Source organism: Anas acuta, chromosome 1 (assembly GCF_963932015.1).
Source record: "Anas acuta chromosome 1, bAnaAcu1.1, whole genome shotgun sequence".
Taxonomy (NCBI): domain Eukaryota; kingdom Metazoa; phylum Chordata; class Aves; order Anseriformes; family Anatidae; genus Anas; species Anas acuta.
Genome location: NC_088979.1, coordinates 67,901,938 through 68,031,620, shown reverse-complemented (window position 1 = coordinate 68,031,620; position 129,683 = coordinate 67,901,938). Strand labels below are relative to the sequence as shown.

Genomic DNA, 129,683 nt, shown 5'->3' with positions numbered 1-129,683 from the left:
CATACAAATGGTAGATGCTGTAGAGTATACAACCTATTTATGGTCACTCTCCTTCATGCGTGGAGAATTTGTGTTATCCGACAATATAAAAACACAGACAACAAAAACACAGACAATAAAATAAGAAACATAGACCTGTTTAAATTAAGGTCAGCAGGGCATGTGAGAGGAGATTGGAGTAAGGAAAGAAACATGGACCAGTAGCACTGCTGACAGAGCACAAGTAGTGGTTTCCTGAGCCCATGGATGTACCCTTAATGAGGAGATGGCTGGAAATTTCATCTTCTGGACAACAGAAGGAAAAAAAACACACACATTTTTTCCACCACTGGCAGTTACTTATATATCAGAAGAACAGAAGCTTTCATTTTCAAGTTTTTTAAACCCAGGAGAAGCTCGAAAAAAAGAACTTTCCTCTCTCATTTTATTTTACATTCTTTGATGTATGAGCTTCTATTTATTGCATTAGTGAATGCTGAATTAGAAATCAGCTTACAGGGCAGGGCATTCAGCTGCTTCTGTGACAAACATTCCTCGCTGGAACCTGGTTGTATCTGATGCTTACATACAGTCCACTGCCATATAGCTTTGACTGGCTACCATTTGCTACACAATAGAGAGGCCTAGAGCACAGTAAGATAAATCACTATACATAGGTAATACCAATTTCACTATTGCACCAGGAAAGAGAGAAAAAAAAAAAAAAAAAAAAAAAAAAGTACCCCAGAGTCCTTAAAAACTGTTTAAAAGTGTCATTGGGAAATTCTAGGTGGTTCATGAGATCTCTTTAACTTCAGCAAAAGCCAATCCCGGTCTACTTAACATTGCAGAAACAGTTGGTTAGATACTGTAATTAAAAGCAGGATTCCAATGGAGCTCATTAGCTTTAGGAGGCCAAAAGTAGGACTAATTTCTTATGGTCAGTTGCACATAATAAAAACACAGGCAATAAATATGACATATGGTGTTTTAAATGTATTTGGTCTTTTAGCAGTGAGTGCTCTGAATTTTTAAGGGAGTAGCAAACAGCTGTATGGTTGGACTTCACATCCAGCACTGATTTGGGGCAGAGTATTAAAAGCAAAACTACACAGGGGTGCGTGTTACCATTTCACAAGGAATTTCTACCTTGCTTTTTATTATTTTCTAGATACTCTGGATTGGTCCCAGACCTTTTATTTTCCAGGAGTTTTTTGCAGGATGAACACTACAAAAATCCTGAATTTGAGAGTCTCTCTGCTAATAGGAGCAGATTAAGAAGCCTGATGAGCTGCTGAGCTACCAGGCAGGAGTGCCGTGGAGCTGGGGCTACGGACCCAAGGACACCCCTTGCCTCCGGGGCGAGTGGAAGAACAGAGTGCCCAGGGGAAATCTCCCCACAAGCAGCACCATGGGTTTTGCAACAAACCCAGCCCACACCGCAGAGCCTGCTGCCTTACATTCAGCAGAAGTCCTTCAAACCATTAGGTTTCAGACACAGCAGTCAGGCTCAATGAACCAGAATTTTTTCTGATCAGTTCTACTTACAGATGAGTTCCCCAAAGGCAGGAAAGTCACCCTTTGCCTCTGCTGCTATTGAGTTTTAGTTTTTTTTTCTTTTCTTTTCAAATCTTGTTTTTTACAGTCCATTTGCACCATTTTCTGCTAAGTCTGGCCCTTCTGAGTCAGCGCTGGGGCAGGAGACAATAAATCAGTGCTGTCCTGGACGTGCAGCAGCCAGAAAACTGCGCTAGCTTTCCCAGCAGGAAAAGGAACCTGCAGCCACCTCTCTGCTCTGTGTGCCCGGCGTATCTCAACTGAATGGGAGCCTTGTCTGCACCCTGCAGAGTCACAAAATCCAGAGGGGAATCTCTGTGTACAGTGAGTAGTCAGAAGACAAACTGTGTGCTCGTGTTGGTTTGCACAACTTTCTCTTCAAGCAGTCCCGAGTAACGAACACACAGCAGAGGAGCCCCCAACTTCCCTTTGTTAACTCTCAGTGAAAGCATCACTTCCCTCAGAAAAAAACTGCCTCTCAAAAGCCATTCAGGCAGCTCTAATTGGCTTTAATTTTAGGAGAAGTTTTTAAGAAAACCTGGTATAGCATAAAGGAACTGGGATGGGTTATTAAATATCTCTTGATTTGAAAAGACACCCGATTTGGTGTTCAGGAACAATATCCTGCCTTTTCTTTTTAGAGAGCTGTGAAACTGAGGTTTTGACTCCATGCATACAGGAAATCCTATGGCAGCTTCTGTAAGAGCAGGATCATTGCCAAGCCCCTGCTTGGTGTTAAAAAGTACCAGGATCAAAAAAAAAAAAAAAAAAAAAAAAAAACCTCATAGAATTGCTCTCAAATCAGAGCACTTTCAAACACATAAGCTTAATTTATGTCTTTTTACATTCCCCTATTTATTTTCTGCTTTGGGGATTCACACTGTCAAGCTTTTTCCAGTCACAGTTTCTTGCCTCACTGAGCTAAGATCCTTGTAAGATCCCATTATACAAGGATACGCACTTTTAAGAGCAGCAACAAATATTGAGAGACTCGCCATAAAATAGCAAGAGTTGGCAGTGCTGTAGTCAGGATATTAACTTTTGTGTCCTCCCAAACTGCACTTTCTATAAATAGCATGCCTGCTTTTACTCCTCCTGCAGTTAATTACACAGATTTTCCTGCATTTCTGCCTCTGCTGCGTCCCTGGGAATTGGTGGTATGTTAGCTGGTGGACTGAAGCAATGGATGTGGCCACCTTTGACATAAAACTGCTGTAAGAAAAAAAGCTTTTCTGTAAGTGGGAAGATTAAGATGGCAAGTGGCAGCTTCTGCTTTCCCGCTGCAGAAGGGGACAGCTTGTGTCCCCAGTGAGAATTCACCATTATTCACCACCTACTACTCACCACTGAGAATTACATTTTGTTGGCAGGTGTGCCAGGCACAGCTGAGCGGCCACAGGATCACCACATGGCTGCAGTTTCTCATTCACACTTCTCCTGTTGCATGTGCCCCATCTACTTCAGTCTCATCCTTTGTGGTGTTCTGTGCTCCGGACTTGCTAAGGCAAGGCTTTAAGGGGGAGATTCACCTCGCCCAGCTTTGATTACCTACCAGGGAGATACCTTCCTCTTAATGACTTCTTCTACAGTCTGTGGAAGGTGGTAAGTGCTTTTGAGCATGGGCTTCACCTGACCTGCTTACCTACTGACCCACTTTAGGACGTTCTTGGTGCCCTAGAAGTGCCAGCCTCTCCCCACTAACTGTGATGAGACCTCAGCTCAGGTCCACGTAGCATTGCACTTCCTAAGGGCAGTAATGTACCATTACACAAGTACAGTCCAGCAGGCACAAGGTCCTACGCTGCAACACTGAACATCTCTTGTTCCTTCACACATGGAGCCTGCCCACCTTGGGACCTAAATCTGCCCCCTCCAGGAGCGCAAAAACAAGGAACAGGATTTGGATACTGCCTGTGGTCCATACGTACAGACGCCTCTGTGTGTGCACGCACGTCTGTGTGTATCTATCCACATGATGCCAGTATCTACGAAAGATGCCAGTTCAGCTGTTGCCTCTCCCCTTCCAATTTTGGCATTTTTAGCAGGCTTTTCACACTAAAAACCTCTTGCCTTCTTTCGTGCAAGCCTGTCCCTTTTATGGAGAGCCAGATGGGATATGTCTCACCTGCAAAGGGCATAACAAATTTTGTCTGATGCGTGGTACCATGTCTTTACAGCTATTTTTATAGCTCTGCAAGTCCCAGATTCTTACTGAGGCCTCTGGGTGCTTCCATAATATTAAGCATATTAATATTAAAATGAGTCCTTTGGAACAAAGGTGATACTTTATGAGAATCAGGGGTAATTTGATAGATGTTTCTGGCAATATCCAACATGAGAAATCTTTATTTTAGGATTATATAAATATTACAAAAGTGGCATAGTAAATTAGAAAATGTGTTAAAATTAGATTTGCTTCACCTCCTGACAATAGGAAGCAGTTAATTTTTAAAACAGAATAATGATAACTCCAAGCACTCCAAAATCATGACAAGTCAAATCATGAGCTTTTATACCAGTAATATAGCTGGGATCCTTTCTGCTTGCCTACAAAAGCTTTGTCTTTAGAGATCAGGTGTATGCCATTTTCATATTTTTTTGTGTAACCATCAGGCCAAAGGCATTTTTTGGTCGATGATCTTCCCATACCCATGTAACTCCAAAATCATAGAAAATACTTTAAATATAATCAGAGTTGATGACCCTGAGAAGATGAGAAAGATAGATATCCTACCAGATATCCTACCTCTACAAAACCAGCCTGCTCACATAATGAGCATTCAATAATAATTTTAAGCTAGAGGGTGTGTGGCATCTAAAAGGCCAAGGTAACACCTGAAGACTCAGCTCTTAATGGCCTAGGCTATCAAAGATGAGCTCATTAGGCATACTATCAGCATAATTGATGCTTATAACCTCTCTCTTTTCAGCTTTAGTCCTTGATGAGAAAAAAATCTGTACAGTTGAAGAAGAAAGTCAGCAATGGGAAAAGCTCTTGGGAGAGCATGAAATTCAAAGATACTGGGCATTGGAGGCTGGACTGTGGTTAACAGCAGACACCCAGCAAAATACAGAGAGGTTTGGCCAGTGGGATGGAGGATGGCCAGAAGCAGGCATGAAGAGCACTGCACAGAAGAGAGACATCTACGAATGGCAGGATTGGCGGTATCAGAGCACAGAGTAATCCTCTGACACTTCCCAGCTTTAGTGTTTTCATTCAGTTAACCCTCAAAATAGCAAAGGGTCCGTATTTTGGTTGAGGTTATCCAGTAGATCTAGTCCTTGGCTCTTGTCTCCTCCAGCTTTTCCAGTCACATTGTGTTTCTAGATGGTAAAACCTTGTAAGGACCATGCACAATCTGGACTGAGTTAAAGCCTCCTTCTTCTGCCTCCTCTCCTCCACAAGACCCCATAAGAAGGAAATGCACATGTATCCTAACTAACAACAACATACTTGCCATTTTGCAACTCAAAAGCTAAGGCCAGACTTCTGTATGTGCGTTTTGCATAGCTTGAAAGTTAAGTTTGCAGCCTGCCTCATACACGCAACCTCATCTACCTGGACTGGTATGGGCAGGGAGCACTAGGATATGAGTTCCGATACAAATATTTATGATTCTCAAACCTTACAAACAAAGTTTTACTTAGAAAGGGAAAGGAGAGGCTGAAATCTTGGAAGTGTCTATATTGCCATTGTCTTTGGCTAGCAAACACTGCATAATACAGGCATCTTAAGCCTAACCCTTTTTTTATTAATCATGGATTACAGGTCCTTAGGTTTTAATATAAATTTACAGGACTTTGGATTCATTATGTGACTGAGGGGTTGTTATATTCAATGGAAAGAAATTCACTGCCTAGTGGTATTCTAGCTTGCCTATATTAATAATTAAAACAAACAAACAATTCTGCCACCGACCCCACCACCACCACCACCAAAAAGTTTACTAGCAACAAAGAGTCCTAGTCAGTGATAATGAGAACAGCAGTTTTTCAGCTCTTGACCAGTGGGGTATTGCATACCTTCTACACTTTTTTTTTTTCTTTTCATGGTGAAGCTTTTCAAGGGTGGCCTTTGACTCTGACATGTTCAGATAAAATCTCTTTAAACTGTTTCGAAATTAAGGTCCTCAGAGGTTCCCACCCAATCATTCCATTACTGTATCTATTTGTGAAACTCAGCTATGAGAGTTGGTGATTACATAAAAACTTTTAGCTTCTGCTTAATATATTAACACTAAGTTTGTTTTTTCTTGCTCCTTTACTTGCAGGAGAAAGCTTGTTAATGTGAACCCCGAATGCTCAAAACACAGCACAAGCAAAACAGTTTTGGAAATACAGACCACCAACTTACAGACTGTTTCTCTCAGTTGTGTGGTTCTGCCTGACAAATGTGGAATATCTGGTGTTGAAGGATCAGCCAGTATCACTTAGCCTAAGTACAATTCATCCCTGGGTTAGGCTTTCCAAGCTTGCCATCACACAGGCATTTTCCCTAAACAAACAGCTTAAGGGTCATACAAACACGAGTCATTTCTTGGAGCTGAGCATTGCGATTGAAAGTTTAATATTACCACATACGCAATCCTTAATTCACTTTCAGTTACTGTTTGCTGAATATGCAGTACAAAACCTCATCTACGCACCTTTTTTATAGGGGATCAGAGCATGAACTTACCTATTTCTCAGTGGCTCAGCTCAGCAAGCAAGTGCTTTTCAATATTTGAAATGTCTGCGTGTTTTAGCATCTCTGTTAGCACTTATAACTTTTTTTTTTTTAATAGAGAGATTGGACCACATTTTTAGGAAAGCTCTATTACAGATTTTCGACTGCTCAGAAGCCACACGTAGAGTAAGGCCTCTAGAAAGATCCTGCCTGCATGTAGGACCTCAGGTGAACACCTGGGAGATGATCCAAACATTTTTGAAGTTGATGAAGATAGGAATTAATTCCTAGGGTGCTTTTTTTCCTCTCATTGTAGTTCAGATTCCTAAAGATACTGTTTCCCAGCAGGCTGAGCCCTTTTGGAAAATGGTGCAACTCTTCAGTACCTCAGGGTTGATCATGGTGGATGTCACTAGCAGCACCTACAGGGAGCCAACGCTGAGGCCATCCATGCTAGGTCCCACATGTCTCCAGACAAACAACTGCAGGCACAAATGCTGGGTATCAGGGCTATGGTGGGAGACAGCAGCCGTGTGTGAGGAGCTCATGAGACTGGGCACATAATGGGGGCCACGGCCACTCCAGCATTTCTGAAATATGGTAAAGACTTCTGTTCATTCCTGATCACCCATGGAGTTAACCCCGTGTATATGCAAGTTGGGAACTGGTTAACCTAGGGAAAAAATGACACTGACTTATTATTATTATTTATATTATATTTATTATAATAATTATTATTGTTATTAGTTCTCTCCTTTTTCTGTGCAGGATAATATTTTTGTACATTCCCTTTACCAACAAAGCAACAGACTTCAGAAACCCAGGCCAATCCTCCCTTTTCCCCTTGCACAAACCAAACCTGTTGGCATTTCCATGTTCCAAGAGCTGGGAAACCCAGGAAACCCCTGCTGGGTCTGCAGTAGCCCCAGAGCAGATAGCAGGATTGGTTAAGCACTCTGCTTTAGCATAGGATGTGTGGGTTCACCCAGTACTAATATCAGGCCGTGTACTGTGGTGTGATGTTAAATCCCAGCCTGAGGGGATGCTGTGATGCCTCACATCATGTCCACTGGAGATAATCATAGAATCATAAAGGTTGGGAAAGCCCTCCAAGATCATCTGGTCCAACCACCCCCCTGCCACCAGTGTCACCCACTAACCCATGTCCCCAAGCACCAGGCCCAACCTTTCCCTGAACACCCCCAGGGACGGTGACTCCACCACCTCCCTGGGCAACCCGTCCCAGTGCCTGACTGCTCCTTCTGAGCAGAAATGTCTCCTCATTTCCAACCCGAACCTCCCCTGGGGCAACTTGAGGCCATTCCCTCTAGCCCTATCACTAGTTATCCCCAGCTCCGCACCCCTTCCTTTCAGGTAGCTGCAGAGAGCAACGAGGTCTCCCCTGAGCCTCCAGACTAAACAACCCCAGTTCATTATTCCCACAGTATTTGGGGGCCCTGCCACGTGTCTTCAGGGCGATACCGTGGCGCTGGAGCAGGGAGCTGTGGGCTCACTCACTGACGGCGCCTGCCCGCGGTGCTCGTGGCCCGGGACGAGCACTTGAGTGGAAATATTTTTTCTTTCTCTCAACCCACACCTCCCCGCCGTGTCACGGAAAGTCGAAGGCGGCAGATAACGTGGCATCCGCCGCCTTGCACCCAGGGCTGTGTGTGTGTGTGTGTGTGTGTGTGAGTGCCGGGGGGGGCTCCGCTCCCCGGGGCAAGCGGCAGCCCCGGGGCGAGGCGAGGCGAGGCGAGGCGAGGCGCGGCGTGGCGGCGGCTCCCCCGGGGCCGTGTGGCCGCGGAAGCGCCGCTCTCGCTCCGAGCTCCCCCGTGGCGTGGGCGCCGGGGTCCTCCCCAGCGCCACCAGCAGCAGCACCCCCGGGTCTTTCCCCGGCTCCCTCTCCGTCCTCTCGCTGCCTGGGGGCGTACAGAAGCGGCCCCGCCACGCCGAAGGGTGTCCCCCCCCCCCCCACCTCTCCCCGCCCCAGTGCCCCGGGCCGGCTCCGCGTTGTGCCGGGGCGAGGCCCGCGGGAGGAGGGCTCGGCTCGCCGCCTGCCCACGTCCCCTCCCCGGCCGAGGAGGGGAGGAGGAGGAGGAGAAAGCGAGCGGGGGCCAAGCGGAGCAGTTGGGAGAGGGTTTGCAAGAGCCCTCCTCCCTCCCCCCCGGAGGGGAAGAGGAAAGCGAGAGCCGTGGCGAGCGGCTGAGGATGATAACTTAGGGCGGCGGGGCGGGCGGCTGTGCCTCGGGGAGGGGAGCTGCCCGCGCTGCCCCCGGCCTTTTTTTTTTGGAGCCCGGAGGGAGGCAGAGATGTCCCAGGGCGCTGCAGGAGGCGAGGGAGCGCCCCAGGTGCGGCCGGAGGGGAAGGAGAGGCAGAGGAAGAGGAGGCGGCGGCGGAGGAGGAAGGAGAGCCAGACGCGGCTGGTGCGCTCCAACTTGCTGCTGCTGCCCGAGGCCGAGGCGGAGAAGCCCAAGAGGACCTCGCTGGCCAGCAACCGCCTCAAGACCACCAAGTACACGGCCCTCTCCTTCCTGCCCAAGAACCTCTTCGAGCAGTTCCACCGCCTGGCCAACGTCTACTTCGTCTTCATCGCGCTGCTCAACTTCGCGCCCGCCGTCAACGCCTTCCAGCCGGAGCTGGCCCTGGCCCCCGTGCTCTTCATCCTGGCGGTCACGGCCATCAAGGACCTGTGGGAGGACTACAGCCGCTACCTCTCCGACAAGGAGATCAACCACATGGAGTGCCTGGTGTACAGCAGGTCAGGCTGGGCGCCGGGGATGGGGAGCGCCGTGTGCGGGCTGCTGGGTGCGTGGGACGTGGGCTGGGGGATGTGTGGGCACATGGCAGCGAGGACATCTGCCCCCGAGGGGTTTCGTGGCCATGCTGAGTGTGAAGAAGCTCTCAGTTGTCCTTGGAGTTGGCATCTCCCGTCTCTTTCCTCAGAGCTGCAGGTGTGCCTAAAGCCCGGTACCTTTGGATGAGAGCGGATTCACTCCGATCAGTGAGACCTCCACAGCACGTTATAGGTCTATGAGTAAGGGACAGTTAAGCGTAGGTCCACGTGTAAGTAGTGTTTTAAGTTTTAGAGGAGGGACCGTGCATCACAGAGGGACAGCAGCGTCGCAAGCGTTGCTCGATCCACAAGCCCTTGTGCGAATATTTCCCAGTGTGAGCGGCCAGTTACGCTGGTGTGTAGTTTCAGGCATTCATTCAGTTTAAGTACTGTGAGACACCCTTGAAGTAATCTACTAATAAATCTTTGCTGTGCCAGGGGTAGAGACCAGAGGTTTCTGCGTTTGAGCTAGGAGTGTGAGGTTTCATGGCATGAATTGGTGAGCCTGACCTGTGTCCGCATTTCTGGAGAATGCGAGGCTGTCCCTTCACTGAACGTGTACTTCTGAGTGAATCGTCCCAAGTGTCATCATTCCCCGTGACTTTGCCATCTCCCAAAGCTTGTGGTTGGAGCGCTAGATCATTTATATCCTTCAGACTTTTCTTCTTGTTTTTAATGATCTGAGCGCCAGGTTTAGACCACGTCCTTGTTTTCCATAAGTCAGACTGAAATGTCTTTTGCATTAACATTCATGTGCAAAAAAATCCATCTTCAGAAAACTTTAGTTTTGTTTTCCTCTCCATGCTAGTTAGGCACCTCATAGCAGCTCAGGCCAAGATTTTTTGGGGGATTGCGAGAAGAACATAGTTTCCAAGAGTGTAGGTTTCGTTTCTCATTCTGATGTGTAGATCTAACAGAATAGAAACACGTGCCAAAAAGCTTTAGCTCCTATTCCACAAGCTGTCTGGGAGGGGTCCTCTGGGCTGACGTAAGCATGAAGGCAGGGAACAGCTCTCCTATTTCAAGAAAGGCGTGTGAAAAAAAATAAAATGCTAAAAAGAACTCGGAATAGCCTGCAGTTTCAACATGCAGCGGGCTCAGTTTGTTATTTTACAAACTCATATCACACAAGAAATCTCACCCTGGGATATTCCCCTGCCACTAGACATGCATGCCTGGGAACACAAATAAAACAGGCTTCTTTCTGTAAACTAAAATGAATATAACCCAGCCACATCACGTACGTGGGCATTGCTAGCCCAGGGCTCTGCCCAGCGCCTTGCTTGCTTGTAGCCATCCTTAACTCTGCGAACGCTTCTGGAGTTGAAGGAAATGAGTGGCAGGAGGGCGAGTAAGGGACTATGCTTGCACAAAAATAAAATAGTACTCATTTGTATGGCCCCCACCAAATAAAACCAGGTTAGAAATAAGCTGCTGTGTCTCCTAGGTTGAAAAGCAAGAAGTACCTGTTGCAGAAACTGTTCAAGATACTAATGAGTACCAGTACTGGAATGTTAATTCTGGAAAGTTTCTCCCCCTGCAATTTTCCATACCCCTGTCTGCTGCTGAAAAGGTGGATGTGATGATGAGAAAAGGTGTCCCTTTGGTCTTGGTATCACTTGTACCATTTTGGGTGTCCCAGCTAAGTGTGTTGCCCTTTGTAGTGCTTATATCGTGCCAGAGTAAAATTGAGAATTGTTCCTTTTGCTGCAGAAGGTGGATTACTTTTGAGTGATGCTTGTATGGATTAATTTGGGAATAGTTTGAGTAGTCTGCGTTTGCAAGAAAGGTGCATTTGGGCCTGAGCCTGCAGGGCAGTGAGTGTGGAAGCTGAGGAACTCTGACAGCTGTTCAAATAGAGCTTTCTGGCTAGGAGTGGGGATGGATGATGCTTCCTTAAAGCTGTCTGCAGAAGCCTAGTTCCTGATAGCAGCTTGACTATTTCTACCCTTAGGCAGTCCTTAGGAAAAGCTCCACTCCTGCAATTGAAAAGGAAAAACAAAACAGGTAGCTACAATGATTTGTTTCTACGCCTTTATTTACACACTTTTTCTTCTTTTTCTGTCCTTAATTTCAACATCACAAAATCACTTTTTAAAATGTCCTCCAGCCCCAGTGGGTGAGGTGGGATGAGAAACTTGCTGGTTTTGCAGATACAAACAAAGATTCTTGGTAACGTGCGTGACGTCTGGAGCTGAAGTGGGAAACAGGAACCAAGGGTGAGCGGTATCAAGGTATCAAGGTCGTGGAAGTTGCTGGGCATGGGTTCAGAAAAGCTGTTTTCTCCAAAAGGTGTCCTGCTAGGAGAAGTGCAAGGAATTGGACGTGACTGTTACTTTGTTTCCTTAGACTCTTTGTTTCTGGAAAATGCTGAGGTATAGGTGCCACGTAAAGAAGTGATATGTGACAGCTTTTCTCTCCACATCCGTTTCATGCTGATCACTTTATCAGTTCTGCTACCGTTTGACCGAGCCAGACTGACTGTCTCTTCCTTGTGGTGACAGTGGAGCCGACTTCGATGCAGATGCTGCCCTCAGTACAGGTGCTTCTATAGGTAGGGCAGGTTGATGGACACAGCTGCAGTCCCGTGCGGCTACCAGGGAGCAGAGACCCTTCTCTTGCTGCCCATAGATCTGTAAGACGGGATGTGTGTGAGTGCCAGGTTGGTCCTCCACGCTGTCCTGGGCCCCCCGTTCCAGCCAGCCACCCACCCCACTGAGAGAACCACTTCAAACACCAGCAGCAGCGCTCAAACACGGCCAACAGCAAGTGACAAGCTGCAATCAGCAGCTTGAAACAGGGCCTTTTGCAGAGAAAAATCCTCAGTCTTGGGTAATGTTTAGCAGCTACGTGAAGTTTCGTGTCAGATCACGTATGTTCTGCCGTGTGTCCTCTATGCCAGCTCGCTAGGAAGAGGCTCCAGCAGCACGAGGGCAGCGCCCACGGCCAGGTTCCCTGGAACAGCCCACACGGTCTGGTGGTGTCAGTAATCTGAACTCGGGGGTTGAAATGCTGCTCTCCTGCTGCGCTGGCTGCTTAACAGCTGGTGTGCAGGCGAGGCCTCCTTCCTCCCGCCGTCCCAGCGGCGTGGACTCAGATGACCTGTTCGCGTACAACCACTGCCGAATCAATGAGTCAGTGGCTCAGAGTTGGCAAAACTTATCAGACGATAGAACAGCACAGGATGATGCAACCTCAAGTAAAAAGCCGGAGATGCAGCTTGCTTTTGCAGGAGGAGGAGACAGCTTTCATGTAGAAATTCTGGATGTTTCGGAGAGTCCCTCAAAAGCTGTTGCTTTCTAGAGTCAGCTGGCGGACGGGGAAAAGACCCAGTTCTTCAAATAAATTGAAAGAAGCTGTTGATTTTGAACTGGCAGCATATGTCATGGAATGAAACACTGGAGAACTGCATGCTTGAGCTGCTGCGTGATGGATTTTGCAGGTGCGCCTGTTAGAGCATGCAGGTTTGATAGGCAAAGAGGGAAGGTTTCTTAGCCAAGAGGAGGCGATAGGGCCTCTCCCTGGAAGCCTTTCAAGGCACCTGTCCTGTTGAGACAACAGAGGACACTCTTTAGGAGGACAGTTGCACAGGTCACCTAGAATTTAGATTCAGTGCAGGTGCTCAGGCTAAAAAGGCTGGATCCCAGAAGAGTGCAGAAACTCTTGCTTAGTTGGTTTAAATGGAGGGAAGTTACAAAGGCATTAGAGCACAGAGCAGAATATTGTTTTGCATGCATAACCTTTGCAACTTGGTGATCACCTCGGTTATCATCTCTTTGTTCCTCTTCCTCATTTCCATGACCCAGGGATGGAGGTCGATAACTGGAGATGACAAATTTTCAACCTCGCGGTGAAATCTTCTGTGGTTTGTTACTTTTCTGGGTTATTATCTTGATCTTGGAGGACAAAAGGGTGTTTTTTTCTTTGCAGTTGCATGTGAATGCTCACTCCAGATAATTCCAGGATGCGCACATTATTGCTGCTCTTAACTATTTGGTAGAACTAAATTTGTCACTGGAGCCAAAGTGTTAAAACTCTTCTAAGCAGGGGCTTTGTTTTTGGTGTGCTGTTACAAAGTATGGTATATATTTGCATGGTATGTAAATAGGAGATGAACAGTGATAACTACAATCACAACAAATAATGGCGCTCATCCAGCAGGGAATTACATTTTGTTACTGACTAAGTGCTGTGTTGGTGAAATAATCTCTTCTAGCATTTTTCTGGGAGCCTTATGTTCAAAACCAAAGGGCTTTGCTTTTTAAATCTACTCTCTAATTCTTGCTGTGTCCATTGAAGAGTATTGTGAAAGACTGTAATGGTGTCTGCATACTGATCAGAGAGTGATAACTGCTTCTTCTGTCAACCTGTGACTTAGAAAATCCATGACAAATTGGAATTTATGACCTGGCATTTGTCTCCCCCGAGGTGTGGAAAATGTTTAATGGAGCACTGAGGCAGCTATCAAAGCAAGCTGGTTTACATTAAATGTTAATTTCCTTCTGCAGAACTCAAGAGGAGGAGAAAAGAGAGCTTGATGTGGGGAACTTGTTTCACACAATTTCCAAAATATGCTTCCTTCTTCCGCCCCTGTCAGCCCGCCAGTGAAAGCAATTCCAGCCCAAGGGAAAAAAGATAGAGCTGTGTCACCAAAGCCTCACAAGGGCACTGCTGGTGCCACTCGTGGCCTCTGAAGCAACCACACGAGGACTCGATGTGCAGCCGCTCCAGTTCTTGGGTCTCACACATTTTCCTGGCAACGCCAGCCTCTGGGGAGGTGGGTTGTGATCATCTCCCACACTACCCGAATAGACCAGAGTAGCTTCGTGTCCCGGGCACTGCAGGCAGGGTCTGACATTTCTCTCCAGAAGAAATACACTTGTCTCATCCCCTCCAGAAAGCAAATGTCACTAGATGTGATTCAGAAGGAAACTACCTGGGATTACTCAGTTTCCTCTGTGAGTGAGCTTCATGCACAGAAAGCTGAAAGCAGAAAGTAGTGGTCTGAATCTGTGTCAGAGAAGCCAGTGTTCCCTCCTCCACTTTTGGAGAGGTGCTGCGCTGTTCGTCTCACTGTGTCTTTGTCCTCAGCTTCGCTTTGGGCCAGGCTGGCAGTGAGTAAACTCCCTGAGAGACGTAGCAGAGGCTTTTCTGTTAGACTAATGAAGTACTTTGATTCTGCAGTGGAGTTTCTTCTGTTAGCAAGGGCAGCCTGTGCCAGTTTGCCAAGATGCAGCCAGCTGTGGTGCACGGGAGAACCCCTGTGCCCATCTCACTCTGTGTATGCGGTTTATTTGCCGTTCAGTGGAGGGCATATTTTCCAGATGCCTGAGTTTCACTACTTGAAAAGGCGAATGCTTGCTTCTTATTAATAAGCTCTTCAGTTTGCAGAGGATGTCCTGAGAGCAGTTGCAGGCTGTTTCACACGCTTCTGGCTAACTGCCAGAGAAGACACCGGTAATCTCGACTGAAAGACCCAGCGATGCCCCCAGATGAATTTGTGCAGATCCATGCCATGCTCTGTAGACACACTGTAGCTCACGTGAAGCAGGCTGCAGCCCACTCGTACAGGTGGCCACCTTGTGTGCAGATCTGCTTGCTCTCATGTGTCGTGTCAGCTTGAGGTGGTGCCTACTGCTAGAGGTGGCTGGAAGAAGATTTTGTCAAAGTGTCTTTCCAAAGAGACTGTATGAGGCAAAAGCTGAGGCCCCTTGGTTTGCTCAGCCCCGAGCAGAGCAGGCTGAGGGGAGGCCTCATGGCAGCCTGCAGCTCCCTCACGAGGGGAGCGGAGGGGCAGGCGCTGAGCTCTGCTCTCTGAGGACAGCAAAAGGACCCGAGGGGACAGCATGGAGCTGGGACAGGGCAGGGTCAGGCTGGGGGTTAGGGAAAGGCTCTGCACCCAGAGGGTGGTCGGGCACTGGGACAGGCTGCCCAGGGCAGTGGTCACGGCACTGAGCCTGACAGAGTTCTAGTGTTTGGACACTGCTCTCAGACACAGGGTCTGATTTTTGGGTGGTCCTTTGTGGAGCCAAGAGTTGGGCTGAATGATCCTTGTGGGCCCCTTCCAGCTCGGGATATTCTGTGATTTTACTATGGGAGTGTCAGGGGACTGACTGACGTTGGCTGATAAGGAAGATGAAAAGAGAGGAAGGACGAGGCCCCCTGCCGCTGGGCAGCCCCGTCCAGGCTTGCACAGCCCTGCCAGGTGGGTGGGCAGCCTGTCGGCCTCGACACAGCAGCAGGTGCCGTCTGGGTGCCATGCCTCATAGCCCAGCACTCTGCGCACTTGCGGTGTCATTGCTGTGCCCGAGAGCAGCCCTTTTGGTGGAGCTGTCGTGTATATGCAGAGTGAGGGCACTGCAGCTGGCCGGCCAAACGCACGGCCTCAGGCTTGTGCCCGGTTTTCAGGCTTTACGCTGTGCAGGTGCGGTTTTAGCAACCACATGTATTGAGAGCAATAAAGGCCACGAAAAGCAGAACGCTTTGTTTCACTTCGCACAGCTGCAGAGGCGAACCCGTTTCCACAGCTCACCCTCGGCCTCAGCGATTGTGTTGAGCTGGCACTGGCACAACTATGCTGGCGGCCAGTCGTGCCTGTACCTAGAAGAGATCCGCAGCAGAAACACGAGGTGAGCCCTGCTGCAGCACACCCTGACTGACCCTGGCCCTCGGGCCCTCACACAGGGCGAGGGAGAGAGAATTTCAGTGAGTGGCACGATGACAAAGCGAGGAGCCAACGTGGATGGAGCTCAGACACTGCCCTCTTACTGGTACCTCACGTAGATCCAGGCAGCCGCTTCCTCTGGTGTGTGTCAAGCACAGACACTGACCCACACCCAAAAGGCAGCCGCAACGCAGAGGTGTGAAAGACACGGCTCGTAGCTCTTCCTGAGGTGCCGCTTGTGGTGTCGTGGAGGAGAGGGGAGGCAGAAAGAGCGTGAGAGTGACATCCTGTACCAGGAGCTTGAGTAGGCTTAATACGGAGCTCAGCCCAGGCTGCGTACAGACACAAGATACGTCTTTGAACTGGAAGATTTGATAAAGCCAGCCTCAGATTTAGTCAGAGGAAGAGGACCCGCACATTTCTGAATGAGCTGGTTTAATCTTTGCTACATGTCCAGGAAGTGGGAATGAGGGGGTTTCAAACTAAGAGTTTTCAGCGCGTGCAGGATGTCAGCTGAGAGGAACAGCTTGCTTTCTTTTCACCGTTTCTAGGATACAGCTACACAGCAAACGGCGAGCTACCCGGCGAGTGCTGTGCTCTGCCCTGGGGACTGCGGAGGCTTACGAGCTGGCACACTGTCTAGTCCTGTGCTCCAACAGGGTCAATGTTTCATTCTCTCCAGAGTATTACAGGTGAAAATCTCAGCTGTGGTCAGCCTACATCCTTAAGGCCATGGTGTATGGTGTGAGGACAGTCTTGCACGGGCAAGGCGTGCATTTTCTTCACTCAGAGGGTGGTGAGGCCCCGGCACAGGCTGCCCAGAGAAGCTGTGGCTGCCCCATCCCTGGAGGTGCTCAAGGCCAGGCTGGATGGGACCCTGGCAAACCTGATCTAGTGAGTGGCATCCCTGCCTATGGCAGGGGGATTGGAACTAGATGATCTTTAAGGTCCCTTCCAACCCAAGCCATTCTATGATTCTATGATTCTAAGGGGTGGGAAACATCTGCCATCTCTATTTGATTACAATTTTGTTCATTTCTGACCACAATTTCTCTGGAGTGGTGTGGCAAGTAGGTCAGTCTCTCCCATGCAGGAACCAACATTTGCATCATCCCCAGTTATTTTATAAGCCCAGACTCTGCTGGAGATTTATTATAATAGGCATGGGGGTCACTTGTTTTATGTTCTGGTTGTCTGGAAATACTGACCTACTTCAAGGAAGAGTTTAAATGTTTGACTGACAGCTGCACTCCAGTTTTTATATGTCTCTGCTGCCATTATATTAACCAGAAAGTGTAAATTTTAGCAGGCAGATTTAGCAGCCAAACCTTTACAAATGTAGGAGATTTAATAAATGCATTAGAAAGAGATACCTGTTTGGGGCAAAAGTAAATTATAAGAAATCCAATATAATCCCCCTAAGTCTGATGTTGCAAGTGTGGTGCATTCTTTCTGTGGATGCTCCCGCTTACATTTGGGGGTTTAGATGTTTTCTTCAGTTTCTTTTTCTTCCCTTTTCAAATTCCTGTGTTCCCACTGTCAGCTTCCCCTTGCTGTACTTCCCCCTTTGTTATACACCTGCAGAGCTGTGAAGCAGAAGTGTGGTCTTACACAGCTTACTGAGCAAATAGATTTATTATTTTTATTGAGAGCATTTGGATCTTCCTTCTTTGGCTGTTCCATGTTCAGATTTTATCAGAAGTGCTTGGAATCCCTGTCCTCCTGATAGACGGGTTGGTTCCTGTCTTACCTCTTCTGCATATGCCAGTAATTGGCTTCCACTGATGGTAGCTGTCAAGAAACCTTCTCACGTGCTAATTAGGTGCTCTCTGACCTGGCAGGGGCATTTCCTGAAGCAGTCTGTCAGGTTCTTGCTGGGACAAGAGGAGAGGTTTATTTCAGCTTAGGGTTAGGAGTCCGATCTGACCAAGTCATCTAAACTTCTGCCACAACCAGCGGAGAGCATTAAGCACTTCAGGGCAGGGTGAGGAAATCCTTCCAGCTTGTTGGAGACACTTTCCTTAGCAGAGTTTGAATCAGGAGGTCCGTACCTCTCTAGTGATGACACAGGTGAAGCCTGACTAGATGGCCTGCTGATTTTGGGCAAGGTGAATCCCATTCATAAACTCAGAGAGGATAGATTTGAATTCCTGTCAATACTCCATACGGTTTGGGGGCTGTAGAAGAAAAGCCTGCCCTGCTGCTTATGTTTCATAATTTATTTAAGACTTCCGTACTGAGAGTTGTAGACACAAGTATGTTCACCTGTCAGGTGAAGGCAATAACTCAGTACTTACCCTTTATCTCCTGACACATTTTGCCTTCAGCATTAGCCATTAACATGTTGTTCATACTTGAGAGTTATGTTTATATAGTTTATCTCAACGCTGAGAAACAATGTAAGAGATGAGTCGCCACCAATAAATAATTTTCCCATTTGACTAACTGAAGACATTTGCATTTCTGAGGCGTTTTTCAGGCAGCCCACGTAACGTGAGGAATCTTGGTATTTTGGGATGCGATTTGCTCTTTAACCTCAGATGCAGCTTTTGGGGGGGATTGTTGAAACAGAAGGTAGGAGGTTCCTACTTAGGCTTTCTGCTGTTCGTCTGGATGTGCCTAAATGCAAAGTCAACTATAAACGTCTTTGCAAGCTGATGCAGAGGACGTGTGTTTGACATATGTGTGGCTGTTACAAGAGGCATCACTGTCAGGTATCTCGCAAATACCACATATGGCTGTTATTTGGCTTATGCTTAATGTCTGATAGGATGAGGTGTTAAAATCTGCTAGGGATAATGCTGAGTGGCAAGGGACAGAATCAGAGGGATCAGTGGTGAAAGTTCCCTGCTAATTCTGAGTATCACCGACTTACCCTTGGTTGTCAATTTCTGTGCTGCAGTTGCAGTGCCTGTCCCTAAGCACATGCAGACACACCATATAGCCATACAAAAGGTGCAGCACCAGAAGAAGTCAAGCCACTGTTTGCTGTATTGAAAGTCCTAAGTTCTGTTCACTTGATTGCAGTATTTGACATCTGCTCTTCCCGTTCATTCAGGTTTAAATGTACTGTCTCCTATCAGGTTTTTCTTACATATGTCTCTCATTCATTTCTAGCACAGTTCCTTCCCCCTCTCTACTCTTGGTGACAGTATCAGGGTTATGTGTGGGAGCTCCTATTTCTGTCAGACCCTGTGGGAGCTTTCCAAAATGCATGTTCAACAGAAATCTGCGCCAGGACTGAGCTGACTATCAGTCTAGTGGTGCTGCTGTCTAATCTGTAGCACAATTTTCTAGGAGCCCAATTTGAAGTCTGTCACAGCCCTTGCCACGGACTGAGCAATCCATGATACCCCCTCAATCTGGGGACTGCCAGAGTAGACTCCATTTTTTAAGTCCTACTGCACTGTGTAATAAGCTTGATGTATTAACAGCAAAATAGCTGCTGGAAAAATACATGCGTACCTGTAAGGCCAGCTGCCACAGAGTGTTGTGGTGTAGGATCTTCAGCCTGATGGGGTAGCAATATGCATAGGGCTCACAAACCTAGCGCTGAAATGTAGTCAGGATGAAAAGGCAACAACCAGTGGGCTTTGTGTATTTGTCAAGTATTTGGTTGTTGATTTGGTTTTTATTTTTCTGTAGTTAATAAGCCAAATAGAAGCAACCAGTTATTTTCAAGCTATCAGTTATTTTACAAAACTGGCTAAGAATCTGTCTGATCACTACCAATCTCACTGAAAATAAAACTCATGAAAAGAATTAAGTCCAAAAAGGTGATTCCTTTTCATACATAAGTACTGAAGATAAGAGTGAAGAATCTACCATGATAAAGACAGCAATAGTGTCTCCTAAGCTCATACAGCGTCTCTACCTTTCAAAGCTTATGTTCAGCATTTCAGTGTAAGATTTCTCTCAAATTCCCCATGGTTATTCTAAATTCAATCCTCCTTGGAATGCAGGGAGCAAAAGAGAAGGAGGAGAGTTTCTGAGTTTATTTTCAGTGGCATTTGGTTTGGCTTGGAGGATTTTTATAATGCTTATTTTGTCATGGCATATTAATTCATGTCCTTCCTCTGCTGCTCCTAAGTTGGAAGTTTTCCATTTTACATCTGGCAGGCTTGTCCCCAGTTGTTTAACCTTTATGCTTTATCACTGGCAGTAGCTGTTCTGTGCAGCCAATCCAGCCTTTTAGTCATAATAACATTCCCTTAAGCTCTCCTATCTAGCAGCTTCTGGGAAATATTTTTGTTTTGTTTTGTTTTTATTTATTTATTTATTTTAACCACCATCCACTTTTACGGAAAGTATGCCTGTGTTGGTAGTGCTGCACCCTGCCAAAAAGTCTTAAGAAAAAATGCAGTCTGTATTCTTTACTTTTCAGCCCTGAAAGAAGGTTTAGATCTACAGCGACATCCACACAAGTGGCTAAGGCCAACGGTGCATTGCCCAGGTAGCCAAGCAGCATTCAGATTAAACTCAGACCCTACTGCTGATCGTTTGAGAGCAGTGTTCTTCCTTTTCAGTTACTAGGTATACAACCAGACGTCCAGCACTTCCGTGAGACGTCTCCTCCTACGCGTCTTGCACTTTTCTGACCTGTTTTTGTTAACTGACCAGCTCTAACTTGATATGGCAGCTTGTTTCCTTGAGGTCGCACACGGTATGGAGATGCTGCCAGCACGAGGCAGGGTCCCCAGTCAGTGTTTTCCCTCTAACTTTTTTTCAGGTGCCACACACCAGTACATATTTAAGCTGGGATCTCTAAGGTATGCAGTTCACAGTGGAAAAATACGAGCCATGTATTTAGAAAACTTAGTCTGTTCATCTTTTTGGCCATGTACAAATCAAATAATATGCAAAGCTTGGAAAAAAGAGGATTTGCTTTGTTTTCAGGTTGATTTCCTAGGCAACTGCTTACCTGAGTGCCAGTCCTTCAAACTCACAGCTGTAAAAAAAGTGTGTAAAAGTGTGAAAAAATGTCTTTATACTGCACACATTCAGTATGAAGCAGGGCTGTCCCAGCAGGTATGTCCAAATACCTCCAGAGCACCATGCAGAGGTAGGTGCTCGCTGCTCTGGAAGCAAGGTGGGCCCTTGCTGCTGTGCTGCCTCTTAGCAGCGCTTACTTGCTCGAACACAGCAAGTTCACGACAAAGTTTTCTGTTTGGGGATGGGGCACAGCTGGTAGGCTATGGGGCCCTGCACCCTGCTCCATTTTGTACACTGCAAGTATAAAAAATACTTAGACTGAAACAAGCCCATGCACATTTTCAATAGACAGAGATACAAATTGCATAGCTTTATTTTCAGGGGTCATTTCAGTGTAAGTGTGACCAAGTGGCTGGTAAACCCTGATTCTTGTTCTGGGCAGTTAACACAGCACTGTTTCCTGTGTGATTTGGCTGAGGAAATAATTTATTAATTTGTAAAAAAAAAAGTAGAATCCTGGTGAAAGGTTGTTGTTGCTGTTTTTTTTTTTGAAAAGCATGTATATAATGCCATAGGTGTGATTTACCATGTCAGCACAGATCAGATTAGCAGAAGATTCGTGATCCGCAGTTGAAAAGCAACCTAAACAAGATGGATATAAGCTTGATGGATATAAGCTTGGATATAAGCTTAAGAGATTCAGCAGATGTTAACAAGTACAACTGCATATTGTTATCCTTCTACCTTATTTCTGTCACCTGAACCCATTTTTACAGAGAACTTCAATGAACTCAAAGAGCTGCTTTTGAATGCTTGAGAAGAAATCACAACAAGGTTTGCAAAGCTTCAAGAAAATAGCGTGTGCTGCAGCAGCTTAGGCAGCTCATGTTCCAGAGTAATGTTTACCCTGCTTGAAGTCAGCAGGAGAACTCTCTTTGAGCCATGATTTTTCCCCTGGCTTTCTAAAATAAGATCATTATGGCAAGAATCAGAATTTTGCAAGAACATTTAAATCCAATTTTACAAAAAAAAAAAAAAAAGGCTAAGTGGTAATAGAAAGCAAGTGTAAATAAAAACTGCTAATGACCGTAAGCGGTTATTAAAATATTTTTAAATAGTCATAAATAATTTTTGTAGAATTATGTAGTATAATATTATAAATACTAAATAACACAAAATTGTTTTTTAAAGACTTTTCAGACCCAAACTTCTGGTTTTAATGTTCCTAGCAAGAGCTGGGCTGTAAGCATCTAGCAGTAGTGTTGGGAGGGATCTTCTAGGAGGGAACAGGAAGAAAGTTAACTAGCAAAGAGGCAGGCCGTGTGCTTGCCTTAAAGGCCTGAAAAGTGAAAATTAAAATACCTCCAAAAAGCTCCAGTGTCTTCTCACGTGGCACATATCTCCTCACAGTGAAGCGGCCTGCCTACTGCTGGACAAAACTCCCTGGGCCTCAGAAACCCAGCTGGCTGGGGACCTTCCCTTACTCAACCTGATGCCCACAGGGTGAGGTACTGGGACTCCCTACTTAATCTTCTCCGACTTTCATACTCGATGTGTGCCCACGTCGGTCCCTGTAGCGAGCTTTATCCATGTCAGTTTGTGTGGAGAGCTCAGAAGGACATTTATGCCATCATTTATGGATCTCATTTATGAGGCGTGTGTTGGCACTGAAGCAGGCCGCTGTGTGTCCATAGGCAGAGCACAGCGTTATCCAGATCCTCTCAGAGCCACTCAGCAGGGTTTGTTAGTCTGTGTGAGGCACATGGTGCTCCCAGACGAGAATATAGGACTTTCGTCCTGATGTCTGTACAGGACTTGGTTCAGATATCTCTGAGTTCAGGCTTATTTTGCACCTTAGAGGTCTCTGTGAAGTGGTTTTCATACATACCCTCGTCACGAAAAAATAGTGAGGTTAAATTGTCCACAGTTGTAGGTAGCACCATAAAACATTCAGTCTTTGAACTGGGAAGGTATTAAAAAGATGACTGGGAGTTTAATAGGTCTTAAAACCTCTATGAGTGGACTCAGTTTTGTTTCTCTGTAAGTATGCAGAGGGCATTTTGTAAACAGTCGATTTGCTTTACAATGGGTTAGGAATACAAGGAGAAAGAAAACTGGAGACGAAAAGGATTAAGGCATTCGTCTAAGGTCACTCAGGAAACTGCTATAAAATACAAGGAAACAATCCAAACCTAATTATTTTCCTTTCTTAGAGCCAAGGTGACAGTTCTGTCTTGTCAAGAGAAGGTGCAAGTTCACACCTACCAAGTTAGCAGCTTGTATGCTGGGACCGTTGTCTGTTTCGTGTAGCTGTGCAGATATGAAGAAACCTCCAAAAACTTGACCACCTAGTGGGTAACCATTACAAAAGCAGGGGTAGGTCTTTTTCCACAGACCTCTGGAGACTCCAGAAGCCGATGGCCAAAATAATAACAGTATTTCCATGGCACTGAAAGTGGGCAACACGCGGTAGCAGAGAAAGTTGAAATCCAGTCTTTTTACCTGGAATGACCTGGAGTTATGCTCCAGCCAGCTCCAACATTTGGTGCTACTTTTTACGTTCCCAGGAGAAGTGCTTTACTTCTGAAGTTGTTCTGTGAGCTCTGCAGGCATGGAGATGGCTGGTGGCTGACAAAGCAGCCATCCTTAGCCCTGCCTGCTAGGAGAAGTAAGAACAGAGCCAGGCTTCATGGATCAGTAGCACTGGCTTTGTCTCCTTCTGTTTGAAGATATTAAAATAACACTTCAGTGGTTTTTTGGCTTTTTTTAAAGACATTTGCCTTAACTGTTCTCTGATGCCCATAATAATTTTAGATGCTGGGAAGTAAATATTTTTGTTCTACCAATGTGTTTTTTTTCCCACTTGGCACATATTGGTGTTTGGAGGTTTTATGTTTTGTTTTGGTTATTTTTCTACAGTGTTTAGGTTGAAGTGGAAATTAGTTTTGCTACCAACACCTTGCAGATATACATGCATAAAATACTTGAACTTGCCAAAACAAGTTATTTTTGCACCGGCATTCTTGAGGCTTTTTTTTTTTTTTCTGCTCACATGTTTTCAGAAAAGAGTGCTTCTTACCAGCTGCTGTGAACAAAACATTGTTTCTGCAAGATTTACAAAATGATGACATTTTAGTTAGTGCTAGTCGGTTATGGGGGAGACATTTAGAGAAAAATGGAGAAAATTTGATTATTTGAAGGACTTCTTGGATAACACCAATGTTAAGATAAATTAAAAAGTAGGACAAAAGGCAAATGTGGTTCTGACCTCTAATGCCAGAAAAATGAACTGTTAGTGCTTAGAGCCTGGGCCTTGCAATTACCCCCAGGAGGAGACCGGAGCTCTGTGATGGTTTTGATTTACATCCAGCCATCAGTTTCTTTTTATGACGGACAGTTTTCTATATTGTGACAGGCTATAATTTTGCTTCACTAGCACATGAGCTCTCCCTGCAGCAAGATCACCTCTGAGGGAAAGCCACCTGTCCCAAGGCAAGCCATTTCCTTCACAACCCAGGGCTATAGGGGCATCAGGGACTGAAGATGGCTTCAGTAGCCATCCTGTTCATCCAGAGCACTGCTAAATACCCCTATGCTTGAGCTGTGCCTGCCTCCTCCCCACCTTTTTTATTTATTTGTTTATTTTCCTGTTTGGTCTTGTTTCTTTTTTTTTTTTTTTTGAATTACTGAAAGGCCTTCAGGCATTTTGGGAAAGAGGATGGCACTGAATTTTAACCACAGTTACTGGGACTCGGGAGATCTCCACTGGGGTCTTGGATGAGGTCGTGAGCAAGTTACGTTATCCTTTTGTGCTACAAAGTGCCTATCAAATAGGAATGGTGTGATTTATTTCACAGGGGTTTTGAGGTTTGAACTGGGAGTTTTCAAAGAGGTCTTTGTTATGACTTAATTTCCCCTGAAACAATTGGGGTACAGCATCTTGATTTTCTTATGTCAGGGATTTTTCAAAGGAGCTAGTTTATGTGGAAAAGCTTGGTGGTTTTTGGTTTTGTTTTTTGGGGTTTTTGGGTTAAACTGATTTCAAAATCGGTTTAAATGGAGTGAAAGACAAGTTAGGAAAAAAACCTGCGGTCCCAGCGATAAGGAAATCTGTATCTGCTATCCATAAGGTCTCGATCAGTCCCAACACTACAGTGGTAAATGGATTAGAATTACTTGTCCCATCATTCTCAGGGAAACACTGAACTTAAAAATAGATTTTAAACAAGCATTGTCAAGTGCCCCCAAAAGAGACGGGCATGTTTGGAGGTGCCATGTGCAGAAATAACCACTTTCAGAAATGCCTCTTCTGAAAAAATGTTCCTGCACGATGACCATTGCCAGTTGGTAGACGTGGAAGAATTGGGAAGGAAAGAAACAACGCAGGACAAAAATGTACAAATTGCAGGTAGAAAGAGAGTATATTCCAACTTCTCCATTGTGTTCCTTAGCTACAAATAATCAAATAATCCTGTGAAATATTTGTTCCAAAGGTCGAATTAAAAAAGGCTTCAAAGCAGGAAAAAAAAAAAGGTAGTAATGAAACTGTCTCTAGCAGTTTTATTCTGAAAATATTTCAGAATGTGAGAAACCTCACTCAGACAACAGTCTCGTGGGGTTTTACGATAGGTAATGAGCTCTGCAAGCATTGAGATGTTAGGATCGCATCTGCCATCACAGTACAACAGAGGTGTGTGTCCTTGGAAAACTTGTTTGGAGGAGAAACTGCTGAGTGAGGGGAGCATTAGGCCCAGGTCTGCACTCCCCGACCTTCTGTAGGACCGGCCTGTGCAGCAGGGTAAGGGACTTCGACATGAACACCCCATCAGAGGGGAAACCGGGATTCCCAGAAGGGGAAGGAGCAAGTAAATAATTACATTCAGTATCTACCAGCCAAATTTCACTTAAGCTGCTGAAGTTGCTTGGTTTTCTCTGAAGCCATCTAGAGCAGCATGAGGTTTGTCCTGCTTCGCTTCAGCATTGCGGGTGTCGGGTGTGCGGTTCCACCTCTCTCTGCAGAGCCTGGGCAGAAGGACTACTTCTCCAGTTTGTCCCAGACATCCTCTGTGAAGGATGTTCTCTCTGAAGAACCACCCAGCACAAGTCCCTTCTCTCCTTTCCCACTTGCAGAAGGCAAGGAGCCCAGATGAGGTCCCTCACTTCTGGGCAGCTGACATCAGATGAAGTGAAAACGGCTTATCAGGAGGGTGTGGGTGGATGTGTGTAAAGGCAGACTCTGTTAAGACTTTTAGCTTAAATGTTACAGAGTTTTAGAGGACTTTTGAGCCAGTTTTAGTTACTGTTCTTCAGTTGCTTCTCACAAGCCAAGGACAGGCTGCCTCCAAAGCAGCTCTCACAGCACCAAATCCCGTGCTCCGCTGTAGGCCTGTTTTATCAAAATTCCTGTAATTTTGTCAGTGCATGCACTGGTTTTTCTAAAAATTGTCATGCTTCATTTGTTACCAGAGGGATTTTTTTTCTGACAAGTGTGACTGAAGTTAGGAAACCTCGCAGTAAGCCAGAAGCCCAGAACTAGGCCTTCCCAGCCCCTGTGAGCTCAATGCCATGGGAACCCTCTAATGTCACTGAAGTGTTTCCAGCCCATGGTGCCCTCCTGCCTCCGTCTCCTGCCTCCTTTCCAACCAACATGACACAGGGCTGGGGGCATACCGAGTCCTCTTGGATCCACTGCCAGAACAAAGACATTATCCTTCAGAAAAAGGGTTTGGGAGATCTTCTTCCATGTTCCCTGCATGGTACTTGGTTATTCTTAAATAAAGTGGGGCACCAAAATGCTACTTTTGGACATCCATAATTAAGAAATTGAAATGTATAAAGAGCTCTGACATCTTTCTGGGAAAGACTTTGATGCTGCTGCAGGAAGCACTCCCCTATCAAATATTCAGGCATTTTAAACACTCTTTCATTTTCAGCCCCATTGAGATCTCTACAAAATGGAATCCTCCATGAAATGGGGGAATATCTGAAAATGTTAGGTATTTTTAAGTGTCAGCCCATTGTTTATCCTGTCTTCTGTACCTCTACAATCATTTTGTAAACACTAGGCTGTTCTGAGAAATACAGATGTTCTGCTTTTCCCTTCGATATATGGAGGGGATTTCCCCTATATGAGGAGGGGAAAGAGACATTGCTAAGGGTTAGAGCTGATAGGAGTATGTTGTTTTGTGAAGAAATACAGAAATGGAAATTTTACATCCAGTATGCATTTTTTTAGATCCTGTTGGTGGTAGTGACACACCTTCTTGAACCTATCCAAGCTTGCATTTTTTTTCCATTTGTTTTGTTCTTCACTAGCTGGAAGAAACAAACAAAAAAAAAAAAAAAGGAAGGCAAGTTTATATAAAATATGAGAAAAAAGGGAGTAGTTTTATTTTTCAGAATGGAATATGCGTGTTATTCATGGACCCAGAGAAATGAGACAGAGGAACAAGATTTAAACTTTGTCAAATTCTGCTGAAATTTAAAAAATAAATAAATAAATAAATAAAGGTGAGGAAATGGAGGAGATCTTTCCTGCCAGGCATGTAGAATAGCTTTGGGCTATAGCAGTCCAGGTGTGGGGGCAAATGCTAGGACACGGGAGTGTTGGAGTGTTACCTTCCCTGACTCTGACAGTCTGCCTGTGTGGACATTTTCTCCTGAAATGCACCCAGCAGTAGTTTTCCACCTGCATTTACAAATCCGAGGAGATGCGGGCGGGTGTACCTGTAGGTTCTGTGAAAGGTAAAAACAAGCTTATTGTGAGTGGGCTTAAAAATGCTGCATCTGTACCTCACTAGAAAGTGCTTGCATGTAAAAAATAAGCCGAACCTCAAAGATCTCTGCTGTCAATTATGCGAAGTGAAATGGTAAATTTAGTGAAGTGTTTGGGACTGAAGCCTCACACTCTGAAGGCTCTGAGACATCTCCTTATTTGAACCTATCCAGTTGAGCTCTTCTGATCCATCTCAGCTAAGCTGCTGCCTCAGCACCGTTTTGTGCTATTTTGGAAGGTTACAAACATACCAAGTGGACAAAATGCAATTTAGTGCACTTTCCTTTAAAAACGTGCTCAATCATTCTGTTATCACACTTTCTGCTGTCTCCCCCTTGTTTACTTCTAGGCCACGCAATGATGAACAAAAGCAATTTGGGGTATATCTTCAGGGAGAGAAGTCATAAATTTATTCTATAAATACAAACCAAGTAGATTTGTAGGAAGAGCTGAGTTGCATGTGTTCTTTAAGGAGGGCTGTACAGTAGGTAGATAATGCCTCAAATAAAGGGATCCTTGCTCATCTTTTCTGAATGGAACAGAGAGCTTCTTTCCTCCAAAGAATATTTAGCTTCTTTCTCTTGGGAAAACAAACAACAAAAAAAAAGGTGCCAAACAAACAGAAAATGGAAGTGTTCCAGCTATCTGTAAAAGTTTTGTTTTCACACTGTGCTTCAATCTCATTATAGCTTTTGAGGAATAACAGTGATAGGCAGACATTCCTCAGATGGGAAGTGATTAGGGTGTGAATCTCTGTAGAAAAAGCACTATTTCCAGTAATAACACGGCAGGTGTTTTGAAAGAAGGCTTCTCTAACCTTTCAGACTACAGAGGCATCCCAGCAATTTTAAGAATCACAACCTACAAATGCCTAATTTCACTTCTGTGTTCCTAATTAAGAGGGCAAATAAAGGTGCAAGGAAGCAGATTTTTAAAAGATGTTCTGCAAATAAACAGCCTCCCCTTTCTAATTTGTCACTAGGAAGAGGAAGGGCATTCACATGGAGTTTCAGGACATCTGTGCTTGGGCACAGTGCTGCTAGGCTAGCATTGATGGGCACTCCAGGTACAATAACTTGTGATTTGGTCAAAGACAAATAACTTTAAAGGTGTTGAACCATGGAAAATAGATTAGAGTTAATGGCATGCAAATGATTGTTGTCTGATAATTGTGTTGTCTTTATGGCACAGGAAGCAAGCACTTTAAGCAATTTCTTTGTGCATTAAGTTGGTGTTTGGTGTGGAAAGTCTTGTCTGATAGATTGAATTGAATCTGAATGCAAACCACCACATCCCTCACATCCCTTTTGACAACATCCCTGTGCTACGGTGGAGAATTTGCATGTTATTTTCCATCTGATCTTTGTTTAGATCCAGTTCTGAGCCAGTGAAACTTGTCTTCCTCACCTTATCACCTTTCTCAGAAAGCTGTGCCCTGAGTGGCTGTGAACAAGTTTTGATCAAGTAACTTCCCAACCCTTCTCTTTGCTAATTTATTTAATTGACCTGTGGTACAAAACCCCAGTATTATCCTTCTTTTTCAGGATACATCACAAACTCAAGATTCGGTTAGATTTTCCTCCTACACAGTTTTACATTATCTATTCAGCTTGCCAAGCAAAGACCTTTAGTTAAATGTTAATCCTTGATAACCCAAATGATGAATAGCACTGAAAGGATCTGGGGTCTTCTCCCACTTTGAATCAACAGCACAAGTCCCATTACTTGTAATGGATGCAAAGTTAGTCTCGTTGCATGGTAAAAATGGAAGAATCAGAGGGAATGTAGACTGTTGAAGAAAATAAAACTAACCAATGTCATATTTTGAGGGCACAGATCACACGTTGCTCTATTACTTTAGCCCAGTATTCTGTTTTTCGCTGCTCGCTGAGGACTACATTTCGCCTTCAGTTTTCCTGCAAGTCAGCTACTGATATGGGGAGAAATCCACAGTGTCAGACATCGTGTGAGATATTATGCACACTGTGAGACTCAAACCCGCTCCCATCTATCCCAGCAGAGGAGCTTAGGGGTTACTTCAGAGCCTTTTGCTGGCAGAAATCTGATCATATCAGAGCCCTGTTCCAGAGCACACGGAAATAACTGCAAAAAAGCTCAGCGACTTCAGTGAGTTTGGGAGAAAGCACTGGGACTTTCCTGAAAGGAAAAAAATGGCAAATATTTCTCATTGTAAGTCTCTTTAAAGCAGACTGCTTTGTTCTCAAAAATCGCTTTTAAGGAGCTGCTAGAGACGAAAAAACACGTGTAAGTTGATTAGTTTGATGTCTAGGATATTTTTTTCCTGCTTATTCTTTTTAGATGATGAGGAAAAAAAAAAAAGATATTTTCTTACAAGCTTACCCCAGATTGATCACAGATAAATTAAAGAGCTTTGATGTGGCCAGCAAAGCATACTTACTGATCTAATAACAAATGCAAGTGTTCTTGGAAAAAAACCTCTCGGGCGTATACTTGAAATTTGGTGTTTGTTTTTCTCCCCTTTTTTTGAATAATAAAAAAAAAATTAAACCCATTTATTTTCTTTCAGGAATGTTTCCTCAAGCTGATTGTTCTGCTTTGGTTTAAGCATACACAGTGTGGCAGAAAGGATAAACAAGTGGAGCTTTGTACTTGGTCCAGACCAAGAGACCCTATGTTTGAAATCCTTGTCACAAACTCGGCTGAGAGCTTAACCTGACGTAGGTTTCTGTTGCTTGGCTTTTGCTGCGTGTGAGATTTGGGCTCCTAGGCCTGTTTGCTCTTCCGTCTGCCAACGTGAGGAAGGAATATATAAAGATCAGGATATTCTCTTCTTTGTCATAAAGTTAAAGGGTGAGATATCAACTCCCCATTCCTCTGGTGGTCGTTAGACTCTTCTTTAGATGGGGAGCTGTGAATTATGATGATGCCCAGTGCTCAGTTCCTGTGGCCTCTCTTAGCTGACTGTATGGCAGCGTGCTTTCGGATGGCCAGATGCTTCTCGGACATCAAACTGAAAGTACTTGCTTAGGAACGACAAAGGTGCCAGGGCTCGCTGTGTCAGTGCACAGGTCTGCACAGAGTTCACTGGGGTCTCAGGATCTTTGTTTTCACCAACTCTTTCTCTTACTGAGGAGCTGAGATGGATCTGGTTTGGTTGCCCTGCCCCAGCTCACGTCATGGCCTGGCCTGAAGGTAGCTGCGCTGTTGCTCCAGCTGCTGCTACAAGAAGGATGCCCGAGTTGAGCTTTCTGTGATCCTTAGAAGCCACATTCTTTCCAGCCTTAGTTTTTCATGGCCAGTTTTATACCTACCCGATCTTATCCAAGGGTTTCCCTCCTGATTTTATTACCATTCTCTCCCCATCGTGTTTGCTCGCATGGAAGCATTGCAGCCACTCTCTGGGCTTTGTTTCAGAGGCCAAGAAAACCAAGCAGAGCTAGACGGAAAGGAATTTTTCTTTGATTTACCTTGAGATCATTTTAAAAGCTGGAAGTGGAAACAAAAGCTTTTTAATGGACACAAAATGTTCTTTTATTGCCAAAATTTGATCTCTGAAAAGCTTGAAGGTATTCTTCATTCTGGATGAAAACATTTTTTTAAGTTCTGAAGTCATTAGGGAATAGCAGTTTGAAACAAAGTTGTTTTAAAACAGCAAAACAGCAAGCTTCTGAAAATGCTTTCGCTGCCCTTGACACACCGGCCGTGTGGAGCCCTGGGCTCTAGAAGGAAAAGCCCTCTCTAATTTTCAATTTCTTATAAATTATCTGTTTGTTGTTTTTTTTTTTTTGAAGATGCCAACCCCTTGTTTCCACTGGTAGGTTCTGTATGGATACACTTGCTCTTGTTTATAGTTTGTTCCAGTGGTTATTTTCGTTGGGGAAATTTCTTTGAGTAAGTGTGTGCTGTGCCTAGCTGTTAAGTTAACAACGGGTGGTTCTGTTGAAAACTGGAAGCCCAAGGGTAGGGTTTTTTTTTTGTTCTTTTGGTGTTTCTTTTTTTTAATCCCCTGAAGCTATCTGGTAGATTTCTGTCATGGCTGACTCCAGAGCTTCTAATGAAAAACAGAGCAGAACAAAGTTGTTGGGAGACACATAAACCTAATATTAGTTTGGAAGGAGTAAATATTTATCCAGGGAGAAGGAGATGACTTATTTAAAGACTGACCTAATTTATTATTTAGGAAAACCACCTTTCTGTATCCACCCTGCAGCCAAGAATTGTCCTTCTTTTTTCCTGGGGATTATTATAGTTTAAGAAATGAACCGCACAACCCAGAATATACTGGCAGGGGCTGCCTCCCAGAATGGAACCACTCATTAAACTCATTTATCCTCCTAACAGATCATTGTGAAGGTATTGCAGCGCATTAGGAGCAAAGCTGGATGGCTGAAAGGTCACAGCTCTCAGAGGCGGCAGCTCTAGCGGGAGGCACCCTGGTCAGGTTTGGGTTTATACCAGCAATTTCGCAGGAGGCTTGTCCACGACAGACACCTTCACTCAGCAGTTCCATTCAGTGCCTTGTTTTTAAGCTACTTGCCAAGCATGCCCCCAGAAAAACAAGTCTTGGAAAGTGTGAAGGGGTCAGGGAGGTTGTTTTTGTTTTCCCCGTTTCATCCTTGATTACGGGAAAATACTGGATGAGGCAGGAGACTGGAAACATAGCAGAGTTTCTTAGGTGAGGGTGATCTTTTTGTGTGCGTCCTGTCCAGACTAGTAATGGTAAGGACATTTTGTGTTTGCTGATAGTGTCTAATAGTTACGGTCCTAGCTTAGTGGGCAGTGGACAAGCCACCACAATTATTGTCAGCTGCGGTGCTTACTCAGCCGAGAGGACTTGAAGACGCTTAGAGAAAGAGCAGAAGCATCCTCTCTGAAACAGAGCCGAGGACAGCAAGCAGTGTGGTTACACATCCTGTGCTAGCAGCAGCTGAGCACTGCAGATGCGGTTACCCCCAGGACCCTCTTCCACCTCCTCAGTTGCTCAGCTTAACTGCTGCCTCACGTCCTAGCTCAGTTCAGTCAAAATGATCCAGATTAGCTACAACACTTGTAAGATGGGGATTCAGGGCTGTGTTGTTTTTTTTTTTTTGGTGGTAGTGGGTTTTGTTCTGTTTTGTTTTGTTTTAACTGACCTGAACTAAAAAGCAGCCACACCAGCAGTCGTGCCAGCAATCAGAGTCATCAGTCACCTATTACAGGAAAGCACTGGTGAGTAGTCTGTGGTGAGCTAGAGACAGTAACCATTCCCCTTGGCCCAGCAGTACTCAGAACAGGAGAAGCTGTTGCAATACCTTCCTAGAACACGGCCAGGAAATCACAAAGTACCACCGCCTGTGCTGGGTCACTGCTTGGGGTGAGCCAGGAGGTTATCAAGCCTTTCCCACACTGGAGTGGGAATAAAATACGGGTACAACGTTCTGTTAACATGGGTGGGTGTAGTGCTGCTTGGATTTCCAGGAGTCCCATAGTCTGTGTTGGTGTAAATGCTGCCCAGATGTAACACACTTGGTGGGCTTCCTTTCCTCTGCTTCTGTCTGTGCCCCTTTGTGCCACACTAAATATGCTTCCCCTCTTTCACATAACAGCTTGCAGTATTTGTAAGTTTATCGCGTCTCTGCAGATCTGAATGCACTGTACAACCTAGTTATTTTTATATTTCCTCATAAAGCCCTTTCCATGTTTTTGTTCTCTGAACTCTGCCCAGATTCTCATCCCTTTCGTTCCACTGCTGAGGTCCCTGGCAGTGTTTCAAGCTGCAGAGCGGTAAGAGGAGTAGAAGTCCCTGATAGATGATGGGATCATCTCTGTGTTTGTCTACAAGTTGTGCTGACCCTCAACTGTTGCCTTTCAAGATAGCATTGCCATCCAAACCCACTACTAGCATGAGCAGGACACGTGCGTCGGTGTGTTCGCAGGTCCTAATCTCTGTGTCATCTAGACCTGTGTCTTGACCAGAGGATATCACAACCTTCTTCCACCCACACTCTTCAACCCTGTGCTTATGTGTTGTGTTCAGTAGCTCGCTTCATTTCTTTTTGTTACACATAATTTCCATTGGGTGTTCAGAAGGGGAGCTCCGCAGTGCTGCTGACAGTGATCAGAAGTCTTGCATTTAACCTAAGTACCTCGTGTCTCTTCCACAAGCACCCAAGTAAGAACCTCGCTCTGAAATAAGGAGCTGTCTTACAAACTGACTTGAATACAGGCTCCTGCTAATAAAAAAACATCTTTTTTTTTTTTTCTAATATAGCTGTGCCTTTGTAATGAAGCAGGTATGAAATAACTTACCTCGGTAGGTCCTGTTCTGTATGTACCTGGTGTGCCTGGGTTGCCGTCGTGCATCCAGCTGCCTACAGATCATTAGCTTTGATGGTGACTGAAACTGGAGTTAATCAAGCGCTCCTCTGGGACTACCTCTCACTGCTCCTTACGCTGTCATTTTATTATTAACTTATGTCAACAGCCCTTCAAGTAATTTATAAGCCGTATTGCACTGCTTTTTGCACCTGATACCATTAAAAGTAACACTTCCAAAAACCTTTCATGGTCAGACTCTTGCATACTCTCTTTTTTCTCATGCTTACAAGGTTTTGGAAAGGTAATCGCATTTAGATTTACGTCCTTGAAGGTGTTTTTCTGTAACTGTTTATAGTCAGACAGGCCGGCCAAAAATCCGCAGTTGTGATCGGTGGGAATTTTGGCACGTAGCTCTTTGAGAGGCGTGTGATTTGTTGTCGTTGTTGTTCATTCTGGAGCTTAGTATGAAAATGCAGATTTTGAAACTAATATTACCCAACTCTTTTTCAAACTTATGGAAAGAAAAATAAAAATGTGAGAGTTTGAAGTATATCTGTGTAGTCCCCTGTTACAGTGGGGACAAAACCCAGGCTCACATCTCGTCATTGTCACTTCAGTTAAGAAACCACTGTAATAGCCCACATCTTTCCATAAACTCCAGAGTTTCTCATAAACTATTTTTTGAAATATTTTTAATACAAAATTGGCTAAATACTGTCCAATGATAACGCAATATGATCAGTACTTTTATTTACAGAGCTATTCCTCCCTGCAAAGACATGTACAGTGGCCTTCGTAAGTGGTTTACTTTAGGCACAGGGTTGAATGAGGCACATTAGCAGTTAAAATAGTGCTGGTCCCCAGAGAGCTATGTCTTTGCTCATTTTTCCACTAAGCTATTTTAGAAAAGTATAAAAGCATAAGATTCGACTTGAAGAAAGGAGTGCATGTCTTTATATAAAAAGGAACCATAGGTTATAACTAAGGGAACAGAAAATTCACCTCCATAGGTTGTAGGCATAATTACTAGACCTTAGATCTGACTGATTGCTTAGGTTTGCTTAGTCATTGATTAATGCCAGAGAAACACCTTTCTCTAATTTCTATATTACGCTTCCCACAGCTAGACCTAGAATAATTTAGTGATACTTACCGATGGTATTGTGACTTCTGCTGAAGTACTGGCATGCTGCCCATCCAGAGCCCTCTAGAGAAGTTTCCACTGAAAGCTGGGTGACAGCTGAGCCAGGGAAACTTGGGGAGAATATGAAAAACCACTACCTATTTCTGCATAGTTCTTAAAAGTACAATTGTAATTTCAAAATGCTTTATTTCAGTGTTTTATGGCCTGGCAATTTTTATTGTTTTCTTAATACATCATACTTTTTTTCCTGTTAGAAAATAAAGAGTCCTCTTTGTTCTTTTTCTCTGGGTTTCAAAGGAAGGTGCCACTGAACCTGTGCCAAACACAACTTACTTTGGCTTAGACTGACTGGTTGGCTCTAACCAGTAGCCCATCACTACCTTGACACTCTGAATCTGTGTCAAGCTGTAGCCGGAGGACTGTTGGACTTCGGCTAAGCCTACTGAAGTTTCAGTGCCAGGATTGCCTGACAACCACACCTGTATCTAAAACCTGTATTTCATTCTGAAGCTGTACTGTGTGTGCTAGCTCGAATAAATAATGCCTTGGTACAGATGGGTTTTGAAGTCTAATCTCAATTTCCACACCTTGAAATGTCATGCAGTGGGAAATGCTGAGTCCAGCCTGAGTCCTGAGCATCTGAATCCAGTTTGATACTGGAGAACTTTAGTGGTAGCCATCAGCAGATGGGGGTCCACTGACCTCAGTGTTAAAAAGTTTAAGGTTGTTAAAGAACATGTAGAATGCTCAGTTTGCTGTGAGATTAAATCATTTGAGGGCAGAAATAAGAAATGTTTTGTTCTGAGGGCAGGGAACAACTTTCCATTTGATAACTTACTTCCAGTACCAGTTATTTTACTTAAATCTGTTCCTCTCATTCACTGATATGTTTGGTTGTTAGAAGTTACTGAATTTGACTGAAACAGCCACTTTGTGTTCCTTAAAAAGTCATGTACCTTCCAGGTACCTTATTTCCCTCACATATCAGTTTACCTTCATACTTAATATTTTATTCATTTATTTTTTTTTCTGAAATCCTGTTAGTTAACATCATCTTGGTTTTGAGGAGACAGGAAAATTAATAGCATCAGAGAACAAATTAAAAAAAAATAAAGTATTGAAGTTTGCCTTAAGCAAGCTTATTCCTACTTACGTGAAGTTTCTGAGTTTTGTGGTCATGAGTGGAGGAGGATATGTAAGGTTTATTGCTGATTTTAATATCAGTCAGTATAGGATCGTCTCTGTGCATCGTTCATGCAGGTGCTCCCATGTTTCAGGTTACCATAAAGGTAGATAAGGTAAGATCCAACAGTGATTTCTTCAATATGACTCTGCCTTCACTTCATGTATTGGCATTTCTATTAGATGTACTGCCATAAAACCATTTGGATTAATAGTGAGATTCAGATCTTATGAAATACTGGGAAAATGGCTTTGTATAATGCTGATATATTATTCCTAGGATTTGCAAAGGCATTTTCTGAAGCAGCAAGGCCTCCAAAAGCTTAGTAACTAAAGAGAGGCCCACAAAAGGATGGAGCCTGACTCCCATCAGAATGGGAACAAGCATCTCTCCTCCTGTAGCTATTTCCTTTATAGGTGTGTTTAGTGGAGGGGAGTCCTGGGTTCTGTTTCCTAACCCTGCTTTCAACTCTTGAGGCCTGTTTTTCTCTCTTCATAGGTGTGTGAACCACTAATGCTGAAAACAACAAGCTCAGCACTTTTTATGCATTTTATTGTGTTTGGCAGCTGTCCTGGACCTTCATTCGGTTTCTCCCAGTGCAAGAAATAGTGTTCTAGGCCATCTAAAAGAAAACCAGAGAAACTGAAAACAGTCAGGACAAGGAGTTGTCATCTTCCATTCTTTCAGTAACTGAGTCAGAAAAGCTATCCTGAAACAAATAATAAATATTAACATCCCACACCTAAATGTCATTTGATACTTCTGTGCATGTTAAACTGTAATCCAGCCCTTGGTGTATATTAAACACATGAATTTATTTCCAAGCCCCAGTCTTCAAAGACCATTGTGGCCTGCAAACTGGTGGGGTCCCAAAACTAGTGTGGCAGAGCCAGAAGGCAGAGCTGCACAGTGCTGCCCTGTTTTGCAACCCTAGCAGTAAAGTTTGGGAGTGCACAGCAAAGGTACAGTCATAGAGTAGCCTTTTATTACTAGCCAGCCTTTGTTTCTCCCCATTTTCAAATTGCTGACTGAGTCTCTCCAAAAAACAGAACTTTTGCTCTCTTGCATAAGTTAAATAAAGTTTTCCCTGACAACCTTTGTTCTATGTTTTGAAATTGCCATGAGCTCCTTTTCTCTGTCTGCTTTTTGGCTTCTTTACAGGCTTTTTTTCCATGTATTCCGCACTCATTCCTCTTTGTATGCATGCCTCTTGTGTACGTCTTCTCATCAGTCTGTCCCCATCCAGCACACTCTCCCACTGTCCGTCTTCATCAGTGTCTAAGACATACTTGCAAAATCAGGATTCTTCTAAAAGAATGTAAGTCCAGCCTGAAGGAAATCTTACTGGTATGAAGACAGTAAGAAAGGAGATAGTTGTTGCTTGTTACTTGTCAAAAATGAAAATACTGACTGGTAAATGCTTAAGGTTAGAAACCATTTTTTAGTCTGAATTCAAAATTAATTGCATTATAACTAAGCTGTGGTTTGATGCAGTGAGTGCCTTTCCTTAAAGTAGTCCCATTGCACAGCACCAAGCAGTGTTCACTGCAGGAGTCTCGTCTGGTGCTGCCTCAGGCTATGGCAAATAAATCATGTTACAAACCAGGTCATGGTCTTCTCCAGCAGGTTGCCAGCTGTGATGGAGTAGTGCATAGACAGTAGCATTGGTTTTGGAAACCTGTTCACTAGAGGCTTCTCTGGGAATGCCACTCTTTCCCCGATTCATTTGACAGTCTCCAGAGACTAAATATCACTAATAGTCCATAATGAACTGTATGCTAGAAATGGATGTATATGTGACAGACACTTTATCCATTGCGGAACACAGCGGTTTCCATTTATTTTGAGAATTTATCAGTTTGAATTTCTTGAAGGCATGCTCTGTAGTCAGAGGAAGAGCTTGCGACTGCAAAGATCAGGTTACTGTTTCTGCTTTGTCCTGGTTTTTAAAAAGATGAAGGAAAATGATGCTTTGTACATAAAGTTTTCAAACAAAGTTTGGGGCCAGTAGCAATATTTTTTTTCCATCTTAAACAAAAAATGATTGAAGATGCTTTCCTGTGCTCCATAAAACATTCTGCTTATTTTTGTGCAGAATAAATGGATATGAATTTAAAAATGTTAAGGAAACATATTTGTTTGGATTACATTCAAAAACATTTTTCACAATCTTTTGTTTAACCCTGAAGAATTTATACATCCTTCTGACACCACTCTCTTGCAGTAATACCATGTTGCAAATAGCAGGGTAGGTCAGGGCTATCTAGAGATTGCAGTGGTATGGCTTTTGTCTCCGTAGACAGACGAAGCTGAAAGCCACCATCACACTGAGTGACCTACTGCGTGTTGGAAGGCCTCTGGACTGAATTTGTCACCTGATGACACGAGCAACTCTTGACATTTTTACAGAAGAAATGGACTGTTATGAAGAGTCAGAAAAGCATTTTCAGAATTGGTAGTACACCTTTACAAAGCAGCTTGGTCAAAATTCATGCCTGCAGATGAAACAGGGTTTTCTGTAGATGAATCAGACAAGCCTCTTTTGAAGGGAAATAGCAACCATAAGTTTCAGTTTTACAAATTCTACAAGCTCAGGTGTTTTTCTGGTGGAGAATTCCCTTTAGTTAACTTCATAGGTATGGAAGTAAATGCAATCCACTCAGTGGCTGGAAAAGTGTTTTATCCGTACGAGTCATAAAAGAAGATGTAAAATAACTCATGAGGTGCCAACAGGAAAGATCACCATTTACAGGGGTGTTGCAAAACCTAGAGAAGGAGGAAGAAGTTGCTTTGGAGTCAACTTAGCTTTCAACTGGTTGGAGCAAAGAGGAGCCGCTGGGTTCAAAGCCACTACTTACTGAGGATAGAGGAGGAAAGTGGTGGTAGCAGTACTGGTGTGGACAGGGCAGGGGCAAGATGGAAATGAGCATTTGGTAAGAGCTTGGCATTAGAAAGAGGAAGAATGGCACACGCTTCAGATGTGGTGCGGTTTTTTATAATGGAGAGAGAGTGTGAAAAATAACCCTCAATTATGAGTTTGAGTACTGGAGATGAAAAAGATGACATGCAAAGGACATGCAAACATTCAGCTAGTGTTTGAAGACATTTGAAGACCTACGTACTCTGTAAAAACCTGATTCACATTTTTTAAACCTTTTTAAATTTCTTACAAACTTGTAGAGAAAGGGCTTGGGGTAAAAAATCCTCTTCTTAGGTCTGCAAGCTTTACCTGCAGGAGTATATGGGTTTAGTTTGGAAAAGTACATTGAGAGATCAGAATGAAATTTGAGTTTAAAACTGATTTCCATGATTTTTCGAATTTAGCTTCTGCCTAGAGGTAGTGACACACGCTTTTTGGTCTTAGTACACTCTAGGCTGCAGAGTGCTGCTTTTTTCTGCAGACAACCAGGGTGGTCTGCCACCTGCTAAGGTGTTTCAGATCTCACAAGTTCTTTAGGCAATTTGTTCTCCCTCTGTGATTCAAACTCTTCCAATAAATAGTTCCTTTGTAATTGGCTCCTCTAAGCTCAGTTCCTGGGATTGTCAAAAGTGGAGCTGCTTGCAGCCAGTCGCTTTCTTCTTTTGGCTGCAAAGACTTTGAAATTTATTTTTTTCCTATGGTATTGAATTTCAGTGTTTTATCTTTCAATGTTTTCAATTTTCAATGTTTTATTTTTCCCCTCGAAGGAAGTTATGAATGCGAACTACAGAAAAATTTGCTTTCTGGATTTTGGCCAGAAAGAATGCTTTTCCAACTGAATTTAGACATACGTGTAGGTACCTTGCTAAATTGGGGCCAAGATTTGTAGCTTCTTGTGGAATTCAGTGAATAATAAGTGGAAATCATGCATGCATATTTTGTTTCTAATTCTGAGAATAATATTTTCAAGCAAATTTTTAGTAATTAACAAGAAAGATTGCACTTGAAGAAGTATCCCTTTTGTGTAAGAAGAATCAAAACACACTATTCATTCCCCTCACTACAAGAAGGACATCGAGGTGCTCGAAAGAGTCCAGAGAAGGGCAACGAAGCTGGTGAGGGGTCTGGAGAACAAGTCTTACGAGGAGCGGCTGAGGGAGCTGGGCTTGTTCAGCCTGGAGAAGAGGAGGCTCAGGGGCGACCTTATTTCTCTTTATAAGTACCTCAAAGGAGACTGTAGTGAGGTGGGGGTTTTCTATTCTCCCCCGTGCCTGGCGACAGGACGAGGAGGAACGGGCTAAAGTTGCACCAGGGGAGTTTTAGGTTGGATATTAGGAAGAACTTCTTTACTGAAAGGGTTGTGAGACATTGGATTGGGCTGCCCAGGGAAGTGTTGGAGTCCCCATCCCTGGAAGTCTTTAAAAGACGTTTAGATGTAGAGCTTAGGGATATGGTTTAGTGGAGGACTGTTAGCGTTAGGTCAGAGGTTGGACTCGATGATCTTGAGGTCTCTTCCAACCTAGACAATTATGTGATTCCTACGAGGTGGCCTGCTTACGTTTGAAAGAAATAAAATGCAAGGCTTCAAAATGAATTCAAAAGGAATTTCCATGAACCAGTGTTCATGAATTATCCTATTTCTTCATAATAGTGCAATAGTGAAGAAAGGTTTATTTTATATTTGTAAGTCCATGTTTTTGTTTGAATGTGTACAAATACATACCAAAATTCTCTTGAAAACGTTCAGTTGACTGAAAACTGCCCCAATGATTTTTAGAAAGTGTGGATGATTATAATGGAAATATATACTTTGTTGTGAAAACACATTGTCTAGTAAACTGTTGGAAACAGGCTATCAAAATTTATATTGATAGCAAGTCATTCTATATAAATTGCCCTTTCTACTGATGATAGTTCAGTAGTTGTGGAGAAGCAGCAAAGATGACTTGCTTCCCTGCAGAGCTGTGTAATTACAAGGTCTCTGAATATCCGTGTTAACAGGTTGAGATGTACTGTGTGTGTTACGGGGCTCTACCTCATGATTCCATTGTACTGTCTATGATTTATAGTAAATCAATGGGACAGAAGGAGAATTCATTTATCTCTGTGAAAATAAAAACATTACTCTAGCTTAGAATCTCATATTCAAATGTATTCAGTGACTGGCTCCAGTAAGTTTTGAATATTAATAGATGGTGACCGATATCTTTAACTCAGGGAAGCAACAGATTGTGTGAAAACATAGGCTCTCAGTATAGCCAAACTGATGATGAAAACACTAAATGAATTCTCATCCTAAATTTTTTGTGTGTGGGTACCAACAGTAGTCAAGTTGTATCTGAACTAGTTTAATGTTATTAATGGTATCTTACATTTCCTCAGTAAGTAGACTTTTGCATTTTGTGGTTTTCACTTCTTCAGTGTGGATCTCTATTACTTATTTTCACTGAGAATTTTGAATTTAAAATTTGCATCCATAGACATACTTGTTTTGACTCAAACCTTCAAAGATTCGTATCTCCACATATGATTTGCATAGAGTTAGGTCTTCTAGTTCTTCTCTGATGGGAGTGAGGAACATTTTTATACTCTGTGAATGTCTGTAGAAGCAAAACAGTACCGTAAAAAGATTGATAGGCCTGAATTCAAACTGCATCAGAACCTAAAGCATCACAATTTGAGGCTTTTGCACTCCCTGCTTTCAGGCTGATGCAGGATTCAACCCAGTGTAACTCAGTCATGTAACATTGAGAAGCCTTCCCAGGTCCCAGTTTGGATGTAGCCTTGTTGATCTTCATTTAGAAATCATTCTTGGGAAACACCTTGTGACTATGTTATAGCAGAATTTTAGAGATTTTTCAGACTTCTATTTGTTATGAGAGCAATAAGGTAATTCAGTCACCTCAGTACTGCAGTACAGCTTGAGGCTGTTTGCGTTTCCTTGTGTTAGTATTCTTGTCCTGTTGGGGCAAGTGGTCATCCCAAAAGGCAGAGACCACATAACCTGTGAGAGCAGCTAAATATACAGAAACTGGTACATGTAATGTAGGATAAGTCATTCAGTTTAAAACTTCAGCTGTGCTTCTCAGATCTGCCTGAAGTACTAGTTTTAGTTAAGGCCTATCGTCCTGCCAGCTACACAGAAGAATGAGGATTCCTCTGAGTTGTAATTCTTTCTACTGCTCCTTCACTCGTGGGGATGTGGTGATGCTGGAAATAGATCTTCATGCTTCAGATCTGGGGCTCCCCAGGGATTTACACTGATATTGCTTCTCACAAAGCAACATTGTAGGTGTAAATTTAAGTTATCGTACGTTTCTTCCACTTTGGCTATGCACTGATGAAAGCAAGGCAGCAACCTCCAGCTTTTCAGCATCTGGTTTAGTGATGTCTCTTCTGAGAAGGCTTCTTGCTCTCATGTTTAAGAAACTACATGGAGAAATATCAACAAAGAAGAGTTAATAATAGTAAGTACTGAAATAGGCTTTGAATAAAAAGATCTTTATGTTCATATTTCAGGTCCTTAGCTGACCCTTCTGTTCCTCCAGATCAGGAAAAATCTTCTGAGAACACATTTATTCCAAAATTGTTGCCCTCATTTCAGCATACTTCCTTGAATACACCTCCTCTGACAGAGAGGAAAGTAATTCCTTGGTAACTCTATATAAAGTTCATAAGAATTGAGGAGTACAATGAAACATACTTCAAATGTCCTTGCAAACCCACATATTACATAGTTTCACATCTCAGTTTCAGAGTAGAAAGAACTGTTAACATGTTACACAAAGATATAGCAGCCAACTTTGTTCTCTTCTTCAAGATTCTTCCAATAATACTACAGATAACATGTTTTTTCCACTTTTTATAATTATGAGTTCTTTGAAGAGTTAACTTTTGTGTGGCACTTCAAGTAGTCTTGTGTGTGGACTAAATCTAGTTTGTGGAACTGCAGCCAGAAGAAATTTAGAGGCAGCAACATGAAGAACATCACCTCAGTTTTTCTGAAATCAATATTTTTAATATTATAGATAAATATTTTTCAGATAGTAAATATGATATATTTTTCAGATAGTAAATATTTTACTGATAATTAAATATTTTTCCTATCCTCAACCTGAAATTTCGATTGTCCAAATGAGAAGAGATGAGAACATCCAGATGAGATGAATGTCATGGATAGACATCAGCCAGACAAGAAGAGAAATGGAAGGAAAATGTAAAACGTCCTAATTTTTTGAGGAGGAACTGGAGAAAAACAAAGACTTGCACTTCAGTCTGAGATATTAATTTTGCTGTGAAATACAAAAGTGTTGAATATCAACATTGTTTTCAACAATTCTCTTGCTAACTTAAAATACTATCTGAATTATGTTAACTTGTGGGGTGCTTTTGTGCAGTGATTAGATAACGTGAGCTTTAAAGGAGGTGTGTTTGTATGTCATAGTTATGTGGAGAAAAATAGTCTCCCAAACTGAATATCAACAACTCCATCAGGTCTGTGCACGTAATTAACAGGAAATGCCTTTCCCAATAAAAATTCTTTCAGCTCTTACATGAGCAGTTTAGCTGAAAGAACTGGAATGATTTTTCACATGAAAACTCTTGCGGTTAAGAAGCACCTTTCTTTAGCAGTTCTTTACAGATGACTTTGTGTGTATATGTAGTGAACATAGTAATGCATTTTTGTGAGCTGGGTCATGTAGCCCTGAGATAGAGTCAGGCAGGTGTGTAGAACCAGGGGAATGAGAAGGGGAAAAAAATCGATTGAAGTGGCTGAATCTGTTAAAGAATCGATTTCCCTCATTAACTGCAGAGCCATACTAAATTTGCCTTTTAAGGTGTATCATTAAGGCATGAAGCCGTCCCTTGGAATGGCCAACCAATTACCCTGGCCTAAATTCAGTGGGAGAACACCCAAACATAGGATTTAGTCCAACAAATTTATGTACATAGCATGCACCTGAATTTTAGGCACTCAAACGGTTCTCCTAAGTGTCCTAATGTTATTAATTATCAGTGTAGAGGACAAAAATTGCAAAATCGCAAAAAGTTGGCACCTAAGATCTCCCTTGGAAGGGTTCCCATTTTAATTGTTTAGGAAGCAAGCACAGATGGAGGTAGGCATCATGAGGTATCTCTAATTTGAATGGCTCCCCTTCAGGCAGGGGATCATTTCTCCTTCCATGTTTGCACAGCACTGAGCTCAGTTGAATCTTTTTGCTCTTACTTGGAGCACTACTGTAGAGTAAATATTCGATCTTAATATCTGTGATAAGCAGTTAGCAGTCTACTCTCCCAGTATATCTGCTAATTGGAACAATGATACAAGTTTGTTAGCATTTTTGGCAGGAAACATAGGAGTGTTGGAAGTTATGCCACTTATTAAAAATAGGATACTAGACGTTTCTCCAAAATAGTCTTGAGAATTTTAAAACCAAGTTCTGGAAGACAGCTTCTTCTTTCTCCAGTTTCGTTGCATGGTCTGCCTTTATGTTTCATGTTGTTATCGAAACAACAAGTTTCTTGGCTGAAAGATTAGTTATTCCGGTTAGCAAATGTTTCATTATAGTTAACAATAGTGAGGTTTATTTCAACAAGAGGTATAATGGAGATAACACTGCCAAGAGAAGTTCAGTGATTACTTTCACATTATAAACCTGAAACACTGAAGTTTCATGGGTACATTTTTTTTAATAACAAATTTGACTTGTAACAGAAAAATGAACAGAAAAATCAGTTTTCAGAAAGTGTGAATTTACTAAAAGGCACCTTTATGCCTCGTTATCGCTCTGCAAGCATATTTGCTTCTAGCAGCTCTAAGATGCATTTGAACTTGATAATCCAAAAAAATGGGTATTTGAAGTCCATGAAAACAAGGAAACTTTTTGGTGCTCTTAAAACAATGCGAGTATTAAGGCATCTATACTGAAACAACAGTCGTGGAGAATCTTTTTTTCCTCCAACATTTCTCAAGAACACTCTCTCTTAATGTCTTGTCTGATTAATATCAGATTCGGAGCCTCTTCATGATTTATTTTCATAGAAACAGATGTTATCGTTTGTGGTGGAATGAAGACATATTCTGGGCATTATGTAACCTGCTTTGGCATTAACTTATGCTACATGTTTTTCCTTAGTTCTGCCACAACATTGTAATTGTACCCAAATGGTGCTCTACGTGTTTCCATAGATACTTAGCATGTTCAGGCTTTGTGTAATGTATGCCTCGGTCTCGTAGGTAGCCCTTGTTTTTTAAACCCCGGGCTCTGCAATACCTGTAGTTTTCAAATTGTAGTTGGTGCTGGTTATAACAGCAGGGTTTTTCTGTCTATTTCAGTGTTGTCCACCAACTCTGCTTTTGAAGACTGGGATGCTGCAGTGCTTGGCTCCTGCCAGTTGTCCTCAAGTTTTTTAGCTAGTTTGTTCCTAGCCAGGAGAGCTGTCACGGCACTTGTAGCCAACTGACTTGAATAGGTTTGAAGTCGCTGAGGACAGAGATGTACCAGATGCTTTCTTTATTTCTCCCCCACTCTCTTTTCTGCCTCCAAAGATGGAAGGGGAGGACTTGGCTGGCATCAAGAACAGCTCCAAAGTATGCCTTGTACATGGCTCTTTGACCTGCCTTTTGTGGAGAGATCTTCCACAGAATTAATTTATTGCTGTGTTTCTTTTAAAGCCTACTGGTTCAATGGCCAGCTTCAGCTGGCAGGGAAGGCAAAGGAGCCAGATTTCTTTTGAAGTGCAGACAATAGTTACTTCAAAAGCAGGTCAGCGGATGGGCTTGGACCAGGAAACAACATTTCATTTGGATGCTTTGAAAGGCTTAAAAACTTGTAAGCTGCAGTCTCAACCTGTATAGGGAGAAGCAGTACACTGGGTGTACACAGATGGAACACCCCAAAGAATAATCCTCTGTCTTCTCCTAAATGTCTTTGACAAGCCCTGCTGAAGTTCATAGAGGAGCTTATGTTGGGACTAAGATGGGGCAGAGCAACAGATTCCCAAACCATTCACTTGAAGCAAACCTACATCGGCCATTCCCACTCATTAACTGTAATTTTTGTCAGTGGGGAAGGGTAGGAAGCAAGAAATAATTCCCTTTTAGTTCCATCTTCTTGATTTAAGGTGTAAAATTTCTAGTGTAGAGGAGGCCTTGTACCAAAAGAACAGATTGTAGCTGCATGGCTTTCACATTTCATAACAAGTCTTGCTTGTGGTATTTTCATCAGACTTTGTTTGAAAAGGGATTGAGAGAGAGAAAGAGAACAGAGAAGATTCCTGCTAAATTTTATGCATGTGGAGTTTTGTTATCTACCTTTAAGTATGCTCAATTTGAATAACGCCTTATCACACGGAAACAGTTAAAACTTGTTCAGAAAAGGGAAACGGTTATTTTGTAATCTTCGAGCAGAGACAATTTACAGTCTTCAGCCTTTTGTAGGTATAAACTGATATTTATGTGGCCAGAACCATAAAATTAGTGGCATGATCTTTATCAGCATGTACTAAGAACAAGAAAAGAAGAGGGAAGGGTATGGTTAACAGGAAAACAAAAAGCAATTTTGGAGTTTCTGTTTTTATTTATTTATTTGAATCTAAATTTTAGAGACAAAAAGATAGTATTTTTGGTTTGGTTTTGGTTTTGCTATTGACCAAAGCCATTCTCAGATTTGACACAAATTCTGCTTCAAAGCATAGTGTCGGCCGAGTATATGCAGTAGGTAGACTAATGCAAGTTTTTAGATAGCAGCTAGCATTATTTTCACTATCTTTACACACGTAAAAGGAAGTTGCAAACTTCCCTGTGTGTTTGAAAGTGAGTGTGCTGGAGTAATTGCACGCTGTTGCAAAGAGCATTAACCTCTGGAGGAGTTTGCCTCCTGCCAGGACCACGTTTGGCAAACAGCTGATGTCCACACCGCTGAGCCTGCTGACCTGTTAGCCATCCATCTTCAGTTTTCAGTCCATGTCTACCTGTAAAAATGTGCTTAGAAAAGTGAAAGCCCTGGCAAGTTCTGTTTTAGGTTGTGGCAGAGAGGAGAAGGAAGGTTTATGTGACTAAGAGTGTACAACCACAACTTACAGGTCTGTTCTTTGCCTGCAGACGTGTTGATCAAGATTAGGTGGTTTTAAAGAGGCCGGACATCTCCGGTTTGTGAGCCGCACACAGCACCTGACCTAGCTGTCTGAAATTGGGCAGAGCTGTCTGAAATTAATAGTTCATCATCAGCTTGTTACAGGCGCTACAACATACCTGCAGGCTTGTTACACGTGGGGGCAGGTGGTGGCACTCGAGCTGTGGCTACTGGCTTCTGACCTGGACATGCACAGCAGGCCTTCCTGTGGGGTACGAGGGGCTGGCCTCACGAATTCGGGTGCTGTCTTCCAGCCCTCTTCTGCTAGAACCCCTTGAGCACTTCCACATCACATATCAGGAGATGGCATTCACAAAGCCAAAAGCTTTTGTGGAAGAGTTCCTTGCAGGCAGTGCCTGAAGTGCTGGGACTCTGGAGGACGGGCACTGACCACACCATAGCTAAAGATTCAGGACCAAGCCAGAGGAAATGGCAGGGTCCTGGAGAAATAGACCCAGGTGTCTGTGCTTTAAACACTAATTTATCAGCTGTCTAACTATAAATGGAAAGACAGCAAAGTTTGCTGGTTTAGGACATTAAAGACCAGAGAGACAGGAGGGCCTTTCAGAAGCAGCTACCAGGTAAATGGACAGACAGGACTTGCCAGGAAAAATCGTGCTCACTGCTGGATGAGTAACAAGTACCCACATTACTGCGTTTCGCTGATGTCCTGCTGTAAGAGTGCGTAGTGTCTGTTCTGGTTTCTCTTCTGGGCTTGGTCTCCATGACATAAGTGCCTGCAGGCACAAGGAGCGGGTCTTGGTGATCTCCATTACAGCCCTGTGCTATAAACTGCTGATGTCCTCTAAGCCTGGCTATGGCTGTGAAGAGCTCAGCTAAAGCATCTGCCTAGCTGTTATATTTGCTTTGAAGGTGAGAAGTATAGCAAACCATTTGAAAACAACACTGAACATGTAAAAATGCACATATGCCTCCGCATGGAGAGTGTGTTTAGTTCAGGTTTTTTATCACAACAGGCTGATGCTAAGTAAATCGTTAGAGACATGGAAAGGGTCCCTCCAGAACAATGTCTGGAGGATACACTGAGGCAAAACTGCTCAAATCTCTGAACTTCAAATAAAATTTAAATCAAGCATTCCTGTGTGCCACACCTTACAAACACAAAGAAGGGCGTAAATTTTAAAGGCAGGCTTTCTCTTAAAAGATGCGTGGCATTTCTAACTCTATAACTTCTGGAACTTACCAGTACAATATAACAGCAAGAATAAACATTTAGCAGGTAGTGTAAGGCTTGAATGATAAAGTCCTGTCTCTGCTAGAGTCAATGGGAAAATGGTAGCTATATTAACAGGGTCACTTGGTGTGTTTGTACTGCTTAGAGGTATGAAAGGTGTTTTTAAGCATGCTAGAACATCTGCTCAGAAGAACAGGACAAGCACACTAAAGGAGTGCTCCAAAAGGCCTGAAGTCTGTCTCGTGCACCTAGTATCAAACCTCCAGGTCTGAAGGCTGTACTAAATAGTTGCAGTGACAATTCATGTGTTGCAGTGGGACAATTATGGTTAGGGACTGGGTTAAAGCAGCCGTGGCTGAGGAGGATTAGAAAGTCAGTTTCTTTGTGGGCTGGCAGTTCATCCACTGCAGGCCCCTGTTAGCTGAGAGCTGCATCAAGTCCAGTAATGGGACAAATTATTTTAGTACTGCTGGTGAAATGGGCTCTACCCCACAGTCCCAGTGCATGTGCAGGAGGTCTTATATTGATTTATTGGTGCCACACAGGTGGGAGATGAAGAAATGCCAAAATAGCCATGCTTTTCAAGCAAGTTAAATAAAAAAATGCAGTCCTTGTAGCATAGTATGGGACTCCTTGCTATTTGTAGCCTGATCATACGTCTGCACTGCAACTCTGTACATGCATCTAAACATCACCCAGTCACACAGTTAAATTGAAAAGGATCAAGGCCGTGAGTGAAGTGATTTGGAGTTGCAGGGTGCGGAGCTGACAAGCTCTTCAGATCTGTGACGTGATGACTTGCACTGTGTTACAGCGTGCTGGGTTTCAAAGCAATTCGTACTCCTTAGCAGGAAAAATTAAATGTTGCCTTCACCCTGAGTGTGAAGGGAGTGGGTGATATCTGCAGCTTACCTGCCCTTGTGAGACTATCATGTTTTACACTTTGCTCTTATTAATCATTTTCAGGCTTTATCAAAATAGAAAGCAGAGCCGTTGTTTACATTCCTCTCTGTAAAGTGGATGTTAGGAAAAGGCAGTGAAATTCTGGGAGATAAAGCTTAATATGACTCATACTTCATTGTGCTATCTTTCGTGTTATCATTCAGGGTTTAGGCTAAAGAAGTGAATAAAAGCAAACTAAGTTTCTAATTCCTGTGACCCCGATGAAAGCATGACAAGGATGGCAAGGATGACTAGGTTGGGCATAGCATCACTAACAGGAACTCCAAAGCGACATCATTAGCAGGAGTTCCGTATTTCCTCCTGTTCACAAGTCAATTCACATTACTATTGCAAGTAATGTATTTTTAAATGATATATTTTAAAGACCGTAAAACAACAGCCCCCATCATAATCCCCTGGCTCCAGTGTCAGCGGGAGAGGGCCAGCACTGACAGCAGTGCCACTGCCTGCACCGTGCAAGGCGGAGTGCTCTGACAGCTTGGGAAAGTGTCAGAACAGCAGCTTCCTGTTTTCAGGAGGTATTGTACTATGTTAACATCAGGGCTGTTTTGAGATGCATTTCTTTCAAAAATGCAGCAGAAGAAAGCAATTTACACAAATGCCAAGAAAGCACGCGAGCCTGGCTGTTATAGAACTAAAAACCTGAGTTTTAACTCGAATTAACCAAGCAATCAGCTGTGTCCTTTTCCTCTTGCTCTCAAGAAAAAGTTAAAAAATGAAAAAAAGCAAACTAGTATGACCTATAAAAGTAGACAGGTTTAGTGACTGTGTCTAAATGCACATCGCATGGATCAGTGTTTCAGGTGGGTAAGTTTTTGAAAGGACAAAGAAATTACAACCCAAATAAAAGTTTCAGAGAAGCTAAGCAGAAATTGGCTATGTAACAGATGGCACTATGGCTAATATGAAGATACTGCACAAATATTTAAAAGGAAGAGTCCTTTAAAAGGACAGTGTCCTTTCCCTGTAGAGCAGGTAGGACTGTGTTTTTTCCATGATGTGTCCTTGTAATTCTAGATGTAGTGACAAATATTGGAATTTTCTTTCATTAACAGACTTTATAGTGTCTTTGATCCAAATATCACATTGTACTTGGGGCTTTAAAGAGCATCTGGTTTTCTTAGAGGACTTGGGAACCCTGACCTGGGGCTGAATTGGTGACAAGACACTTCCTGGCAGCCTTCACAAACTTTTGCTGGCATAACTTGAGAGTACCTGAGAACCTTCCAAAGGCACCGTATTCCTGTTACAAATCAAACTGGATTGTATGTGAGGCAATGTAGTCTATACATATATTTTTAATGTATGTTCTATAAATGTCTTCTTTTTTTTTTTTTCCAGGAATGAGAAGAAATATATAAGCAGATACTGGAAAGAAGTGCAAGTTGGAGACTTTGTTCAGCTTCGCTGTAATGAAATTATACCTGCTGATATCTTGCTGCTCTCTTCAAGTGATCCTGATGGGCTGTGCCATATAGAAACTGCTAACCTGGATGGTGAAACTAACTTAAAACAAAGACAGGTGGTGAGGAGGTTCTTAGAGCTGGTAAGTCACCCTTTTTGGCTCTCACTTAAGATAAGAATTTGTTTCAGGTAAGTTAATTGTTCACCAATCTACTTCACACCAGCTAAATCTGCTTGTTGGAGGAGTGCTAATGAGTTGCTGTTATGGTTGTCATTAGAAGACCAGCACTTGCCAGCAGCTGACCTCATAATAGTATCAGAAGTTTTACCATATTTTTTTTCCCTGAATTTGAATAGGAATTATTTGGGGCAATTGTGTGCGGTTGGAAAATGTTGGGGGGTTTTGCTGGCTTCTATTGTGGCTTGATTTTCAAAAACATTTTAACCACCCAATGAGAAGATACTCAAATATAAACAAACTACTTTTCCTGCCTGCAGACCAGATCAGTTTCAGTTAAGAATTTTGCCTAAAACTCTGTGCTGCAGAATCTCTCTCCAGCTCTGAAAGCGTGTAAGATTTAAAGGGGCAGGATGCATGCCTTCTGGAGGTGTGTGTGCTGAAAATCTGTTTTATTGCTCTCTCACTGTACTTATCTCTGCCCAGCAGCACTGTTTTAAAACAAAACAAAATGCAGGAGTTCAGTTGCTGTCAGCAGAATTAGCGGAAATTACCTGAAGGAAATTACTTGATTTAACAATCTTACTGAAATAGTATTTATTTGTATGCGCTCCATTCCCACCTCTCCTGCAAAACTAACCCCAGTTTCCTGTATTTCGCTGTGAAAAAAATAATTATTTTATAGAATTCAGCTACATCTTTTTCCCTCGTAATTCTCATGCGAGAGATTTTGCAAACAATGGGAGCTTCTGCCCTTTACCACTGTCATCAAAAGTTAACTACAGAAGCCTATGGCTCTACTGATGTGTATCAGCATTAATGAAATTGTAGCCCAACCAATAGGATAAAAATCAGTGTGACTTCCAAATAGCAGTTTATGATAGACAGAACCTTTCTGTGAATAGCTCGGAAAAATGTGAGATAAAGACTTGTTTAATTGTAAGTGAATTCCACGTAGAATTTCAACATCACATGTAAGCTACCACCATGACGAGAAGCTTAATGAGCTACAGGCCAAACGTTTCAAAAACTCTGATTGTTCCAAAGAAGCTAATTAAATTGCTTCTTAAAAGTCCTATCCTGTTCCCACTGAGAGGAAATTTCTCCCAGTGGGTAGAGCTCCAGGGAGGTACTCAGATGATGTGTCCCAGTTCTCTGCTAACGCAGACGTCCTACATGACCTGAGGCACATTATGTAGGACAAAAGCTATAGATGGCATATAGGCTACTGAATACAGGGATGCTTTCATTATCATGCGTACAGTTGGAAGATAAGGGCATGGCCCATCTCTCTCTCAAAAGAAAACCAAGGAAGGTACCAGCTGCCCCATTCATCTGCAGCAGATGGCTGGATTTTCATGATCCAAGACCTTCTGACACACAGCAGAAGGTGTTGGTAAATACAGTGAAAGAAAATGATGTATACAAGTACAGAGCATCACAAGAGGATGCCCGAAAGAATCCCTTTTACTTCATTAAGATCCATGGCCTCCCTGACAGCAGCCAGGGTTCAGCACCTGGAGTGTGATTCCTGGGGGGTACCTGTCAACCTTACAAACCCCTGCTCTGGAAGCTGTGACCCCTAAATGTGTGCCTGAGCCATGAGCTGTGAAGTCAATCTGTCACTACCTAGCAAACATAACATGCATTAGTACATCTTCATTAATGATCTGAATGAAGGAGTCAAGTGCACCCTCAGTAAATTTGCAGATAACACAAAACTGGGGGCAGTGGCAAATTCACTGGAGTGTCATGCCACCATCCAAAGAGATCTCAGCAGCCTGGAGAAATGGGCTGACAGGAATCTCATGAAGGTCAGCAAAGGGAAGTGCAAAGTCTGACAGCCAGGAGGAACAATCCCAGCACCAGTACAGGCTGGAGGCCACCCAGCTGGAAGCCAGCTCTGTAGAGCAGGCCCTGGGAGTCCCTAGGGGTCCCGATGCCTGAGTTAAACATGCACAGCGATGCTCCCTCACAGCAAAGGTGGCCCACAGCCTCCTGGGCTGCACGAGGAAGAGTTAGCACCCACAGGTGTAAAGACATGATCCTTCCCCCATACTTTGCTGTGATAGGCCAGCTCTGGGTTCTGTACAACAGATGAAGACATCCTGGACCAACTCCAGGTGATTAAGATAGAGTGGAGCATCTCTCATAAAAGGAAAGGCTTGGGAGAGCTGGGACTGTTCAGCCTGGAGAAGAGGAGTCTTAGGGGGGATCTCATCTGTAAATACCTGAACAGAGGGTATGAAGTGAGCCAGACTCATTTCAGTTGTGCTGAGAGCCAGGACCAGAGGCCCTGGGCACAAACTGGCCCCCAGGAGGCTCCCTCTGAGCACCAGGCAGCACTTCTGTGCTGTGCGGGTGAGGAGCCCTGGCACAGGCTGCCTAGAGAGGCTGTGGGGTCTCCTCCTTGGGGATCTGCTCTGGGTGGCCCTGCTTGAGCAGAGGGTTGGACCAGATGGCAACCAGAGTTCCCTTCCAACCTCAGCTACTCGGTGATTTGGTGATTCTGTAGTACTGATGTAGCAGGAAAACTGGGAAGGGACTATCCCTGCAATCTCATGTTTGTCACACTTGCTGAGGTTTAAGTTGCTGATCTAAACCAGGCAGCTGAAATCCGGATTTTGTACAGTTCGGCAAGACTTCTAACCTTTAGACTGTATGTGTGAGTGGCAGTGTCGTTTCTTCCTCAAACAGATTAAAGTTTATCAGAGATGGCATTGAGCCTCCCTGGGGAAGAAGGCTGGGAGTACCCACCAGCCACACAGCTAGGTTTACATGCCAAACAGCAGAGTCAAGGTATACGTGGCATGGCTTACTCAGCCATCTGTTACTCAATGGCACCTGAGCAGGCATTCTGAGGAAATCAGTTAACTTGTAGGTAGGTGTAGTCAGCTTTGTAGACACCTAACACTCCATTTCCAGCCCATCCTCCTGTATTTTAGTTCCCTGTATTATAACATGATTATGGAACTTTTCCATCCCAGAAGTATGTTCCCAAATACGTGGATAAGTTATTTCTTAAAATAAATTTTAGATCACAGAATGCCTGCCTAGGGTAGCAGTAGGGTCCGTAGTAATTTGTCAGGGGTTAAACTAGCATCAGTGACAGAAAGCTCATTCATTTCAGTGAAAGAAGGACTGGAAAAAGTATTCAAGTATCTCAAGTATTGAAAGAGAGCTTGTAAGAAAACCACACGTGACTAACACCCCTCTCCTAAAATAGCTGAGCAAGCAGGAAATATCCAAGCCCAGGTTCCTGTGTCAATTAGCTTGCAGGCAAAGTGCGCACCTGCAAGTTCTGAGTCCTCAGTGGCTGCAGCATCACAGAGCCTCTCTGTAACTGTGCCGTGTAAGTCATCCAGAAGAATAGTTGCCATCCTCATTAAAGTCATGGCTAAAACCTGTCTGAGCACACTGTTAATTCATGCACCAGTGTTACATTCCTCACCTGATACTAGTAGTGGTGGGCTCTTACTGGTTCTTGAAGGTGTTGCCCTACTGAGAGTCATGCAGTGGGATAGAGGGAGCTGGTTGGGAAATATTGGATGAACATGAGGCCCACTGCCACGTGGCATGGAATAGCAACATGATAGCAACGATTTGGAGTGAAGCTCAGTTCCCATCTGGGTATGTCTGAGTCACCACAACTGGAGAGGGCTTATTGTTAGATCTCATAAAGGACTTTGGAAGACCAACTTTTTCTTGTACCAAATGCTGACCATCCTTTTACCAAACCTCAGCAAAGCTCCTTCATAAATCTTTACTACGACCTGCATCCCAAGCTACTCACGTGTCGGATGAGAATGCTTCTTTATATTTTTTTATTAACATTTTACACAACAGAATAACTTGGTTATGCTTGTAGCTCTTTGGTTCTGTCTCATTCTACAGCCTTGTTGTTCAAGCAGGAAAACAAACAAATAGATTATGTAGTCCTGACCCTCTCTTTCCCACACTGCTGAAGTCGTCCCCCACCCTCCTTACAGAATGACGTGCCTGGTCATGTGGCTTATCATGGGACAAGAAACAAAGATTTTTTGGAAGCTTCTTCTTAAAATATCAGCTGCCCATAGCAGTCTTTGAATAATGTCTCTGTAGCAGTATCTCAAACCTTTAAAAGAAGCTGTGTTACAAAGCTTGGCATTTCTGCGTTTCTTATATGAACTAACTGATGGCTTCTGAGCACGTGCCTGTGAAGTAGGTCAGTAAAGGATAGCTATTTCTATACCCACAGCTCTACTGGGCATGGGAAAGGAGTGGGGGCAGAGGCAGGAATAGTAGTTTTAAGCCACTTTTATGGCTTCCTACTTCTGTCGCTGCCCTGTGCCCACCCATGCAATTTACAGTCCCACAGGTCTACTGCAGGCTGTTTTCCAGCCAGCTCCATTATCCGTATGGGCTCGCTGAAGTGTGGTGTGCTCCGAGCAGTCCTCCTGCAGCCACAGCAGGCTCTCCAGTCCCCCCTTTGAGAAGACAGAAAGCCCAGAGCTGTCACTTTGGGCAGCAATGTCCTCTAGAGCAGCCGCTGTTCAGCCACCATGGTCTGAAGTGTCGCTTTGTGTCTTATTTCAGCATCAACAGCATATAAGGTCTGTAGTCACAGTGGCTGTAACAGGTCTTACTGTTTCCCTCTTCCAAACCTTTATTCAAAAAAAGCACCATCCTGATCTCTTTTTGGCCTGACCCTTGACGCAGCAATGAGCACTTACAGAAGCAGTTGTGTATCCTTGTCTCCAGTGTTTTGCAGACATTATTACGCTCTAAACATATGCTCAGAAGATCCAAGATCAGCATTTGTGGGCTTGGATCAGACCTCTCCACTTGTGAATTCCAAGAAACTGTTTTCCTTTACAGTGCAAGTGACCAGAAATACCGCTTATTTTAGTGCTGCTTTGATTCGTCTGAGTAATTTATAGTACACCGGGAACATATTGCTTGTTAGCTTTGTGTTTGTTAACGAATGTGATCTGTCTGACACAAAACTGTGCTTTCTGTACACGATTCTGCATCCTATCAATAGGCAAGCTGTGAAAAGCCGTCGATATATTCATTCCTCAGTGGCTTCTATGTCTGACAATTCCAGTTAGAGGGTGTACGTCGTTGGACACTCAAGACAGTCAGTCTTGCAAGTAACGAAATTATGCAGTGAGTAGGTTAGAAATAGGAGATTTTTCATTTTTTTCCTCCAAGATTTTAAATACTTCGGTCTTGTTATCCAGATACTATAGTGACAGGGTGCGTTGGGAATGTTTAAAATAGTCAAAAATGGATTTCTGCACGCTCTGCCTTTCAAGTCAAAAGGATAGGAGACTGTCATCACACCCAAGCACAGATCAGCTCTGTGTGTGCAGTGTGACACTGGAGAAAGTACTTCACTGAATCCCCCTGTGGCTGATCTAATGGTGTTAGCCATGGCCAGTAAGCATCTCTTGGAAAAAAACAAGTGTTTCTTGGTATTGCACCAGTTTCCATCTAATTTCTAACCCACCCTCGCTGCTGTCTAGTCACAGCAGCCATTTCTGGCGCGCAGGATCTAATAGGAGACACATTATGAAAGAAGAATCAATGTGTTTTCTGTATGACTCTCCGGGTTGCTTTGCCACCACACCCTGCATAATTGCGTGTGGAATGTTTTACATGCATGTGAAACATTTTGTCAGCCGCTCTTCACGGAGTGGATAAGCAGATACAGCTTTGGCTGCAAAAGCTCAAAACTCCCTTTCAGGTCTCATAAACTTGATTTAGGATATTTTGATAGTATGAATCTAGACTCATGAAAAACATTTACATTTTCTCGCTGCCTTGTAGTACGAAACAAACAAAATACTCCACTGTTTTCACTCAGTATGCCTTTCAACAAAGTCCACAAAGACTCACTGTGGATCCTGGAGCAGCTTATGGTTTATTAACCACTGGCCATGTCCTGGATGTTTATGTGGAAAGCTTCAGGTCAGCTGAAAGCTAGGTTAAATCTAGCAGCTGCCATCCCATTTGAGAAGGCACATGTATCCTTCTGAGATCTGCTGGGAGTAGGAGATAGATTTGTTTTCTCTCTTTTTCTCGTAAGAGTAGACCTTTGTTCAAAACAGACTTGTACTAGCATGATTAAACAGGTTTAGATAGGCCTTGCAAATGACTTTGTGGCTGCTTATTTATTTTGTCTAAAAAGCACATTTGATTATGGTGTCTGCCTGTTTGGAGGGTTAATTTGCATGCAGACTAGCACCAAAATAACTCATCAGGCTGATTTACTTGCAAGTCAGTATGTGAACCCTTCTGGAATATGTATAAACTCAGAGCCTATGCTTGCTGCAAGCATATTTGCTCTTTTATCCCGGCCTGGAAGCTGGGCTGCATTTACAGCTCTAGCTTTCATCCAGCCCTGCCTGCTGCTGCACAGTGGAGGAAGCATCCTGGATACTGCTGGACGTAGAGAAGCAGTACCACAGCTCCCTGTTCCAAGCATTAGGTCATTTATATGCCTCTTTCTTTCCCTGTAAGCCCTAGGCAGAAACTGGTCCAGAAGAGAAGATGAGACTGCTTTCTAGAAGGGCTGCACTCTAAGTCTGGCTGTGTAGGCATTTGTAGGCTGCACTATCAATGAGATACTTTGAGAAGGGCACAAAAACAGCTTGCAGGGCAGCCCGGTGTCTCAGTGTGGATGTTCCTTTTGCATTCAAGCTCTCTTTCTTTCAAACTTTATCCTAGAAAATAAAATAAATAAAAAAAAATGAAAGAGGGGAAGGGAAGGGAAGGGAAGGGAAGGGAAGGGAAGGGAAGGGAAGGGAAGGGAAGGGAAGGGAAGGGAAGGGAAGGGAAGGGAAGGGAAGGGAAGGGAAGGGAAGGGAAGGGAAGGGAAGGGAAGGGAAGGGAAGGGAAGGGAAGGGAAGGGAAGGGAAGGGAAGGGAAGGGAAGGGAAGGGAAGGGAAGGGAAGGGAAGGGAAGGGAAGGGAAGGGAAGGGAAGGGAAGGGAAGGGAGCAATTTCTGAGTTTTGATTTAGACTAAAAGAAGTTAAGATTTCTCACGTAGCCATCTGTGTTAGTTAAGCTAAGCCAGTCTGTAAGAACAGGTGAAGTTAAAACAGCAGCCTTCCCAGACAAACTAGTTTTCAACTTGCTGATACAAGCTCATTGCCTCAAAGATTCTGATTGAATCTTCTAAATCAACACAAGAATGGGCATAGTTATATCCTCCTTGTCACAACTTGTCCCAGTAATAAACTTGCACTGTCATCACAGGATCATAGAATCACAGAATGGTTTGGGTTGGAAGGGACCTTAAAGATCATCTAATTTCAACACCCTGCCATGAGCAGAGACACCTCCCACCAGACCAGGTTGCCCAAAGCCCCATCCAGCCTGGCCTTGAACACTTCCAGGGATGGGGCAGCCACAGCTTCTCTGAGCAATCTGTTCCAGCACCTTACCACCCTGTGAATAAAGAATTTCTTCCCAATGTCTAATCTAAACCTTCATTTTTTAAGTTTAAAGCCGCTACCTCTTGTCCTATCACTATATTCTCTATCAAAAAGTCCCTCCCCAGCTTCCCTATAGGCTCACTTTGGGTACTGGAAGGCCTCTAAAAGGTCTCCTAGGGACCAACTCTTCTCCAAGCTGAACTACCCCAGCTCCCTCAGCCTGTCTTCATGGGAGAGGTGCTCAAGACCTTTGACCATCCTTGTGGCCCTCCTCTGGACTCACTCTTAACAGCTCTATGTCCATGTTTTGCTGGGGCTCCAGACCTGAATGCAGTGCTCCAAGTGAGGTGTCACAAGAAAAAAGTAGAGAAGGGCAATCCCCTCCTTCACCCTGCTGACCACGCTTCTTTTGATGCAGCCCAGGATACGGTTTGCTTTCTAAGCTGCAAGCACAAATTGCTGGCTCGTAGTCAGCCTTTTCTCCACCAGAACTTGCAAGTCCTTCTCTGTAGTCTCCATCCAGTTGTCGTCCAGCCTGTATTTGTGCTTGGTATTGCCCCGGCCCAGGTGCAGGACCTTGCACTTGGCCTTGTTGAACCTCGTGACATTCGCACAGGCCCACCTCTCAGGCCTGTCCAGGTCCCTCTGGATGGCAGCCCTTCCCTCCAGTTTGTTGACTGCACCACACAGCTGGGTGTCATCGGCAAATGTGCTGAGGGTGCACTCAATCCTACTGTGCATTGTCACTGATAAAGACATTAAATAATACCAGTCCCAGTACAGACCCTTGAAGGACACAACTCATCACTGGTCTCCACCAGGACATCGAGCCATTGACCACAACTCTGCGAATGTCACCATCCAGCCAATTCCTTATCCACTGAGTGGTCCCACTTAGGTAAGTGGGAACAGTACTCTGTTATAATCACGTAAATGAGGACTAATCAGCATACTCAGTCACATTTAGACTGCAAGTACTTTTAAAGGGTAGAATCAGGCCACAAGAACAGTGAATGTATTTCTAGCATCTTTTGGGGATTATCCCTTGTGCCTTGCTTTATTTGTGGTATTTTGGAAAGGTTTACAAGTTCAGGAAAACTGACTTGAAAATTCCAGATATACACATGTTAAAACAGAAGATTAGTGCTCCGTCCCACACACATTGCCAAAATTAGATTTCCCTCAGGGAAAAAAAAAAAGAGTTTTTTAAAAAATAACTAAGCAAACAAAATAAAATAATGTGTTTTTTTTTTTTCCTATGCACTACCAGTATATTAAATTAAAAGCTATTTGCTTACATTTTAGCTGAGGGTTTTAGTGAAACTAACCTTGTAAGAAGACCTGTGTTTGTCACTGCAAAACACTTGCATGTCAAACCCCACGAAGACCTTTGTTAGAGGTCACACTCTGAACGTTCAGTACATTTCTTTGATGGAGGTTGAATCACTATGAAAAACACTACATCTATACTGTTGTATCTTTTTTTGGATAGCACCATGTTCAGAGATGACTCGTGTAGAAACCATGACCATCACTAGTTAAAGAGGAAGCGACTACCATCTCTCCAACGAAGAAAACAGGCATGTAACAGCTGCTTGCAGAATGTCCTGTTGCAGAGCAGGATCCGAGTCAGTGCTTTGGCAAACTCTTGTGCTCTCCAAGAGTCCTAGAGGGCTGCTGAGCACAGTTTTTCACTCCACTACTGGCCGTGGCATTTAGTCAGCAGCCTCACACTGGGAGGTGAGGGATGCAAATAAAAAACTAAAGAATGATGGTTCACTTCCCGCTCAGCCAGTTTCGATCAAGGTTGCCATCTCTTTCTGGTTTCCATCATGCAGGTGTCCAGGCCACAAGTTTGATTGTCAAGAAAGATTAATCAGAGGGACAAAAAATTTGAGTAACTGTGAGACAAAATTTTCGATATCTCGATCTAAGCATTGGGGATGAAAGGTAGGGTAAAGATCCTGATTCGGAAAGGTGCTGAGTAGTTGATTTTTACCACTGATGTTAGTTGTTAATGCTTTTGTGTTCACGTATGGGTTAAAGGGGCTGGAGTGGTGAATCTAAGTTTGCATGCCCTGGCTGCGAGGGACCTCCCATCCCCAGGGTAAGACTTCCTGCACCAGTGGAACAGTGTTGAAGCTGCATAAGGAACTGTATTATGTCAGTGCTTGTGCTGCAACTGATCTCTAGAGGGGCGGAAGATTTAATTCTCTGTATGGCTAGTCCAGCATCTCCTCATTCTGCTGTTTCTCTGAAAAAAAATATTAAAAAAGATAGGAATATTTCAGGTCTGTAGAGAACAAAATGCTGCTTCCTTTCTAGAGAGAAGTAAGCATTTACACGTAAAGCAATTTAAGAAGAGGTTTTCCCATTAAAGTCATCTTTTTGTATTGGTTTGTCATGACTTTTCTGATCTCCTGGCCTAAATCAGTTTTACTAAGCAAAAACTCGAACTGCTTATTCCTTCACCATACATTGGCCTCTCTGCTGGGAATGGGACATACCTGGAAACTGTTCTCAGAAATTAGATTTTGTAATATAATGCTGAGAACTTCTGATTTTAGGGCCAGGATCTTTGAACTGGAAGCACATCATAATGTGCTTGTCTCTCACTATCCCAGCTGCGGTATCAAAAGCAGGAGGGTTGACAGCATTATGCCATGAGTACCTGCAGCAAGGATGGTATGGTGTCAAGTTCCTTTAGAAGCACTGAGGTGGGGAAAGGGTCTGCTTTTCTGACAGAAAAGGCAGAGGAACATAATGAGGAAGTCCTGCCCTTATCTCAGCATCTGGGAAGTAAGCCTAATCCCACTTCTCTTTTCTCCACCTGCTACCCTCCAAGTCTACCTTCAGTTTTAGTACTGATAAGGCCACAGAGAGCTGTAGAAATTTGCATTAAAATGTTATTTACATGGGAAGTGGCTGGCTGTATGTCTCAGAACTGTTATTTCAAGAAATTCATGACAATTTCCATTCATTGGTTATACTCAGGCTCATATTTTCAGGGTCTGTTATGATTCTGTGGTGGTCATTCACTTTTTATATGTGTATATGCCTGTGAGAAAGCTACGAATGTCTTGTAGTTTCATGACTTAAGATGGTACTGTTCTCTGTGAAGAACTATAGTGCTTATGCTCCCATTTGGTTTTGAATTAAAAGCATCAGTAGTGCATGGAGATTTATGGACAGCAGCCTAATTCAGTGTTGTTAATGACACAGTAACAGACTGGTTTATGACACAGTAACAGACTGGTTTATATCAAAGCAGGGAGCACTTACCCTTTTGTCGTCTAGGAGGAAGAGATTTTGGTGTTTACCCTACAGTGAGGTTAGAAAGCAAATATAATTTGTCATGAGCTTTACCAGCCTCTACTTAACTTTAACAAACTTACTTGCTTCTTATATTTTTGCCCTGACTTTACTAAGCAGCATATTCAAAACCATGTCTCAGATGGCTAACCATACTCATGCACCTGTATAGCAGTGTGACCTGTATGGCCAAGACCACAGGAATATGACTTACAGACTGTTGAAGTGCAACAGGAAGGGATAAAAATGGCTTTGTCCTGCTATTAACTAGGCAGAGGTGGGTTGTGTCAGCTATTAAACAACAAAAAGGCATATAGAGTCAGTGGAATTAATTTGTGCATGCCAAAGCATGAGGACCTGAACCGTAATACCCATCTGATAAATGTTTGTCCCCCTCAGATCGTTTCCCAGCTCTTCTGTCCTGTTTTGTAGCTGTCAAGGCCATCATGAATTTCTTTTCATAAAGCCTGTGCAGTCAGGTGGTATGTAAAAAAAATTCACACCTTGAATTCTTTGAGTTTGACCTTCGCTTCTGGAGTCTTTAGTGTATTGATTGAAAAGGAATTTGATCAATGGCATGGATAACAGATGAGAACAGACGGACCAGGCAGCAAAGCTCTTGCCCAAAGTGCTCTCAATGCTACATCTGTGTTGGGAGCATTATGAGAGTAAGCAAGGGATGATGGCTGTGGTTACAAGACACAATTCCAAGCGCAGACTGTATGCCAGTGTCCAGCCTGGGGACATGCTACTTGGGTATATAACCTCACACTAGAGACACTCAGGGAAAGGCTGACAAAACTGTAGCAGTGCTGATATGAATGCTGCTCTGTAATACTTGGAATTAAACGTCTGTTTTCATTAGGATTGCTTTTTTCCCTCCATGCTCTCAGCTGACTGGTAAGGACTGGAATCTCTCTGCTACTTGTATGCTACAGATTTCCCCTCAAATCTTTTTTAAACGTAATGTGTATAGCTCCTTTTGTCATGGTTTTCTGTCTTAAGGGTGAGACAGACACATCAGGCCTTGGTGCATGGGACAGCATCTGGACACTGCAGCCTCTCCTGTTGGGTTTTCCGGCTCATAAGGAAAAGCCTTCATTACCAGCCACGCTCAGTCTCCTATGACTATGACTCCTATGGACTCTGGTGATCTTTTTTTATTTGTGAAATGATGTAAGAGAGATGCTTGGCACTTCCCTCGTCTTGTTTAAGGGTCTTAGTCCTTCCTACTCCCGTTTCTGCTGGCAGAACTTCATCCCACAAGAAGCTGGACTGGCCAACTGCCCAGCGTGAGAGCACGAGTAGGCCAAGGTATAATTGGAAGCTGACCTGAGCTGTGTGGTGTTCCTAAATGAAAATGACCATGCAATGCTTCTGCCACTAATCAAGTGAAATTTCTTCCAGCACTTATGAAACTTAGCAGAAAGATTGCTGGAAATATCTCCAGAAAGGGGAAAGTCCCGGCGAGTGGGGAGTGTGCCACAGTCTGTGGAAACGGAGAGAAGCCTCCGGAGGAGCAATGCAGGTTGTGTGCAGAGTTTTGTAAGCCCTTAAGAGGCTTGGTCTGTGGTTGAGTTTAAGGGCTGAGCTAATGCTGAGGTTGGTTCATCCAAACTACGAACCCATTCATTTACTTCAGTGGCTGGCTTTTGAGACAGCCAGATACCACTTTCTTAACTGTCCAGGTCTGGATCCATCCTTCAACCATGACGTACTCTGTTTCCTTACTTCTCCCCAGCACTGCTGTGTTCACTGAACTGATTCATTCACATCGCTGTAATTTTCAGTGCACTGCTTGCTGTCATCCTCAGAGATACTGGAACTTGCATGTTTGTATTTTCAGCATTAACATTTCTTTTGGTACTGTTGTCTCATGACTGCCTAAAAGCAGCTTCTTCAGCTGTCTGTCGTAGAATTATTGAGGTCCTCATAGGCTTTACCAACAACACATTTCTCTTCCTGCAGGTTGACTATTGTGCTGTTCCCTCATACCGTTTTCTACAAAAGGGAAAACTTTTACTTAGTTCAGTGGGAGGAAGATCAGCCCCCTAACGTGTAGTTGGCTTGCTCAGCTGTTCCGATGTTTCTAAATACTGGACATCTCTGTTCCATTTAAACAAACAGTACTGAAAAAAATCCAATTATAGTAGTAGTTGTCAGTGTGGAAAACAAAGCTATTAAATTCTGATGTACAGCTGGATCTGTTTAGTTCCTAAATAGCATAGATCAGACTGTTTCTTCCTTTTCTTGTGAATTAGTGGCACAAATAAATTCTGCCAGAGACTAATGCAGTTTAGACATGAAAACGTTTCACTGTTTCAGCGTATAAACAGTCTGCATGCTTTGGATACATAAAATCAATATGTAATTCCGGTTGCACATTAATAAAAGGTCAGATTAATTTTATGGGGTAAATGCGGGGTACTGCTATATAAAGCAATAATAGGATGGACCAATGCATTAGGGGGATACGTTCTTATTGCACTTAAGAGCTTTTAAATTGGAAATCTGTTTTTTTGGCTGAGGCAGATTTCTGTCTATTAAATATTTCCTCTGAGTTGCGCCCATGACTCCATTTCTCCCCTTTTGTTTCCTCCAGACATACGCGCCAAAACAAATCCCAGAGCCCTTATCCAGCAATTGTACTGCAAGGAGAAGTCTGGATAAGATCCCCACCATAGCCAATAAACAGAATATGATAAATCGGGTAAATGTCGCTGTCATCCAAGGGCATCCTGGTGTGCTCATGCTGTCCTACTGGAAGGAAGGACTGCGCATCAAACTCTGGTTTCTGCAGCAGCAAAGTAGGGCAGAGGAATAAAGGAAAACATTTAATAACTATGCATTATTAATACCACTAGCAGACCATTAAATCACCCATACAACACACATTTAATGAAGGGGAATATGTTGTTTGAACGCTGTGTAATTGTCGAACTAACTCATTTGGCAGAGCAGCATGTTTTGCGTCTTGAACTGACAGTTTCGTGAGGTTGCCAGCAGAGCTGGGAAGGTTGGCATTTCACTGTAGAGATTGAGAATGATCTCAGAGCCCTGAAGTCATGTTGGAGAGAGCTAAATTCGGTTGCCTTTTTTGTGACAGATCCCTATAGTCACTTGATTTGCCTACCTATTGGTTTCCCACTCTGTAGAAGAGGTCTTGTAACATCATCTTCCCCTCAACATTTTGCCTTGGTAGAATAAAAACTTTCCATAGGGTGGTATATCAGCAGTCACCAGAGACATAAGGGACAGTGGTTTGTTTTAAAGAAAATTTTAAAGAAAACACATTTCCTTTTTCTCTTTCCATTATGTTTTGCACTCCTTTGTACCTTTGTGTTTCCCGAAGAGACACGGCCCTATTATTGTGGACCTATGTTATTGTTTTAAATGGAACTCCTTATCAGGTTTAATAGGTTTCAGTAGAGCATTGTTAAATCCTACACAAAACCTTTTACATCTGCAATTTAAATGAACTTTAATTTGAAATTCAGCTTTGAAGGAACCATTATTTAGCAGATTTTTGCAATCTTACTAAGTTTGCTTGCATATGGAAAACAAGCCTTCCCATTGCTATATTTAGAGTAGGAATGAATTTCCCATATTTTTAAGAAATTGGAAGGACTAAGATGTATAGGTAGGGTACTCAACATTTTCCTAGTAAGAAGACTTGTGAAGAAATGAAATACATTCTGTGGAATCCCTGAGTACATAAAATACCTAATATAAGTATCACTGAGTGTCCTTTCGACAAGTTTCAACCTTTCAGAAATACTTATGAGTTCCTAAAATGTCAGCACTTTTTCAGAGGCAGGCAGTGAACTAAGGCTACTTTGGCAAAGTCAAAATGTGAAGTCAGGTATTTGAGGAAAGTCAGTTTCTTCTTATTGAATTAAATCGCCTTTTTTTCTCTTTCCTTTTTTTTTCTCTTTTTTTTTTTTTCTTTTTTTTTTTTCTTTTTTTTTTTTCTTTTTTTTTTTTTCTTTTTTTTTTTTCCATTTTGATATGCCACAATACAGCAGAAGAGCTAAGCAAGAAGTGGTCTTCACTCAAGTGATGTATCTTGTCCATCATTTCATTCTGCAGAAACCTTCAGGTTTTCTGTTTTTAAAATGATATTGCCAAGAAAGAATTCTTACTTCTGCTGCAAAGTGGATAATATTTAGTCACCAAAAGCTTCTGAATACAGGATATATGCAACCACAATATGGGGATGGATATGCACGAATGTTTCTGTGCATTTGTGGCTGACAAAATAATGTATTTCTTCTTGATTTCTGTATTTCTGAAACTTTGAAACCATATGGGAATAAATGATTGAAGTTATTGTGATTTACATGCATAAAAAGAATTGTGTTGTATCATGATAGTCACAGCAACAGTTTACTGGGTTCAAGACCATGCATCACTGGATGAGGCATGCCACCAGTTTCATCTCCTCATTCTCTGTGTCCAGACCTGTATTCATTTAGTTTTTCAGACAGCATTTAACAGCCATCCATCTGTTCCCTACGTTCTCTAGAGTAAAGGCATACTGACACATTTTTCTGTTTCCTGTTTCAAGTAACTTGCATATTCTTGGTATGCAGGTAGTATTAAAGCTTGGACCCCTGTTGGAGAGTGACAATGTTGTCATACCATGACGGTGATGTGAAATGTGAACCCAGCAGGAGGAACAGCATCAGTCTTTTCAGAAAACAAAACCAGCAGAAAACTAAATTGGAGCCTTTACAAAGGATGCTTACATCTGTGTTTGCTGTATCAAAAAAGCAGGAGGAATACCTAACATTTGGAAAAGAATGAAGTTACTCATTTTTTCAGTCTGCAAGTGCTCAGACAGTGTGAATAGGATGGGTAGAGAGTTAGTTATACACTGGTCCCATTTCCTGAAAAGAAAGGGAAGCAAGGGTTCAGCTCCCTTTTTAGTTTCATGGAAGACAAATCTGCATTTCTTGGCTCCTAAATACCATCCATCTCTCATACTGTAGCTCTTTCACAGTTTCTAAGAGAATTTAAGGTTGATTGGACTGGAGGGAATATGATTGCGTGCAACCCTTGAGCATTAATGCAGGAGTAAAAACTTTGGAGTTCTGGTTGTTGTTTCTTTTTTCGTTAGAGTATTTGCATGTGCTTGACTTTGCTTAGGCTTTGATGTACATGGTGCTCATACAGGCTTTTTTCAAGGTTGGCACTCACGGAGATTAGTATAAACATTTCTGGCCCTTCTTTCAGACTTCTTAGTTCTCCAGTGACCTTCATGTATCCTTTCAAGCACAATTTTCTATGACGTCTTAACAACAACCAGATTGTGCACTGAATTAAAGCCTACTTAGTAGTAAGAACTGTGCCTTAAGGGTAAGCAAGCTATTTTGCCTTACTCATGGTTTACAGGGACTCATCCTTAGAATTAGTGATGGCAATTAAAATTTATATTCTAGCAAAAGGAGAACAAGTTGTTTAAGAGAATAGTCTGATTGACATGAACATAATTTAGCCCTGGCCTTAGTTTTGTGAAATACTCTGGGAAACTTAATTGCAGCCAGCCAGTATCTCCCAGGTTTGTATGAATCAGAAGATCAGTTGTTGAAACCCACAGTGCACAACACACAAACTTGGAAGACATGCAGAGGAACCATAGGACAGATGCACATACATACTGTGCAATATGTTTGCTACAAAAGGAAAAAAAGCACCTTCAGCTGCTTTTTGTGAGTGACCCAATCTTCCTGACAACTACTGGGAGACCCTGAGAACACCAAATACATCATTTTTTTCAGGAAACTAAGGCGCTGCAAAAAATCAATTGAGATTGCAGTCTGGCAGAGCATGGAGCTTTGCATCCTCTCAAGGCTGGTGCAGCTTTAATACCCAGTTGCAGTTTGCAGTTCTCTAAGTGGGAAGTAAAACACTTGAAAACCTGTTACATGAGATAACTGCTGCTCAAAGATCTGCGGAAGGGCTATTTTCAACCATATATTGACCTTATATTCTTTATCTTAACAGTGACACAGTAATTCACTGTAAGAGAAAAAATAACGGTAGTGGGGGAGAAGTTAGTATTTTTTTTTTCACCTAGAAAACAGCACAAATCATGATTCATGCACTTCAAAAGCAATACTTTTGCATTAACTTACTTCTAGCTGCAGCTTCCCTAGCTGTTAATACAGTAGAACATCATCACAGTTCATGTTTTATTTGTTGCTGAAGTGTGGCTATCAGCATAAAAAGGAACAGAACTTTGATCATGGTGAAATCTTATGTTAACATTGTGCTTCCTTATAGCCAGTGAAAGTCGCACACAGGCAGTGTTTAACATATTTGTTCATTCATTTACCAGAAACATTTTCATTTCAAAACAGTGTCATTAGCTATAGTATACAAGGTATCTACACTTCCATTTCATAGGAAAGAGATGGAGATGCAGCTATTTGATTTATTAATAAGCCAAAGAAGCTTTTGCAATAAATCAGATTTAGCAGCTTTGTTCCCTTATGTAAAATACTATTCTAATTAGATTTTCTCCCCTCCCAGATATTATCTGGTTAAAGACCATAATCACATATTTCAAGATAATTGTAACAGTATTCAAGTACACAGACGGTTAGATTTAATGATACAAGATTTTTAGTTCCAAAACTGAATCAGAAATGCAAAGAATCCAACAAACAGGAGAAAGAGCATGTTCAGTCGCAGTGGTGAGGAAGTCAGGTAGGTTTGGTAATCTCTGATCTTGATACATTTTTGTGTTTGGTTTGGTTTAGTTTGGTTTGGTTTTGTTTTTTAGAGTTGTTGGCTTTGCTGGCAGGAATTCACAGCAGCAAGGAAGTTTGGTTGCTGTACCAATTAATGCATCCGTATGGCACTGAACCATGCTCTCTTTGCTGAGTTCAGCAACCAAAGAAAACCATTTGGTTACGCTGGTTTTGTTAGGTGTCTCCAGGAGTCTCTCAGAGGCGTTCATCAAAGACACTAAGATTTCTTTCTTTCCTTTTACGAGGACCACTAAATGAAAATTTGCACTGAACTGAATAACACTCTTCACAATGTGTATATTGTAACCAAAAGACAAAAACGTTTCTCTTTCTAGCCAATATTTTCCCTCCAATTTGCAAATGCAATTTAATCTACTGTGGTGACTCTTCTTTACCACAATACTTAGGCAGTCAGAGAGTTTATTATTGAAACACCTCGAGCACTATTTATAGGTTATTTTTCCCGTACTTTTTTTTTTTTTTTTGCAAAGGAGTGAACTAAGACATAAAAGAAAAGAAGATGGTGTTCTGGGTGAACTTCTTCTGTGCTTCGTGCTTCTGTGTGAACTTCACCCTCTACAAGAAGCTGATCTGAAGCCTGCTGCTGGGTGCTGCTGGCTGCTGGTGTGGTGTTGATAAGGAAGAGGACAATAAGGGTCAAGGGGGGTGAATGTGCAGCTTTACAGCATCTGCCCCGTTCTGCAGCCTAATCAAGGCTTAGCTGCCTCCACAGGACTGGGTACTTCTGAGCATTCCCAGCATCAAGCTTCAGTCACCTAGAGAAAGTTAAGGCAAACCAGGAGAAATATCTAATGAGCTTAAATACTGACAGTATTTGGTGTGAAGATCATCTGGACTTCTTGCTAAGGCTCAGGTGCTTGACTGCTGACTTTGATGTAATTTAGGGAGTCTGATTCTCAGCATAGGAGTCTTATTCTTTACTCAAAGCTGGCCTTCAGTTTTGCTGCTTATTTTTTTCCTGTTTACAATCTGAATTCTGCATATAAAAGTGATTCTTCCCTGCAGTGGGCTGTAACTGTCTCAAAGTGACAGCCCATCTTCACAATTCTTACATCTCTTCTTTCTCAAATGTACAGTAAAGGTTTCCAAAAGTGTCAGGTGTAGGAGGTTTGAATTGTCTCCTATGTACTATAAGACTTTCTTTCTTCCAAGCATAATTGGCAGAAATTCCACACCACCTCCCTTTAAGGAGTACCATTGATGGCAATCCTGACATATCCTTTAGTCACTTTTACCTCTTATTTAAAATGTAGTTTCTTGCACATCTTCTGAGTGGATCCAATTTAAAAATATATATTAATAATAATAAATTGAGACTCCTGTGTGTTTCAGAGAAGCTGGCAATAAGACTGTCCTTTGGTTACTGATTCTCAGGCAGCTATTCCCATAAAGTAGTCTAAAAGGTGGTGGTTGGGGTCCACAGCTGCTCAGCAAAAAAAAAACAACATTATAAAATGTAACATTTGCAGTATGATCACTGTTGAAAGTTTAATGATACATGTATGATGATTCATAACTGGTTCTTTCATGCAAAGAGTGTGCAAAGCAGTTTTCTAATGGCTGTCCTCACTGATGGAGACAAACAGCTGTCTCGGCAGCACCAGAACTGGGCATCTGTCATTTCACTGCGTAGTTTGTTTAGTCTGGAAAAGAAGGAAGAATCTTGATTTTTATTTAACAAAATCAAGTAATTATGCTGCGATAAGATGTTTTTCCTCAGGCTCAACAAGGTGGTGCCTGCAGGTAAACATATCTGCAGTCAGCAAAATTACTGGCTTCAGACTAATGTGGTAGAGAACCAAGAAGAGTTTTTAAGTGTTACTTAGGAAAAAGTTATTCTGCTATATGTTTCTAATTTACTGTAATAGATTAATTTATCTTTGTTGTCATAAAGCATTTGAGAAATCTAGCTAATATTTCAAAACCTCACGTTGGCTTTTTCAGAATGGACAATGTATGGACTTACATTGTCCTAGATTTTCGGTAGCTTCCACTGAACGTGATGTATAGTGATACTTTTGAGTATTCTCAGCCTTCCCAGGTAAATTTGCTTTTTCCAGTCCAGATCAAATTCATTTGACTTCTGGGTTTGGCTTCTTTTTTCTAATGGCTTTAGAAACTCATATTCTTTCACTTGCAGAACAAAAAAGTCATCTTTGTAAGGGAGATTTTACAAGGTACCTACAGAAATCTGGTGCTCAGGTCTCTTTGATTTTCAGTGCCAGTGGTCAGTGTCATTCAACTGATTGCCTTTGAAAAAATGGACATTTTTTGAAAAAAAGTATATTATGAAAGCTATTTAAGAAAGTGATTCTGACTGTAATTTGCAAATCTTTGCACTAAGTAATTAGTATTTTTATTTTTCCAGGACTCAGAATTTGACCCGTTGAAGTTCACCAGTGTCATTGAATGCGAGAATCCAAACAACGACTTAAGTAGGTTTCGAGGTTACATGTGAGTATTTCATATAATATCCTTCAGTATACACTCCCTTCCTCTGACACGGAATTAAGCACATGCTGTTTCTGTTTGGGCTGTGTTATATAAGCTGTGCCATCATCATGCTAAATATCTAGGGATGCATATGCAGCTCTTGTAGAGGATCCTGTCCTATAATGGAGGTGGGAGCCTCACATTTCCATTCCTTAGGATGAATGTATTTTCTAGCTTTGATCAGTTTAAACTCCAGTAATGAATGCACAAAGCAGTGCAGTTATGGACACTCTTCGTCCTTTCCCTCACTCCGAGGATCAGAAAAGCCCATCTGGAAATGGGAGGAAATAGAAAACCAGTCCAAGAAAGCCAACAAACAAGCACAATCTGTTATACTCTGTTTTTATGAAGATGTGTCTGTTTGATGTTTCTTTTAATGTAAGTGTCATTGAAGAAAATCAGAAGGCAAAACTGATATTTCACCAGCTATGGCAGTATTCCTTTACTCTCATTCAGACAAAATAAAACAATTATCTCATACAATGGGCGTGCTTGTTCATTACCATGCAGAATCACGTACGACCGCTTGACTTAATTCTAAACAAACAGAACTGCATTAACTGGGTGCTCATCTCTGGCCAATTAGGCCTACTCAGAAACAAATGTGAAATGTTTAAGTATGTACAGAACACTTTGCTTCTAATGTAGCCAGGATTGTAGTGTGTGGGCATGCCGACAGTAGTGGTGACTTAGGAGGTGCACTCTTGCGTGACTTATTTTTCTGCAGTCTGTAACCTCATGCAGCATGAGAGACCAGGATACTTAATTTCTTTGTCTACATTTTAATGAAAAGAGCTAAACAGACGCTAATTCTGTTTAGAATACCATAATTTATTATCCGTATGGATTAGGAGTTATGAGCAGTATTGAATTGCGTAAATAGCACAAAGATTGAAAATTGCTGGGGCTTGGGGAGTTTTTTATAGTGATGCTATTTACCAGCTCGGTTACTACTCTCAGATGTCACAGATTGTGTAGGATGTACTGTCAACTGGTGTAAATCAGGATAGCTTTTTCGAAACTACATCAAGTTGTAGTGTGGGAAAATGTGTTCCTTTATTTAACACCACAAAGCCCTACAGTTCATTTAAAGATAAAAGTTTTGTATTAGACATTACTGTGTGAGGGTGTGCAACTGTCTACATTAATAGAGAGCCTGCTGTACTGCAGAAATGACATTTCCAGATATAGAAATGGAAAGTTTGGCAACTTTTCTAGCATACTTCATGTGTGTGAATCTTAGTCCCCAAAATATTCAGCATAGAATCATAGAATGGTTGTGGCTGGAAGACACCTTTAAAGATCATCTGGTACTACTCCCCTGCCGTGGGAAGGGACATCTTAAACTAGATCAGAGTTGAATGCTGTAGAAGATATGTATACATGTGTCTTTCATTATGTATTTATTTATGCACTCCATGTGAAAAATGTCCATAGCACATAAGTTACAAAACTGAATTATGTAGCAGATAATACTGTAGTATGTTCAGGAAAGCTATTTCACAAATAATGTGGATGTATTTTGACTCAGCAAAAATCAAGACATCAGTTGTGAATCTGGCAGGAAGCATCAGATCTCATTTTCTAGTTCTCTTCAGCTATGCCGCAAGAGATTTAAGACTAAAGGGCCATAGGGCATTTGAAGAGTGGGGGCAGCCATCAACAAGTAATATCTCAGTCTCCCAATTCATCAAGGGAGAGAGCCTTTTTTCCACCTCTTTTCAGATTTTCTTCATTAGTATTATGAAATCAAGAGTATATTTCACATCACATGTTAGCAAGATGAATAGTAATTAGCACATCTCAATTGAAACATGTCATTACTGTGTCAAAATCTTAACTCTTGTTCAAAATCTTACCAGCAGTCAGTGCTTGAAAGACAGGTTCAGGTAACTCCAAGCTGATAATATCTTAACTGCAAAGAAATGCTACTTAGGTATTTATATAGGGATGCTGTGAACTTAGTACGTTTTCATTTTTGAAGAAGTCTATGTTTTTCTATTTAAAATATGAAGAACACCTTTGGTTCCAAGGTCTATGCTGACAGATCTTTCAGGGAACAGAAATATTTGAGTGTGTACATGTTATAAACATGTAAAATTCTGTCCCCACCATTAACCTAACTGTGATCACTATAGGTAACCAACATAGCACAGGCAGCTCAGGATGAAATGAGATAAGATAAACCAACAATAATATAAACCTGCATTGAACATGCTCTTTATGTGCGAGATAGACAGGGAGGTTGCCTGTCTGAAGTGCTTGCTGTAATACTGTTCTGCCGTTTCTTCACCCTCAGAAACATATTTCTTCTTTCTTGTTTCTTCTATAAGTCTTGTGGGTAAAAAGAATAGAGAAAAACCTTATGTGCCCTCTGACTGTGTGCATCTAGCCAGAGTATGTACAGTATGCATGGCAGGGATTCAAAAATCCTGTTTCAGGTTACAAAAAATAAAAAAATTGGCTTTAAAATCTTGTTTCTAGCTTTTTGTATGTATGTGTGCAAGGGAGAAAGAGAAGTAGTCTTCCGGCTTCTCGGCTTTTCTCTGAAAGGTAAAAGTTTTATGATTAGAAGAGTGATATCAGAAAAGTTGATTGGGAAGTTCCAAAATGGGTGTAAGAAGGAACAACAACAACAGTAATAATAATAATCACAGAATCACAGAATTTCTAGGTTGGAAGAGACCTCAAGATCATCAAGTCCAACCTCTGACCTAATATATGAATGCATGTGTGCATTTCTATTTCAAAGGTTCTCCTGAGTTTACAAAAACAAAATAAGATAAAATCACACTGCAATTTTTTAAGGAAAAAAGGTTTGGCATCGTTGTCTCTCTGACATGCTGTAGTGACTCAGAATTTCCCAAATCAAACTGGAGTATGTTTCATCAGTGTTGAGTCGGGAAGGTTCTGATCGAGGATGGTGATGTTTAAGTATTTTCTTTGGGATTCTCAAGTGCTGGGAAGCAATGACAGCTCCACCATTTGCTTTTTAAGAAATTTGAGATACCAGAGTGAAAGAAAATACTGCCTTTTGGATTTAGCATTGATACGTCGCCTTGCTGCTTAACACTGGCAAACAAGGAAAAGCATGACAGAAGGCTGAAACGAGCGCTTGTCGTACTTGTGTTGGAGTTACTGTAATAAGGCATGTGTGCAGGCAGCCCAGTGGTCTTGACACCTGCAAGTTATCTTCAGATACTGCACCGTTGCTGTGCGGCAGGATCAGATGTGGTATAAGCTAAATGACAACAAAATCTAATAGCATAGAAAAAGTACACAAGCAATTGTTGCCATGAACAATATGCCTATTGCAGTCCCCTATTACTGCCAAGTGTAAAGAACTGATGAAAGCTATAAGATCATAAGCCATTATTTTCTAAGTAGATTTATCTTTTAAAAGTCCATTTTTTAACAGGAATCATAACTGTGGCTTAGAGACTTCATAGAAAATTCAAGCTAACATTAATTTCTGAGGAAGGAAGGCTAATGTACAATTCAGTCTGAAAAAGCTGGCAGAACAGCAGAACCCTGGAAATAGCGTAATTTCTACAGTATGGATTCATTAAAAAACTATTTCCCATAGTGTAAGCCCAATTAAATGTGGGTAATTCTCCAGCGGCAATCAGTGTTTACACTAATTGACACCTGCTGTTGGGCAGCTCCCAGTTTTGGAAGCTCCATTGGCAAAAGGAGAGGCAGTGAGTAACAGAGGGTTGCTGAACAAAACCTCTTCTCTCATGCATGAGGCCCACGGGGTGGACTGAGCAGGGGAAGTTTTCTCCTCATGAAAAATAAATAATTAGATAGATAAATAGATAAATAAATAAATAAATAAATAAATAAAGCCTGCTGCAGCTACCTCAGCTCTCAGATCCACCTCTTTTTCTCCATTTCCCTAGCAGTGAACAGCTAAGCATACCTGTTGAAACACCCATGCTTTTAAATTAATTTCTTGGGCTCTTAGAAGCAGGGAGTGGGTATAATATGTTATACTGAAATAAAAAGGACTATGCATGTGTCTATATATATATATACACATATGTATTTATATTATTTATGGATATGTTCCATTCATTCAGAGCACTGCTGACTAGAGGCTACTTAGCATAACCAATTCCTTAATCTGCAAGCAGTCCTACTAGTCTGGGAAAGGCTACAAAGGATTCACCATTGTGAGCCTTTTTTTTTTTTTTCTTATAGATCTCAGGGGATTTGATATAGGTCTTCAGGCCTGAGATCCTAGAAGCATTTGCTGAAGTTAGAGTTTTCATTTTCATTTAGAAAAATAAAAAAATTGTAATGAGAAAAGCATGAAGATACAACCCAGGTATGAAGGCTTAGAAAATAGAAAGCAAATAAAAAGAACTCCTTTGTGTGTGTGTGTGTGTGTGTGTGTGTGTGAAAGTCACAATTTTAAGCCAATTTTTAGATTTCAGGGGACACAGGATTTTAAATGCTTAAATCTAGGTATCCATCATTTCACGTTATAACAGCACAGTGTAAATTTTAGCATAGCACATTGCAATTTACCAAGATTTCTATTGCACTCCCAGCTTTGACTAATTTCTCATTGCAATTGTTTTTTTAGAACTTGGAAGTATGATGGTTTTGATGCTTTGCAAGTGAAGGCAGAACATGGACACATTTCAGATTGCTTTAATGTGCTCTGAGACATTAGAATACTGCAGTCTGTTAAATTAAATTTTATTCATGCAGACAAGGTCTGAAATGATTATTTGATTTTTCTTTTTTTTTACCTAATAAAGCATTGTAATGCTATGTTTTAACTGTTGTTACTATTGTTGTAATTTCACTTGTGACAGTTAATTCTCATAAGGCTGTTTTCTGTAGTTCTCTGACAACTGAAATTTAAGTTACTCCATCCATACATAGCAGAAGTTGCAGTGGAAATGTAACTTTCTAATTTTCACATGTGCAAATCAACAGGAATCATCAGGGCGCATGCCCTCTTCTTTCTTAGACAGTGAAACACTTCTGAAAAGAATCTGTCTTGCTCTCACTGATGAGCACATGGATATGTTTTCATTTCTTTATCACTGAACTGACATGTATTATTCCTGGCACATCTTCCTTAGTGCCACTGCTTCTGAAGCATTGTCTTTTCTCAATTTCCTCATATTTCATTTTAGGATTTTTTGATAAAAACATGTGAATGCTGTGTAAATATTATGTACTACACAATTGCTCTTAGATGGATTGGTTTTACTATTACTGAACATGCACAACTATGCATGGGCAATCTGTACAAGCACAGAAGGTTCGATGTATTTTCAAAACATTAGATTGCCTACACACGTGGTGTAGATTTGGCCTTTGTATTGCTAGTGAACGTATGTCCAGTACATTTGTATATCCCATTTGTATATCCCACAGCCTAGCCAGAGCAACTGGTACTACTCCAGCTGGGCTGCTGCATGGCTGGGATTCCTGGGTAGGTATTCTCAGTTTTCAAAGTCTGTCAGAGGATCTTCCCAGGAGGAAGATATAAGGAAATATTTCACAGTCAGGGTGACAAAACTTCTTAAAATGTGAAGATGCTTCCTGGGCTTATATTATGGAGTAGTGTGATTTAACAAGCTTAATGTTTTGATATGTTCTGCTTTGTTCTGTTTTTAAATTTTCTGCAGCATACATAAAAATGGAAAAAAAGATGGACTGTTCAAAGAAAATCTTTTGTTACGTGGATGCACTATTAGAAATACAGAAGAAGTTGCAGGAATTGTAATCTACGCAGGTAAAAGTTGTTTTTCGGTCTGGCTATGCATACTGTCTCTCCATAGTTTCCTTGAAACACTAACAGAAATCCCTATTACATCATTTAATGCAATTGCTTTTGCAGGGCATGAGACCAAAGCTTTATTAAATAATAATGGACCCCGTTACAAGCGTAGTAAGCTTGAAAGACAGATGAATGCTGATGTCCTTTGGTGTATCCTCATACTTTTAATCATGTGTCTGTTTTCTGCCATTGGTAAGTACTCTTTAAAAATAGAAACTTAAGTATCAGACTCACTTGGGATTCATGTACTTAGCTTTACCAAGAATATGTGTATATACCAGAGCATGAAATCCATATAGCTGCCTCCATACTATCCAATTTTGGTTGTGTTTCCTTGAAATCAAGATGTTTTGATACACAGTCCCATTTAAATAGTTTCTTAGTATCAATCAAATATATGCTATTAGTACCAGAGATCTGAATGTGTAGATTTTACCACCTCCAAAAATGTCAAGTCAAAAAGAAGCCACTTTATAAGCAGTGCCCTCAAAATTACAGGTGGTAGAGCATAACATGCCATTAATCAGTCAACAAAGTAATTTATGAGCAGAGAATAAACATAATTAGCACAGTTCTATTCCCCAGTACTGTTTATTAAATCAAGGGCACAGCGTACAACATTTATGCACTGTCCCTAAGGCGGCAGCTTTAAACCCAAAGAAATACATAAAAGTCTAAATCTGCATAAATCCAATTAGAAAACCCTCTAGACTTCCTGGAGTGTTTAAGGAAATGCTGAGGTTCAGGTTAATACTCTGCAGGCTGTTTTTCTATTCACTTGTGAGAAAGAATTGAGTTTTACATTTGGCACTCAAAATGATTGTTAATATATTGCATATGAATTCCATATCCTTCATGTTTGTGTGTTCTCTAATGTTTGTGTGTGAGTCATGCTGCAGAAACACCAGAATGTTTCCTAACAACCACCGTGGAGTTTAATAACAATCCTTTGCCTTTTTAATAAGTCTCAGTGTGCCTTTTTCCAGGTATTGTTAAATACTGCTTAAAGATGAGTTTTTCCAGCTGTGAATCAGTCAGGGTATTTGTTTCCACTGAGTTCAAGACACTCGTGTGTAGCATCTCAGCATGGGGGAGAAGTGCTGCAGTGGGCTTAATTGCAGGGAGTCCCTGCCTGCAGCTGTCCCCTCTGCCACTGCAGCAGAGGCGACGTCCCCAGAGCAGTGGCAGCAGGCTGTGTGCCACCGTGGCTTCACTACAGCTGTGACTCCTGGGCTGCATGAATGCAAATGGGAGGAGGTGGCACACGGTAGGTGACACACGTGGCATCATCCGCTCTGGCACATCTGCTTCGAGGACAGAAACCACCAGCAGAGGGCCAAAGCAAACCGCTGGAGGTGGTAGCAGCCACATAAAGCTGGGAAGAAGTTAGCTCGAGTGCTTCAAAACCAAAGGTGACTGGTGCTTCAGGAGCGCAAAGCTGCGTTCTGTAAGAGTCAGGCAACTTCTGTGCCTCCTGTCAAGACAGTGTAAGTGGAGGAAATCTGAATCAGGATATTTATAAAACAAGTCTTGATGTAGGTCATTCTAAGTGTGGGAGTTCAATTTTTGCTCTCAAGAATAAAAATATAGACATCAGTCCGATGATATGCTCGTATTCATAGCACAAGGACAAAACAGTTTTCTTACTTGGCTTAAGTATTGTTTTTATTTTTCAAGAGTTCAATGCTGTTTTATTGTATCAAGATGTAAAGAAAAGTGTAAAACCTAGTAAAATGTGCCTTTCAAAAGATTACTTTTAAAGTAGGCCTTTGTCCTCTTCTGCTGATTTTTAACATGCTGTGAAGATAATTTGAAGGCATATTATGGTGGGGGAATTATACTTTGGTTTTAACCCTAAAACATCAGGCAAACCACTTTAGGTCTTTTGGGGGTCTTCCAGAAGATACTGGCTGCAAATCCTAGCACTCTACTTAAAAAGGCAACTTTCTATCTTTAACAAGAATGTGCTTTTCCCAAAATAATAATATCCTTATTTTTATGTAGTTACCAGCATGATCGATAAAAAAAGGCTTTTGGCAAGACTCTAAATTTCTTCTGTTCTTAGTTCCTCAGCTTCACTGCTGTTGGCTCTGCTGCTACTCAAAGCTTAAACTAATAATTTAGACTAGCCAGATTGCTTGTTTTGGATAAAGTTACATGAAGTGACTCTTAAATGCCGTCCTTAATGCCAAACAAATACCTTTCCAAAATCTGAAGCCCCTGTAAAAATAATTATTAATAATAATAATAATAATAATAATAATAATAATAATAATAATAATAATAATAAAGTCTTTGGGACCACTTTCAAGACAGAGAGAGTAGCTGAAAACAAGTATCAATTTCCTGTGTAACTCATCTCACTCATCTCTAAGGACAAATTTGTATCATAAACCTTTTTTTCTTTGAGTTACTATGGATTTTTCTCTCTTTCAACTCTTCTACAGGTCATGGCCTATGGGTATGGCAATATGGTGAGAAGAAGAAACCAGTTTTTGATGTTCCAGGGCCTGATGGCAAATACTTGTCTCCTGTTTTAGCTTCCGTGTATTTATTTCTGACAGCGATCATAGTTTTTCAGGTATGTGAGTTGTATATAACGTCACCTATGTTCATTCTGTAATAAAGGTATAAATGTGCAGTGTGTGTAGTGCCCTTTCTACAACTAAGGCATGTGAGAAGCTAATCAAGTACTAAAATTAATACTAAACATGTAGTCACTTTAAATTTTATCTACAGGGAATGTGATAATATATAACCAGAAATCTAAACCAAAGAAAGATATGGTCTACCACGTGGTAAAAAGATGAGAACTTTTCTTTAAAATAAACAAACCAAACATTGTCAAACACTGTCAAACAAACTGATAAGCTGCCAGAGCTGCACGCTGGTCTTCAGGAAGGAAACCATCTGAAAACCAACTTTCCACAAAAGACTCAGGTCTATCTGATTCTATTTTATTAAAAAAAGTAGGAAGAGAGAGGATGCAATGGATCCTCCTGGGATAAAACAAGCTTTATGCTTCACATCCACCCACTGTGGAACAACACATCAGAGGTTCAGGGTACCACTTTGGGTACACTGTCCTGGTATGAACATAGGTTGTATACTTCTTTAGCCACTTTCAAAAAACATGCTTCTTAACAACTTCATATCAGCCGAATAAGTATCTGGAGGGAAAACTCAAGTACAAGATAGGTATTTCATGGATCTTTGACAATCTTTAGTAAACAGCTGATAATCTTCTCTGGAGACGGTTCTCACATCTCTTTCTTCAGCAGCTAAAGAATGTGTTCTTCATTCAGATTACATGCAGTGCAAAAGCCATGGCCAAAGTGATTGTTCCTGTGGAAAGCTTTACAATTCTCATTTTGATTCTCTTACTGCTGCAAAGTGAATTTGTAAATGGTCTATTATTTATGCAGAATAAAATTATTCTGTTTTTTAAATATAAAATATCACATTTACAGGACTCTGACCATGCTGTTTTATTTTATTTTGTTTTGTTTTCCTGGTTAGTTTCAGGCTCAACTTAAAAGTCCCCAAAATATTTGCTATAATAATAATAATAATGTATTTACATAATAATGTATTTTAGATCTGCAATTCACTGTAGGTTTTCCTAATCTAGCTCCATAAATATACTTTTTTCAAACGTGTTAATAAATTTACAGTAGATGCTTAAAGTACATAGTCTCTTCGTGTTCTGTCCACTGCCAAATTAGATTTTATTAATTCAGAGTATCCTTGCTTGTCTCCTCCTAATTCACTTTCTTTTTGTGTGTTCCAGGTTATGATTCCAATTTCTTTATATGTGTCCATTGAAATAGTTAAAATCTGCCAAGTATACTTTATTCATCAAGATAAAGATTTATATGATGAAGAAACAGACACTCAGCTGCAGTGCCGAGCTTTAAATATCACAGAAGACCTAGGTCAGGTGCAGTTTATCTTTTCAGACAAGACTGGGACGCTTACTGAAAACAAGATGGTTTTCCGAAGATGCACTGTTTCTGGAATAGAGTATTCCCATGATGATAACGGTGAGCTCACGATCTTGTTTTCTATCTAACTGCCGTACTTTGGTGCAATCTGAAGTAGATTAAAAAGTTGCTGTAATCTTAAATCAAAGAGAAAAATAAAAGAAATTGCATGTATCTTCTCGGCAGACTCCATAATAGCTGTTTTCAAGTTATTATAATTTGATGGCTGTGTTCAGCTAGCAATGACAATCTTATCAAAACGTTCTGTAACATCCACAGTACGGCATCGAGGCAGTTAGGGCTTCCAGCTTTAGCTCCTGATTTAGTAAAGCACTTGAGCACATGGCTAATTTAAGCAAATTGAATAGTGCTGACGATACACAACAGTTTGCTTGAATATACTATGTAAAATACCAGCTTTAAGCACACAGCCAGATTAATGTCTGATTGAATACCTGGAATGAGGTTATCCTTGTGTGCTCAGAACAGAACATAAACAAAGCTTCTGCTTTTCATATTCACAGGAAACATAATCTCATCTAATAGCGTATTTTATGGTACCTTTATCAGATTCTTTTCAGTGCTCCTTCGTGACAGGTGTCTGTGTTAAAATACCTCCAGTGCTATGGGAACATTGCAGTTGAGAGAATGTGCACAAGTATCAGACCTTTGAAACACTAAAAAGCTGTTCTTTGTCACATGGGAAGGTGAGGGTGGTCATCCCTGTGTCTTCTTGTCACCCTCTTAAAATAATGAAATGACTTCCTGTTGTTGTTTTGTTTTGTTTTGTGTTTTTTAAGCTGTTTTCCTCTAATGTTATTGTTATTGTTTGTTATGTAACAAATCTTAACTCTTCCAATCAAACTCCATCTGTGTACCAAGCAATATCAATACCTACAGTTTTGCATTTCTAATTGCAAAAATTAAGTTTTTAATATGCAGAACATTTTAAAATCACTGATCAGTAAGTTTTCTTGAAAGCCATTAGGGAAGTTAAGCGTACAAAAAGTATATGGAATAAGAGAAATAATCAAATACATGTAGACTGGAAAATCTCAAACATGCTTTAAAAAGTTCAGAATATTCCAAGGTAATAAAAGATGTTTTGAAGCTTTGGATTGTACAAGGATTGTTCTTTTTTTTTTTTTTTCCTAGTACTGACACCTTATATTTAAGGCATTCAAAAAAAAGCGGAGTGGGGGGGGTAATATTATTACCCCAGTGTCACAGATATAAGAACTGAAGTGGGGAGAGGCTATCATTTCTTATCTCTGTACTGTAGGTGAGAAAGAAAGAAGAGTTAGAATTAAGAGTATGTTTCTGAGCTCCGAGACATGACACTCAATATTCGTTCTTTTTTTCTTCTTTGCCGTTGCTTGTTTGCTTGTTTATACTAATTTCAGAATGTACTGTGTTCCTTGGAGAAATGGTGATGGTACTGCCAACTAAAACAGTGCAGAAAGGGTATTTTTATGAGTTTAAGAGCATCAGCCATTGTGGAGGCTGAACTCAGGCTCTTGAATTTGAATCTTGACTTTCAGATCCTTTTTTCTTCAAATGTAATCCATTTAACAGAAATCTAAGTTTGTGCATTCTTTCATCTATTAATTTCAGGTTATAATATAAATATTAACAAAATCAGTGTGAAATTCACTACAAACAAAATTATGTGTTAAATATCTAGAATAAACTAATTGATTCTTTTTTTTCCGTCAATCCTTTCACTTACCTCTATGTTTGGTCTATTTGTAACTCCATTTGGTATAAAATTACAGACATAAATATAATTTTAAAATTGGTACTTTATTTATTTTTTCTCTTCTACAAAAAAATAGAGCTCTCTCTGCCATTTTATGCTTAAATTGGGATCATTTCTACTGCTTTTGTTCCCTATAACTAAGGAATAAAAATTATTCCTCATTCAAGTCTTTTGTGAGCTGCTTTTCAGTATGATTTTCTAACCATCTCTTATCTTCTCTGTTGTTGAAATCTTTTTGTTTAGATATAGTAAGATGTCTATCACAGCTGATTCCTTTTTAGTAAGAGAATCAATAACATTTCATTGCTCTGTGCTTAATTGCAAATGATTTGTCGGCAGCTTTTCTGTGTCTTACACTAGAGTATCTGAATTCCCCTCTGAGGTTTTGGGACATATGTTTTAACTGCTGGATGCCATCCAGCTCCCCTCCTGAGGCTTTACTGAAGATTTCATGAATTAGGAAATTCTAAACTCTCTCACTTGGCAAGTGATTTGGGGACACCATATATGCAAGAAAACCAAATAAAATGCATCTACCTTTTCTCATCCATTTCAAAGATGATCTGTGCCTTTCTTCACTTGTCTGAGTAATTATTCAGGCATAGTGATTTGTTACTAGGGATCAAACTCTGAGTAGTCTTTCAGATGTAGAACTGAATTTAAAATTGCTGTACACAGGTCAAGATCCAAAAGCTGAAGATAACAAGTCATTTTCTACTATAAAAGCAGATTATTCAGGATGGAAATATACTTGTTCTGAGCTCTTTGGCCTAAGTTTGTTATTCTGCTGTGGCTGGGTAGCAGTGCCTGTTATTACAGTTGCTTGACCCTTCCCATGCTAAGATCCGGTTTTCAGCTATGGATAGTTTTACAAACCTTTTAACTGTTTGGTTAAAGTTTTCCACGCTAGCTGTCTGCCTCAGGCGTGAGTTCTGGGGGAGAAATTTCAGTCAGAACAGTTCCATTCAGCTATATCCAAGAATAAAGCTAAGATGTAACGTTCTGGCAATTTTTGCTCTAAAGTCATCTCAAGCCCCAGTATTCTGAGGTTCAGCCATGCATACACAGTAAGGGGGAAACTCATGCCCATGGTGGCAGATTGAGGTCTGAAATTTCCTCACATTGGAACTTGAATTTTCTGCTGAAGTATTTTTTCTGCATAATCTAGGACTGCTATATATCTGTTAATTGCTCAATTAACAGATTGTACATAGCCTTCAGAAATTTTATGCGTGCTACATTGTAAGTTTTTCTCCATAAAATTTATTTTGCTGTGAACAGTTATCCCCTTCTTTTCTGTTCTACAGTCATTGGCATCCCTCAGTTATCATCACCATATCTGAGTTCCTATCACTAGTGTATTAAGCAATGTGTGACATTCGTTATGCATACATAGCTTGTTCATTCCCCTTCTTCTTCTCCCTTTGTGCAGTGTGCAATTTGTGTTGATTCAAGGGCTGCTTAAAAGGCATAAACTGTGCTGTGTTAGGTTTGGCATTTGAGGAGGCATGTCTTTTTTTGAGTGGTGGGAGTGTCCTTATTTTCTTTGGAAATTTGTTCCACGGAGTCACATAATTCACCATGTAAAAGGTGAGCTTTATGATTATGAGGAAGAGTTCTGTTTTCCATCAAAAGTGGGCATATTAATCGTGGTTTTCATCACAGAGTCTTATGTGGACCTCATGCAGGGTTGAAGCAATTCAAATGTTTCTAAAAGAAACAAAAATGAAAAAGACTAGATACTTTTTTAGGCAGTGTAGGAAGCAAGGGACAGTTTTCATGAATTTGCTGGAGGAGACATTTTCCTGCAGAATTGTGCACTGGCTCTATGTTTCTTCTGGGGCTGATGGCACTATGCCCAAGGATACTGTATTGTTTTAGTCTAGACAAGAGGTGACAAAACCATGAATAACAGAGGCCAGTAAATTCCACCAGTGTGGGACAGAATCTCCTAGCCAACTGGAGACTGTACAGAGTATTACTCATGGGTACTGCTATGTGAGAGCTTAGCACCAAAGAGGATCCAGGAACACATGTGAAAGCTGAGAGGGAAGGTGTGAGCATGCTTGGCAGCTGTTCCACGATGTAAACTCTAGCAAATATTCATCATTGTTAAACTCACCTATAATATTTTGGTGATTGAGTATGCACTGATCAGGATCAAACTGATCAGTGGGCCTTGTGGAGGCTATGTTGAAAGGGATGGGATTCTTGTTACCTAATTTTAGATATTTATGTGCAAGATAGACATGTAGTAACTTGATAGTTAATGGAGAAAATTGATCATTTGTAGGATGTAGCTCATCATACTTGTTCTAGACATTTAGATTTATTGTATATGACATGGCATTTTCTGTGTGCTTTAGGATTCTAAATACATGTGAAGAGAATACCCATCTCATATCTGCGTTACGTGTATTCTCAAATCTTGTTTCCTTCAATGGCTCTTCTTGATTTGGACTGTGTTAATTCAGGAGCAGGATATGTCATGGACCTTTCTGAGTGGAAGAATGATTGTCCAATTCATGAATGTCCGCAGCATTTATGGAATACCCATTGGCTCTATACTCTGGTTTAATCCCAGAAGTGGGTGGAGTGGTATCTATCTCTTACTTCTTAAAGCTAACACTTTGCTGTGTGCTGCTTCCACAATAAGGTGATTCAGCAAAGGAGTGCCACACCACCAAAAAAAAGAATTTATTCTTCTAATCAAGTACTTCCTCCTAGCCCAAAAGAATGCTAGCACCAAAAAACAAGGAGTTGTTGCCCTATACGTAAAACTACGTTGCCATACCACAGCTCTTTCTTTTGGGCTAGTCTCCAGCTTCTAACAATTCCAGAAACTGGACATGGCCCAAGTCTATCTGCTGATCCCAGGGAGGGTAGGTGCCCAAAAGCTGACTGTGCTTGTGAAAGTCGTTATATGATTTAGCTACAACCAGATGCTCTTGGCCTGACATTTGTCCTAGATGTTTTCCAAATGCTAAATGAATTGCCTCTTGTCTATGGGGTGTGATCTCTGTTTTTCTAGTTTTGGCCACCCATTGTATGGAACTTTTGACAAAACACAAGTTGAAGCTCCGTGAATGCAACCACACAATTCTGAAAAAAAAATTTTTTTTCAATCTTTGCATTCTTCTCACTTCCTTCCAATGACTGAGAAAATTCTAGAGAATGTAAGAAAAAGATAAGTGTATAAGTTTTTGAAGGCAAATGGTGAAAACCCCAGTGATTTTCCTTTGGCTAACAAAGTTTCTTAGTCACTGAATTTAAGAAGGAAGAAGTTTCTGTCTGTACTTTATTTTTTCATGCTGAAGATTGTTCAACAACTACTTTTCATAGGAAAGAGCATTATGTGGAAAAATCTTTTTCTTAGTTTGTGGGGCTGTTTTGTGGTGGAACTTTCTTATTAATCAAAAGACATAGACTGCACATTCTAGCCACACTGGAGTTTACTAAATAAATTGAATTTACTAAAAAGTTGAATTTACTAAGTACATAAATAAATAAAAATCAATAAAGCCTTTTCCCTAAATGTGGCTGTTGCTTCCAAAGGGACTTCTCCTCTGCCTTCCTTTTCAACTTGATAGCCTTCAGAAATCAGGATAGTCCATTTAGGTTTTCTCCAGAAAGATCAAAACTATTAAGAGGACCGGGTGCTTCAGGCACTCTTTGTAGCGTGCCTGTAGTTTCTCTTTACATTTGTTATTGCTTTCTGAAAAAATGTAATTGGAGACTGTGGAGAGAACCAGGGCCAGCAGATGTAGAACCAAATAAATTGGGAGTGCTGTATTTTAATCTCCTATGGAACACAGAATAATTCATGATGGACAGATTTAGAGAAAGGTAATACTTTCTTCTAAGCGTATATCTACACTAACAATTTCTCTGGAAAATCTCTAGAGGAATAAGGATAATCTCCATTTCTAAGTGGAGTAAAGAGTCCTTAATAAAAGACTTAAGGTTATTCTTTTCAAACCCCTGGGGTTGCCAAGAGGAGAGAAGATGGAAAATGTTGGTGTTTTCTAATCTCAAGACTTTCTTTACGAGGAAGATCTTGCAAAGTAAACTAAGTTAAGCTTATGCTAGCACACTCATACAAATTTATTGCATGCTAGCTGCTTGAGCGACTCTTTGTGTAGACACTAGAGAGCACTTAAAAGCAAAATAAGCTTGCACTCATAAATTAATTAGGAAATAAGGTGGTGCGAATACATACTGTACATCTAGACTTACTTCATGGTAACTCAGTAACAGCCTTATCCAAATGGTTTGGGGCAAAATTTCCCCATTTCCGTGGGGAAATTAGGGCTCACACACTGACAGCTGAATTAGTCTGGTCTAGGGGGGGTCTGGAATTCCATTCTGCATGGAACAAATTATTTTATAGTTTCATGATCACTCTTTTCTACTTAGTGAGACATCTGCTTGTATGGCAGTGGTGCCTCCATCAGCTTCTAAAATGGATGCCTCCTGGTAGAATAGAGGTAGCATGGAAAGTGTATTTATTTGACAACTGAATAAGATACTCAAAAACAAAAAATTATAAAATAAAAGAGTTTTTTAAATACAAAAATAAATACTATTTTCAAATACACATCAACTACGAGAGGAGTTTTATTGATAGCATACTGCTGTCTTCTGAAAGATGGAAGAGAGTTCATGGAATAAGTATTAATTATCCTTTCTTCTTTGTGCTGTAAATATAAAGTGAACTAGAGGACGGTGAAATTTGACTTTCATGAATTGCATTACTGTGCTTCTCAGAGCTGTTTGTGTCTCTGCCCTTAATAAAAAACTCTCTATCAGACAAAAGATCAAGGCCATGAATTTTCAGTGCTGAAACCAAAAAGCATCCCACAACAATGTCTTTCAGGTTGTAATGTTCATGCGAAAAGGTTCTGAATTTGAGAGGGCTGAGTGGGTGGAGAGAACAGAATGTTCCCAAAGAAGCACGCTTCGCGCTGTTGAAGCGTTATGAACCTTAGCCATAACATAACAATCGCGCTGTGCTTCATTATGTCTTCAAACTTCTTAATTCTTGCTGCATAATATGTAAGACTGCACTTGAGAAGATGTTGAAAGGTGCTAAGGCCTTTTTTTTTCTTTTTTTATACAAGCTTACCTTGGTATGAAATTGAAATAAAAGCCTCAGTATCAAAAGAGTTACATTTTACTTGGTTAAATGAGATTCCAGTCTTATATCTACTTTCTGTATGGCTCTTTCCTTCTCTGCATGCCTGGGTTTCCTGTGGAAGGGAACTGGGATGCTGGGAGAACCACTGAGCAGCCTGCCTCACATCTTGATCGAGGGCCTGGATCGGTGCTTACGGCACCTTTTGATACAGGCTAACCTATGATCTGTTGGATTAAATTCACAAGTAGGGATCTGCAGTTCCACTGGGAAAATGCATAGAGGCTTACAGAGCAGAAGAAGGTGAGAATTAGTGAGCGTGAGTGATGGAGCAGGTCCATTTTGTGCTGCCCCAAAAGTCCCAGGGAGCAGCTTGTGCGGGTGAAGTGAACTTTATTTGCATGCAGCCCATCACCATGCAACAGAAGGGTCAAGGAGACCAGTGACCTCCCTCATTTTTTGAGCTGTCCTCTAGGTTTTGTCATTCTCATCAAAGGACGAGGTGGGCAGTGAAAGGAGAAGCCAGCGGTGCTGTGTTCTTCTGTGTGCAACTGTGTGGCTCACGGAGCAGCTGCCCTCACAGCGCTGGAGGTGCTGTTGCTCAACCTCTTTCCCATCACATAACACAGAGGAGCATGAATCACTCCAAATAATGCTAATGAAGGAACCTCCTCAATCATCCAGTTGGTCTACGTAAATCTCAAGGTCCAGCCTCTAGGGCTGTATATGAGCTATGGGGCAAAACTCATCTGCAGTGTGCCCTGAACTCTGCTCTCCATGTCTCCAGAAGCACTGTGGCCCTTGGTCACAGTGCTTCTACCTCCATGGTCTGAATTTTCTTCCAGCAAAATCTAAGGGTGTTGCATACTGCAGACTGCTCTAGGCACACAAGCAAGGCCTGGGTGTGTATTTACAGCCAGGAACTGGGAACCTCTCCCAGCTCCCGCGTTTCAGACAGAGCCTGAACACGTTCCAAATAGATGTGAAAAACACTCTGATGTACAATACTGTACTGGTAGAGCTATCACTAGATACTGTGTGTGGTCCGACTTCAACGCCTCTGACCACCTTCTGACAGCTAAAACATGTCTGAAAATTACGGCGGATGGCAAGGATGGGTTTTTCTTTGATCATAAAGCTAGCCACATTAAAATGATCCCATGCCAAACGCACTGTATGTGATACAAGCTTTTTTTTTCCCAGGAAGTATTTCGAAAGAAAAATCTTCATGTGCAATTTTTTTTTTTTTTTTGTTAAAAGCCTGAATAATTAACTTACATGCTAGTGATTTATCATTTGACATTAGGAAATCTAATTTGTTACACTAGGGAACCGAAACAGAGCAGAGCCACAAGTATGTAACTTGTACTGTACATCTGCATAGTGTGGATTATTTTGAGAGTATAATGAGAGGCTTTTCAATGAATACCTAATGAAGGAATAAATAGGTACCTGTTAAAACGGCATGTGCCTGTCTAATGAATAACCTAGGCTATTAAGCGCCCGTGATCTTTAGGAATGGAAAAATATGTTATACATCAGTTACAACTAAATGGAAGCTGTTATTAGATGGGCTGGATTGCTCAGCTCTTTCACACCTTTTCCTTCTGCTTCATTTTTATCTTCTACATATCGAAATGCCTGGATTGGTTTCTAACTGTAATTGTTGTAGCTGGAGTCTCGACTAGCAAAGTGCTTCTCTAAAATGTCTCATTTGGAAAAATGGGCTCATTCTGTGCATGTACAGCAGTTGAAGGTACAGTAAGTGTGGTACCGCGTGTGGCATTGCTCCCCCTGTCACGCCAGTCACAGGGGAGGGGACAGACCCCAGGGTGCTTTTTGGAGTAGAATGGGAATCAGGCATCTGGATTCACGTCTCCCCTCTGTACAGGTGGACTTGACTTTGAGCAAGGCTTTCACACAGTCTGAGCAAGTTGTGCTCTGTAGGCATGCTTGGAGGGTAGATGCAGGACACTCTGGCTGTCAGCTAACTGCAGGTGGATAGATGTGACATTTTTGCTGGAAAATACTCTGCGAAATTTCCATATGCTGTTGGGAAGGACAAGAAAGTTTTCTGGATTGTTTAGTTCCTTCTTACACTGCAGTGAAATCCCTATTATTTGGCTGATTTCATCAAGCTGAGTTGTGGAATAGTCTTCGGGAGCGCAGAGAGTTACCACAGAGTCTTAACTGCCTCGCGGAGAGTGTGATGATGAGGGAGGCCGTGCATTGCATCACATTTCTCATTATGTTATCTGCATCCTCCCTTAGATACTACCAGGCAATTAGGACGTTGTTATCTCCTGATAATGGAATCATTCATTCTCACTGGGAAAGCATGGTATAAGAGTAAAACCAGATCTCTTCGACAAAGTCAGCATTTCCCTCCTTCTCAGCCACGTTTAACATATGCAATGTGTGTTTTTCCTGATAGCCAAACGGTTAGCAATGTACCAAGAACCTGATTCCGAGGAAGAAGAAGCAGCCCCCAAAGGAGGAAATTTATCCCAGCGTGACAGTATCTGCAGCCATCAGAGCATCAAAGTAGTCCACAGAAGCCAGAGTACCAAAACCCACCGCCGCACTGGTAGCAGAGCTGAAGCAAAAAGAGCAAGCATACTCTCGAAGCATACTGCATTCAGTAGCCCAATGGTAAGTCGTAAGAACTAAATGTGCAGCGTCCTGTATCTTTTAGCAGAACAATGTCCTGAAAAGGGAAAGATAAAGCTGTGGTGCATTGCGTACCTCTCATAGATTTCATCTTGGCATTTTTTCTTCTGGACTTAGAGTTTATACAAAAACAACCAAATGCAGCCATAGATCTTATCTAAATACCTTCTCTGTAGGAACAATCTAAAGGCAAAGAGAGTCTGAAACCTTTGTTTTTGATTTTGAAAAGAAAATGTATGCCTCCCCTTTATTTACAGAGGCTGAGAGTAGCATAGGGTTGGAGATAAAGAATTCTAATTGCTCTGCTTATGCCTCTCCTTTTCTTTTTTGACAGAGGGTTTTAAAACTAACAAGTGCTGGACTGCAATGCTCCATTCTTAGACACTGCTGACATACACAACAGCATAATTTTTATTGTGATTCAAGAATATCAGTGGATTGCACATGTATTAAAAAAAAAAAAAAAAAATGTATGTTTCAAATGCTGGTGAATTTGTGTCCTTACAACTTTGCTTTGGTTTATTTATTTTATGCTATTGTAATTCCATGGAAATTTTGCCTGAGCTGAATCATAATGGTAGAGCAGAGAAGCCAAGTCTTCACTATCTAGGGATTTGTATTGTTGTACTGTTGACACAAATCCACCCTCAAAACAAACTATGAATATGGGCAAAGAAAGATGCTGTTTGCAGTGGTGGAACTTCACGATTTCAGTCAAGAGTAAGTTCTTTCAGTACAATTTGAAGCTGTACTTTTTGCACACGTGGTTCAGTGGTTGCTCATATTCATCAGCTGCTGAGCATCAGCAGATAAAATAAAATTCTACTGAAGAAAAAGCCTCAGTTCAGTTTATCTATTAGCCTTTTGTATCCTAGCATTCTGGTATCTTAAGAAATACCAGAGTTTGCACTGATAAGAAATAGATGAAAGAAGTGGAAAGTGCTGATGAAATAAGAGTTGAAAGTGCTCTGTGTTTCTGTATAAAAAAAGCACAAAGTGCTCGCAATTGTGTGGATAGAATCTGATCTCTAACAAACAACCCACCAGGCAGAGGAATATTAGTGTGTAACTCTTCCCCTGTCCACTACTCCTAAAGTAGATGAATATTGCCAGTATAATTATCCAGTATAATTAGTAGGGAAGAAAGCTGACAACACAGTTACTCACATTTCCATCAGTAGCCGCATTATTAACCGTTTACTGTCTAGAATGGGTGTACTACAGTCCTCTCCACCTCCACTCTGTGGTATGAGGCCACCATAAAACTCTTGGTGTTGACACTGTTTTGGGCTCTTTGATTGCTTGATGCTGCTTTGGAAACTTGCAGAATCACTGATATTAATCACTGCTATTTATTATTAGGAGAAGGATATCACACCAGATCCTCGCTTGTTAGAAAAGGTGAATGAATGTGCAAAGCATCTGGAGATCATGAGGAGCCACGAACAGCCATTATCCCATCTGAGTCCAGAGCTTTGTGATATTTTTGACTTCTTCATCGCTTTAACTATATGTAATACGGTTGTGGTTACTGCACCAAATCAGCCCCGACAGAAGGTAGGTTAAAGAAATAGCAAAATAGAGATTACGGGTCATTTCTATTGATAGTAATTTATCTCTTAAGAGGGAGACATGAAAATTGCTTGTTCTAGTGAGAAATAACTAGAACTAGTTGTGAGATGACTCCTAGAAGTGCAGTGTGAATGAGCAGGTTCAGTCAAGCATTGGTTACATGAAACATGTTGACTATTTCATTTACCTTCAGGGTAAGAAATGCTTTCATCTATAATTTCAAGATACTTCTGAAAATTTCCTGAGTTTGTGTACTGTAACTTAATTGATAAATATATATATATGTATGTGTATATGTATATGTATAAGTATATATGTAAGTATGCAAGTCTGTGTGGAAACAAATTTGTAAATATACAAGGCTTCCCAGAAAAGAATATAAGCTGTCAGTGAATGTTTTGTAAATATGGATTAAATTAAGAAAAGGGTCAGATGTTGTTTTTTTTTTTTTAAAAAAAAAAAAAGTTTTAAAAGAGAATATGCTTGAGAAACATTGCTTAAATCTTTCAAACTGTGTAAAAGATGCATCTTTAGCTCATTGTGAGAAATAATGATCACTAATGCTTGAATTGGCTTAAACCAGTATCTCTGATGAATAAGGACTTCAACAATGCAATCCCAAGATGATCTGTAAGACAAAGCTATAGTGGAATGTAGTGTTAAAGCTAGCCCACAGCTGGAATTTCCATTCTGGAGAAAATTCTGAGATCTGTTTCTGTTCCAAATTGGAATAAAATTTGAACTAGTCTGCAAGATCACATGGTTTTGTGCCAGGGAAGCATTTGGAGAATGCTAAATTCTGCTGCTTTAGGAATGCTACACTGTTATGCAATAATTGAATATATATTACTATGAATGTGCTATTACAGTTAATAACATTGTATAAAAGATTTAAATAAACTAAGGTAAGTGATAAACTGAAGTGAACTGAAGGTGAAGGAGAAGACAGTAGAAGTTATTTATAATATATTGCTACTGAAGACATCACTGACACTGGAATATTCTCATAAAACTTTTCTGGTACCACACTTCTCAAAAGAAAACTCTGGCATTAGTGTATTTTTTACTACCTTCACCAAATATGCACAAAGAATGCCAATGCTTCCTGCTAACAATAGCCTTTCAGTATGTACTACTGGTGGTGGTCCAACACTGATTTTCTATCCATTAGTCATATCTGAGGAGGTGAAAGGAGAACTAATATTTTAAATGCAAGCATACATACTTTCACAAGGAGACACACTTCTGAAGTTTTAGGTTTATGGTTTTGTTGTTGTTTTTTTTTTTTTTTTTTGCTAATAAGTCAGTTTTGTCCATTTACTTTCCCTTCTCAAATGACAAATGCCATTACTTTCTGCTCTCAAAGAGATTCTCTTCTTAAGTTGGAGCTCCTTAGACTGAATGTCACTGTCTAAATTCTTGTACAACTTTTCTTTAAGTTTTGTTCATTGTTTTGTTTCTTGCTTCTCAAGGTTAGAGATCGATTTGAACTAAAATCTCCAGTAAAAACCATAGAAGACTTTATCCGAAGATTCACTCCCAGTCGCTTGACCTCTGGATCTAACAGCAGCAGTTCATCTAGTCTAGCTACAAATAAGTCAATGCACAGATGTGGTTTAAGTGTTCTTTCATCTACATCTACTGAGAGCACTTTATTAAAACTGGAAGAGAAGCTGGCGTACTCTGCACAGATGAATAACAATGGCTACAGCTCCCAGCAAGGCAGGACACCTGTAGGGAGTGGACCTGAGGAAGGAGAACTCCGTTATGAAGCAGAGAGTCCAGATGAAGCTGCTCTCGTCTATGCAGCAAGGGCATATAACTGTTCTCTGGTTGGAAGGCTGTCTGACCAGGTATCAGTGGAGCTACCTCACCTGGGAACATTAAACTTTGAAGTATTACATACGTTGGGCTTTGATTCCATCAGGAAGAGGATGTCAGTAGTGGTCAGACATCCTCTCACAGATGAGATAAATGTTTACACTAAAGGAGCAGATTCAGTTATTATGGATCTTCTTCTACCCTGTTCTTCAGGTATGTCTCTCCTTTGGGGCCTGGGGGAGGTGGTTCTGCTTTAGCGCTGAAAACTCACGTCTTACTGCCTGCTCTAGCATGTAGACCTGCCTGCTTTTGTTGTGAATACAGGGAATGGTAGAATGGCAGCCATCTCTCTTCTTTTATAACACTTTGCTATTACAGCAAATTTTCTGTAACAAATTACTGGTTCTTTACCTTACAAGAATTAGTTAAAATAATTACTGTACAAGAACTTTGACTAGCAAACTTTATTTTGAAACTATTATTTCTTGAAATTCTGCCAAAGCAAATTTCTTCAGGAAAACTTGCCTGGCGGTGCTTGGCTATTTCAGTATTTTATATGAAACTCAAGCGGTTCCTACTCCAGCTCCCCTATGTGTTTAATCTGTGAATCTTTATCTCCTTTTGTTATAATATGTTTGCATAAATCAAAGTTTTTGTATTGTGTTTGACAATGATGCTAACAATCGGACATCAGAACAGAAAGATAGTGGCAAAATAAGGAGAGATGCTGTTCAGATGAGAAATTTTTGCGTCAGATAGAACAGACGTGTAGCTGGGAACAGGTGACCATGGACTACTTCCCTAAAGTCTGAAGCACCCAGATGTCACCTGAAACAGGGACAACTTTAAATAGCTGCTAACTGTAGTGAGTTAGATTCAAGAAGAACCCTGTAAGATTTCAGAAGTTAGCGGAAACACAGGGGCATCAGTTTGCATGAATCAGTTTGCATCTAATTTACTGCATGTTCAACACTGAATTTAATCGAGTGTTTAAGGGTTACCCCAGTATGAATGGACAGAACCCGAAAGTGCTAGAGGTGCTTCCTGTATGTCACTACTGCATTGACTTTGTGGTTACATTGACATTAGCTGGAGTAAACAATTGTGAAAGGCTTATACTGTGTAATTTTAGTTTAATGAAATACAGAAAAATGTTGGCATTACTTTTCTGTTTACAGCGACATAAATCAAAGCACAGCCAAAAAATTAAGAACAACTTGTCCTTAACTAACAACAAAGTATTCATGAATAATTTTCTGGTAAAGATCTGATATCACAGAAGGTACATACAGCATCTTTGGAAACTTGTTTCCCTCTAAAGAACTGAGAGAATTTGGAGTACTGAGAAGAAGTACTAATAACATACCTGGAAAACAGTGTTTGGGAATGAGTTCTCAGAATGAGAACTGAGCATTAAAATGAAATGATTATTTTATGCCAAGTCTCAAATATTTTTTCACCTCCGTAAAATAAAAATATTATAGACTATGTTTGAAACTACTGTGTACATTCATGGTAGATACAATGGGTGGAAGAATTTTCAAGCAAATTTCAGGTGGGTCTAGGATCTAGATGGGCAACAAGACCAGCTAGAAACCAACCAATGGCAACATTACAAAAGTTGGTGTGGGTCAGAAATGCAGGAGCAGGGTTCCTGTATGTTTTTAGCAGCGAGGAAATTCCATAGCTGGGCAAATACAGTGATTCCAGCATCTTCACAGGCAAGCGAATTGAACAATGCTTTGAGTTTGTGCTTTTATTTGTCTTCTCTTTTTTTTTTAGCCCAAAATGAACTGCATTTTAGTATATTTTGCTTTAGCAAGCAATGTAAAGTGCAGTCACTAGAACTTCATAAGCAGTTTCCCTTATTTTCAAGCCATCTGATCCACTGATGGCTTCAGTAATTCTGTGAGTTTCAGCGGATCTGTCTGAAAAATGTTTGACATTTCTCTTGAACAGCTTCACTCATGGAATTGAACTCAGAGCCTCTGCGTGCTGTATCCTAACATTAGTGGACATTTTGTAAATTCCTGAGGGAGATGACTTTTTCATGCTACAGGGAGGTATTCCCCAGGTAGAGGAGTCCTCCAAGGATTTATGCTATGAATATTATATATATATATCACTGGATCCATCTGTGGTTTAATTCTGTTCTCTGTTGATAATGGAATGCGTAAGGGGAAATGTAAATATTACAAGAATTCAGGCATTTATCCTTTTAAGTAATGGACCAGTAAGTGAATCAATGTGACAGCTAATCCCAGTGCTCTTGTTTTGCTATCTTAATGCCTCAGGGATGTGTAAATTGTACACAAGTCAAGTGTGCATTTTGGGACTTTGTGATACTTGTGCTCTCAGTCTGAAAGATCAAGGCAGTGCTGTGTCCATAATCTTGCACAACTGTGTCCTACAAAACACAAAGGTTCTGTTTCTGAGGAAGAGCCTTTTAAAATGCCACAAGGAGCAGCCCAAAATTAGATGCAAAAGCACTGTGCTGTAGCTTCAGTTGTATCTCATTAAAAAAAAAAAAAAAAAAAAAAAAAAAAAAACACTGTGAGCTTCGAAACTTGCAAGTTTCTGAATTCCCTCCATTCGTTCTGCTTGTGTATCTAGCTGAGACCCTGAAAGCTGACATTTTCTGATAGCACACAGATATTTTCAAAAGCCTTGAAATGATTCCCAAAAGCATATTGTTTTTACTTTATCTCAACAGTCTCTATGTTCATAAATAAGAAAGTTACTGTTTGAGTCAATAACCAACTCGCACAGGAACTGTGAACATAAGTCACTGAGAAAACAATGACTGGGCTGGCTTTTTACAGCTTGTGATTATGGAAGGAAATGAAGCAAGCAAAATGCCACTAGCTCTCTATCATTCTTCTGTAGAAGACATATTTACTGGTTTTCACTTCTATAGTGCATGCGGTCGTGCTGCTAAGCATAGGAACTGCATCATCCCAACTAAAAAGAATCTCCACTCCTGGATTTTGTCTGCAAGAGATTTCTTCCCCCCTTTTAACCTCTGAACCCAAGGTGAATCTCCAGATAAGACCGATAAGGCATATGGAGAGCTAGCAGGAGTTTTAGCTCTCATTGGTGTGCTGGTGGAGGACAGAAGTGCAGTCATTCCTGCTGGAACTGAGAATTCACATGGAAAGTGGTGCGCACGTCTCTGTTTGTAGAGAATTACTGTCTTTGTTCATTGAAACATTATGATCTTGCATTAGTGCCCATGGTATTCAGACAGACCTGAAGTGATTAACGCCACTTAACCTAAGAGTAGGTAGAAATGGCTTTTGCTGTGTTTAAGCACCTTTTCAAATTTGCACTGTTTGAAATCAGTGAGTGACTGAAATAACCAGTAGCATAAGACTGTGTGGGACATGCAAGAAATACAGCGTTTGTCTCTGGAATAGTGATGTATCACAATAAATTAGGAACAGTGCTTGCCTACTTTATTCTTTTAAAGTGAAAAAAAGCTGATTCAATCATACAAGCAGCCTCCAAGAAGATGTGCTGCAGTACTTCTCCCAGAAAAAAAAAAATAATAATAATTTATTATACAGCCAACTCGCATATGCCAAAAAGACTATTATGCACAGATAGAAACAAAGCTAAATGAGTAATACATTTGCACTATCCATCTGAGAAAATCTGTATATAGGTAGCATTAATAGATAGATAGACAGGCCTACCAGGATATTCCTACCAGTATTTGCCACATGACTTTAATGAGAGATGAGGAGTGCAAGGAATACCCCAGTCATTCTGGAGCCCTTTAGGAACATGTGGGTGTGTGCACTTCCAGCTTTGCAGACCTGGAGAAGATGAAATAGTCTTTAAAGGTGGCAAAATAGCTATACAGAAAGTAAAATATGCTGACACATGGTCAAGGTAACAGGATCGAAAAACAGAATATCGGGATTCCAAACACCCAGCTGCTTCCTTCCTCCAGTATCAGAATCACAAAATCACAGGATGGATGAGGTGGGAAGAGACCTCTGGAGATCATCTAGTTCAACCCTCCTGCCAAGCAAGATTACCTACAGCACATTGCGCAGGATGGCCTGCAGGCAGGTTTTGAATATCTCCAGAGAAGGAGACTCCACAACCTCTCTGGGCAACCTGTGTCCATGCTCTGTCACCCTCCCAGTAAAGAAGTGTCCCCTCGTATTCAGCCAGAACCTCCTGTGCTTCAGTTTGTGCCCGTTGCCTCTCGTCCTGTCACTGGGCACAACTGAAAAGAGACCAGCTCCATCCTCTTGACAGTCTCCCTTCAGACATTTATACACATTGGTGAGGTCTCCCCTCACTCTTCTCTTTTCCAGGCTAAACAGGCCCAGCTCTCTCAGCCTGTCCTCGTACAACAGGTGCTTCAGGCCTCTAATCACTGAGTAGCTCTCCTTCAGACTCACCCCAGTAGCTCCATATCCCTGTTGTACTGGGGAGCCCAGAACTGGACACAATGCTTCAGGTGTGGCCTCACCAAGGGCTGAGTAGAGGGGCAGGATCACCTCCCTCGACCTGCTGGCAACACTCCTCCTAATGCACCCCAGGACACCATTGCCCTTCTTGGCCACAAGGGCCCATTGCTGGCTCATGGTTCACCTGCTGTCCACCAGGACCAGCAGGACAGCCCCCAGCCTGTACCTGGGGTTATTCCTCCTGAGGTGCAGGACCCTGCACTTCCCCTTCTTGAACTTGATGAGGTTCCTCTCCATCCAGCTGTCTGGCCTGTCGAGGTCCCTGTGAACGCAGTACTGCTAAATGTACTGAAGCCTCCGAATGCCCAATTAGAGATGGTGCTGCTGTATAAATAAAAAAGTGTTGATGTTTTTAGTAGACATATATAGGTACACATGGTCATATATAGCAAGATCAAGTTGAGTATGGCTGCATGCTGAGAACATGGGCACTGAAAAGCATAAACAAGAGGATATTCCTGTCATCTAATTTAGATAGCTACATCAACTGCTTATGGTAAGGCATAGTGACCATAGGTCCCCAGTTTGGTCAGTTGAGAGAGATATGCACATGCAGTGGTCAGCTCAGAGCATCTATATTAGGTCTCTGCAAGCGCTCAGACTTCTGGTGTTGAGTAGTACTCACCTGACTCAGTGGTTACAGTACAAATACCAGTGACACGAATAGCACATTAAGAAACAGCTCCAATTACAAAATTATAATCCTGAGATGATTCTACAAAGCCAAAAAACATGCAGACATTTTTATTTTTTTTTTTAAATGCATGACATCAGAGAGTAGGAAACTTGCCTCAAGGCACCAGTCATTCCCATCAATGGTTTCAATCTAAAAACAGTTTCCTTTAGCAGTAACACTGCAGTTCGTATTATTGAAGGTCGCTATGACAGTACATTGTACATGAACCTGTCTTGATCCCAGATGATAAAAAAGATACATATCACCTGTTTTTAACTTTTGAAGACCTCATTTCAGGTAATGAGATGGAACAAAATGTGTTACCATCATATTCATTAATCTTTTTTGAGCACAGTGTGAGTACATTGAAACAATCCCTGCTAAAGGGAAAAAAGGAACAGAGGCTCAGTCCCGATTCTGAACTCTTACACATGGCTTTAAGGGGGGAAAAAACTGAGTAGAAGTTGGGCTGATGCACTCAATGTAGAACTAGTTGTGAGGTCTGCATAAATGTAGATTGTGTTTTGAATGAAATCAAAGTCACACCTAGAACTTCTTGCATTGACTCAGACCAATAGGTAGTGTAGTATCCAAACAGTACTGACAGTAGTACTAGTACCTTCATATCCTTAGATACACAAAACAGAGCACCATTTCTCTTTCTTTTGAGATATTAACCTATGAGGAAAACTAAGTGCTATTTTTAAAAGTATCATTTTTCTGCACATAATGATATGTACAGAAGCCTTTGCTAATACTCTGTTTGAAATCATAATTCTCTTTCTGACATTATTGTTTGCTGTGAAGATAATCAAGATTTCTCAAAGTATTCAGGACAAACAAATACTTAAGGAGTTAGAAAAAGACAGTCTTTCTAACATAAATTCACAATGACATTTGAAGAGAGAGGAAAGAAAAGATAGAACAAAAAGATACAATTTTTTTCTAAATTGAATGTTTTACTTAAAAGTTTTCCAAGAGATATTAACTGTTCTTTAAAAGTTCCAGTTTCAATGTGGTGGTACAGTTAGTACCGTAGGCACATTCATATTCTCTGAGGCCATTCAACTGCTGTTATTTTTCAATCACCTTTTATTCTTCTCTAGGTGACCCTCGGGGCAAACATCAAAAAAAAATCCAAACCAAAACCCAGAATTACCTTAATCTGTATGCTGTAGATGGGCTGCGGACCCTGTGCATTGCAAAAAGAGTAAGTAATAAGAAAAAGTAAAAAGTTTGACAAAGATTACTGAAGACATTTATTAATTTATTGTTCTTGATTTATAACTTTCTTTTTCATTTTATTCACTAAAGCATGAATACCTCTGCATCACTTTGACTGTGCCCTCACATACTCTTTTAAACAGGTTCTCAGCAAAGAGGAGTATGCCTGTTGGTTAAAAAGTCATTTGGAAGCAGAATCTTCTACAGAAAATCGTGAAGAACTCCTGTTTCAGTCAGCACTGCAGATAGAGAAGAATCTGCATCTGCTAGGTAATGAAATGAGAGCTGGACATGAAGTTAAAGTGTGTTAAAAATTCTGAAAGCTTGGCTATGAAATTCATTCTTTCCTTTAAATGCTTTGTGACAGTACAGAAACTTGCTTCTTTTGGACTTTGTTGTAGCTGTCATGTGCAGCACCACAAAGGAATGGGATTATAATTAATGTAACAGACATATCCTGTTTTCCTTGCTCCTGCAATCGTTTTATCGCTAGTGAAATGAGCGGAGTAAAACAAGAGATGCATTTGACACAATATCATAAATGGGAACTGCTGCTCTAAGTAGGAGGAGGACTTGTCCGAAACCTGTCTACAGAATTTCTTTGGCTTAGTGCCACTTTACCATGTCAAAGAGTTCCATGACTCCAGGGGCACCAGAGATGCTCGTAAAGCAAAGCTCATAAACTGCAGTTGTGAAAGGCATCAACTCTCATATACATCAGGTTTAGCACGTGTTCTCGGGGCCTCTGTGGAAGGGGACTGCAGTACTTTGTAATGGTGTAGATAAGATCAGTGTATGTAAAATGTATTCCGAGGACAAAGTCATCCTGTTTCTCTGCTCAGCTGAGATGTAGAAAGCACCGAGATTCTAAAATGTTATATACCCTCTATTACTCCAAACATCCAACTGCTTTTTCTGGCAGGAGAACTGGGACAGTCATCACACTGAGGGAACTAACAACCTTCAGTATTTGCCAACAGGCCTGTCTCTGGGAGGCGATATCCACCTCACCCAACTTCTGATGTGTCTACTCGAGATCTCTCATGCTCCCTATATAACCAGAGGAGAGAGAAAAAAAACAGAAAGTGCAGTTCATTTGATCTGACTTAGATACCTGCTTTAGGATTAGAAGCATAGCTTCTCTCTGACTTAAAGGGGTCCATGAGGTCACTAGTTCTGACCACATTAATTGGGAAAATCCCACCATGTTTGTCCCTGTTGGCTCAGTAAAAAAATAGTGAAATTGAACTGTGAGATTAGTAAGTGAGCTCTAGGCAGAAGTAAACTACCTGTTCAGCCAGGAATCGTTACCCAGGAACCTCATAATGTGGTTTGTGTCTTGCAGTGGTCAGTTAAGCTTAGGTCTTGGGAATAAAATAGTGAGTCTGGTAAAGGAATAGTCTTTTCCTTTGTGCGCTGTTTAGATAATAAAAGCTTTCATCACATTGCACTAAGAATGTGTTTTCACCTACATGACTGGTGCTCAGACTTTGGGAGGACTTCTAATGCTAAAATGCTTTTGTTCAAAGAACAGCCATAGCAATAATAAATAGCTGACAGAAGTTCACTTTCTTTTTCCTGTTGTTCCAGGTAATTTGCATGTTTGTTATTTCCAGGTTCTCTGGTAGTGAGGGCTTACATGTCCTTGCATTGAAACCACTCTGGAACTCAGTGGAATACTGACATATCAGTGATGACATTGAATTTGGTTCTCAGCTGCTTTTGCTATAGTATTTGAAAATGGATTTATGAAAGCATAGGAAAGATACTCAGTTTACTATAAGCAAGTAGGAAGATATGCTGAAAGCATGAAAAAGCCACATTTTACTTCCACATCATGACCAACAGATACATAATTTATTCTCTACTACATCTTGTTTGGCAACCAGTGTCTTTCTGAAAGAACAAAAAGCAGCAACAAGACAGGAAGAGGTATAAGTCTAAAGCCTAATGTGCAGTTGCCAAGCTGCAGTTCTGCTGTCATTCCCCTTTGAAAGGGAAAAATCTCTAGTGATCAGGCCTCTTTTAGTTGAGGAAAGGCAGTCAGGACCCTTTAGAAAAAAGCTACCTCCTAGAATCAGTATCTTTTCTAGCACCATTCAGAAGAAATGGCAAAGATACAGAGCAGAGTAACAATAAGCAAAGGCACATCAGCCATGTGAACCACTGATAGGACAAGTGGCATCAGGTTGCTTTTGAAGTTTTGAATTCTGGATTTGTTGTTAGCTGTTGATGCAGGTGTTTACCCTAGCTGCTTTCTACTCTCTCCGGATTCCTCTAAAAAGCTGCCTGTGCAGTCTTGTAGCTATTGTTAGTTTAGTGTAGCTGTTTCCCAATGTAAGTGACTTGTTTTTTTGAAAAATTCAAACTTATAATTTGAGGTGAACTCTAAGTGCTTATTTAACACGGAATAATTTGCTTTTTCTGTCTGCTTAGGTGCAACTGGCATTGAAGACCATTTACAGGACGGTGTTCCAGAAACCATTGCAAACTTGCGCAAAGCTGGGTTGCAGATTTGGGTTCTTACTGGAGACAAGCAAGAAACAGCTGTTAATATTGCGTATGCCTGCAAGCTACTAGATCATGATGAGGAAATCATCACTCTGAATGCTGAGTCACCAGTAAGCAGATCCAGTACTATACTTAAGTCTATTTGTGAACTAGCTTTGCTTTATTTTCAACTTGTACAATTAAAAGTTTGATGGCTTTTTTTCCTTTCCCTCTTTTTTTTTTCTTCTTTTCCTGCTTCAACCGTAATTTTCAGGTAGGACATGTCTTTGAATACTTTTCAGTGAATTCTATTTCTAAGTTGTAATGTCATGTCATAAACTTACTGAAGACGTTTAACTGTGTGTGTTGGGATCCACCACGAATGAAAACATGCCATTAACAGTATAAATGCCTGCCTTTGGTATGCATTCTGAAAACATCCCTAGTTTTGCTTATTGGCACCAAAAGCAACCTATTATTAAATGCTTGTTGAGGAAAAAAAAAAAAAAAAAAGCTGAATTGAAAATTTCTGCTTTATTTTACACCACTGAAATGTAATATTTTGATAACTTCATTCATGTTTTCTCGGGTGTTTTATTCTCTGGAGATAGAAGCAGTGCTTAAATTTCAGTGCTAGCACTCAGAGTCAGAAAACCACATCTACATTAATGACTTGCTTCCTAACAGACCTTTTCTAATTCTTCTGAATTACTGATCTTTCCTGTGCTCAACTTGTCGCAACCAGACAGTCACAGTTTACTGATATGGTCTAACATACAAGGAACCAGACCGATAGTGCTATAGTCCTTTAATGAGGTGATAAAATTGGACTTCAGATCAGCAGAGGAGAGGTAGGCCAGCAGTATCCAGCTCCAATTCCTTTCGAAAAGGAAGAAAAGATAACAGCATTTTCCGTTCTTGAGTGTATCAACTGAACTGGTAAACTGACTTTCCGTGATCTTTCGTTTTTTGTCATACTTTGCTGTACAACCAGTAGCATTTCATTTTAAATGTTCATATATTCTCAATAACATCTTTTAGTTGAGTATGTCTAGGACAGAGAATTCAGCTTAAATAACCTTTAATTGGCCTTTAACAATGCTTAACTACTTGATATGAGTTGTAGGCGTATACGTGGTGCTCATCACCATGCGTAACTTGGTACTGATACTGATTATATCATTCCCCGACACTGTTATTCTGAGAAGGAGCTAAAAGAAATTAGTTTAGCATACAATAATGCATGTTAAAGAGGAGTGATTTTTTAAGCTTTTCTTGTCTTCATTGCTGTCGTATCTTAGGCCAAAATTGTGTTAAGAGCTAATAGCGAAAAAGAATATTAGAGAATAAAACTTTCACAGTGCAGCAAATATAACACATTCTCCATATTCCTTATGCTTAAATATACAGCAAACACAGATGTTTGAATACATGTTCTTTTCTCTCAAGCATATTTATTCTGAATTTTTTTTCAGGAGACATGTGCTGTCTTGCTGGAGCAGTGTCTGCAATGCGTAGAGTCTAAATTTTCAAACAACACAATAGACGAAGCTACTGGAAACATGACTATTGGGTTCACCCCTCTCTATCCACCCTCTTCCTCTGTGCTTTCCAGCTTGGGCCTAGTGATTGATGGAAGGACTCTAGCTTATGCCCTGGAACCTACTCTAGAAGATAAATTTCTTGCACTAGCCAAGCGATGCCGTTCAGTACTGTGTTGTCGCTCTACCCCACTCCAAAAGAGCATGGTAGTGAAACTAGTCAGAGACAAACTCAAAGCAATGACCTTGGCAATAGGTAAATATCTCATTTTAAATATACCCACATTGGTGTTTATTGTGCCTTGATAATCTTGGGTTTTGACTTGCAACATGATCTTTCCAGCTGCTGTACAACTCACATACCTCCTAGTTTTGTCTGAAAATGTGTCAGACCACTCTTGTTTTGAATAAACAAGTTTATTCAAAAACAATATAAAACTCTGGAGTAGTATTTGGGATTTCTTCCTACAGAAGTTAGGTACTGGTGATCTAGGGATGCTATGAGGTTTTAGCATGTCCAAACACTGCTGTGAAGAATTGGGTTAGCTGATACTGCGCAGAACACCATTTTGCAATACTGTGTTACACAGACCAAAAGTGTGCTCATTGTTGTTTCATCTGGTCATGATTCAGTTCAAGGTTCTGCATTTTTCATCACAAGTACGTCATACAGCATAGGCATGAATTGGCCATCTCTGTATAAGGAATGAATTTATGACAGGCATCATGCCAGCTCTTACACTACATCCCTGCTAATTGTTCCATTGGCAGAGGTCAGATTTTGTCAGACACCCTGGTTTAAATCTTAGAGCATTTTTCATGTTTCCATGATTTTTACATATGATTTATGTATGACATATCAACTGGCTTTTCTTTCCCTATGTCAAGATTAGTGTCACGTTACACTAGAAAATACAATTGTAACATACATTGTCACAAAGCACCCTAGCTTTCACCTAGATATCTTGGTTAATCATAACAGCAACACACGTGGGTTGGACCTACCCATCAGAAATCCTAAGTATATATAATAATTGCCAGACTCCTGTGACATCCACAGCACCAAATGTGTGCTGATTATAATAATTCTCATGCCTACTGAATTGTATCAACTCAACTGTGCCTTCCTTGCACTTAATTTATGTCTTTGGCTGTCTGACCATGGAAATAATCATTTGAATACATGGTCAAAATATCTAACTGGTTAACCTGAATTATCCAGAAAACTTAAAAATAATAGTGGAGACTGGGCAGCTTTGTTTTCATTCTGAGCAACACAAACATGTGGGTTAAATTCAAGCTCCTGCTCTGGCTCGAAAACTGAGTAGTTCCACTTCACTTTTAACCAACATGAGCTAACTTTGGTTGTTTCGCACAGTCACAAAGACATCAGTTTTATCTCCTATCGCTTGCGGTATCATGACTAGAAACAGAGCAAGGAATGGTGACCGTGCAACCACTGTAGATAAATCTACCTGTGGTGAAGTATTAACGATCTCAGACTGGTCAACCCAAGTCAGGAATTCACATTTGCTTTTTAACTTTATTGCACTTTTCAGTATGTAGGCATCCTCATTGGCTTTTGGCATCCTTGCACGTTTCATTCTTAATCTTACCTGACTGCAGGCAGATACTTGTCAGGAAGCAAGAGTGTTAGGAAGCTCATGCTTGGGAGTGTTTTAGTATTTGTACAGTTCAGGCCTGACATTTAGGTCTTACTAAAAAGAGAGGTGTTTAGTTTATTTTTGCTTGCCATGATAAAAACAGTCTACAAAGATCAGAATGTATCAGCAGCTTTGCCAAGCTTTGAAACTTATGTTCCAAAGATGGATCTTTTCCTACATCATCTCCCTTACAATACCCAGCCAAAACTCAATAATAACTAGTTTTCCTTTCCTTTGTTGTTTCCAACCTTTCCTGGTCTACTAATGACAAACAAAACCGTATTTTGCCATTTTTAGGTGATGGTGCTAATGATGTCAGTATGATCCAAGTTGCGGATGTTGGCGTGGGGATCTCTGGTCAAGAAGGCATGCAGGTAACGTTGCTCGTTCACTGAAAAGCACTCCCATGAAAGGCTGAAATAGGCACTTCCCATGTGCTAGCTTGATGAAGCTGACTGTGGATAGCCAGCACAAATAAAGGAGCAGCTGCAAGTTACACTGAGGAGTGCCAGTTGTGCTCCATAAGAATGCTTTCAGCTTGAGTTTAAGCTTTCATTTGTTCTCAGAGCTGTGCTGAGCTTACACATGTAACCATCTCAGAAAATTCAACTTACCGGATCATTCTAAGCAATATATTTAGAGAAATCATTTATTAAATACTGGTTTCAAGGAGGAAAAAAGCTTTTCCATGTATTATTTAGACAGGAAAAAAGGTTCACTTTATTCTGGCTTTATCTTCCTCTCTTGCATTGCTTGGGTAAACTGACATTGAATAGCTGCACAAGCCCATTCAGCTGAAGCAGCTTATTTGCATGGTGTGGTGGTATCTCTTAGCCCAAACACCCACGCATCTCATTCACTTAGCCCTATTCAGACAGCAGATCAGTGAAGAAAGAGAAAATTGCAGCTCTTTGCAGAACCACTGCTCCCAACAGCACCATTCCAAGTTTTGGTTTTCGCCCCATTTCCTGCCACAGGGAACATGAAGATAAAGGGACTTCCCGTGCAGGTTTTTGGATGTGTTCAGCCTGTTATTATTGTATTTGCCACTGTATAAGAGGCACTTCTCTCATCCCCAAAAGAGAGTATGTATATTTATAGGATATATTTACCTACTGTACTACATAGTGCCTCTGCTTCCTAATGCTAATGCAGCTCAGTTGCAGTGCTAGCACCAGAAGTGGCAATAAGACGCAGAGAATGAGGAAGATAGATCATTTCCACAACCCACCTTCTATTTAGTCTGGGTGCAGACAAATTACATGAGAAAAGAGTAGCTCAGTATACGACAAAGAGTGCGTCAGGCAAGATGGGAAGTGTTTCCATCCAGGGAACGTGAGCAGATGAGCATACTCCTTAACTTAGTTACCAGTGGGTGGTTCTCTGCCCCACATTGTGTTTTTTTTCAACGCTGGCTGGATGTTTAGTTCAAAAGGGAGGAAAGGCCTCCTTCACACTGTGCACGAGCTGGTGACAGATTTTTATTCCATGGAGATTCATGAATACTGTGACTTAACTGGGTTAAAAACACAGACTCATGAAATAACAATATCATGGAACCAATGAACTTGGATGGCAACTTTGTGCATTTTCGACATGCAAATCACCAGAAGCTACGACAGTACTCTGGAGAAAAGCCAAATGTTTTTCCTATTGTATGCTCTTCCAAAGGCATCATCTCTTGGCCCTCGTTGGAAGCTGAATACTAGGGAAGATATGCTTCATTCCGACCCAGTTGAGCTATTACATTTTTTCTACTTCCTGTTTTAATTGTTGAGTGGGTTTGGTCAAAGTCATCTCTGGTGCAAGTGGATGTCCATCAGTGCTATTCATACAGAAAGATTTCAGGCTTAAAACACATTAAAAATGCTTCTCCAGAGATGGTAGCATCTTTAACTTAAACTGGAAGAAGCTACCACAAAATATTCAGACATTCATTGTGCATATGGCATCCCAGCCCTATGGTTCTGACTTTGGTGGATGGAGGGGGCAGGAGAAAAGCAAGTCTTGGATTAAGCTAATGCCAAGTACATTCACTGCTATGTAACAAAGCCTCAAGAGCTTTGCATAGCTTCTGCAGTATCACTCTGCAGGCATGGCTAGGATCCACAGAACCCAGAGGAGACTGTGGGGTCTCCTCCAAGCCATCAGATTTAAAAAGGTCTGCCCCTAACTCCTTGGGTCTTAGCATCTCTTATCAACTTACCAGCGCTTATCACCTATGTATTAATTCAGATCACTCTTTTTTGCCTAACGCAGACATAGGTAATGCTCGTGGCATTTTTTTTAACTCCTCTCCCCATTATGCTACTTTGAACAGAGCTTAGGCATTTAAAATAACTAGTCCTCAAATGCCCCTGTTTTTTGCATGTATTTAAATCTGAAAGCTGTTTGCTCATTAACCCATTAAACTATCTATTTGTTTTTTGTAAATGAAAGTTCAGTAGGGTGGAAAATATTTGCAGATCCCATCCTTTGTTCCAAGGTCCTAAGAACTTTGCAGGCCTTCTTACTATAAACAACTGTCAGAATCGTACACATGCAGATACTCAAAAGGCGTTGAGGATTTGGATGTCTAAGACAGCAATACTGTCTGATTTATTTTCTTTCCACATTCTATGGAAGCGTGTGGAGTATGAATCATGTTTTCCTGTGAAAAAGCTGGAAGAAAAAATGTGAAAATGAAGAGGATATTTTGAGGTGAAATAAACATGCAAATGTAATTGGATAATACTGTCTTTCCATATTCCTCACACTAATCAAAATGGAGTTTAAAAAAAAAAAACCCTGACACTTCTCACAATGCGTTGTGAAGTAATATGATAGAAACATAACAGGAAAGAAGCTTTAATACTGGAATAGACCGAGATAGGGTGGAGGACAAGGAAGCAGGTGTGGCACAGCTCTGCTCTCAAACTGTGGAGAGCAACTTTTCTGCAAGACAAATAAGGCTGTTGTGTACAGTGATGTTATAACAACTGCATCTCGGTACCTGAGAAATCCCAGTGTGGGTCAAAATATTAAAAAATGTCCCAGTGCTCATATAAATCTACTGCTTAAATTACACTGTAAGTATACTTTCTCCTGCATGCTGTTGCTCCTGCATACTGTAGAGTTTAATAGCTTCTAAAAGCACTTGCTGGTCTAAACTGAGCCCTTTTGATGATTTAACAAGAAAAGGGATTAGGGAGAATTAAATGGAAAGAAGCCTTTTGTTCAAAACCACTGCCAAAATAAACCCGACTGAGTATGAGGAAGACTTGGGTCCTCTTGAGATTTTCACCTTTCCTCATGCTTCTGCTGAACTTTGAGAAAAATGTTGATATAAAAATTAAAATTGAAATGTAAAGTAATATTACATGAAATCTTAATGTGATCCTAGGGATATGGAAAGCCATGAAACAGCTGTGATAACCATTATTTACAAGACCGTCTCATCTAGCTGTACAGTGCCTTGAATTTTAGTCAGTCAGAAGTAGAAAGTGGGTGACTCATTTTGTCAATGTGTTTGGCAGGCTGCACGGCCCCAGAGGAGTCTCATCTAGGATGATTTTTCATAGACGGTTTTAGCATGCAATTTAAAAAATCCCTCAAAATACTGATACCTCAGTACATTTGAGTCAATATTGTAAGCCAGGTTTGCAAATTTTATTTTAAAAATAGCATTTTTATTGTTTTGTATTTTAAAGTCCAGTGATTATGATGCAAGCTCTTAACTGCTTATTTCTTATTTTATCCTCTGGAATTTGATTTTGCCCTGTAAGTAACCCTTTGGTTTTAGAGAAAAAGACATTACAGACACCAAGACGTTCACACGTGTTACTACCCTGAGTCTTCATGTTCATGCAACTGATTGCTAGCCATTCTCCCACCTCTCACTTTCATGCTGCCTGTCACCACCTGGAGTGTGCACCGTAACCTCCTCTGTGCAAGGACCAGGTCTCCTGGCATGTTCTGCAAAGCCATGGGGTTTGCTTATGGGTATTCCAAGGCCATCTCTGCATTTCACATGCACTGTAGTGGATTTGATGCCTCATCACCACAATTCCCATTGTTTGTATGAGTAGACAAGATGACTAGATACACTGGCGGGGTTGAAAGTGGTGCTTTACAATAACGGTTCCAACTTTTCTCTCATTAAAGGCGGTGATGGCAAGCGACTTTGCAATCCCAAGGTTCCGGCATTTGGAGAAGCTCTTGCTTGTTCATGGCCACTGGTGTTATTCCCGGCTTGCCAACATGGTGCTGTATTTCTTCTACAAAAATGCAGTAAGTGTTTAACTTGGCAGTTTTGTGGCACCACATGTTTCCAGCATTTATTCTGTGCTAAGTGAGCATTAGGTCAGCCTTCAAACAGTTTATAAATAAGCTGCAAAGAAACTTGCAGAGTTGAAAGACAGCTGGCTGCCATTTGCAAAAATACAAGACCCACTCCATAACAGCTACAGTGTGCTGCTGAATGTGCAAATTAGGTAACAGAAATAACAAGCACTGCTTAAGAAAAGTTTCTTTATAGAGTAGTTTTGCAAAATTTAGCTAGACACGGGAGTCTTTAATGCCAAGGCCATCCAGCACTGGTCCAAAGTAGCAGTTGGGTGTGTTTTCTCTTCCTGACCCTATCTTGTAATTGCTTATGAATCACTGTACATTTTCCCTAGTGACTTGTGATAATTTGAGTCATCTGTGTGTCTCAGATGCCAAGATTTGGAAGATGTTTTTTATTGATTTATCTTATTCCCAACTAACCCAAAGAATTCATTAGAAAGGAAGCACACAGAGGTAAAGAACAGACTATGGGTCTGCGTTTCCTCTCTGGTGCATTCAACAGGAGTTAGTCCAGTACTGGGCACTGAGCCAGTAGCAGCTCAACTCCTTGGCTCTAACAAAGTCCCTTTGCATTGATCTTGGAGTATAAACGTGATTGATTGAAAACTGCCTAACAAGACAACCAAGCATTCCATCAGCTGCGTGGGAGTCACTACCTGGCACACTGATCTGCTCACTTTCAACACCTACAAATCACCCTGGGAGCAAGGGATATGAAGAAGCAGGAAAAAGAAAAGAGCCAGAGCTCTCAGACCTCTGCTTGCTCCAGAGGTCTGTCTGTGTAATGTGTGAACCATGAGTGGAAGAGTGGATTTCATCCTCAGTATCCAAATCTTACTGAGAACAAATGTAGTGTTCAGTTTTGTAAAAGCTGCATTCCAAATTCTATCTAGACCTCAATTTTTTAATCAATGGTAACATTATATAAATTTCTCTTGGCCTGACTAATCTTTTTGATCACAATCTGAAGGTAGGTTTCTTATCAGGAAAAGACCATTATTTGCTACGAATTTTGAATGTCATGGGAAATTCTAGAGGAATAAAGCACTAATAAACTAGCTTTGTGTTAACGGAAGTCTGTTAGAATACATTCTGTGGTCTGATCAGAAACTGCATGCAAGCACCCTTCCAGACACAAAAAACAGGGACTGTGAAAGTCTGAATTTCTGCCTGAGTACGGAATAGCAAGCAGTTTTAAATAATGTTGCAGTGCATGGAGATCCACCTGTTGAAACACAGCAGTGAAATACATGCTGGTGTTCAAATGCCTGAGTATTAAGGCTTGATACTGAACATCTGTACTCCCACCCCCAGTGCTCTACGTTTCAAGATACCCTTTGGCGTGACAATATTGAATCTCATCAACTTCTAAGAAGTGTTTTCAGAGCCGTCTTATATTAAAATAAATAAAATAATAATAATGAAGTAATACACGTAAGACATTCCAGCAATCAGCAGCCAGAGCTGTTGTTTATATACCTACATTTTTGTTCAGCCCTTGTAAAATCTTCCATTTCCTTTGGTACAACTTCCCTTGATTACAAGTATTATTTCTCATGCCATTTTTAGTACAACATTTTCAGAAGCTGCTGCCTCAAGGCTAGAATATAACTGCAGAATATGTCTTTGTGTTGGCTCTGCCTTGACAGCTCTCAGAGATTTCTGAGCAATACTTGTTTCTACTGACTCTGAAACTGTAGTGGGATATCCAGCATATAAACGTGAGTATGTCTGACACAGTGCCTGCCCTTAAGGAAGGAATATTCCAAAATGAAAGATGGGAGCACCTGATCCTTCTGCAAAAAGAAAGTTCTGGATGATTCTCCACAGAGATCAGGACAGCTACACTGCAAATATTCTGCAAGTTTTCTACTTACTTGTGTTGTTTTTCCCATTTGCTCGCATTATGAAATTTTCCATTCTCCAGTATAGTCTAACTCAAAGTTTAAACTCCAAATCGCTGCAAAAGCCATTTGGAAACTCAGATGGCTTATCCAAGTTGTTTGGCTTGGTAGAGACAATAAAAATACAAATAAAATATAAACTGAAACATAGCTTGACTGGAAATATCTAAGTTGATACAAAGGGATTTCATGAAAACAAACTTCTACTACATAAGCATGTATTACTTGTTCTCCTTTATAAATTATGTCTGCAAGAGAGCACCGGACATCTTTTGACATTTTTTTTTTTCATGGAGGTATTCCAATTTGGGCCAAATCCCTAACAGAATCTCATCTTGGAGGAAAACAAACAAACAAACAAACAAACAAACAAAACCTTTTTTACCTAACATCTAATATAATCTTTATATCAAAAATTTCATTAAGTTTAATTTGTTTTGACTGCTTCTCAGTGGTGTAATGCACACAAATGAGGACATGCTATGTTTGAGATCAAATTAAACTCTTGTTTAATCCAAAATAAAATTTCACAGGCAAAAAAAAAAAAATTTGATTTAAGCCTGGTTATTTAAATGTTATTTGTACAGCTTTCTTTGACAGCACTGCTAAAACCCATATTAGAGATGGTATGAAAATTTTCAGCTGACTATATTTCCATCAAACTACCCGTTTTTGTCAAAGCCAAACTGCTTCCAAGACAGGTTAATTTTAGCAAGGCTCTAGAGAGGAAAATATCTTTGGTCCATGAATAGCAGGATTTTGTTTATTTAAAATGAGCAAGAGAAAGGTATCTAAATCCATGTATTTATTGCAATTCCATTTTGTGAAGACTCGGGAAGTTTTATTGTCCTTTGGGTGTGGAAAGGAAATGAATTTCAAAGTCTGTTCAATTGTGAAATGAAATTGCTATCTTCCAGCCAACTGTTCAGAAAACAGCAAGCTCTGGTAACTCAGTCTTGTTTTGGGCAAAGGAAGGTATTTTTCCTGAAATATATGCAGCACTTTTAGAAGTGATCCTTAAGAAAATGCAATCGTTTAACTTTTAATAGTCTAGTCTATAATATGGGCTCACAGACTGTGAGGTATGTTGCTACCAATATACAAGCTACTTCAATGTAGTATGAAAATATCACCTGAACATACACATACTGTACATCTATCTCTATATATATACATATATATATGCATTTATGTACAGCACAACTAAGCCTTTTATTCTGTGGCAATTTCCCTGTACAAGCTATTCTCTTTACAACAGTTTTCACCGGCTAAGCAGTCCATAGCTGTTTTTGTCCCATGTTTGAGTTTCACCCAAATTTTATGGTTCAGATAGCACAGATACACATTTTCCTCTGTAGACCTGAAGATGATGAAGGGTTAACATATTCCAGATGGTTGAACTTTTTTGAGAACAAAATACTAAAAGAAGAGGAAGTTAAAGGAGAGGTCATGTCATTTCCCTTCTTCGTGGTTAAAATGAGGAAAACCCCTGAGGGACAGTTGCCAAGGTTTTTCTGGTTGCCTTCTACGTAGTGTTAATCACTTTACAAAGACTAATTAAAACTGAAGTTTTAGGAGGACCAAACCTGAGAGTTTATTTCCTTCCCAAGTAAGCTGCTCATCTTTTTCCAGGCCTCAAGTCTCCCCCTCACAGGTGAGATCAGCACCTTTCCTGAGCCCTGAAAACCTCTCATGAGGCAAAGATTGTGGAAGAAATGAGTTCATTAGGTTCATGTGGGCCCACTTCTCAAGCTTGTCCAGGTCCTTTTAGATGGCTTCCCTTCCTTCTGTTGTATCAGATGCACCACTCAGCTTGGAGTTGTCTGCAGACTTGCTGAGGATGCACTCCATTGGTGACATCGCACTGTCTGTGTCATTGATAAAGATATTAAACAGCACCAGTCCCAAAGAGACTTCTGAGGGACACCACCCATCACGGGCCTCCACCTGGACATAAAGCCACTGACTGGAAACCTCTGTCTGCAGCCATCATTCAAGTCCTTACCAACTGAATAGTCCACCCTTCAATTCCATCTCTCTCCAATTTAGAGATCAGGATGTCACGTGGGACCATGTCAGAGGCCTTAAAGAAGTCCAGATAGATGACAAGGGTCAGTCTTCCCTTGTTGACTGATGCAGTTACTCCATCATAGCTCAGAAAGCTGCTCATTTTCTGAATTTCAAAGCACAAAGATCAGAATAGTTAAGACAACTGTATTAGACCCTATTGTTTCACATTCCTTGCTTCTGGATGGTCTTGCTCCATGTCGGTCTTGGAAAAATGCTGCATTTACCTTTTGAAGACTAGCTGATCCTCCCAAAACATCTCAAACCAGTAGGAGGTATTATTATGGAAATGTTTATTATTACAACAGTAATGTAAGTGCTATGGGATCAGTACTCACTTACCTAGAGGTCAACAATGGTTGGGAGAGCTTTCTATGTTTAACTAAATTCTGTCTCAGAGTTTCACTTGAACAGAAAGTTAATTTTGTGTGAAGCCAGCACTGACTCATATGGTCTGAGGTTCCCGAAGCAGAAAGACTTCAAGGTTTGCCAAACTGTGGCTTAGCTAAGTGGTATGTGCATGAGGAACAGGACTAGCTTTCATTGCAAAATTCATTCATTTAGAGTTCACGGATGAATCCTTGCAGCACTGGAAGCAGAATGGTATCAGCACACAATGAGATGATGATCCTGTTTCTCCTATCATATTTACAGCACTGTTGGTTCTCTTTCAGATGTTCGTGGCCCTTCTCTTCTGGTACCAGTTCTACTGTGGTTTCTCTGGCTCATCGATGGTTGACCAGTGGTATCTCATCTTCTTTAATTTATTTTTCTCTTCCCTTCCACAACTGATTACTGGTGTGCTGGATAAGGATGTGCCAGCTGAAATGTTAATAGCTGTACCTCAGCTTTATAAAAGCGGCCAGAATATGGAGGTAAAAACTTCTGCTTTCTGTAATTTTTTTTTCCTAGATCCTTTCAATTTCATCTGGAAACCAGCCTGGCTCCTAAAGGGCAGGTGACCAGTAAAAAGGTCCAAGAAGCCACTATTACTATGTCTTGATACTGCTCATCTTAGTTAAAGTATCTACGTGGCAAAAGTACACTTGAAATAACAACAAAAACGACCAGCTATATTTTGAAATACGTAGCAGGTGGGAAGCTGGATACTTTAAGTCAGCCTGAGCTGAACACCTACTTCCTGGTCTAGACTCAAAAATAGCTACTAAAGTAGATGGTACCTTGTAGACTAATGCAGATTTTCACAGAATTACCTCGCCATACCTACTCAAAACTTCAGGCCCCAGGCCTTTACGACTAGGCAGAAGACAAAAATGGCTTTAGGAGTAAGCACACAGGCTGATAGACTCTGAGGGTGGTAGTCATCAGCAGATGACAGATTCTGAAAGTTTTTGTTGAAAACACCTTGTCCCATCTGCTTAAATTGTGCAAAGAAGACAGAAGGAATTGCAGAAGGGATTGAAGCATAACCACTTCTGGTAACAGCTACAGTGTGCTTTGGGAAAATCTTTCTGCATGGTAAAACTATCCATACCCAGGCACTGCTTCCAAGGTAAAAAGCCCTTCTTAAAAGTGCTTGGCATTGTGCTGTCTGAGGGGAGACAGTGATTGTTTTGCCTCTCACTGTACACCTGCCCGTGGTACACTACACATCTAATGACATTGCTAGGCATTGTCATGCAAGGATGAAAGAAGAATTTTCAGTGCAAGTTATCTTTAGTGCTATAATGCAAGAGCTCTCTTTTTCACCCAGCTTTGGTTTTCCATTTTTTGTATTTCTTCTATTCCACTGCATTGCACTTTAAAGATCTGTAACGTTGCTACCTACCTTTCTTGCCCATTTTTAAGGTGATAAAAACCTTGTCACAGCTTAAGCTTGTTGAGAATTTGTGTCTGCCTGTCTTCAGCTGGCAAACTGAAGAGAGAAATCTCCCATGTTCATAGTGCAATTATTTCTCATAGGCAAACCGAGGACCATTCTAAGTTTTTTTTGAAATCTGGTCAGTGCTTTCTCTGAATAGTTTCTAAGAAGGCATTTAAAAACTTGACAAAAGTCGTGCTTGAGGTAGGATGTCTTTCAAAAAGAAATCACCAATTCAATGCCTGTAGAATTACAGAATAATTTTGATTGGAAGGGACTCCTGAAGGCCATCTTGTCCAGCCCCCTGCTCAACACAAACCTAACTTCAATGCTAGGTGAGCTTGCTCGGGGCTTTACCTAGTTCAGTTATGAATATCTCCAAGAATGGAATTCGACACTCTGAGCAACCTGTTCCAGTGCTTAACCACACGTTATTTCAGTGGACCCAAGAACACCATAATTCTTTCTAAGCATCTTTCAATTCTCATTTTTAGGCTGCAATGATAGTATTCAAAGAGGAAAAGATCCATGAGGAGCTCAGTGGTTGGAGATGAGGCCTATATCCCAAAATAAATACATACATATTTTACCATTTACAAACTATTTTACCTTACACCCGGGTCTTTTTTTATGATCATCCACACCACTACAATTGTATAGTGCCTTAACTCTAAGTGTTAATTTTGTTTTTAGCAAGCAATTTTATGCACACAGATACATGTATCTAATTCGTTTTTACATATGTATGTATAACATAGTATAAATTCCTGCATGAATTATCACAAAAATCATTGTAGATCTTCCTTTCTAAGTAATGGTGCATATTCTGTTTTCTCTCTTGCAAATACATACTCTATGCCCACGTGCATATGATATAAAACCCATTTAGTCATGTGCTTACACCTCAGAGAACTCCTGAAATCAGTGGTCTAACTATTGTGCATAAATTTGGGCATCTTCATAAACATTTGCTGATCTGAGTGTGTTTTATGAGTGTCATAGTCAGATTACACCTTCTGATAGGGAACAAAAAAAAAGAAGTTTCTCTCCCTGAATGGAGTGACTTGCAGATATACTCCTCATACTTCATCCCTAAAGGTACTTAACTAATTGGCAAAGTGTTGAGGATATTTGCACAAGCCCTTAAAAGTGTCCATTGGAATGTTTCCCTGAAAATACCTAACCCAGCAAACAGCATCTTAACGTAGGCTCTGATTTTCTTTTTTGTATTTCTTTTGGTGCCACAGGAGTATCAACCACACATGTTTTGGATGAACATGATTGATGCTATGTATCAAAGCCTGGTTTGCTTCTTCATTCCTTATTTTGTAAGTGTTTGGTTTAAGATATTCTATTTTAAACATTTTGAGGAGAACTGGAAACATAGCTCGGGCTAAATTCTGTCTCTTTCTTTGCAGACTTACTATGATTCTGAGGTGGATATTTTCTCCTGGGGAACTCCCATCACCACAATAGCTCTTTTCACCATTATACTACATTTGGCTATTGAAACCAAAACTTGGGTAAGGTACCCACAGTCCACACAGAAACTTACTAGCATATTGTAATTCTTTTCTTAATGCCATTCTTCAAAAACACAAGATGTTCATTTTGTTCCCTCAGCAGACTCTTTTTTTATCAAGTGCTGTAAGTGAACATGAAAAAGATTTTAAACAGTGACTTACAAATTGCTTTGTAGTGTTGTGTATATAATAAGAAATTTTGAAAATATAAAGCTCTAAATTCTTTACTGTGCGTGGATTTGGCTCCAGAAATTAATAACTATTAATTCAGAATCATGTTCCCAGAAAATAAGTAATCATTGTTCTTGTTTTGTTGTTGTTGTTCTAGACTATTCTCCACTGGTCATCTTGCATCTTCAGCATCCTTTTATTTTTCTTTGTGGCTCTGGTTTACAATGCTTCCTGCCCAGTATGCCATCCTCCATCCAATCCCTACTGGACTATGGAAAGGCTGATGGGAGACCCCATGTTCTATTTCACTTGCATTATATCACCTGTCGTTGCATTGCTGCCCAGGTATTGTGTCTTCTCTTGTATGTGAAAGTACGTCATACATATGATGGGGAGGACAAGAAAGATTTCTTTTTCCTCTTCCTTTCTTTCTTTTCATCTTACCAGCCAATTCAATTTTTTTAAATGGGTTGTTACGTGAAGTCAGGTTGTCTAACATTTTCTGTGCTCCTGACCACAGGAATGGACCTATGATATTTGATATTTTCTCTTAATAATACCTCAGGTACTTCCCGTATTTCAGTTCTTTTCATGTTCACATTCTCTTCTTGCAGATTTCTGTACAGAACGCTTCAGGGAACACTATTCCCAACACAGCTGCAGCTGGGACGCCAGTTGAGTAAACTTCCCCCAGAGATTCGCACCCAGCTCCTGACCAAGTTGAATGTCAAAAAGGAATCAATACATCAGACGCAACCCTTTGCAAACAGTTTCTCACCAAACCTTGTCGCAAATGCCAGTGATTGTTGTAAGGCTTATAACCAAAACGCACCTTTGCCAACATCTCCGAAAGATGAGTCACTTTTCCAAGAGCACACAAAGGCAGAATATACAACAGATCGGATTGTGGCAGCCTCTCCCCAGGGTGCTCTGCAGTTCTCTTACAGTGAGAACAAACTCTCCTCAGAAACAAGTAGTCAGGATACGTCCATGGGATTTCATGGCACTTCAGAGATGGATTCACTGTCCATGGGAGCAACTTTCCCATGGAGCCCAGCAGTCGATCAAACAGACTTCAGTTTGTTGAAGTGGATCACATCAACTCCGCTGTTCAGTCGTTTTGGAACTGTTTTACAGGTGTCATCAAGTAGTTTACAAAATGAAACACAGGACACTATGTGTGTGCTTGGCTCTTCTTTGCATGAGGACTTCAAAGGCTTAAAAGAACAGAGCTCAAATAACTTCCAGGACAAAATGAAAGGGACCCCATATGACAGTTGTAAAAGTGACAATTCTGAGACCACCTTTTTATGACATGGGCCTCAAATATATTTATATATTTTCTATTTGCACACATTTATAGTGAGATTACTCTATTTGTTTCCAAAGAAGAAACAGAAAATCAAAGGTACAGAGTGATTATTTAAGAATGTTTAAATACAGTATATTGAAATAAGAGCTTTAAATATAAAAAGAAAACACTTGAATGTTCCATTTATATTGTTTTATTTTTTCATCTCATTTTGTAAGGAAATGCCGTCTCTTTATTTTCAGATGCTTCTCTTTTTTTCTTCTGACACATACTGTAAAAGCAAAGGACCTGTCTACCATATCCAAAAGGATTAGATGCAGCACCGATTACTGGTATCGTTATAGGCCATTCAGTAATCAAGGATGAAAAACCATGATAATAAATAGGCCTCTGCATTCCATCCATTGTCTGCTTGCCAGAGTGCTTTGTCGCAAGAGCAAACCATTAGGCAAGACGATGGAATTATTATACACCTCTCTGTAAATGCTAACAGTATCTTACCACCGCATTAATAATACTGGTATTTTATAAGAGACACCATATTTTGATATTGCAGCCATAGCATTTTATGTGTCATGATAAAACAATAAATAAATGACCATCCATATTGCAAAGTGACTTCCCAGTCTGGCATTAATAGTACCTCAGCCCTTCACCTGGAGTACCTATCATGATACAGGTCGTGACCTTGTATATAGCTGCTTCTCATTTGTGTGCAGCTGTCGCAAACAGCTGGTGTCCACTGTGGAGTTGGACTTGGAGAGATCTGTAATTTTTTTGTGCTGGATTCCTACAACAAAGGGGCTGGTTTGGCTGAAGAAGTGAGACCTGCTTGCTAACTGGTAAGCAGGGAGGAAAGTTCTCTTACACATCTTCACTGTTGTTTCAGCCAGGTTAAAGAAAGCCTTGGAGATCAAGAAAGGTTATGGCAAGGTCCCAGAGCCTGGTCTGAGACAGGCTAGCCCCAGTACCAAAAGCAGAGAGCTTCACTGCTTTTGAGATTGTGCCAGAACCAACCTTACGTGGTTGTGGATAGTGCTTCTCACAAGCTGCCACTGGTGTGGCGTGTGGCTGCGTCAACCTGATGGAAACCAGGGGGCTTCACCTCGGAATGATGCTGGGTTTTTTTCATATCTAGTCACCATGATTGTGTATGAACTGCCATACTTCCTAGTTTCTTCAGCACAGGTTTTCAGATTGCATCTGCCTTGTTTACTATTGATTGTGTAAGGCCAAAGCTTGTCCAGGTCATGTTCCATTTCTTGGCAGCACGGTGCCAGGCAGTTTGGCTCCCACAGGACTGCCTCAACCCGTTAAGCCATGGTGTCTACCATATGTCACTTTCTAATGCACTTGGGATCTTTTTTTAAAAAAATTATATACATTGGCCTCTTCCCCAAAAACAAAATCTGTAGTAAGGAAGTGGAAAATGCCAATGAAACAAAGAGATGAAAGCAATCTAAATAAGAGCTATCAGTCTGTAAACATTACCCTGATTAAACGTGACACATCAACACGTATCTAAACTATGTTTTGGAATTAGAATTAATTAGGAATGGAACATTTTGGAATTAGGGACAGAGCAAAGATGCTAAAAGATTCGTGGGATTGCCAGTCTCTTGTGTGAACAGTTTTAAGCATGTAATTGACTCTTGAAGTTCAGGTTCAGCAAAGGCAGCCAGGCATTGGCACCATCAATGCCAATGAACAAGCTTGCTACTCTAGGCCTTGCAAGCAGGGCAGAGGTGTTGTCCTGCCCTCAAAACACTTTTTTGTCTGCTGTCTGGAAAGGAAGCCTGCATGACTCAGCTAAGGTGGAGAAATCTCCTTCTCCACTTTCTCTAGTTGGGTGAGACAATTCCTATTTCAGACACGTCTACTTGTCTCTCTATCAAACCCAGCCCCCTAGGTCTTGACAGTCACTCTGTTGGGATGATATTGCAGGTATTTTTTTGGCAAGGTTAGTTAGCTGTATGTAACACAAATTGTGCAGCAGTTGCCAGTCTAAATAACATTTAGTCCATTTAGCCCATTTGGTGTCCCACAGTGTTCAAAGCAATGTTTTGTGGCTCACACCAGCCGACCACTGGTCTGTAGCACTGCTATGAAAAGAATGTAAAATACACATTTTCTGCTTATGTAATCCAAATTTAGGCTCTGGTTGCGAATGAAAGCTGTCATGGCACCTCAGTGCTAGATACCTTTCTTCGAAAGGCTGGGGAGGCCAGTACCGACCAAGGCCGGACCCCTGTGAGACGCAGCAGTGTGCGGGTATGCTGGGATGAACACTGCCTTGTAGCGTTTGCAGGCTAAATAAGACAAAGCCGCTTAAGATCCAGCACAGCTAGCAGGTGACAGAGATGGAAATTGAGTCCTGGTTTTATTGTTTGACCAGGCTGTGCTCTCTGCAGCCTCCCCCAGACGGTTGGAAGTTCCCCTCCTACAAGCGGTGCTTTGAGGCTCGGCTACTGCTCCTGGCCCTGGGCCTGCTCGAAATCTCTCCAAAAACATTGCAACACCTCAGGAACCTGAGAAAAGTTTTACTGATTACAAAAATGCAGCCACTCTAAGGCAAAACATGGAGGCATGAACTGTTTTATCCATTCACACAGAAATAATGCTCTCCGCTGCAGAGCCTTCATGGGACAGGCCTGGTGCTGGCAGCAGAAAGGCCTGGAGTATCTCGGGGCCTTGGTCCAGCACCCTATATGAAGATACCCGCATCAAAACGAATGTCCTTCCATGCTAGCAGTGCCTTATGATAGAAGATCTGGTTTTATTGCTGGGTTTTCAGAATTTCAAAGTCTGTTTGTGGAGATGAGGGATAAAAGTGTTGCTTTGGGGCCGAGAGCTGCTTGTGCACTGCCAGACACTTGGGTTAGTTGCCACTATGAATGAACATGTGGGCATTACACCGGTGTCATAAATGTAGGGAAACTCAGTGTTCCTGTAGATCATTGCAGCAGCTTCAGTTTCTGCAGTTTTTTGGTGGTTTTGTTTGTTTGTTTGTTTTCCCCAGCTGGGAATCAGGCCTTGATAACTGCTGCGTTTTGTTTGAAAAAAGAAGATACTTAGAGATATGTTTTGAAATACATGAAGTGTAAATGCTCCCTTTGCACTAAAAGATAAAAAATCTTATTTTGATGGCAATCCTGCAAACATCTATGAGTTTAATCTGACATAAACCAAATAATCCCACTGACTTTAACGGCACACAGTGACCTCAGTGGGATTGCTTGCACGCTTACAGATAGGAAGATCCGTAACACTGAGGCCTCCGTGTGCCAAACTGCACAGCAAGATACCTAGGGCACAGAACCAGGTCAAAGCAAGCAAGATGTCTCCATTTTTTGGGGGGAGATAAATTCTAAAACGGTACAAATAAAATGTAATTTTAACCACAGAGAGGAGGGGGAAAAAATCACATTTGGAAAGAAAATACCAAGCAAACTAATTCTTTCATTTCAAATCAAGTTCTCTCTTCAGCTGCCAGAAGACAAACACATCAAAGCATATTACTTGCTGGGCCTTAGGGCCTGACAACAATTTGAAGCTGCTATTAATATTTGAAACAGTTTAACAAAGCAAATACCAATAGCTTTCTGAAGCTGTATACATTGATTTTAATAAAATAGAAATAAACTTATAAAGTTATTCCTGTCTGCACAATTGAACAGTTGTCATATTTTATGAAACTTTAGATTCATGAGGCCAATCCTCAAGAAGCACACAGCTGCTTTTATGAAACAATTCCACGAGACTGTTAAAACAATACTTAATTTCAGTCTATGGCCAACACTGCCTCGAGTATTTGCACTGAACCCTGCAAGCGCTTTTACATCTGCAAGGCTTTGCCAGATGAAGCAGTCCAAGCTGAAATTAATGACTGAGAAGAGCGCTGTGAATTAAAGCATCACCGTGGTCCATTTTTCTTGCTCTCATTTGTTGGAACCAACTTCTTTGTGATTTATCCACGCACAAAATTCTCTTGGATGCATAGAGGTCTTTGAGAAATATCCAGAACCCTTCTATCAGGTTAGCACTCTAACCTCAGAAATAGGATCTCACACACACGCCAGAGCAGAGGAACTAAGCGTATAAATGTCAAAACAAACAAAACAACACTCAGGTATTTTTTTACAAGATGCTCCAGCTATAGATCACTGCTCTGTGGGCCGACAGTCACACACCTGTTTGCCATACTTTGGCATCAGATCTAAAACCATGATCACATCCCCTGATGGTCCTTAAATGATCTTTTATGCTTTTCATAGACTGGAAAACTGATGATAGTGCTGACTCCTCACTGTGGTCAAATCCAATGATCGTTTGTCTTGATTTAATTGCTTTCTTCATGAGGAGATCTCATCCTTTGACCAGCTAAATTTCCTTAGATCCTTTCAAAATATTCAACCAGAGACTGCTCTTTCTTCCGTGATACAACTTTTCCATCTACCTTGCACTGAACCTTGGCTTGTAATTTACTGGTACTCAGTTCTGCCTGGGTCTGCAGTCTGTTCTTGCTCCCCGTACTTCTGCAGGCTCTACCGACCCAATTAATCAGTGCTGTTTCGTCATGTCTTGGCCTTGCTTTCTAGTGTCACACGCAAATTTGGCTCCATCCAAGGCTTACACAGCCCAAATGTTCTAGGCTGGTCACCCAATCCACATGCAGCAGATATGGAGGATTTGAGGAGTTTTATCTATTAAAGGTGCTACACAAAAGGGGTTTGTACTAATACCAGTTGCAGTATATGGGTGCATTAAGCTTAAATTAAATTATATCCAAATTGCACATGGTTGAATCATCTCAGAGTAACACTTCCTGTCCTAATCCTAATCCTAATCCTAAAATCCGCATCAAAACCTGAACAAAAGACAGGAATAACCTCACGTTTTTGAGTTGTTGATTTGAACTGCTCAGCCCCTGAGGCTTTATTCAGTCTCCCATTAAATTTAGATGTGTGCTTCTGTAATGAATGTGTGTGGATGTTCAGGAAGCCAGCACCGATACAACAGCCCATGCCCTGCAATCCATGCCAAAGACACTGCAGAAGCCACTAGAGACAGGTTTATGGCGATGCAGTGTAGAAGGGAAGGAGAATTGTTGATGGATGCTGTTCAGCAGTCCCAAGGCAGACAGAATGATGAGGGAAACCTCAGGGCTTTCCAGCTGTGTTGTTTTCACACAGTGTTTCTTCACAACTTCCTGCTGGCAGGCTCCCCTGCACAAACCTTAGACCTCACTAGGTCTAAGTGAGGTCTAAGACAAATTCACCACGGGTGAATTTGTCTCCTTGTCTCTGGCTGAACACGGCTAAGGGGGTTGGACGCCTGGCCAACATTGAGCAATGCAAATGTACTGACTTACTTGGAGGCTGGAGGTGTTTGCATTCATTCCCTATTAGCTAGTACTTGGTATGTTTACTTCCTTCCAGCCCATAAAGCCAATAAACTTCCCAGCAAAGTGCAGAAGCTCATGAAGGGGTGGTTTCCTGCACTTGTCCCCTCAGGGGCCATCACAGTGTCCTGTAACAGAGGCAGCCCTGTTGTAGATGTCTGTGCAGATGGGTCAGCCCAGTAGTGCAAACCTGCCTTGTCCAGCTCCCCTGTTTTATTCCTATCCATAGGGTCATTTCTGGACTCAGCTCCTTCACCATTGCATAAATATTTCATTTTCTTTCTCCCACACCTCTCAGTATGAATTCTGGCCATTGTAACGCCCCTGGGATGGCTGTGCAAAAGGATGCATGTGCAGTCAAAGATGCTATGGGATGCTTTATGCCTCCACAGGGAGTGGCGGCTGGAGACAGCCCCAGTGTGTCTTCAGTTTAAAGGGAAAAAAGAAGAAAAAAAAATCCTTTTGCCCTGACTTTAGAGGTTGATCATAGGGAAAGACATGCAAATGTCTCTAATTTGGGACATCCTGAAGTAGATGGGTATTTTCCTGTGCTGTGAAATGCTGGAGTGTATCACACATTTCAGATGGATCTCTGGTGATTTGTGTACTTCAAAATGGGTTTCCTGGGGCTCTTGTGGTCCCACAACCCCAAGATCCAGCATCAGAAGCCACTATTCAAATCAGTGATGATGCCACAAAGGCTGCATTTTATTTACATGGGAAAAGAAGAGTTAAAGATTTTTCTATACAGCTGTATGAGGAATTATCTCTATTTTAAGCAGCAGCTCCCACATGCTTTTAGGTATGGCTGTTTGCTCTGTGCAGTAATGTCTCCCTTGATATATAAAGTGCAGCACTACATAAATCCTTCCAGAAGGAGGGCTCGGCACCGGCAGCCAGCTCCTGCAGCCAGTTCTGCGGCTCTGAGGACTTGAGCTAGCTCAGCTCTTCAAGTCCTGCTTCATCAGCTTGTCCTAACGCCCAGCGGCGATTTAGCCTGCTAAGGGCTCTGACTAAACACGAACCTTGTTAAAAGCAGATTAAAGTCTTCAACATTCAGCTCAGTGTTCCCAGTGTTACTGCGACGCGTACAGCACAGGCATGGATATAGTTTGCCAGTGAATACGCAGCACTGGAGGAGACTGGAAAAAGTGTCAGTGAAGAGCTGGCACTAGGTGAAAACAAGTTACCAAGTGCTTAATTCATTTTGCAGAAGCGTGGCCCTGTGCTTTAAAGCCTGATCAGTATCCAGGGCATTGCTCCAACATGCATGGGGCAAGGAACGGCCTCCAGCATCAGCACCAGCTGGGGCGATGGTGCCTCACACCCCGGCTCCAGGCCCTCATGGGCCCTGGACACCAATGCTGTGCTGCTGACATTGAGGTCAGTAGTGCTCAGCTTGAAAGGTCTCGGCAGTGAGATATCGCCAGTGACAGAGCCCAGAGAGGCTGTGGGGTCTCCTCCTTGGGGATCTCCAAAAGCCGCCTGGAGATGGGTCTGGGCAGCCTGCGCTGGGTGGCCCTGCTGGGGCAGGGCTGGGGCCTGGTGGCCTCCAGAGGGCCCCCACAGCCTCAGACCCTCTGTGACTCAGTGAATGTAAGCAACAGAGGAGAGCAGTCTCCAGGGCCCTTTGGTTCATGAAAGCAGGGGAGAAGCCTCTCAATCAAATTCTAAATTTGGTCTCCATACCCCCCACAGCTGCCCACTGAAGGAGATTCAGCAGCAGCTGAGGCTGCTCTCATGCTCACCTTTCCCTGCAAACTCTTAAAAACTTGGCAGAAAACCTGGGGATATTCGGCTTTTCCCTGTACATACCTGAAAATGTAAAGCACTTTTCTTTCATCAAATTGCTGGTGAAAATGTGAGGGTTAACTCCAAGTGAAAACAACCTTTTTAAAGCTACATGTCTGCCAGTATTTATATTTATTCAAAGCCCAAATTTCTGACAACCCCCTTCATACAGCCCTGTGTACTACTGCATGAACCAAATTTATGCCGAGTGGGCTGGGTGTTTGCAGTTTGTAAGATCCCTGTCATTTTGCAGACACAATTAAATTTGTAGCTAGTTTGTTTTGCTAACCCCCCAGGAACTCAATACCGGTGTTATAGCTGGAGGAGGTTCGGCGTTCGGCTCCAAATAAGCTGACAGAAATAGAAAGTTTGGGTTGGCGTATGCTGGAAACAGGGCAAATGATCACACCGTGGGAGGAATTACAGGCAAGGGGTCCTCTCCCCTGGGTGCACATGGAAACAATAGAGATGAAGGAAGGTATCAGGAGCTGCAGTTGACCTAAGATCTCTCAGATTTTGCAGTGAATTTTGAGGTTTGAGTGAATTAACTTACTTATATTGGTTTGTACTGGTGGGGTGTGTAACCTCATGAATTAGGATGGGGTGCCACAAACCAGCAGCCGTGTAGGCCTCAATGACAGCACTCATCAGAGGGTGTGCATTGGCAGTGATGGGTGAGACCTTTGGCCACCTCCCTCTCTTTCCAAGCCAAACCTCGCAAGGAGGTCATGAATCAGTCAGCAGGAACAGCAGCATCGTCCTCCAGTTTTGCCTTTCCACGTAGGACTTTGCAGTGTCATCTCACGTGCTGCAGCCTGGGTTCACTCTGTGCCCCAGAGGTCTATTACAAGAACAAAACCTACAATATCACATTTTTGCAAAAGGTTGGGCAGAGAACAAGGACCAGGTCCAGGACACGAGTACCCCCTGGGGCTGTGAGCACCTGGGGATGCTCCACCAGATGAACAACTTCACAGGCACAGGTGCACTGACAGTACTTTCTGTCCACCGCACCCTGGGGTGGAGGAGAAAGCTTTCATTTTTCAAACCCAGCAGAAAGAAGCACGCAGACTTCTTCAGGTTTAAGTAATAGGCTCTTGAACAGTTCTTAAAGGTAATGTATCAGAGTCATTGTCTGAAGAGAGGAGCAATTTGCATTTTCACTTGTTCCTACTTTGTTGGGAACAGGAAAAAGTCAAGGGGAAATTTAAGTGGCCGTAATACCACAGTGTAGGCTTTTCTTTCTTAGTCAGCTGCTTGAAGTTCAAAAGCCCTTTTGTCCCTCCATCGCCCCAACAAAAAGAAGCCTTCCCCCCGTTAGGAAATCTGGCCCCATCCCTCTCTCCTGTGGTTAACAATTTTCCATGCAGGGCTTTCCCTTCCCAGAGCTCTACAAAGGGGTGCAGGGGTGTGCTGTTGGGCTTTGGGCTCAATAAAGAAACAACAAGGAAGCCAGCAGAGAAAGGAGAATAGTGGGGGGAGTAAGTTTGTTTCTGGCATCAATGCAGAGGTTCAAGACACGGCAGGAAAAGCAAAATGGCTGAAGAGGTTTTGCAAAAGCAGAATGAGGAGAGGCTGCCGCTGCTTCCCCGGGGGTACTGCCGGAGGAGGTGGTGCCCACCAGCCTGAGTCCTGTAGGACTTCACCCCAAAAACCTCCTGTTACTGCCCACATTACTGCACCGGCGATGGGAGCAGCAGCTTGCTCTGCCTGCCGTGCTGCTGCTTGGTTTTTGGAAGGTGTTTTCTTTCTTTTCCTCTCCTTGGTGGCACGTGTGGTTCTGTAAAACCTGACATTCAGCAACCTCACCCCACTCTGGTCCTCTGCAACCAAAATGGAGACTCGTTTATAGGCTGGGGAGTGAGCCATCTTCCCAGCCTGAATTACAATGTAATTCATTCAATGGGCATAAATTGAATAAACCACACCACTTACATTTAGGTGCCATCTTTATATGAGCCAGGGAGGGCAGGTTGGGACAGCAGCATCTTTCCCCTGAATCAGCACCACTGGAAAGAGTACTCAAGCTCTCCATAAGGAGCAGGGCAGTGGGATGCAGCAGGACATGAAGGGATGCTGTGGGATTCAGGAGGGGGGGAACTGGGTCAGTGCAGAGCTCTCCTGGCTGCTGCTGAGATGATGATCCTGAGACAAGGAAAGCTCAGCCTTTGGCTTTCCTCTCACTCCACAGGCTACATTCACTGGGGTCACCCTGCAATTTTCTTCCACAAATCACTGAAAAATTGTATGACGTTTTTTTATTAAACTGCTGGCACTTTAATTTGCTTGCCTTTGAGGGCATTGATTAAGTCAGGAACACAGCCTGTCCATCTAGGAACGAGTTAGCTGCCTTGTTATTTATTTGCATTCTCAGTAGAAAAAAACAACATTTTTGTGTTGGTTTCCTTAAAAATATCATTTTGTGTTGGTTTCCTTAAAAAATATCAAACAAGCAATTAAGGCAAAATCAAGTACATTCTCACTCACATAAGTTGATTCCTGTCAGCTGAATTGATTTAGAAAGGCATTAGCAGATTTCTGTTGCTGTTGTTATTTTCTAGATGAGGTATTTCTAGAGCACATAGCACATATAGGATGTACAGCAAGAATCCAGCAAAGTATTGTGTGTGATTGCGAGGCAGCTGACCCTAAATCTTACTTTTAGCTTCGCCACTCACTTCTTTTTCCTTTTTTGATTTATATTTTTAGCAGAAGCTGCACCCCCTGAGCCTTGCTCCAGAGGGAAATGCCCATCCCCATGCAGCACTCTGCATCTCCGGGGAAATATTCAGCAAAATTTGGGATCCTGCCATTACCCTGTCAGGCAGCTCACACCCACCTTGGCACTGCCACTATTTGGGGGTGCCCTCGCCACGTGGCAGAGGCTGATGCTGCCTGATGCCCAGGCAGGAAGGCTTTCCACCTCCTGCATGGGGCACAGTCACTTGTGGCAGGTCGACCCGCTGACTCATGGCTGATAACAGATTTGGGAGGCGTGAGCCAGAGCGCTGCAGCTCCTGATGCCTGGGTTTGTCCCATTTCCTCCAGCCACGGCTAAAAGAGGATCCCTTGCGCCAAGAAAAATCCTTTAATTAGTTCCCACATTTACAGGAAGCCCTGGAAACCTGGCCTCGGGTATTTTGATCACAAATACGTCATGCGACTGGGGAAATCTGTGGGAAACACTGATCTTTTCTATTCTTTTCTTTTTTCTTTCTTTTTCTTTATTTTTTTCAGCAGTTGATGCAGTGCAGCCCACGTGGTGTGGGAGGCGGGATGCCTGCGGGGAACAGGATGCGGCCAGGGGCAAAGCAGCTGTGCAGATGGGTTTGTTTGTCCTGACCACGGCGCTGTGCAGCACCCGCCCCACGTGTAGCATCCAGATTTAATTCATCTTCGTCTGGCTGCACAGATTACCAGTGGGATTAATATACCAGTGGGATCAATACACATATCTTGTCCCCTGCCCTCACGTCTCAGCCATTCTCAGTAAGCTGAGAGGACAGTGGAAAACCTCCGCATTGCCTTTTTTTGCCTTTTTTTTTTTTCCTTTGGCATTAGGTTGTACACAAACATGAAAACAGATTAAATAACATGCCTTTCAGGGCATACATTTCATAATACCATAGAGAGCATAAGCTTTTAAAGCAATTCTCTCCCCTAAAATTAAAACAAACTGCTCCAAATAGCATTTTTAAGGCTCAGCGGAGGCCAGGGGATGCTGATTTCCATGCTA

At 41.5% G+C, this 129,683-nt stretch overlaps 1 protein-coding gene across 3 annotated transcripts; it reads left to right on the top strand.

Annotated features, from left to right (window-relative positions):
* Positions 1-8,239: 8,239 nt before the first annotated feature.
* Positions 8,240-122,409, top strand: ATP10A (ATPase phospholipid transporting 10A (putative)). Of its 3 annotated transcripts, none has more exons than XM_068681176.1 (21): positions 8,240-8,960; positions 50,567-50,771; positions 70,685-70,770; positions 76,461-76,567; positions 76,673-76,804; positions 79,060-79,193; positions 80,403-80,655; positions 89,923-90,140; positions 91,521-91,715; positions 93,203-93,764; positions 99,818-99,921; positions 100,079-100,205; positions 102,372-102,556; positions 103,901-104,222; positions 105,928-106,004; positions 109,774-109,899; positions 114,602-114,802; positions 116,997-117,077; positions 117,168-117,272; positions 117,601-117,788; positions 118,058-122,409. In XM_068681176.1, the coding sequence occupies exons 1-21, from the start codon at positions 8,512-8,514 to the stop codon at positions 118,755-118,757; spliced, it is 4,557 nt and encodes a 1,518-aa protein (XP_068537277.1). In that variant the 5' UTR covers positions 8,240-8,511; the 3' UTR covers positions 118,758-122,409. The 3 variants fall into 3 exon arrangements, with proteins under 3 accessions (XP_068537277.1, XP_068537282.1, XP_068537292.1); XM_068681181.1 differs by lacking the exon at positions 8,240-8,960 and adding an exon at positions 12,323-12,477; XM_068681191.1 differs by lacking the exon at positions 8,240-8,960 and having other exon boundaries at positions 50,633-50,771; positions 70,685-70,751.
* Positions 122,410-129,683: the final 7,274 nt, after the last annotated feature.

Bases quoted from the DNA above. Each gene is read 5' to 3' on its own strand.
- ATP10A (XM_068681176.1), top strand. From the start codon at position 8,512: ATGTCCCAGGGCGCTGCAGGAGGCGAGGGAGCGCCCCAGGTGCGGCCG. The intron at 70,771-76,460 runs GTGAGTATTTCA...AATTTTCTGCAG, and splicing joins AGTAGGTTTCGAGGTTACAT to CATACATAAAAATGGAAAAA. The intron at 91,716-93,202 runs GTAGGTTAAAGA...TTGCTTCTCAAG, and splicing joins CAAATCAGCCCCGACAGAAG to GTTAGAGATCGATTTGAACT.